Source organism: Schistocerca piceifrons, chromosome 10 (assembly GCF_021461385.2).
Source record: "Schistocerca piceifrons isolate TAMUIC-IGC-003096 chromosome 10, iqSchPice1.1, whole genome shotgun sequence".
NCBI lineage: Eukaryota > Metazoa > Arthropoda > Insecta > Orthoptera > Acrididae > Schistocerca > Schistocerca piceifrons.
The window spans coordinates 120,589,204-120,733,382 of NC_060147.1; the positions used below are offsets into that span (position 1 = coordinate 120,589,204).

Consider the following 144,179-nt stretch of genomic DNA (forward strand, 5'->3'; position numbering starts at 1 on the left):
GGATCCGTTAGAAAAATTTCAACGGACTGGGAACGTGACGGATGAACGTGCTGGAAAGGTAGGGCGACCGCGTACGGCAACCACAGAGGGCAACGCGCAGCTAGTGCAGCAGGTGATCCGACAGCGGCCTCGGGTTTCCGTTCGCCGTGTTGCAGCTGCGGTCCAAATGACGCCAACGTCCACGTATCGTCTCATGCGCCAGAGTTTACACCTCTATCCGTACAAAATTCAAACGCGGCAACCCCTCAGCGCCGCTACCATTGCTGCACGAGAGACATTCGCTAACGATATAGTGCACAGGATTGATGACGGCGATATGCGTGTGGGCAGCATTTGGTTTACTGACAAAGCTTATTTTTACCTGGATGGCTTTGTCAATAAACAAAACTGGCGCATATGGGGAACCGAAAAGCCCCATGTTGCAGTCCCATCGTCCCTGCATCCTCAAAAAGTACTGGTCTGGGCCGCCATTTCTTCCAAAGGAATCATTGGCCCATTTTTCAGATCCGAAACGATTACTGCATCACGCTATCTGGACATTCTTCGTGAATTTGTGGCGGTACAAACTGCCTTAGACGACACTGCGAACACCTCGTGGTTTATGCAAGATGGTGCCCGGCCACATCGCACGGCCGACGTCTTTAATTTCCTGAATGAATATTTCGATGATCGTGTGATTGCTTTGGGCTATCCGAAACATACAGGAGGCGGTGTGGATTGGCCTCCCTATTCGCCAGACATGAACCCCTGTGACTTCTTTCTGTGGGGACACTTGAAAGACCAGGTGTACCGCCAGAATCCAGAAACAATTGAACAGCTGAAGCAGTACATCTCATCTGCATGTGAAGCCATTCCGCCAGACACGTTGTCAAAGGTTTCGGGTAATTTCATTCAGAGACTACGCCATATTATTGCTACGCATGGTGGATATGTGGAAAATATCGTACTATAGAGTTTCCCAGACCGCAGCGCCATCTGTTGTTGAAAATTGTAACTACTGTAATTTCGAAAGTTTGTCTGCCTGAAAATGTACTGTTGTTCCAAGCATATTGCAACAAACGGTGTATTTCTATCGCTGCTCGTTTAGTTTTTATTGCCGTTTCAAATATACCGGTCATTTTTGAAACACCCTGTAAGTTCACAATGAGGATTTTCTTTCCCTCTTGTATTATATTTGTGATAGTTCTTATTTGATGGAAAATTTTCAGGGTTCTTAATTACAAAACACATCAGCGAATATATGTACTGGGATACAGTGGTCATTATTTGCAGCTTTTTGTGAAGGTTACGGCATGATGTCCTGCGGGGTACTCTGCACATAATTCTAATAGACCTTTTCTGGACCGCAAAAATTTTCTTTGCCAAAGCTAAATTTCCCCAGAAGATAATTCCGTAACACATAACGGAGTGAAAATACCCATAGTATGCGGACTTCATAGTGGTTAAATCTCCAATGGAAGACATCATTCTGATAGCATACATAGCCGAGCAAAATTTTTTTAGGGTCTGTTGTATGTGGAAGGACCAGTTCATTTTGCTATCAATATGTACTCCAAGAAATTTAGACACATCCATTCTTTCTATTGGTTAATTTCCACATGTTACATTTATTTCACTCACTTTTTTTGTTTTTGTATGGAACTGGATAAAATTTGTCTTACTTGAGTTTAGAGAGAGACCATTAACACTGAGCCAGTTAATCACTTCAGAGAGTATGTTGTTAATTGACTCCTCGAAATTAACATCTGATTTTCCACTCATGAAGATGGTGGTATCGTCAGCAAAAAGAGTAAATTTGCAAGGCCGGCTTGCACACAATGGTAAATCATTTATAAACATCAAAAACAACAGTGGCCACAGAATTGAGCCTTGAGGCACAACACAACTAATACAAGTCCATTCGGACTGAGCGAATGTAGCCCTTGACTCATCTGAGCTGTTTAAAATTACTTTCTGTTTTCTTTCCTGAAGATAAGATTGCAGCCAGTTACCTGTGACCCCCCTTATTCCAAGTAGTTTGGCTTTCTGCATGAGAATGTGGTGATCTACACAATCAAATGCCTTTGATAAGTCACAGAAAACACCAATTCCTATCATTTTTTGATTTAGACATTCAAGTACTTCATTTGTAAGTGCATACACTGCATCCTCAGTTGAACAGCACCTTTGAAAGCCAAACTGGCTCTTATTGTAAGTCTGTTCATTATGCGGTGTTCAGTAATTTTGTTGTGCGTTAATTTTTCTAGAATTTTAGATAGGGCTGTTAACAGTGAAATAGGGTGGTAGTTAGTGAGCTCAGCTCTATCACCCTTCTTGCGTAGGGGCTTCACAATGTCATACTGGAGTCTTTCAGGAAAAATACCTTGTTGAAATGAAGCATCAAAAATATGGCACAGAATATCACTAATCCATATACACTGCTGGCCACCGTAAATGCAACACCAAGAAAGACAAGAGGTAGCACAACAAAATTTATTTTGTAGATAACATGTTGACCAAGTATCAAATGATTACGTTTACAGACGTCTGTGACATGTGGTTCCTGCCAGAATCAGTAGCCAGAGTAGCTGCCATTGTTGGAGATCACCGCTGCCACACGTCTCGGCATTGAGTCAAAGAGACGTTGGATGTGTTCCTGGGGTACAGCAGCCCAAGCAGCTTCCACACGTTGCCAAAGACCATCTGGTGTGGCAGCTGGGGATGTAATCTGGGTCACTCGTTGAGCAACCATGGACCACATGTTTTCTATCGGCGAAAGATCCGGAGAGCGAGCCGGCCAGGGAAGCACTTCAGTCTGGTTATTGACGAAGAACCTTTGGACAATGCGTGCCACGTGTGGTCGCGCATTATCCTGTTGAAATATGGCTGAGGCCGAGCCCTGAAGGTAAGGAAGGACAACTGGCTCCAGCACCTCGGATATGTAGCGCCGGCTATTTAAAGTACCGGCAATGCGTACTAGAGGCGTGCGAGAGTAATATCCAATACCGCCCCATACCATAATACCCGGTGCAAGACCAGTGTGGCGGTGCATAATGCAGCTGTCCAGCATCCTCTCTCCACGGTGTCTCCACACTCGAATCCGACCATCGTGGTGCTGCAGACAGAAGCGTGCCTCGTCAGTAAAGACAACGTCATTCCATTCTGCCGTCCACATCCGTCTGTCATCACACCATTGGCGACGGAGACGTCTGTGGTTCTGCGTCAATGGTAGACGAAGCAATGGACGTCTTGCGGACAGACCACTATGCTGTAAACGGCGTCGAATGGTACGCGCAGACACTGGATGATGCGTTACAGACGCAATGTGCTGTGCTATGGTTCGGGATGTCACTGAGCGATCCGTCACTGGCATGCGCACAATTTGCCTATCAGCACGTGCATTGGTGCACCGAGGTGAATGCGATCGACCACGTCGGTCCGTCGTACCCTCCTGCATCCAACGGTCACATATCCGCATTACAGTTGTTTGGTTTCGTCCAACACGACTAGCGATTTCTCTGTATGATAATCCACAATCTCGGTAAGCCACTACCCTTCCTCTGTCGAACTCGGATACTTGATCAAACGATGTTCGCTGTTGTCTACGAGGCATAACTGAGCGTCTTGTGAAACAACCACAAGGTAAACACACGTGCCGAACGTACACTCGTCGAAATCGCCAAGCCTTAAATGGCGCTATGAAGTGGCGCCACAGGCGCGCGTGATGTGCGTCTGCGCTGAAATTCTAATCAGTTGTATATCTCATCGCTACAAACCCATGGTGTAAATTTCACTTGATTCGGATGCTTCTTTCAGGGTGTTGCATTTACGGTGGCCAGCAGTGTACATGAAAATTTCAATAAATTATTGGATACATTATCTTCTACTGCAGAGTTGTTACACTTTAAAGACCAATGACTGTTTGAATTTCCTGTACAGTGATAGGATTAATGTACATTTCTGGTATTATGTTGGAGTATGCATACTGACAAAGTCAGCTTCCTCAACAGAGGGCCTACAGCCAATTTGTTGGGTTACTGACAGGAAATGTTTGTTAAAAATTTCAGCCACACTTTTTTGATTTTCTATTAAGTTACCCCCATGCCCGATTTTTAGGTCATCTGTGTCGCTTGTTTTTGTCTTTGTCTGCCATAGGTCAAACGGATATCAACCGCGTTTTTTTTATATTAATTAGAACCCCCCCCCCCCAATTTTTATTACATATTCTTGTAGTACATAAAGAAATATGAATGTTTTAGTTGGATCACTTTTTTCACTTTGTGATAGATGGTGCTGTAATAGTCACAAACCTATGAGTACGTGGTATCACGTAACATTCCGTTCAGTGCGGACGGTATTTGCTTCGTGATACATTACCAGTGTTAAAATGGACCGTTTACCAATTGCGAAAAAGGTCGACATTGTGTTGATGTATGGCTATTGTGATTAAAATGCCCATTGGGCGTGTGCTATGTTTGCTGCTCGGTATCCTGGACGACATCATCCAAGTGTCCGGACCGTTCGCTGGATAATTACGTTATTTACGGAAACAGGGAGTGTTCAGCCACACATGAAACGTCAACCACGACCTGCAACAAATGATGCCCAAGTAGGTGTTTTAGCTGCTGTCGCGGCTAATCTGCACATCAGTAGCAGACAAATTGCGCGAGAATTGGGAATCTCAAAAACGTCGGTGTTGAGAACGCTACTTCAACATTGATTGCAACCGTACCATATTTCTATGCACCAGGAATTGCATGGCGACGACTTTGAACGTCGTGTACAGTTCTGCCACTGGGCAGGTTTATGTATGGTGCGGCATTATGGGAGGAAGGATAATTGGCCCCCATTTTATCAATGCCAATCTAAATGGTGCAATGTATGCTGATTTCCTACGTAATGTTCTACCGATGTTACTAAAAGATGTTTCACTGAATGACAGAATGGCTTACTGTAATTATATGTTCAGTCAGTGCTGCCCTTTTATTAGTTAAAAAAGTATAATTGCAAATCTATTTCATTGCAACACCAATTCAAACTTCATTATTGCATGTGATTTAAACTGCTTATACACATTTCTAAAATTATTTGTAATTACCTTTTTTGCAACAGTTTCTGTCTCTGTTAACATGTTACAGCAAAACCAGTATAGCAACAATTTTAAAAATAAATGGCTTGTTTTGGTTTACTAGCATTCAGCAGTCCACTATAAGGCACACAACTGTAGTGGCATATTAAATCTTGGTCCAGTTACAGAGTTTCAGCTGAGATGTAATCAGTATCGAGAGTTATAATTGCCTACCAATATATCAGTTTCGTACATCCTGTAGAAAGAGAACAGATATATTACTGATACTATCACTGTCATTGTGTTCATAACTCTCTGAACTGTTGTCATTCTCTTCATCTGCATCATCAGTGCACACATTCCCTTCATTTTCTTCCTCTGCATTACTTTCGTAAGCCTCTGCTTCACAAGCTGGTCCCTCTGGTAGTATCCTGCCATGGATTTTAAGATCAGGCATCTGCTCAGTTCACCAATGGCTTTAGGGTCACCTTCACACAATTCGATATTCAGCACCGTGTGATGAGAATGGAATCACGGCTGTTAGTGCGGCAAGATGACTATCCAACTGAGGTACCCCTATATGGGAAAGGTTTGTACAATAGTATCACTGAACTTGTGATATTATGTACATGCTGGCTATTATCTACACAAAAAACAGGAATAGAAAATAATTTGAAGGAAGGTGACAAAAAAAAACAAAGAAAAGTGGAGGGCAAGGGGAGTGGGTGGTGGGAGCAGCAGCAGGATGGGAGAGTTGGTGGGGGGGGTGTGCCAATTTTCAGCACAATTGTGTTCCGCCCTCGAGTGTTAAGGTTGATATCGGCCTCACCAAAGATACTGGGGTGCCGAGTTGGCAGCGAGTGGCTCTCTGGCGACGAGGAGTGGAGGGTTAGTGTACTGAGCGAGAAGGACAGAACAGCAGTGTGTTGGTGTCCGGATGGTCCAAATTGGGCATTAATAATTTTAGCACTGTGGTAAACGAACTGATGGTGAAACCGAGATGCTTGGGAATTTAATGCTGCTCTGAAACAATAAGCTGTGGGTTTTGCAATTGTATGGACACAATTTACAGCGAGCTGTGGCTGATGCGATTCGTGGGTGTTTTGCCACGGCAGATAAACAATACAGTGTGGGTCCAACCTGAACACGCTGTACTGTAGCATGTTTGCCCACAATGAGGATGTCATGGTATTGGAGAAGAAAGCAGTGGAATATGGTATGTGTATTAACCTTCAGTGACTTCTGCAGTGTTACTTTACTTAACTGTGTGGAGACTGAGCAGTAACTGTCACTTTTAAACGGACTTTACGATTGTGTAAAAGTGTGGCCAATGCCGGATGGCCATTGTCATAAAGTTACTGTATTTCTCATTTGTGAACATAATTTTCTGTTATCAGGATTACTCATTGGACAGACTTGACAAATATGCTGACTTTGAGTTTTGGATATGTTTTTATTCTGTGTGTTAAATGAAAGTGAATTTTGAAGTTTGTAAGGTATCTTTCTACCATTATGATTCAGTAAGTTTTTATTTGGAAGTCATGTTGTTAGCTACTTTTATTGGTTGAGAATTTATTACCCAATTAATCAAAGGAAAAGTTATTTAACCAGTCTTTCTATGACGAGTTTTAAAGCTTGTTTTTCAGTGAACTGTTATTAATAAATTATATAAACCAGTAATGTCGCGTAAGCAGTTATTGAAGGCACCCACCTCCATTAGCCAATCAACCATGGCCAGTCAGGAATGGGCATTGATGTAACATTAGGGGACTAGAGGTTATTTGTTAAGTTTTGGCAACACTAATCTTGTTGTTTGTTGTTCTTGTTGAAGTGTAGGAAATTATCAATAATTTACTATTTTCATTGTTATAGTATGAATGGAGACACCTTTAGGAAGGTGTCAAATGAATTTTTATTAATATTTTTAAAAAGATGTATTTTGCTTTTATTTTTGGTCGCTTTCGATTTGACAGTCCTCAATCCCTCTATCCGCCATGACACACCGTATTTGCTTGGGATTGTTGGTCACCAAGAGGTCTAGTATGTTATTGCAATGATTTACACTTTATGTGGACTCTGGAACCAATTACTCAAAATCACTTACAGACAAAGCACTTACAAGGGAACCTCCCCATCGCACCCCCCTCAGATTTAGTTATAAATTGACACAGTGGATAGGCCTTGAAAGACTGAACACAGATCAATCGAGAAAACAGGAAGAAGTTGTGTGGAACTATGAAAAAATAAGCAAAATATACAAACTGAGTAGTCCATGTGCAACATAAAGGACAATATTAGCTGATGAGTGCTGTGGTCTCGTGGTGAGAGTGAGCAACTACGGAACGAAAGGTCCTTGGTTCGAATCCTCCCTCGAGTGAAAAATTTTACTTTCTTTATTTTCGCAAAGTTACGATCTGTCCGTTCATTCACTGACGTCTCTTTTCACTGTAATAAGTGTAGTGCCTGTGTTTTGCGACAGCACCGCAAAACCGTGCGATCAGTAGACGAAAGGACGTGCCTCTCCAATAGAAACCGAAAACATTTGATCGCAAGGTCATAGGTCAGCCAATTCCTCCACAGGAAAACACGTCTCATATATTCTTTACGACACTGGTGACGGCATGTGCGTCACATGACAGGAATATGTTGTCGACCCACCTAACTTGCACACTTGGCGAATGGGTAAAAAGATTATTCTACATTGCCCGATTTAGGTTTTCTTGTGGATGTGATAATCACTCCAAAAAAAGTGATCAAAACATAAGAGTTTGTCACACAAACTGCATCAAATGAATGCAACAGTTTGAGAGTCGCACAGTTTTCCCTGTGCTCTGTCAAAACATACGTTTTTTACGTTTTCAAATGTTTCCGTGCGTAGACCGTCAAATTCTGTATATGTCCAAGCAAATCTGAACATGTCCTGGAATTTTGGAAAGCAAAGTTGATTATGTGTGAGTGCCTGAACTTTGATAATTATCTGAAAATAAAAAATTAAAATTTTCATCCGAGAGAAGATTTGAACCAAGGACCTGTCGTTTCACAGCTGCTCACGCTAACCACGGGACCATGGCACTTGTAAGCTAACACACTCCTTGTTGTTGCCTACCTTGCGCGTGGACTACTCAGTTTGTATATTTTGCTTATTTTTTTCATAGTTCCACACAACTTCTTCCTGTTTTCTCGATTGATCTGTGTTCAGGTTTTCAAGGCCTATCCCTGTGCCAACTTATAACTAAATCTGAGGGGGGTGCGATGGGGAGGTTCCCTTGTTAGTATAATTTTGGACCACGTTTTACACTTCCTACCAACTCTAAAAATATATTGTTGCCAAAATATTGAGTGCAAACTGATTTCACCCCCAACTATAATTTATTCTGCAAGTTAGATCCCTATTGAAAATGAAACAAATTTTCCTCAAGTGCAAACTGATTTGACCACCAACTATAATTTATTGTACGAGTTAGATCACTATTGAAATTTTTCTTGAACCTTTCAAGAACTATATCATTACATTCCGTAGTAAAGAGGCGAGGAGACCGGGGTAAATGGAGTCACATGTTAATTCATTTCAGTATTCAATTCAAGTGTAACTACTTACTTCAATTTTATAAAAAGATAATCTACTTTTAACAGCAATAACCACACTACCACCAACTGAATTTAATCTATCTGTTCTGCACACCATCATATCCTTGATAGTAACTTTGTCTGAACTATTCTCGGCTTTAGCCAGCTTTCAGCTACATTAAGGAGAAAGTTAATTGGCAGATTTTATGTACTGCGGTGAGAAAAGTCGTGGGATACCTCCTAATATCATGTCAGACCTTTTACCTATCATGGCATGGACTCCACAAGTCATTCAAAGCCACTGCAGAAATATTGAGCCACGCTTTATAGATGTCCATAATTGCAAAAGTGTTGTCAGTGCAGGGTTTTGACCACGAACTGATGTCTCGATTACGTCCCATAAATGTTCGACGGAATCCGTATAGAGCCTTCTGAATGATCGATTCCTTTACTCGAATTGTCCAGAATGCTCTTCAAACCGATAGGAAACAATTGCGCCTTGATGACGTGGCGCACTGTCATCCACGAAAATTCCACTGTTGTTAGGCAACATTAAGTACGTGAAGGGATACAAGTAGCTGAACATAATAATTTCCAGTGAATGATGAGTTCCGTTGGACCACAATACCCAGCCAACCCCGTGTTGACATGGCCCACACCATTGTGCTTTTTCATTACCCTGATAACTTGGGTCCACGGCTTTGTGGAGTCTGTGCCACACTTTAACCCTACCATTAGCTCTTACCAACTGAAACCAGGACCCATTCTGACCTGGCCATGGTTTTTCAAGTTGTCTAGGATCCAACCAATATTGTTGTTGTATGTTGTGAAAGATAATGCCTGATATCTGGTATTCTTGGCATACCCTTGACACTGTGGATCTCAGAATATTGAATTACCCAACAATTTCTGAAATACTGTATCAGATATGTCTAGCTCCACCTACCATTCCGCGTTCATAGTTGTTAGTTCTTGTTGTGTGCCCATAATAACATCAGAAACCATTCCACACGAATCACTCGAGTGCAAATGACACCTCCACCAACCTAGTACCCCTTTATACCCACAGTACATGACACTACTGCCATCTGTGTGTGTGCGCACATGGCTATCCGTTGACTTTTGTCACCTCAATGTAGATTGTAGAATGATTCTTTGTTTCGTCTTTTCATGTACTGGCAGGCGTGGGTGTGGGTGTGGGTGTGGATGTGCACGCGTTTCTGCATGTTAAAGTATACCTGGATTCGTTGCACATATCTGAAGGCTCTCCTTCATGATGAAATACTCGAATCACTGTGTGCAGAGGAGTAGACTAATGATTAAACCTTTCTGGACTCTACATTTAATTTTACTCTTGTTGCATCATTTGTCATGCAGCACAGGAACATCAGAGTTTTAGTTTCCATAAGATAACTGTTTCTTTAACAATAATAACAGGACAATATAATGGAAATGGAAGAGGACGTATATGAAGATGAAATTGGAGCTATGATACTGTGTGAAGAGTTTGACAGAGCACTGAAACACCTAAGTTGAAACAAGGTCTCGGGAGCAGACAACATTCCATTAGAACTACTGATAGCCTTGGGAGAGACAGCCCTGACAAAACTCTACCGTCCGCTGAGCAAGATGTATGAGACAGGCGAAATACCCTCAGAAGAATATAATAATTCCAATCCCAAAGAAAACGTGTTGACAGGTGTGAAAATTACCAAACCATCAGTTTAATAAGTCACAGCTGCATAATACTAACACAAACACAGACGAACCTCAGGGAAATCAGTTTGGATTCCATAGAAATGTTTTAACACGTGAGGCAATACTGACCCTACGACTTATCTTAGAAAATAGATTAAGGAAAGGCAAACCTACATTTCTAGCATTTGTAGACTTAGAGAAAGCTTTCGACAATGTTGACTGGAATACACTCTTTCAAATTCTGAAGGTGGCAAGGGTCAAATACAGGGAGCAAAAGGCTATTTACAACTTTTATAGAAATTAGATGGCAGTTATGAGTCGAGGGACATGAAAGGAAAGCACTGGTTGGGAAGGAAGTGAGACAGGGTTGTAGCATCTCCCCGATGTTATTCAATCTGTATATTGAGCAAGCAGTGAAGGAAACAGAAGAAAAATTTGGAGCAGGTATTAAAATCCATGGAGAAGAAATAACAACTTTGAGGTTCGCCGATGACAGTGTAATTCTGTCAGAGACAGCAATGGACCTGGAAGAGAAGCTGAACGGAATGGACAGTGTTTAAAAGGAGGGTATAAGATAAACAACAAAAGCAAAAAGAGGATAATGGAATATAGTCGAATGAAATCAGGTGATGCTGAGGGAATTAGATTAGGAAATGAGACACTTAAAGTAGTAAAGGAGTTTTGCTATTTGGGGAGCAAAATAACTGATGATGGTAGAAGTAGAAAGGTAATAAAATGTAGACTGGCAATGGCAAGGAAAGCGTTTCTGAAGAAGAGAAATTTGTTAATATCGAGTATAGTATGGAGCGTAGCCATGTGTGGAAGTGAAACATGGATGATAACTAGTTTAGACAAGAAGAGAGTAGAAGCTTTCGAAATGTGGTGCTACAGAAGAATGCTGAAGATTAGACACATAACTAATAAGGAGGTACTGAATAGAATATTGGAGAAGAGAAATTTGTTGCACAACTTGACTAGAAGAAGGGATCAGTTGGTAGGACATGTTGTGAGGTATCAACAGATCACCAATTTAGTACTGGAGGGCAGTATGGAGGGTAAAAATCTTAGAGGGAGACCAAGAAATGAATACACAAGTAGATTCAGAAGGATGTGGGTTGCAGTATGTACTGGAAGATGAAGAAGCTTGCACAGGATAGAGTAGCACGGAGAGCTGCATCAAACCAGTCTCTGGACTGAAGAGCACAACAACAACGTTCTCCTGGTCTTCAAAATGGAAGATATGACAGAAAAATACCAAAAGAATAATTTTTCTTGCCTAGCTCAACCAGAGTTGAGATCAAATATTGCTGTCTTTGTAGAGAACCCATTACAGAAGATAAATTAGGCACTGGTAACCCTCCATTACTCGCACAATAATTCCCGACACTGTCACTTGTACAGATGACAGGTGTCATCCACAACATAAACAATGTATTTGTACACTTTGAACAGTGTTTCACTTAAGCCTAAATATAGTACAAATAATAACCAAATACAGTAAGGTATGAGCTATCCCACAACTCTGACAAAATCTTTCTAGGATATGATATTGTAGTGCCTTTGTTATTCAGAAATTTGATGCAAAATTCCTTCGGGCACGCATATACATGTCTCCGAAGGTACTTTGCATTGTATTTCTGAATAATCTTATTTATTCACCAACACTGGGCAAAGCAACTTTCAAGTAAAATGTCTCCCCTGTAAGGGAATGTACGTACTGAATGTACAGGTACAGGATATAGACACACGACTGACGAAATATCGAAGTTAGGTCTTGCCGTGAGTCGTGTTCGTGTAGCCAAATGGTAAGGCAACTGCTTGCGATCAGTGGGAAATCCGAATTCAAGTCCCAGTCTGGAAAAAATTTTCATTGCCATCATTCCATTAGACAGATGACAGTTGTCCATATTCGCAACTGTGAATACATTTGATGTCTTTCTATCAAATGTCTCAGAAATCCTCACAGATATTACAAAGCAATGAAAACTCCGATCTCTGTAACATGCTTTTTTAGTATTCCTTTCCTAGAAATGTGTATGTTGCAATGATGGGCATTATATTTTCATCCAAAAATAACTTTGTAATATTTATTTCTGTCTTTGTGACATGGGCTTCATTTCTGGGTCCTGATAAATGCTTAATAATGGTACAAGATCTTGTTCTAACATTAGAAAGATATTTACTTTGCCTCCACTTAGCCATTCCATCTTTTCCTAAAAGAAATGCATCTTCTTGAAGTACCTGTTTCTGCAATTCACAGTCACCATTTTCCGACACTTCTTGCTCTGCCCCTAAACCGTGATCACTTTCATGTCAGGATCTTCATTCCAGCCATACATCAGGATCTCTGCTAAACTCTTCCTGTAGGCCTTTTTTTTTTTTTTTACCTTGACATTTATTCCACAAACTAGAAGTATTGAGAATATTTACTTTTCATAGTTAAGTGTCCTAGGTAAAAAACGAATTAACTGTAATTAGTTCCTATATACCTAAAATTATGCACATGAAAGTTGGACTGAATATAGGAAAACATTAAAGTAACATACATTTACTGTGTTTCAGATTGTAGCAGCAGTGCTCATGCTGATTACCTGTGTCCTCCAAACTAAAATAATGTTTTATTAACAATGCAACCCTGTGTAAATGAAAGCCAAAGATGGCAAAGCTAACAAATGGATAGTTAATAGAAAGGTACTCAATGTGGCGAACTCAGCCAGACCAGTCAGACAAATTAGGGGGCAGAAATCCTGTGGATGACGAGTGTTATCTGCGTGAGAATTGAGGGTTGAAAGGTTATCAAAATTGTGATTTGGTACTCTTAATAATTGAGCTCTTCTCAAAACCTTCTGAGGGCAGGGAGGGGGAGATTGTCTGCAGTTAGAGATCGTGGCTTATCTCAACTTAAATAGGACTTATGTTACTAATGCATAAGGTAACTATCAGTTTCTGCTAGATAGTGAAAGTATATCTCAGCACAGCGAGGAATAACAGGGATCAAAATGGGTTGTAATAGGATGACAAAAAAGAACAGATAAACTCATCTTTTTAAGAAAATATGTATTATAAATAGTGTGCAAAACAATAACAATAAAATTCAAAAATATTAAAATATTCTTCCATAAATAAAATATATATTTTAATAAACTTCAATAACAATATAATATTGTATACTGAATTAACCAACAGGTAAATCACAATTTAAATTTTAACAACGGTAAACAACCTGCAATGAAGGTATAGCAATTTCAGTCACTACATAGTCTGCCTTAACCAATTCATTGCTGTAACATGACCTTGCCTCATGTGGGCCTTTCTACTGCATACAGAATAGCATATTATAAAGAGATGCAGATTAATGTCACTACAAATTTGTAAAAATAAAAATGAGAGAGAGAAATCAACTTAGCAGTACTTGCATTCAGGGTGCAGAATTCCGAGTACTGGGGGGAGGGGGGGGGGGGGTGCAGTATAGGTACCTTGTGGAAGGAATGAGCAGTTAGTGGGGGCTGAGAGGAAAGTGTGGCAGATCATCCAGACAGCAGGCTAAATGGGACCCTCCTTGTTATGAGGAAGGGATACGGTGGGGTGAGGATATTAGGAGTAGGAGTTCAAAGATAATATACCAGCACTGAGTCAGATTAAATTAAAGCAGTGATAAAAAGCCCATGTTGAGGATTAAGGAAATAAAGAAGGATAAGAAACTTGAAACTGGAAGGAATAATCCAGTTATACAGAAGAAAGACTGGGGGAGGGGGGATGCAGTTGCCCCTGGGAGAAGCATTTAGGTATTGAGTTGGGTTGTTTGTGGGAGGAGATCAGACAGCGAGGTCATCGGTCTCATCGGATTAGGGAAGGAAGTCTGCCGTGCCCATTCAAATGAACTATCCTGGCATTTGCCTGGAGCGATTTAGGGAAATCACGGAAAACCTAAATCAGGATGCTGGACGCATTTAGGTATTAATAAATATAAAAATAAAATAAAATTTATAGTATACACAATGCAGAAAATAAGGTATAGATGTTAGGTTAATGGCAATTCAGTAGGGATGGCAGTTCTGAAATAACCAGTTTTTGGTAACATCGATTTGTTTTCCATGCCAGTCTGACCCGACTGCTAAAACTGCTCAAAATAATCAGTTTCTGAAAGAACAGATTTTCAGTTTTTTATTCCTATTACTCCATATAATATATGTAAATCTTGAACAAAGAATGAATAAAGTTCTGACACACTGTTTCAAGATACGCAGAAGCAAAATATTAAATTAAGTTTGCATATAAAAGAAAACAGTCCATTCACTGTTCACTGATTTTCTCAAAACGTGATAAGCTGTCGAACTCTAAGAAATCACGCTATTCTCCTATTGATTTTAATTTTTTTAAACTCTGTTCCAAAATCATGTTGCAGTTGGGCTCATACTACTATTTGGGCATCAAAAATAGTGGGTGTTCTAATGGATGAAAACTGAGGTTCAAGAACTTTGTTCTTCGTGTTAGTTTCTTCCTTTCCAAGGGTTACAAGCAGATGAAGGCATATTACGAAGACCGGGCAGCTACTTTCTATTCTTATTGTATACTATGAATGAATTATTTAATTTATTACTGTTACCATAATTTTATTTCAGCAATTGGGTAGAGATGACCCCCAAAGCACAGTTATTCTTGACCGTTCGAGCATATGGCCACGTTGGTGGTGGCCATATTTATATAGAAAGCAGTGCGGCAAAAAGGTTAGCTGGTAACTTTGGACGTTGCTCTGTCTTTATCATGCTGGTGTGTGTTTGTGTGTTTTTTGTGGGCTAGGTAATGGGAAGAGATTATTACATTTTTGGGCCCAACTTCAAAATGCAACCGTGACAGAGTAACATTTGTATATACAGTACAGTCTTGTTTTTGCACTTTTCAGAGGACTGACTCAAAACCATGTAAAATTTAGCGAAGTGTTAAAGTACAGGAAAGCACAGGAAACACAAAAAGCTGTAGATTTCATGCCTATTGTTCTCGGTTTATGGATAATGCCAACTTTAGTGTTTTAACCAATACTGAGTTACAATTTTTATTTACTGTAATTTTATAATTACTACCAATAAAAAGTCTCACAATAGAACACTTATCTTTTTAATGCAGATTCACGAAATAATTCTAGTTCCATCTTTTATTTACGCCACTGGACACGATCAGAATGAAGAGGGAAACCCGCGCATATGCATTTCTGTGTGTCTGCACTCTGCCACTGTCTTTGTGATTATCATAAATGCAGTGGCTGAGTGCTCACACACACACACACACACAAACACATCTCCTCCTTTGTTTCAAACATGCCCAATGGTGTAAGTAAAACCCAGAAGCAGAAGTCTTTCATGAAACCACATTACAAAGATATCTGTGTTCTAATGTGAGCCTTTTTACTGGTAATTGTTATAAAATTACTGTAAATAAAAATTGAAACACAATGTTGGTTAAAACACTATTGCTGGCAATCTTCATAAACAGAACAACAGGCATGAAATCTATAGCTTCTTGCCGACAAGATCACTCGGTTCAGGGATATGTCGGGTGAGAAATAGGCTGGAAATTTTCATTGTGTTACGAAGCATCTTGCGGAGGAATTTTACGTCTGACATCTGTTCGTACCATCCTAAAACTGCATGCCTAGTACGGATTAGTGTATACCGCCCAGAAGTAACCACGATTCACGGAAGCCCGTTATAGAGAGATACGTCTTCAAAAGTGGCATTTATTTGTATTGATGATTGTGACATTAAATTAAAGTTGCTGTAATACAACACAATGAGCAGAAGGAAGCTCGCTACTAGAGTCAGTGATCATCATCAAGACAGTGGCTCGGCACACTTTCCCACCCTCCCAAACACTGCAAACCTATCATACGACCAAACACTCCTACAGAGAAAATCTCTCATCACACTGACACTAAATTACATCAGTAACTCTGCATATACTCTGTTTTTTCTTCTTCGTTCCAAGGCTGACATTGAACAGGAATAAAATGCCTTTTTTTTTCTTCAGAAATCTATGTTAAAGGTCACAATAACATCAAATAAAACTTAAAATCCAGGAAACATTGTAACGCAGAATTGTTAATGGTGGGAAATCATTATATTGAGACAACAGGACTTCTGTTGGGACTGACAAAAATGTAACAAGTGCTATTTCTGATTTTTTCGTTTTTTGGTGCTGTGCTGATAGGAGAGGGAAGAGGACGCTGCACCAGAGGTTAGTTTGTGGACTAGACTGGAGCATTAACTGAGGGGAGATTTGCAACCTTCTGGCTTGGATTTGGAAAGGCTTTTCAATATCATTCCACTTAAGGATCCAATAAAATCAGGCTACCTGACGAGCAACATTTACGGAAAAAAGGCTAAACACATTAATATTACAACAATCACAGCCAATATAAAGCTTCAGTTATAACACTGAGGTGAACATCACAAGTTACAATCAACAGAGAGAAGTAACAGGAACCTGCATAACTGTCATAAACAGTTTAAGACTTGTGCAGCAGACAATACATAACAAGTAATCTGCTATAAATAAGTAACTAAATAAAATGTACAAACATCAGTACACACTGCATATACTGTCACCAGGTTGTATATAGACTAAGTGGTTTTTAAAAAAGTATTTTTACTGTCTTGTTCTCGATAATCACGTATTACTGTCAAGAAAGTAAGACATTTTACAGCTAATGACTAAATTTTGTTTTTTAATGACAACTTTATCTTTTGCTAGACCGACAGTATTTTGGCGTTACAGTGAATGCTAGGGTAGCACCAGCTAATTGAATACAAATAACCTCAATTCCAGCAAAGTAAGCAAGGGATACAAAATACATTGCACTCACTACTGTGGTTACTGTTTTCTTTTTCTTTTAAACTGACAGAACTGTGACAATAAAGATGGTGCCATACTATCAGAAAGGTAATAATTACATGTTCATTGAGCAAAATACACAAAAGTTACAAGCAACCACTTTAAGAGTTTGGATATCCAGGAAAATTCATTGTGATGTCTAGCACCAGGTTCAGTTTACACTCTTTATGTGATTTACTCATAACTGAACACATCAAATTATGAAGTACTGACCACAACTGAGAAGAGAGTGCACAAGTCAGGCATGCATTGTGATGTGTTCTACAGCAGAATAGTACACACACTTCTAAAAAGCATTTTCCAAATACAATTACTGAAACATTAGAACTCTGATTGAACTGAAGAGGTCAATGTCAAAGGTATTAATCATGTAAGCTCTTCAGTGTGCTAATATGTCCAGAAAAAAATCAAATTTTCAATTTGTGTTTGTCAGCAGCTGCTACAGTGATTGTTAATTAACCCCTAACTCACGAGGCGACTTTTTCGTAATGTATACTACAAGGCGGGTTTCTCTGGGACGCCATAGTTTAACCTACGATTTAAGGCGCAAATCATTTGAAAATTTAAATTTAAGTCATATAACAATTCGTTTTACAATTATTTGAGCGTTGTTCAAATACTCCTTGTTGATTGCATTGCGCTAAAGAATGCCTACAGTATTTTACTTTTTATCATACAAAATCACATACCTTTGTGCATTTTTTGAAACTGTACACAAACTGTTAGAGCACTGAATTTGATGTCTCGAAAAATTACATTATCTCTCTGTCGAGTACATTTTCACATGAAAGTAAATTTCACATTTTAAATCTTCCCAGAAAATTTCACTCCATAGGTATAAATGAACGTCTGCAAAATTGACATTCAGTACTGTAATGTACATTTTTCTTTACCACCACTCTGACACTTTGATGATGGGGACATTTCTGTTTCTCCACTGTCCTGATGACTTTCCTCCACCTGATCCTTTTGTCTGCTAGCAGAATAGTGATCACTGGCTATTGTAAAATCATCATCTTTTTCGGCTGCATCTCGATCTACGTCACTGTCCTCTTCCTCTAACCAACCATTCCATTAAACTTAGAATCGTCAAGATTGATGAGTTCCTGTGAACACATTCTGTACTGCACTGAAGAGAGCAAGGACGTAGATTATGAGGTGCAATCTACGAGACCTGGACACGTGTCCACAACAAACAAACAAAGAAAGCAATAATACAACCGAAAGTAAAACATTGTAGGGTCGGCAATTTAAGGAGGGTCAGAGGATATGCCAGGTGTCTGACAAGTCACTCCCTATTTTTAAACAATCATAATTTATTTATTTATAACCAATTTTCTTATAACTACTTTTGTTAGCAACAGCATTGCTCGAGGTCGTGTTTAGCATTCATTTTTGTTTCAGTTAAAATGGCTGCTTGTGTCAACTGTGGAAGAACGCGCCAGGTGATCCGTGGTGCAAGTACAAAGGTTGTGGAGGGCTGAACGAGGGATCTGTGCAACACTGAATGCAGAAATAGTTCAAAATTAGCACTCCAAATTACTAACAGGGAGTATCACCAATCTGAGAAGATAAAGAAGATCGTCAACTTTAAGGACACAGAATACTGACAGAGTTCAGGAAATGATCACGACAGCCCCTAAGAAATCACTGGGTCAAGGATCTCGTGATAGTGGTTTTTCACATTACGCAGTTGCAAGAATTCTTAAGAAAGATCTCACTTTTACGCCACGGAAGCCACATTATGTGTGGCAATTGTTTTCTGACGACTGTAACGGAAGAACAGAGTTAGAAGAAATTTTCTTGGCTTGGAATGATGACTGGCCTGAATGTTTGGAGAACATTCTGGGGATTGATGAGGCAGTTTTCCACATTGGAGGATTTCTAAACAAGTGTAACTGCCACTGGTGGGCAGCCGAAAACCTAAACAAATGTGTTGAAAATGACAGTACGGTGTGGTATCACCATTCTTTCTGCGAACATGATGAATGGCCAAAGATATATGGAAATGCTGCAAGATGGTGTACGGCAAGCAATTTTATGGTGGAACAAACTACAGTTTCACTTCATGCAGCACGGTGCACCTGCACACTTTGCAAATGATGTTTGGGAATGGCTGCACGATCATTTCCCAGATTGTCGGATTGGCAGTTTTGTGCACGAGAATTGCCTGACGGCAGCCCCGATTTAACGCCTTGCAATTTTTTCTCTGGGGGTGTGCTAAGGAGGAGGTTTACAAGAGAAAACCACAGATCTCAGAAGAAATGGAAGTAATAATATCTGACAAGTTAGCGAACGTTGCACCTAACGTGTTGCAGGCAGCAGTATCTCGTTGTACCAGTTTATTTTAAAAAATGTGTGTAGAATGCTGGAGCTTATGTGGAGGTTCAAAATGATGTTAAACACAACCTCAAGGAGTGATGCTTCTAAGAAAAGTAGTTATAAGAAAATTGGTTCATAAATAAAGAAATACTAAATGTTTAAAAATAGGGAGTGACTCATCAGAACACCCTGCAGACACAGTCCACCAGAAATAACCTCCGAGGGCTCGTGCAAAAATTTTCAGGTGCTCTGAAAGCATCCAGCTCATGAGTTAAGGGTTAATACTAATAATGCATCCGCAACTACTCAGATGCGTTTTTCCTTACCAATACATATTCCATTCAGTTAGAGCACCACCTATGGCAGACTTTTCTCATCCATTTCATGTGTACAACAGTGGTGTGACATCTGCATCCACGTTTCACTAGAATTTTCTTGTTTAGCACTGGTGCACTACATATAAAATAAAAGAAACTGGGAGACCATAAAAAGCATACAACAAAACACGATGGTGACAATGAAAGCCTGTAGTGAGGCAGTATTTCTTGACAGCAAATAACACAAAGTATTGACAGTTGCTCCCCACTGTACATACACACTAATTCAGTCACAGCTACTTAACCCTTTTGTTGCTACAGTCGTACTCTCTGCATTCCCCGCTGAGGCAGCTTTTGTTACAGCTGTACTGCTCGCCAAATACTTGTGCCTGTGCTAAGGGGCAACATTAAAATACTTACTGTGCAATGTTTTGAAAACTATTAGGTGAAAACTTTTGATTTTTGTATATCGTACAGTCTGATACCTTCACTCAAAAAACAGCTGAATTTATTTTTATTATCCATCATACTTACTGCACTGCATCTAATTAAGTAAAACACTGCACAAAATTTTTTAAAGAGTTTGCAGAAGTAAAAATGCAAAGTTTGTGATATACGAGTTAAAATAAACTGTATGCAGCACACAAAATGTGCATAAGATATTGAAATTTGAGAGCAGAAAGATATCTCATTTCATCCACAAGTTATTGGGTTTTATATCTGATGGAGAGTCCAGCACAATGCACCCAGTTCCATCTGTGGGGACTTGCAGGCTTTTAAGTAAAACATTGAGCAAAATTTTAAAGATTTTGCACAGCTAGAAATGCATTGCATAAACATAGTGTGTGTGATTTTACGACATACATTACACTGAGTGAAATGTATTTAAAATTGACAACAGAAGACTCTCCTTGGATTCTCGAGTTATATCTAGAGGACGGTCATGCACAATGTACTCACTCATGTTGTTCCATATCATGTGGTCATATGAATCATCATATCTCATAAATGATTCAAGATTTTGCACACAATAGCACACGATAAGGCATATATATTATGTTGTATGATAAAAACTTGAAACTATTTTATAACTCATCTGCAGCAGTGAGAGGTCAGTGGCTCAAGACACATTCAGATGTCTGTAGCACTGTAGAAAAAATCCTAGTGGTGCACGCATGCACGTCCACAACACCTCAGGAACAGCACAGTATGACTTTTATACACACCCACAGCAGCAAAAGGGTGAAGAATTGCTAGCTCATCAGAATTTACAAATGGGCATTGCAGATCCATTGCCTTCACAACAAGAATTCAAATAATATTATTATACATGGTTTGGTTCCACCAACACATATTCAAAATGATCTGCAATTACCTTACTTCAAAATACTTTCTGCCCCTGTTAACACGGTATTACAGAAAATCCAACAAATAAACAATGTTACAAAAATAAATAACTATCTTTGGTTTCACAGCATTAGACAGTATTTGGTAGACCTCCATAATGCAAGGGCCAATAACTACTTCTGTGAAGTATAAAATTTTGGCCCAGTTACACAGTTACAGCTTAGATGCAACCAATATTGTGAATCATTATTCCCTATAAACATCAAATCACTTTTACGAAATGAATTGTGCGTACAGAATATTCTGGCAGAGAGTGTCCTTTCGTCGATTTCGTCTGTCGCGTGCAGATCTTTTTATTTTACGCCACCTCGGCGACTCGCGTGTCGACGACGGTGAAGGTAGCATGACACCCAGTCCCCGATCGTAGAAAATTTCCAAAGCGACCGGGAATCAAACCCGGCCCCTAGCACAGCATTCGGTGACGCCGACCACTCTGCTACGGAGGTGGACGCGTCACTTTTGTACGTCCCCTAGGAAGGTAATAGCTATACTGCTATCACTTCAAAAAATATTATCACTCTCAGTATCACTGTTACTATGACCATCACTCCTCACCATTCCCCGAACTGTCATCCCACACTTCAGTCCGCATCGTCAAGCTCCACATTGTCTCCATTTTCTTCCTCCGCACCTTCCGCATCGCTCTCGTGGAACTCTTCGTCTGCATCCGGTTCCTCCACTTCGATGAAGCCGCGGAGTTCGAGTTCGGGCATCAGCTCGACCAGCCCGTCTGTGGCTGTAGGGTCGCCTCTGCAATGCTTGACACTCAACAACCTGTGGTGAGGATGGAAACAGAGCTGTTACTGGACAGTCACATTGAAGTATCTCTACAGAGAAGTTTATGGCGGTACTGCTGAGATATTTCAACTGTGTACATGCAGGCTCATATTTACATTAAAAAAAAAAGATTAGAAAACAATCAGAAAGAAGGTAACAAACAATAGAGAAATACGGTAAATAGGGAATGACAATTAGAGGTTGCAAAATATGCAACCCTAAGTGAAATATCAGTTTTGAGACTTGGCAGAGATCTGTGCAATGGAGCATAGTGTTGTGTTACTCGTAGCAGAGACTGAGGTCAGAAGGATTGCTGGTAAGTTTATTTATGTATTATAAAATACTTACATACATTATTATTGTAAATTTGACACGGTATTTAATAATTAATTTGGTGTCATATTTATGGTTATTTTAATATGTTTGAGCATACAGCTTCATGTGTATATGAATAAATAAAATAAAAAATTAAACAAAATTTAAAGAATTAAAAAATATACAACAACACAACACAATAATAAAAATTATAAAAGATAAAAAATTAAAATATAAAACAAAAAACCTCTTGCAAGCATGTGACCTTCTGGTGGTGAGGCTAGTGTGCTCTGAGGACACAGTAGGCTATACTGGACATGTTCATCCATACCAGGCAGGTAAGTGTAGGGGAGCCAGACTTACGATCCCCAATTCGAGCAGCGTGGTACTGAAGACAGTAAAAAAACCTATTCCTGATTAGTCATCACCGAGTCAACAAAAATCTACATCTGTTGCCAAGCTGTGGCAGTCTGATGTCAAAATTCTGGTACAGTAAAAGTTGGGAACGAGAATGAAAAATGCTATCTTAGCACAAAAAAAGGTGAGTATGTACTGGACAGAGTTAGGGACGTGAAAAAGGGAACTAGCTTCTCGATCTACCTGGCAGCTCGAAAGACATTTAAATCTAAATAACAATATAAGGGAAAGGATATGTTGCTACTCACCATAAAGATGACACACTGAGTTACAAACAGACACAATGAAAGTACTGTTACACATTTAGGTTTTGGCCAGAGCCTTCTTCAGCAAAAAGAATGCACACACATTCACCCACACAGGCAAGCACGCTTCATGCATACGACTGCCATTTCTGGCATTCTGGTCCGAGCTGGTACAGATGGCAGTCATGTGCACGGGAGGTGTGCTTGCCTGTTTGCGCACTCATTCTCTTTTCTGAAAAATGCCCTGGCTCAAATCTAAAATGCGTAACAGTCTTTTTGTTGTGTGTTTGCAACTCAAGGTGTCATTTTTACCTGTGAATACCAGTCTATCCTTTTCCTTATATTGTTGATATTCCAATGTGGAGTTTCCTTTTCTCCCCCAAATACTGTTTACGTATTCATACTTTTTTATGAGTTAACCCAGTTTCCCCAGTGCAGTGAGCTCTCGCACCTGCAAGGTGTTGGCACATCTGCATCTTGCAATTTATAGGCTAAAGTCCCTCATTCTGTGTCCAAAACCTTAAGATTCGCCAGCCCAAAACCTTAAGATTCGCCAGCCATAGTAAACAATATATAATATGGTATGGCTGAAGAGCTCACACATAATAGTTAAAAACATTTTTCTGGGGTTTGATTTGCTTCTGGGGAAAATACTAAAATGATTTTTTGACTTCTGGATGGGTGGGGGTGTTGATTTTTTCCCCCAAGGGGACCATATGCCCCCGAACCCGCCCCCTGTACAGTAAGGGGAGTAAGAACAAATACACACAAATTTATGTGAGTCTAGAGTGGGATGCACCACAGCAGGAAGGATCTGACAGTGGAGGTACATTTATAACAGGAAGTATCCCGGAGGGGGACGTGCATGCATCCTAAACTTTAGCAACACATTGTGTCATACTGCACAACATGACGAATGCCACGTTAGATAAGATGATGACATATGTCATGTCATACAAAGTGACATGTATTGTGTTACTTTACTTGACAAAATGTGTTACATTACATGACATGGGTACTAATACCAACACGTAAAAAAGCATGAATATGTCAAGATGTTTCAATTTAAATATCTTTAAGTTGCTAGCTAAGTCAAATAGCTATTTCCCTTCTTTTACATCTGTAACTCTGTCCTGAACATACCATATTTACTCAAATCTAAGCTGCACTTGAATCTAAGCCGCACCTGAAATTTGAGACTTGAAATTCAAGGGGAGAGAAAAGTTTTAAGCCGCACCCCCAAATCGAAACAAAGTTGGTCTATTGTAATATGAGACACAATTTAGGTCGAATGAATGACGATACAGCTACAGTAGTTTAGTTCGAATCGTTAGCTTAGCAGTTAAGCTTTACCAGGTAGCCATTGCTATGCGTCAGGCGCTCCGTCCGTATTTATACGGATACCCTTCCTTTTTCATGTGCGTCGTCTGGTTTGAATCAGTTGCTTATTTTGCTTTGATTGGGTAAGTGCCGTTCTCTTTGTTATAGGTGTTTACGTCACTCTAAGCTGAATATGCATTATTGTACTGTGTCATGCATTGTTTGTCGCATTCTGATAATGAGTGTTTACTACCCGCGGCATGGCTTGCTATTGTACCGCCGCTTACAATAAAAAAAAAAGAGAGGAATTGTCTCATTGGCGAAACAATGGCAAGAGACTGCTATTTGTTGTTACTTACACTGCTGCTTTCTTTGATAATGATCAACAAGAACCAAATAATAGACTGCGTATGAGAGAAGATGTTCTGAATGAGAGTTTAGCGAAAATTTTTCTCCGTTTGAAAGTCTTTGCAGATGCCTCTTTTGTACATTACATTCTGCACAGAAATTAGTCATCTTAGATTTAAAAATCTAGTCAATTGCCGTGCTTCATTTCTGATCGTATCACTATTAGGCATAAGAATAATACGAATATAAACATGACGACACATGATATATATATTCTTCCGCATTTGGTGTTATCTCATGTTACTTTCGTAGGTTATTAAGCAGACAGAATTTAAATGAGATAGCAGGAAACATGAAAGAATACATGGCAAAATGTTTATATTCGTATTATTCTTATGGTGAAGAGAATACTGCATGTGATCCACAATTCATAAAAGTTCCTATCAGCAACCATCTCTTCTCACAGATAGGAAAAAATTCAGAACATAGAGTTGGCCATATTGACAAACATCCCAGTCTTGCCAGTCGGAATTTCGTAGTACATTGAAATGTTGCTACATTCGAAGATGAACAATACGGAATTTGTATTTACTTCATTGGATAATGTATGAAAATGCAGTGGCCGAAACTCGGGGCAGAGAAAAAAGCTCGTCTTCCACCTTTTTTTAAATTTATTTACTGACGCAGAGGTTTTGGCGCCAGTATTTATCTTTGTGCCTGCAAAGCATGCCTGTGTAGCGCTACATATATTCGACGGCAGAAGTTAGTTGTGGCGGCACCTACCAACATTTTTCAGAACTTCCGCTTACTTTGCACTCTATTCTAAGCCGCAGGCGGTTTTTTGGAAAAAAAGTGCGGCTTAGATTCGAGTAAATACAGTATTCACGTTTCCTTGTGCTATGATGGGTGCATTTTTCATTCTGGTAACACTATAATAATAATGTTTTATGATTACCTGCCTATCTGAAAGTCCTTACTCCCTTCTTTCTAATGAACATCTTATCTCTTCTGAAATATACGTATTTCAAAAGTTACCCTTATTCAAAATAATTATCGTCTTCTGCATTCCAGCGTATGATCCTCCCACAAATGTCATCCTTTCATAAATCTGATGTCATACTACTGTAGCCCCAATTTTTCTATTTTGCTAAAATAACATCTTAAGTAAAGAAGTATTTCAATTAAAACAATTAAGTCTCTAGAAAATTCCTGGCTGCACCCCAGGGATAAAATTGCACATCCAAATCTGCACTATATGAAAAAGAATCCATCATTTAGGCTAGTGGAAAACTAAACAGTACACAATTAAACAAAGTAACATACTTGTCCAATTCATGTATGTATTCTCTGGTTTTCCTGTATTTATTTATTTATTACTGGAAATGTAATAACTTTGAATGGTTTCATTTTGAAAATAAAAGCTGCACACAATGCTAAAGTCTTGAAAATATACTTTATGTTATGAAAAATTATCTGAAATTTACTCACAGCAATCAATCAATCAATCAATCAATCATTAATCGGACAATGAAAGAAGACGACTTATAACACACACTTTCAGTTGGGCTGATAATCTTACGTCTCGCATTTTTGGGTCATTCACAGCAATACAATCCCTGTGACAAGGAGTTGGAAATAGGTGTGGTACAAACGCAGACTTTGTGGTTTGAGTGTGTGGCAGAATGCAAGATCAGGATAGTGAAGAGAATTCAGGGAAGGAAGTTTTCACTTCACAGCACAAAAAAAGGCTGTTTAACATCTGGCGGATGACGGAGTTCACTAGAAAGCATTAGATGACATACATCAATGAACTAGAATGAGTTTTCATTCTGAACTGTGAACTGATATGAAAATACTTGGCAGATTAAAAAAATGTGCCAGGTCAAGACTTCAAACCTTTGCCTTTTGTGGGCAAATTATTTACCAACTGACAAGAGAATTGTGCCTTCGTGTCATCATTGATTTCGGCCAAATTTATGGTATATGCAGGGCTTAACCAGAAATGAGTGGTAGACGCAGGAGTGCCAGATGGTCAAAAATTTGGAGTGCGAGGGGGGGGGGGGGGGTGCAGGTGGCAGCATTTTTGGTACAGGTTGAGGAAGGTATGAGCCACATTTATATTACTGTCGTTTCCAGGCAGTGGAGGAGTACAGAAAAGTAATCAGAGGGTCTTTGGGCAGAGTTGCTATGTGGAAATCTATTTTTAATTTTCAGCTCCCCCCCCCCCTCTCTCTCCCTCCCTCTCTCTCTCTCTCTCTCTCTCTCTCTCTCTCTGATGTAGAGATTATAATGCTACCTTTATTAACATATGGCAAACATGGGCAAGGCTCCAATTAGGATATTTGACAATGCTAAGTTAAATCATATCTCTATTACATTTTTATACATACAGAAAATCAATAACATTCAATCAAAATCAGTAACTATGGTTTCAGTGACCGTAAAGACCAATTACAAACATGAAATCTGAAAAATCTGCTAACAGCAATACCTTACAAAAAAACTATTTAATAATGAAACCACGCTGTATTGTGAAATGTCTGTTTCCTTTCATAAAACCCTGCTTCAGTATTACCTGTTCATTAGAAACTGGAGACAAACAAACAAATTATTGGATAATTAAAGATATTTACACTAAGACAACAAAATTATGCACCACATACAGGCAAACAAATGATCACAATTTCAGAAAAATTGGACGATTCATTCAAGAGAAAGGGATTCACAAATTGAGCAAGTCAATACTGCATCGGCCCATCTCTAGCCTTTGCCTCGGCACTGATTGACAGAGTTGTTGTCTGATGCCCTCCTGAGGAATTCGGTCCAATTGGCACGTTAAGTCATCAGACACCTGAGCTAGTGGGAGGGCCCAGCCCATAATGCTCCAAACGTTCTCAGTCGGAGAGAGATCCAGCAACCTCGTCGGCTGATGTAGAGTGTAGCGTTCACGAAGACGAGCAGTGGAAACTCTCGCCGTGTGCTGCCGGGCATTATTTTCTTAAGTGTAAGCCCAGGACGGCTTGTCGTGGAGGGCAACAAAACTGGGTGTAGAATATCACCGACGTCCTGCTGCGCTGTAAGGGTGCCACAGATGTCAACCGGACGGGTCCTGCTATGAAAAGAATTTCACCCAGACTGTCACTCCTAGTTGTGAAGTAATGTAGCGGGCAGCGGTCCGCACGGCATTCTACCGCTGTGTGGCACATCTCCAGACACATCTTCGGCCTGGAATCTCACTGACTGGAGTAGAACTGCCTCGAGTGACGAGACCTGCTTCGAACTGAACTCCGACGACCGGCGAAGACTTTTTGGTGACACTGCGAACAGCAGAGGGATACCGATGTGACAGTTGTCTGCCACACGATACGACAACTGGGACGGATGGTCTGGAGTGCAAATTCTTTATCTACCGGAACTCCTCGGCTCTCATCCACAGCGTCCTTACAAAACAGCAGTATGTCGACGATATTCTGTGCCCTATTTTGTAGCCCTTGACGATACGGCGTCCCAAGATTACACTTAAGGAAAATAATGCCTGCCTGCACACGGCGAGGGTTTCTACTGCTCGTCTTCATGCGTGGCAAACCCTACATCGGCCAGAAAGGTTGCTGGATCTCTCTCCAACTGAGAATCTTTGGAGGATTACAGGCTGGGCCCTCGAACCAGCTCAGGAGTTTGACAATCCAACGTGGCAAATGGACAGAATTTGGCACAGTATCTCTCAGGAGGACATTTGACAACTATCACATAATGATGAGCTGAGTAACTGCTTGCATAAGGGCCAGAGGTGGACCAATGAGTTATTGACTTGCTCAATTTACGAAGCTCTGTGTCTTGAATAACTCACCCAGTTTTTATGAAACAGTAATCATTTGTTTGTCTGTACATGTACATCACATGTACTGATTTCTGTCCCATTCAAACAATTCCTTCATGGTATGCCGTCTTTTTCTTTTTTCTTAGAGTGTAAGTCTCTAGTCGGACACAGTGCTACCTTAAGCACTACAGTACATAAAACACCACAATCAGATAGCTTTAGAAGGTACTGTAAATCTTTTTGTACAATCGACAAAAGTAATGCAAGAAGCTAAGAAATTATATAGTTTGAAGTTAATTGAAAATTTAACAACACAACAAAAGGCAGCTGGAATATTGTAAAAATGATGCAAAGAGTAGTGTACTAAAACACAAAAATTAAAATGATGAGGTGTCACAGATCCTGAGAAAATACTACATGGTTTCAATGAATATTTCAGTTATGTAGCTGAAGACCTAATAAGAATGAACTGCTGTATAACCTGCACATTTCATTTCACACTTTGCATATAGCAACTATTAAAGGTGCTCACAGACTTAAAAAAGTAAACAGCATAACAGACATAATAATGAGGACAAATGGGCAAATACATTACAGAACTACTGTCCCATATAATTTTATTTTATTCATAACGGATGCAGAAGTTGCAAACATGTTTAGAATAATGGACGTTCTGTACTGATAATGCTATGTGAAATGTGTAAGTCTGGTATAAATGGCATATAAGATAAAGGTCAAAATGATCTGTACAAAGAGCACAATAAACAAAGCATTTCCTTCCAGAATGAGAATTTCACTCTGCAGCGGAGTGTGCGCTGATATGAAACTTCCTGGCAGATTAAAACTGTGTGCCCGACCGAGACTCGAACTCGGGACCTTTGCCTTTCACGGGCAAGTGCTCTACCATCTGAGCTACCAAAGCACGACTCGCGCCCGGTCTCACAGCTCAGATGGTAGAGCACTTGCCCGCGAAAGGCAAAGGTCCCGAGTTCGAGTCTCGGTTGGTTTTTTTTTTTTTTTAGGGCGCAAAACTTCTATGGTCATTAGCGCCCAGCCCGCGACGTAGAAAACAGGAAAAAAACGAAATTTAAAATCAGCAGCAATGGGAACAAAGTCATAAAATTTGAGAAACTAAAGGCAGAAGGAATGCTTAAAAATCCACTATAGAAAGGGGTTGGTTGTCCCCCAAAAAAAAGGCTTCAAATGACTGACGTCATTTCACTGTCACTAATAAACTGTAGAACGCGGTCAGCTGAGCGCGTGTCATCTGCTAAAATCGACGATAGATCAGGCGATAGCTGTAGACGGGAGCGTAACGGATTAAAATAGGGGCATTCAATTAAAAGGTGTCTGACCGTCCACGGCTGAGAGCAGTGGGGACAGAGTGGGGGAGGATCACCGCTTAAAAGATGTCGATGACTAAAAAGACAGTGCCCTATCCGGAGTCTAGCTAAAATTACCTCCTCCCGACGACGCGATCGGGAGGAAGAGGTCCATGCGCAAGGAAGGGCTTTCACTTCCCGCAATTTATTATGGGGAAGTGTTGACCAATGCGCATGCCATAAATGAGCAACTTGGCGACATAAACCGCTCCGTAGATCGGTAAACGGAAGAGACTGAATAGCTGGCCGAGGAAGAGAGACTGCAGCCTTGGCCGCTATATCGGCCGCCTCATTTCCACAGATACCAGCGTGTCCTGGGAGCCAGAGGAACGCCACTGAGACGCCCCCCAGGTGGAGGAAGCGCTGACAGTCCTGAATCCGGTGGACCAGAGGGTGCACAGGGTAAAGAGCTTGGAGACTTAGGAGAGAGCTGAGAGAATCTGAGCAGATTACGTACTGTATCCGCTGATGGCGGCGGATGTAGTGGACAGCCTGGAGAATAGCGTAAAGCTCCGCAGTATAAACCGAACACTGGTCGGGAAGCCGAAAGTGATTTGGGGTGTCGCCAACAATATAGGCACTCCCTACACCTAACGATGTTTTCGAGCCATCGGTGTAAATAAATGTGGCTTCCGTCATTTGTGCACATAGAGCAGCAACTGCCCGACGGTAAACAAGTGTAGGGGTACAATCCTTGGGAAATTGACATAGGTCTCTGAGCAAGTCGATCCGGGGACGGAGCCAAGGCGGTGCTGTACCCCAAGTTGTCAAGAAGGTTTTAGGAAAGCGGAAGGAAAGAGAATGGAGCAGTTGACGGAAGCGGACTCCCGGGGGTAGTAGGGAGGAGGAGCGGCCTGCATACCCGACATCAAGGGAGGCGTCGAAAAAAAGGTCATGGGCTGGATTAGCAGGCATGGAAGACAAATGGCTAGCATAACGACTCAGAAGGACTGCCCGCCGATTGGATAGCGGAGGTTCAGCAGTCTCAGCATAAAGGCTTTCCACAGGGCTGGTGTAAAAAGCTCCAGAGACTAAACGTAATCCACGGTGGTGGACAGAGTCGAGACGCCGAAGAATAGACGGCCGAGCAGAGGAGTAAACTATGCTTCCATAATCCAATTTCGAGCGCACTAAGGCGCGATAGAGGCGGAGAAGGACCACTCGGTCCGCTCCCCAAGAGGTGCCATTCAGGACACGGAGGGTGTTAAGGGAACGCAGACAGCGAGCCGAAAGATAGGAAACGTGGGAGGACCAGCACAGTTTTCTGTCAAACATAAGACCCAAGAATTTAGCGACGTCGGAAAACGGAAGGTTGACAGGACCTAGATGTAAGGAGGGCGGAAGAAACTCCTTACGTCGCCAAAAATTAACACAAACGGTCTTACTGGGTGAGAAACGGAAGCCGGTTTCGATGCTCCACGAGTGGAGGCGATCAAGACATCCTTGAAGACGTCTTTCAAGAAGGCTGGTCCGTTGAGAGCTGTAGTAGATCGCAAAATCGTCCACAAAGAGGGAGCCCGAGACATCAGGAAGGAGACAATCCATAATTGGATTAATGGCAATGGCAAACAGTATAACACTCAGCACGGAGCCCTGGGGTACCCCGTTTTCTTGGGAGAAAGTACGGGATAGAGTAGTGTTAACCCGCACCCTAAATGTGCGCTCTGCCATAAATTCGCGAAGAAAAAGGGGCAGCCGGCCTCGAAAGCCCCAAGAGAACAGTGTGCGGAGGATGCCTGTCCTCCAACAGGTATCGTATGCTCTCTCCAGATCAAAAAATATTGCTACCGTTTGGCGTTTCCGGAGGAAATTGTTCATGATGTAAGTGGAGAGAGCAACAAGATGGTCAACGGCAGAACGATGTTGTCGGAATCCGCATTGGGCTGGTGTTAAAAGACTGCAGGATTCCAGCCACCAAGCTAAACGGTAATTCACCATACGCTCCAAAACCTTACAGACACTACTCGTGAGAGAAATGGGGCGATAGCTAGAGGGGAGATGTTTGTCCTTTCCAGGTTTCGGAACGGGAACGACAATAGCTTCCCGCCATCGCCTGGGAAAGGTACTGTCGGTCCAAATTCGATTATAAAGGCGAAGGAGGTAGCGCAGGCTATGGGTTGATAAATGCAGCAACATTTGGACATGGATACCATCCGGTCCTGGGGCGGAGGAGCGAGAAGAAGAGAGTGCATGTTGGAGTTCGCGCATGGAGAAAACAGTATTGTAGCTTTCGCGATTTTGAGAGGAGAAAGCAAGATGTCGCACTTCCGCTGCACGTTTCTTCGGGAGAAACGCTGGCGGGTAATTTGAAGAGCTCGAAATCTCAGCAAAGTGCTGACCCAATGAGTTAGAAATTGCGACGGGGTCCACTAAGGTATCATGCGCGACAGTGAGCCCAGAGACCGGGGAGAAACTAGGCGCGCCTGAGAACCGTCGAAGCCGACTCCAAACTTCCGAGGAGGGAGTGAAGGTGGTAAATGAGCTAATAAAGAATTGCCAGCTTGCCTTCTTGCTATCGCGGATGACGCGACGGCATCGCGCACGGAGCTGCTTATATCGGATACAGTTGGCCAAGGTTGGATGGTGACGGAAAATGCGAAGAGCACGTCGCCGCTCACGTATTGCGTCACGGCATGCCTCGTTCCACCAAGGAACTGGGGGGCGCCGGGGCAATTCGGAGGTGCGTGGTATTGAACGTTCCGCAGCTGTGAGAATAACGTCGGTAAAATGTGTGACCTCATCGTCGACGCTGGGAAAGCGACGGTCATCGAATGTCGCTAGAGACGAAAAAAGTGTCCAATCGGCTTGGGCAAACTTCCAGCGTCGCGAGCGCATATATGGCAGTTGAGGCTGCAGTCGAAGGACACATGGAAAGTGATCACTCGAGTGTGTATCATCAAGGGCGAACCATTCGAAGCGCCGGGCTAGCGGAACAGTACCGACTGCAAGGTCCAAATGAGATAAATTTGCCGTGGAGGCAGACAAAAATGTGGGGACCCCAGTGTTGAGGCAGACTAGATCCGCTTGGTGGAAGACGTCTAGCAATAGTGAGCCACGTGGACAAGGATGTGGAGATCCCCAAAGCGGGTGGTGGGCATTGAAGTCCCCAACCAGCAAATAGGGGGGTGGAAGCTGATCAAGAAGATGAAGGAGATCAGCTCGTGCCAGTGGTGTAGACGATGGAATGTATACCGTACATAGAGAGAACGTGTATCCAGAAAGGGAAAGACGGACGGCGACAGCTTGGAAGGAACTGTTTAAGGGGATTGGGTGATAATGGAGAGTATCATGGAGCAGAATCATGAGTCCTCCATGGGCTGGAGTGCCTTCAACAGAGGGGAGGTCATAGCGGACAGACTGAAAATGAGGGAGAACAAAGCGGTCATGGGGACGCAGCTTTGTTTCCTGAAGACAGAAGATGACCGGCGAGTAGGATCGTAAGAGGATCGACAATTCATCCCGATTGGCGCGAATGCCGCGGATATTCCAGTGGATAATGGACATAGGGTGAACAGAAAATGGAGAAACGTGACCAAGGGTGCTGTCAACTCAACGACTGCTCAGAGCTTGCGACCGACAGCATGGAATGGCATTCAGTCGAAGGCAGAAGATCCTGATCCATAGGTTGGTCAGGAGCAGCTCCTGCCACCAACGATCGGCCAGTTGACCGGCCACCAGCAGTGCGCCTCGGCGACACGGAAGATGGCCGAGGGCGATTTCCGCCAGGTGGTGCTGTAGTTGGGACACGCCTCGGCGGAGAAGGAGAGGAACTGTGTTTCTTCGTAGCCTTCTTGGAGGTATGATGTTTAGAGGAAGGAGGAACCGATGGTTGTGAAGTTGCAGTACGTAAAAACTCTTCACGAGAATGCTCTTTTTTCGAAGACTTGGCGTCTGACTTTTGGGCTCGAGATTTAGCAGAACCCGACGAAGGGTGAGCCATAGAGTGGGCAGGCGAAAGTGGTGAGGTGGAACGGGCGATCTTTGCGCTGGCCGATCTGACGACCGTGGTACTAAATGTGAGGTCGCAAGTCTGCGTGGCCGCCTCCTTTGTTGGCCGAGGAGAAGCAAGGACAGTGCTGTATTTTCCTTTCTGAGGCACGGTGGGCTGTCGACTGGCGAGTAACTTTCGAGCAGCAAAGGTCGACACCTTTTCCTTCACTCTTATTTCCTGGATGAGCTTTTCATCCTTAAAAACGGGGCAATCTCGAGAGGAAGCAGCGTGGTCACCCATACAGTTGATGCAGCAAGGGGATGGAGGTGGACAAGCACCCTCATGGGCATCCCTGCCACACGTAACACATTTGGCCGGATTGGAACAGGACTGGCTGGTGTGATTAAACCGCTGACATCGATAGCAACGCGTAGGGTTTGGGACATAAGGGCGAACGGAAATTATCTCATAGCCTGCTTTGATTTTCGATGGGAGTTGAACTTTGTCAAATGTCAAGAAGACAGTGCGGGTTGGAATGATGTTTGAGTCAACCCTTTTCATAACCCGATGAACAGCGGTGACGCCCTGGTCAGACAGGTAGTGCTGAATTTCTTCGTCAGACAATCCATCGAGGGAGCGTGTATAAACGACTCCATGCGAGGAATTTAAGGTACGGTGCGGTTCCACCCGGACAGGGAAGGTGTGGAGCAGAGAAGTACGCAGCAATTTTTGAGCCTGGAGGGCACTGTGTGTTTCTAACAACAGGGTACCATTCCGTAATCTGGAACAAGACTTTACAGGACCCGCAATTGCGTCGACACCTTTCTGAATAATGAAAGGGTTGACCGTGGAAAAGTCGTGACCTTCGTCAGACCGAGAAACAACAAGGAACTGTGGCAACAATGGAAGAACCGTCTGTGGCTGAGACTCAGTGAACTTACGTTTGTGAGCAGACATAGTGGAAGGTGAGGAAACCATTGCGGAAGAATCCCCCATGATTACCGGCGTCTCCGATGGCGCGCTCCTCCCTTGTGGGGGCCCTCACCGAGGGCACACCCGCCTTAGGTGATTGTTCACACCTCAGGTCACACCTCCCGACAAACGGACGGAGGGACCAATCGGCACTTTCGGAAGGTATCAGCTCGGGTAATCACCCCTCCCTGGGCCTGGCCTTTACCAGGGGGTACGTACGTGTCCTACCTGTCTACCCGGGGCGGGGAATTACGCGTTACCCCGTCACCGGCTACGCATGGAAGTGCGTGGGTCGGCCTTCAGACACGCACAGGGAGGAAGAAAGAGAAAGGGAAAGGAAAGAAGAGGGGGTCTCAAACGCCGCAGCGGAGAAAAGGGTAAAGAGAAGAGGTAAGGAAAAGAGAAGGACAAAGGAAGGAAGAAGACATACAAGCAAGGAAGAAGAAGAATGCGGTACATTTACAAGCGTCCGTCTCCGGACGGAGGCGCAAACCATACTCCCAGAGGGGGAGAAAGTCAAGGAAAGAGCCAGAGGTGAGGGGGGGGGGGGGGGGGGTGAAGACAGGGGATGGGGAAGGATGCGGAAAAGGAAGGTATGCAGCCCGGAAAGGAAGGAAGGCCACATTAGCTCGGGGCCCCGTGCTCGCTACGCACGTATCCACAAAAGAGTTGTGGATCCCCTGGGGGGGAGTCTCGGTTGGGCACACAGTTTTAATCTGCCAGGAAGTTTCAAAGCATTTCCTTCATAGGAACACAATGGTTCACAAAGGGCTGACCTAACACCAACAACACGTTCACTGTACTCGTAAAATGACCAAATAGAAAGAATAGGAGTATAGTAACAAAAACCACATAGCGTTTACAGGCTATATGAAGACATCTGGTCAAAAAGAAACTTCCCTGGAAGAATGAGGATGCCGCAGACATATCATTCTTGTATTGAAAGACATGCAAATACAATAATCACAATCAAAACTGGTTCACAAACATCTGATAAAATCAGGGGGTCAGGAAAGGGTGTAGTCTACCATCCACAATTAATGCATACATAAATGAACTCTTGAGAAAGAGGAAAATTTTAGTTCACCCTAGTTTAAAAATATAAAAAATGTGAACAATTGTTTATTCACTGATTTATATGTAATGTAGATGAATTGCAAATTGCTGTCCATATGCCGAGACCACTGTGCCAAGAATATAATACGAAGACCTCTACCGATCAAACGGAAGTAAGGATATTAAGAGGAGTCTAACATTAAAGATAGTAGAACAAGTAAAATGTTGCAGTCATCCTGGAAATCAAACAAGCTATCTAAAACATCGAGACGTAATTAAAAATCTTGCAAAATTTTAATATCTGACTGGCACTATAAACAGAACTTCAAAAAAATTAGGTAAGGAATGAAACAAAATTTAAATTTGATAAAACTGTGGCAGTTCTTGTACATCTTTACAGCTGTGAGATCTAAACACACAGAAAAACAAAACTTAGACAAAATAAAAATGCACAAATTACGAAAAGAGCTAGAAGTTAAATGTTTGAAGGGTGTAACAGATTCAATAAAGGTAGAAGCTGAAGTAATGAATTAAAATTAGTGCGAAGGCCGGGACCTGAACCCAGGTCTCCTGCTTACTAGGCAGATGTGCTATCTACATCACCCCCCTTGCAATGTGGCTAACACAGCTGTACAGATTACCTTAACTTTAGCCACGGTGCCGAGGTGATGTAGTGGGCAGCATATCTGCCTTAATACGCTTACTAGCGGGAGACCTGCGTTCCAAGTCCCAGCTTTGGCACAAATTTTAATTCGTTACTTCAGCTTCTATCCCGATCAAAGATAAAGTTGAGACTCACTATGTCTCCAGGAATATGTAATTCCGTCAGATCAGTAGAAGTAATAGATGAATATAGAGTTAAATGCAAGGACCATGAGGAAAGATTTTCAGAGCAGTGATTACCACTCCTGGCCACGAAATACGCATCACACGGATAAACACATCTCCGAAGACCAGAGGAGAGATGGTGCGAAAGTTCTGTGTTTCAGTGGCTCTTAGCAACAATACAGGACCCAAGAAGAGGAGCTCTCCATGGCTCCTTGCAGTTGATGCTCAGCTGAAGCTGTGGTGTCACTGCCAGACACCACACTTGCTAGGTGGTAGCCTTTAAATCGGCCGCGGTCCGTTAGTATACGTCGGACCCGTGTGTCGCCACTATCGGTGATTGCAGACCGAGTGCCGTCACACGGCAGGTCTAGTCTAGAGAGACGTCCTAGCACTCGCCCCAGTTGTACAGCCGACTTTGCTAGCAATGGTTCACTGACTACATACGTTCTCATTTGCAGAGACGACAGTTTAGCATAGCCTTCAGCTACGTCATTTGCTACAACCTAGCAAGGCGCCATATTCAGTAATTAGAATGAATTTTGAACAGACAATATTGTGAATCATGTACCGTCAAGAGCGACGTTCATCATTAATGGATTAAAGTTAAGTATCAAACTAATTATGTCCGCTTTCTGAATTCTAATTCCTTGTCATGTTCCAGACCTCACGTCAGTATAGTCCTTCCCTCCTCACGCCAGCCTGCGTGAGCTAAAACGCGTGCATTTCGGCCTCCTCTAGTAACACAGTGTTGGCTCTTTTGCCAACACAACAGAAGCTATAGACGAGAGTCTCTGCCTATGCCAAACTTGTCACCGTAGGGAGTGGGGGTAGCCACCAGACCCATACATTCCGTAAGTACATTGATAGCTGTAGGGAAAAGTGTAACACAAAACAGGGAGCTGTGATCAGCAAAATGCTCCCGAATCCAAAGCTGTGGAGTGTGGTCGAGATACGGTGACACTACACGTAACTTTATAGACGATTACAGACACAGGAAAGTCGTGTGAAATGCCGCTTCTAAAGATTATCCGAATAAAAATTTGAGATGTGTTGCCATGAGCATCAAGTATTAGATAAAAAGTCTCCTTCATATTACTGTAAAGAATAAGATATAGCACTGCAAGTAATGAAGTAGGAAAACAGATAAATAAATCAAAATTTATGAACAGTATATGTGGAAACTGTGGACATATGTTACCGCTATGGTGACTTATTAGCACATCTGAAAGGAGAGATGGGGCACGTGTTGCTCCCCAACAAACTACTAAAAACACAAATACACTGCTGGCCACCGTACATGCAACACCAAGAAAGACAAGAGGTAGCACAACAAAATTTATTTTGTAGATAACATGTTGACCAAGTATCAAATGATTACGTTTACAGACGTCTGTGACATGTGGTTCCTGCCAGAATCAGTAGCCAGAGTAGCCGCCATTGTTGGAGATCACCGCTGCCACATGTCTTGGCATTGAGTCAAAGAGACGTTGGATGTGTTCCTGGGGTACAGCAGCCCAAGCAGCTTCCACACGTTGCCAAAGATCATCTGGTGTGGCAGCTGGGGATGTAATCTGGGTCACTCGTTGAGCAACCATGGACCACATGTTTTCTATCGGCGAAAGATCCGGAGAGCGAGCCGGCCAGGGAAGCAATTCAATCTGGTTATTGACGAAGAACCTTTGGACAATGCGTGCCACGTGTGGTCGCGCATTATCCTGTTGAAATATGGCTGCGGCCGAGCCCCGAAGGTAAGGAAGGACAACTGGCTCCAGCACCTCGGATATGTAGCGCCGGCTATTTAAAGTACCGGCAATGCGTACTAGAGGCGTGCGAGAGTAATATTAAATACCGCCCCATACCATAATACCCGGTGCAAGACCAGTGTGACGGTGCATAATGCAGCTGTCCAGCATCCTCTCTCCACGGTGTCTCCACACTGGAATCCGACCATCGTGGTGCTGCAGACAGAAGCGTGCCTCGTCAGTAAAGACAACGTCATTCCATTCTGCCGTCCACATCTGTCTGTCATCACACCATTGGCGACGGAGACGTCTGTGGTTCTGCGTCAGTGGTAGACGAAGCAATGGACGTCTTGCGGACAGACCACTCTGCTGTAAACGGCGTCGAATGGTACACGCGGACACTGGATGATGCGTTACAGACGCAATGTGCTGTGCTATGGTTCGGGATGTCACTGAACGATCCGTCACTGCCATGCGCACAATTTGCCTATCAGCACGTGTAGTGGTGCACCGAGGTGAATGCGATCGACCACGTCGGTCCGTCGTACCCTCCTGCATCCAACGGTCACATACCCGCATTATAGGTGTTTGGTTTCGTCCAACACGACTAGCGATTTCTCTGTATGATAATCCACAATCTCGTTAAGCCACTATCCTTCCTCTGTCGAACTCGGATACTTGACCAAACGATGTTCGCTGTTGTCTACGAGGCATAACTGATCGTCTTGTGAAACAACCACAACGTAAACACACGTGCCGAACGTACACTCGTCGAAATCGCCAAGCGTTAAATGGCGCTATGAGGTGGCGCCACAGGCGCGCGTGATGTGCGTCTGCGCTGAAATTCTAATCAGTTGCATATTTCATCGCTGCAAACCCATGGTGTAAATTTCACTTGATTCGGATGCTTCCTTCAGGGTGTTGCATTTACGGTGGCCAGCAGTGTAAGCACTAATGACACAAAAAATACAAAATTGGAAAACATAACTTATGTTCTGGTGGACTTTAGTCATGAGATTCCCAAATTTGTCAAGTCCTAGTAATACTTACCTACATTAAATATAATGTTCCACGATTAAAGTTGTGTAAAAATAATTTTTTATAAAATAAAGTACAGATGACGCACTGGAAGTTAACTGATCTTCACATAACAACTATGAACCACCCTAAAGTATTTCACAGTTTCAGGAGTAATCGCTGACATGTTTTATTTTGAAGTGTGAAATAAATGGTTCAAACTGGTATGTAAGTCGCAGGTTAGTAGCTAACAAAATGTTATCGCAAGCCTTATCACTGCACGTTCCCGTGCAGAATATCTTAAAATCTCGCTGAGGCCGCCTCCTGAATTTGCAAACAAAACATTGTCATCACTTTGTATTTCTCACACCTGTTATTTAGATACTTCGTTATATACTGTCACTTTTACCTTTTTTATTGTTGCCTTTTCATCACAATCAATGCAGTGCAAGCTCCTCAGCAAAGAAGGCGAGTATTAGCAGAAGGCTCATACAGTAGGGTGTTGTGTGGAAATGATAACACCCACGTGTACACGTACTCTTCACACAAATTTAGTGGATGTCCTTTTACTCCTACGCATCTGTGACTGCTCAAAAGGAAAGAGGCATCCTGTGGACACAACATTAGGAAGCATAGTAGCTGCTTCACAAATGATTGAGCCAATACGATCGCTCTGTCATAATTTTGTACTTCAGCTCGTTAGATTTTGCAGTTTGCTGTAATTCTGCTTCAAATAATTCAAGTTTGCCGAGTGAGCAAGAAATTTTGTAAGTGCTAAATGTGAACTGCTGAGTTGTTACCTAAGTGCAGATCTTTCCTCACCTGAGGCTGACAAGCTTTCCCGGAAACCTATCAAATGGCACTCCAGTAATAAGGGAACTGTCGAGTGTCAGGCTGCGCACACCGGATAGTTCGAGGATACTGTCCAGACCTGGCTGCAGCTCTGGAAACTCAAATTCTTCCATGATCAACGTGTGAAGTCGTGGTAGCCTGGCGAGGCAGGGGATCAGGGCTCCGCCGAGACCTTTGCAAGCTGACACATTCAGTCTGGAATAAACAGAGGAAAATGTTAATTTCGATCGTCATCTGTGAAACGGAGCATCTTTGTTGAAAATAAAAAATTTATCACCAACTACAAGAGAATGTTTTACACAGCTGAACTCCAATCTAAGAGGGGCATTTTGAAAGTTCTGCACACTGTAACATAGAACTAAAGAAAATAATTTACTTTACAAAATACCATCACAGGCCTTCAATATACTCTCTGTTCCTGCTTATGGCAGCTTCCCAACATTTTGGCAACTTCTTTATTCCAGATAGGGCATCTCCATTGTCGGGCTGTCTGATCGCTTGGGTCACCTCACTGGAAGCTTCTTCAATGTATCAAAATGTTTTCAACAGAATTGTTCCTTCAGTTTGGGAAACAAGCCAAAGTCTAAAGGAAGCTGAGGAAGTAGACCCGTCCATATTTGTAAAATGTTTCTCACGCTGGTATGGTAATATGTGGTGTTGCATTAGTGTGCTAAATGAGGAAATCAGCTGCAAGCACGTCAGGTCTTCTCTGACGAATTCTCGGGCGCAAAACATTTTACAGAAACAGTTTGTAGTATGTGCCAGTTACAGACATCCTCTGGAGCACTCTATTTGTAGCTATGACTCTGTCCGTGTCATACACAAAGATCGTCATCAATTCACCTTTCAGTGTTGGCGGCAGAATTTTTTCAGGTACTGAAACTTAAAACTTTTACATTGTGACGATTGAAATGCCAGTTCCAGCTCAAAATCTCATATCCACATTTCATCAGGTGCAACTACCCTTTCCAGAAACTGCTGTTCTGTTTGACACCACTGAATCAATTCTTCTGCTATCCTTTTGTGGCCAGCTTCCTGCCCTTCACTCAGGTCATGCGGAACCCATTTGGCTGCAACTTCTCTCACCTTTTAATTTTCAAATTTTGATTTCTGTATGCTAAATTGATAGCTATTTTGGCCTCATATGCAATTTCCTCACGTTTTTCATCACTCCTCTCTCAAAACATCATTAGTAATAACCTGAGAGATGTAGTCTGTTGCAGCTGACAGCCTTCCACTTCTTGGGTTGTTTTTGGTGCTTACCTGACCTTCACAGTAAAAAGCAGAGAACAATGAGCCTGTGTTACGATCCACTACACTGTTCCCACACCCCCCTTTCAAAGTCTTGTAAATTCCCACTGGGTTCTTTCCACACACAAATTTGATTTTGACGTAGCAATGCTGGTCACTACTCCCTGCCGCCGTTAGATAAGCAGCTGCCAGCAGCAAGTCGTATACTCTTAGCTGACTTATTTCTTACATAGTTTAATTCTTAATTTCTTTGTGTGTTTTTGGGTACTTGAATTGTTTAATTCATAAATTTCGGGCATATTATAGTATTTGAGAGTTGAGCATCGTGTTTTAGTACCTGAATAGTGTAAAATCGCGTAGTCTCCTTCCGCCGCCGAGCAGTGTGTCAGCAGTGCACAAGTAGCAGCATTACTGCATTTACTACGCAATCTTGTATTTTAATAAATGTTTAAATTTTCTGTCGAATTGTTTGTGCTCTCTGTAGATTAGTTCAGACGTTCTTTGCACAACAGTTTTTAGCACGGATAGGGACTGCAACTGCTGTGTTCGGATGCGGGCCGAGTTGGCATCCTTTCGCTCCCAGCTTCAGGCAGTGTTGGCTTCGGTCACACAGCTTGAGGCTGTTGCCAATGGGCATCACTGTGGGAGTCCGGATGGGGGTTTGTCGGGGATGGCCAGCTCGTCCCACGCATCCCCCGATCGGATTACGGCTGTGGCTGCCTGGGATATGGTGAGGCTGACCCCTCACCCGTGGTAGAGTGGGAGGTCGTCTCGAGGTGTGGCAGGGGGCGAAAGACATTCCAGAGGGCTGAACCGAAGTCCTCTCCAGTTTGTATGACGAACCAGTTTCAGGCTCTGTCTCTGGCTGATACTGATCTTCAGCCGGACGTGGCTGCTTGTCCTGTTCCAGAGGTTGCCCCTCAGTCTGCAAAATCCGGGTGGTCGCAGAGGGTGGGCTTACCAGTAGTCGGGAGCTCCAACGTCAGGCGCGTAATGGGGTCCCTTGGGGATATGGCAGCGAGAGAGGGGAAGAAAACCAATGTGCACTCCGTGTGCATACCGGGGGGAGTCATTCCAGATGTGGAAAGGGTCCTTCCGGATGCCATGAAGGGTACAGGGTGCACCCATCTGCAGGCAGTCGCTCATGTCGGCACCAATGATGTGTGTCGCTATGGATCGGAGGAAATCCTCTCTGGCTTCCAGCGGTTATCTGATTTGGTGAAGACCGTCAGTCTCGCTAGCGAGACGAAAGCAGAGCTCACCATCTGCAGCATCGTCGACAGGACTGACTGCGGACTGTAAGGGGTCCGTAAGCCCTTACTATAAGTTTGCACTCGGCACAGGTTGATAGGGCAAGCAATCGATAGTGTCGTGTTGCGAGAGCGAGTGTAGAGTTGAGAGTCAGTCCCATGTTGCGGGCCGAGCTGTGTGGAGGCCTGTTGTTATAATGCAAGGCTTTACCGACAAAGGGAGTGGCCATCGCCGCGGTTTAACCCCTTTGTGTTAGAGAATACTGGGAACGTGAAGAGGTATAATTACGACAGTGATCAGTGATATTTCTGTACCAATATTTTGGTTTCGCGTCTACCGCACCGGCATCATTTTGGATTGCAGTGATTGTATTAGCGTGCGACGATAATGGATAATGAAGAAGCCTGTGCTGAGATTAGCCGTAATTAAATATGTATGACGAAGGCAGTGGCTGTCTCCTTCTTTTTGTGTTTTTGAGACGAATATAGGTTCTTGATTAGTAAAGCTGTGTTGGTGTTCTTCTTGTTACCAGACATTTCATTATTACAGCATTTGAGAAAGAAACTGGAAAGTAACAACTCCGTAGGAGTCAATTCCGATTGCCAGCCCCATTAGGTACATGGTCACATTAATTAATAATTGTTGGGCTGCTATTCGATCAGATCAGGTCGGTTAAAGATATAAATCGGAGGTGTTACAGGACCTTTGGTACAGAGCCGAGTGGAGGGTCTGAATCAGAGGCTGAGACGGCTCTGCGACCGTATGGGCTACAGATTCCTAGACTTGCGCCATAGGGTGGTGGGGTTTCGGGTTCCGCTGGATAGGTCAGGAGTCCACTACACACAGCAGGCGGCTACACGGGTAGCAGGGGTTGTGTGGCGTAGACTGGGCGGTTTTTTAGGTTAGATGGCCTCGGCCAAGTACAGAAAGGGCAACAGCCTCAAACGGTGTGGGGCAAAGTCAGGACATGCGGGGACCAAGCAGCAATCTGAATTGTAATTGTAAACTGTCGAAGCTGCATTGGTAAAGTACCGGAACTTCAAGCGCTGATAGAAAGCACCGAAGCTGAAATCATTGTAGGTACGGAAAGCTGGCTGAAGCCAGAGATAAATTCTGCCAGAATTTTTATAAAGGCACAGACGGTGTTTAGAAAGGAGAGGTTACACTCAACAACCGAGCTAGGTTAATAATTGGCTCCTTTTACCGACCTCCCAACTCAGCAGTAATAGTGGCAGAACAACTGAGAGAAAATCTGGAATACATTTCACATAAATTTTCTCAGCATGTTATAGTCTTAGGTGGAGATTTCAATTTACCAGATATAGGCTGGGACACTCAGATGTTTAGGACGGGTGGTAGGGACAGAGCATCGAGTGACGTTATACTGAGTGCACTAACCGAAAATTACCTCGAGCAATTAAACAGAGAACCGACTCGTGGAGATAACATTTTGGACCGACTGATAACAAACAGACCCGAACTTTTCGAGTGTGTGTACGCATAACAGGGAATCAGTGATCATAAGGCCATTGCAGCATCCCTGAATATGGAAGTAAATAGGAATATAAAAAAAAGGGAGGAAGGTTTATCTGTTTAGCAAGAGTAATGAAAGGCAGATTTCAGACTACCTAACAGATCAAAACGAAAATTTCTGTTCAGACACTTACAATGTTGAGTGTTTATGGAAAAAGTTCAAGGCAATCGTAAAATGCGATTTAGACAGGTACGTGCCGAGTAAAACTGTGAGGGACGGGAAAAACCCACCGTGGTTCAACAACAAAGTTAGGAAACTACTGTGAAAGCAAAGAGAGCTTCACTGCAAGTTTAAATGCAGCCAAAACCTCTCAGACAAACAGAATCTAAACGATGTCAAAGTAAGCATAAGGAAGGCTATGCATGAAGCGTTCAGTGAATTCGAAAGTAAAATTCAATGTACCGACTTGACAGAAAATCCTAGGAAGTTCTGGTCTTACGTTAAATCAGTAAGTGGCTTGAAACAGCATATCCAGACACTCCGGGATGATGATGGCATTGAAACAGAGGATGACACGCGTAAAGCTGAAATACTAAACACCTTTTTCCAAAGCTGTTTCACAGAGGAAGACTGCACTGCAGTTCCTTCTCTAAATCCTCACACAAACCAAAAAATGACTGACATTGAAATAAGTGTCCAAGGAATAGAAAAGCAATTGAAATCATTCAACAGAGGAAAGTCCACTGGACCTGATGGGATTCCAATTCGATTCTACACAGAGTATGCGAAAGAACTTGCCCCCCTTTTAACAGCCGCATACCGCAAGTCTCTAGAGGAACGGAAGGTTCCAAATGATTGGAAAAGAGCACAGGTAGTCCCAGTCTTCAAGAAGGGTCATCGAGCAGATGCGCAAAACTATAGACCTGTATCTCTGACGTCGATCTGTTGTAGAATTTTAGAACATGTTTTTTGCTCGCGTATCATGTCATTTCTGGAAACTCAGAATCTACTCTGTAGGAATCAACATGGATTCTGGAAGATCGTGTGAGACCCAACTCTCTTTATTTGTTCATGAGACCCAGAAAATATTAGATACAGGCTCCCAGGTAGATGCCCGCACTGTCGCCTGATAAACAAAGTAAGAGCCTACGGAATATCAGACCAGCTGTGTGGCTGGATTGAAGAGTTTTAAGCAAACAGAACACAGCATGTTGTTCTCAATGGAGAGACCTCTACAGACGTTAAAGTAACATCTGGCGTGCCACAGGGGAGTGTTATGGGACCATTGCTTTTCACAATATATATAAATGACCTAGTAGATAGTGTCGGAAGTTCCATGCGGCTTTTTGCGGATGATGCTGTAGTATACAGAGAAGTTGCAGCATTAGAAAATTGTAGCGAAATGCAGGAAGATCTGCAGCGGATAGGCACTTGGTGCAGGGAGTGGCAACTGACCCTTAACATAGACAGATGTAATGTATTGCGAATACATAGAAAGAAGGATCCTTTATTGTATGATTATATGATAGCGGAACAAACACTGGTAGCAGTTACTTCTGTAAAATATCTGGGAGTATGCGTACGGAACGATTTGAAGTGGAATGATCATATAAAATTAATTGTTGGTAAGGCGGATACCAGGCTGAGATTCATTGGGAGAGTCCTTAGAAAATGTAGTCCATCAACAAAGGAGGTGGCTTCGACCTATACTTGAGTATTGCTCATCAGTGTGCGATCCGTACCAGGTCGGGCTGACAGGGGATATAGAGAAGATCCAAAGAAGAGCGGCGTGTTTCGTCATAGGGTTGTTTGGTAAGCGTGATAGTGTTACGTAGATGTTCAGCAAACTCAAGTGGCAGACTCTGCAAGAGAGGCGCTCTGCATCGCGGTGTAGCTTGCTGTCCAGGTTTCGAGAGGGTGCGTTTCTGGATGAGGTATCGAATATATTGCTTCCCGCTACTTATACCTCCTGAGGAGATCACGAATGTAAAATTAGAGAGAGTCGAGCGCGCACAGCGGCTTTCCGGCAGTCGTTCTTCCCGCGAATCATACGCGACTGGAACAGAAAGGGAGGCAATTACAGTGGCATGTAAAGTGCCCTCTGCCACACACCGTTGGGTGGCTTGTGGAGTATAAATGGAGATGTAGATGTAGATGTAATTTAACCTGACCCTGTCTCAACTTTCATTAAACGGAATTACTCACACGTATGACCTTCAGGTGTGAAGTCTCGTTCCCAACTGACACAAATTTCCAACTCTATTATGCCACTCTAACGGTCGTGAGTGCATAGTGCGCACAACTTTTGAAATGGTCCTCGTAACACAGATGGGAGAAAATGACACATATGCTCATACTTAATAAGTGTCACAACAGATGGTACGGGACTCACAATAACAATACCTTACACAAAAGGGAAGGCTCTGAAGCAAGGAAAACAACTGTGTCTCAATTTGAAGCATTAAAGTTATACTATACATATAAACAGCCTAAATATCTGGATATAATTCTCAATTTGCAAGTCCTCAATAGCACAGTGGGAAAGAATGAATACTGTAAGTAAACCACTCTCTTACTGTAAGAAAAGTTAAAGCTGTACTCAATACAACATTAAAAATAAATAAGTAAATGTAAAAGTCAATGAAACAGTACCTGAGTTGTATCGCATATCACTGCCCCCTATTCCGCAATGAAAATGATGCAGCTATGACTAAATCAAACATTTAAACACCTGAAACTTCCTGGCAGATTAAAACTTTGTGCCGGGACAGGGCCACGAACCTGTGAACATTGCCTTCTGCAGCTACCGATTGAGCTACCCGAGTACGACTTGTGACTCGACCTCACAGCTTTACTTCTGCCACTACAGATTCTCCTGACTTCCGAACCTTACAGAAGTTCTCTCACATACGAGGCACATTTAAATATACTAAGGTTTTTTTTTTAATAAATAGTGTATTTGAAAAAAATTACGGAATATTGTCAATACATCTGTTGACTATTTTTCTACATAATCGTCATCCTGTTCAATGAACGTGGTGAGCCACGGCACAAGCTTCTTTACACACTCCTCGAAGAACTCTCCTGCTACCTCCTTACCCTACTTCAGAGCATCTTTCTGCACCTGCTGCTGGTCGGTTCAAAATTTAGTTCCACTCGCGTGCTTCCACAGAGGTGAAAAGGTGATAATCTGAAAGTGCCAAGTCAGGGGAATATGGGGGTGGTTCGAAACATCTCACTCAAATAAGTCCAAGACAGCCTCGGTGGCTAAGGCTGTGCGAAGGTGGGTGTTGTCGTGCAATGAGCACACTCCTCTCCTCAGCATTCCCCTCTTCTTGTTTTGGGACGTTTCTAGCATTTGTAGACTTAGAGAAAGCTTTTGACAATGTTGACTGGAATACTCTCTTTCAAATTCTAAAGGTGGCAGGGGTAAAATACAGGGAGCGAAAGGCTATTTACAATTTGTACTAAAACCAGATGGCAGTTATAAGAGTCGAGGGACGTGAAAGGGAAGCAGTGGTTGGGAAGGGAGTGAGACAGGGTTGTAGCCTCTCCCCTATGTTATTCAATCTGTATATTGAGCAAGCAGTAAAGGAAAGAAAAGAAAAGTTTGGAGTAGGTATTAAATTCCACGGAGAAGAAATAAAAACTTTGAGGTTCGCCGAAGACATTGTAATTCCATCAGAGACAGCAAAGGACTTGAAAAAGCAGTTGAATGGAATGGACAGTGTCTTGAAAGGAGGATATAAGATGAACATCAACAAAAGCAAAATGAGGATAATGGAATGTAGTCAAATTAAGTCGGGTGATGCTTAGGGAATTAGATTAAGAAATGAGACATTTAAAGTTGTAAAGGATTTTTGCTATTTGGGGAGCAAAATAACTGATGATGGTCGAAGTAGAGAGGATATAAAATGTAGACTGGCAATGGCAAGGAAAGTGTTTCTGAAGAAAAGGAATTTGTTAACAGAGTACAGATTTAAGTGTCAGGAAGGCGTTTCTGAAAGTATTTGTATGGAGTGTAGCCATGTATGGAAGATAAACGTATACGATAAATGGTTTAGACAAGAAGAGAATAGAAGTTTTCAAAATGTGGTGCTAGAGAAGAATGCTGAAGATTAGATGGGTAGATCACATAACTAATGAGGAGGTACTGAATAGAATTGGGGAGAAGAGAAGTTTGTGGTACAACTTGACTAGAAGAAGGGATCAGTTGGTAGGACATGTTCTGAGGCATCGAGGGATCACCAATTTAGTACTGGAGGGCAGTATGGAGGGTAAAAATCGTAGAGGGAGACCAAGAGACGAATACACTAAGCAGATTCAGAAGGATGTAGGCTGCAGTAGGTACTGGGAGATGAAGAAGCTTGCACAGGATAGAGTAGCATGGAGAGCTGCATCAAACCAGTCTCAGGACTGAAGACCACAACAACAACAACAACAACAACAACATGGTCTCACAATATCTTTGTGCACTGACGGTCTCACTCTGAGGCGGATGTTTGACCAAAATAATGCCCTCCCACTCCCAAAACACTGGGGCCTCGATTCTTTTGCCCAAAAGTGTGGTTTTGAATTTTTTGGCAGATGGGGGATTGGTGTGATGCCACTGTGATGACTGTCTTTTTATCTCAGGTGAGTAATGAGCCACCCAAATTTCATCTCCAGTCACAACAGATCTCAGAAAATCCTCACCTTCCGATGCGAGTCGCTCGAGAAATTCGCGGTCGCTACTGACCCGACTTATCTAGTGCTGCTCTGTCAGCTGTTTTGGGACCCATCTTGCACACAGTTTCTGGTATCCCAGCACCTCTGTGATTGTTTCGTATAAGAGAGTTCTGGGGAGTTGTAGAAACATTGCAGAAATTTCATCAGGTGTGAACTGGTAATCTTTATGTACAGTTTCCATAATTTTTGGACCAACTCATCACTCGAAACAGCGATTCTTGGACTCTTTGTTCTGTACACCTTTGCTGTAAACTGCTTTTATTATCAAAAAAATTTCAGTCGCCATTATTCCTTTTGTGACTACGAAGCGGATCATGGCACGTGGCTCACATCTGGCAGGATTTCTCACAAACATCTTTTACACAACTGGACACAACAACACGAGTTTACATAGTTTTGTGTTCCTGCAATCCCCGCTCTGATCAGGGGATCCGCCTCTGCCATTCAAGTGTTGTCAACCCACAAGAAATAAAAAATCACAGCCTGTTATAGTCACGGAACACTTACTTTTCTAACTCGCCTTGCATCTTGAGGGGTGGGGGTGGGGGTGGGGGGGGTGGGGGAAATTGTGGAGTAATGGCTTAGCCACAGCCTGGGGAATTACTTCCAGAAAGAATTATCACTCTGCAGTGGAGTGTGCACCAAGTAGAAACTTTCTGGCAGGCTGAAAATGTGAAAACTGGAAAGTAGGAGAAAGGTAATTGTGGCCGTAAAGCTCTGAAGCAGGGTCACGTGCTGGGCTCGGAGAGCTCAGTCGGTACAGCACTCGTCTCAAAAGCCAAAGGTACCCGGTTCGAGCCCGGTCCAGTGCACAGTTTTCCTTTGCCAGGAAGTTTCCCGCCAGTTTTAAGTAGTTAGGAGCTAGGTACCAAGTGCAGAACACAATTTAAATTAATTCTCATATTGGCAGCACCGAATTACAAATGTATACTTGCACTTCACATGCCCCCCCCCCCCCACTCCAATATACACACACTACTAGAGAAATTCCAGAAGTTCACAGTATTTTTACACCAATCTGTACTCGAGTACATACAAAACTCTTATGCAATATGTATGTGAAATTTCATTGTCCTAGAGGTCTTTTCTCAAACTGGTAGTTTTTTTGTCTTGAGAGATTTAAAGGCATTAACTTATGACCTGTTGGTAAAGGTGTACAAGGATAAATTTTTAATTGCTTTAGTGTCAAGATAGTTATAGCACAATTATGGGGGAAAGGTACAGAAATTTTTGGGGGGGGGAGAGAGAGAGGAGGGGAGGGGTGGGGGAGCGGCGGTGGAGAGAGGGGGAGGGGAGGGGGAGAGAGGGGGAGGGGAGAGGGAGAGGGGGGAGGGGAGGGGGAGAGAGGGGGAGGGGGAGGGGCGGGGGGAGGGGGGAGAGAGGGAGGGGGGAGAGAGGGAGGGGGAGAGGGGGAGGGGGGAGAGGGGGAGGGGGAGAGGGGGAGGGGGAGAGGGGGAGGGGGAGAGGGGGAGGGGGAGAGGGGGAGGGGGAGAGGGGGAGGGGGAGAGGGGGAGGGGGAGAGAGGGAGGGGGAGAGAGGGAGGGGGGAGAGAGGGAGGGGGTGTAACAGTAATCATTATGAATAAGGGTTTATTGAGTTAATATGTCCACAACATAAAAACTGCCCTCTGTATTTACTTTTCTTTTATGTATGAGAAATACTCTGAATGAAATGTAATTCTGGGAACTATTTGTTTATAGACATTCTGACAAATACTAACTAAATGATAGTTGTACCAGACATAATGCTCCACCACACACCAAGGTGGCCTGTGAAGTAGCGATTCAGATGCAGAGATGGAGATGCAGAGAGATCTGATTTGTTGTAGGAGCTCCATTATCAGAAGAAACCTGAAAATAAGACAAGTTTCTTCCTCTGTATTTTCACTTTCCTGGGAAATTATACGAAGCTGTACTGTCCAGAATTGGTATGACAATTGGGCAAAATTGCCTTGAGCGCTGATGCAATAATACCACAAAAGCACTAGGTTGAAGAAACCCGTTTGATAAAACACTGTGTTCCGCTTCTCGAAGACATCTGCAACTGCCTCTGCACACCCTCATCTGACAGAAATCATCAACCCTTCGAGGCCTTTTTTAACCCCCTAACTTTGTGATCTTTTTTTCCAAATTATATTCCAAAAAAATTTTTTTTTAATTAACAAAAACCATCCTGCAATGAATGACATTACATATAGACACATAAGACAGCTTTTAAAGCTCAAAATAATGAGTTACAAAATTTTGAAAATCATTAATAATAAAATCCTGACAATACTCGTGCACTTAACTTCACCTAACACGTCTGAAACTATAAGTCATTTTTTATTTTTTGTTCATCTATGAAGTCTAACCACATATTTCTCAACTGTTTCCTGTGAACAAAAATCTCGGAGGAGCTGGCTGGAGCACAGCAAATGTATTTCTCTCTGGGCACTGGTAAGCACTTGTCACTCGACTTACGAACTGTCATCATTTTCAGCCTCTAATGAACTACTTCTTGTTCTTAACTTTTGGAGATGCTAAATTCAATGTCAATTCAGGATCGCGATAGCCATCCTTTTTCGAAAGCACTGCCTAGAGGAGAGAGGCTGCCAGCACATTTTGCTGTCGCGTATCCAAGGACGACATTTAGCACAAACTGGCACGAGCAAAACACGACAGCGGGGTTACAAATGTAGGACCAGATAGTCTCTACTGGTCGAAATCACCGAGAACCCTCCTGCCACATCACACTGCACTGAAGCACATACGCAGACAGCACACACAGGTATAACTCATACACAAGTACAAATGTAGTCAACATTTTCCAGGTTTTAGTGTACGTTGTTGTTGTTGTTGTAGTTAGTTATCATCATCATCATCATCATCATCATCATCATCAAGCTTTATATTAGTTAGACTATTTTTTTCTCTATAGTTGATGAAATGTTAGCATAAATCCTCCGAACTTTGTCTTTTTCAAATTGTTTTAATAACTTTTGAGTTTTCAAAACACCAAGGTTTAAATCAATAAAACCTGTGACACATTAAATTGCCCGAGTCTTCTTTTTAATAGTTACTTTAATAGAAACAGGATATTTCTGTACGTCCCAGACAAAAGATAACACTTTGTAAGACTGACAGTGTAAAGTCACAGTCTTTTGCAATATCTTCAGATGACCAAATAGATGCTGTCCTTTCATAAACACTTCTTGTTGAGAGTCAGAAAAAAAAGCCTTGAATCACTTTTTGAATATGTTTTAATTTCACATAACTCAAGCCCCACATAAAGAGAAAAGAACCTCTAAATCTGCATTGTTTTGCCGAAGATCTTTTCTTTCTGATTCTGTAATTTCTAATTGTTGGCATAAATTTGCACTGTTGCATTTACAGCAGTTTTCGTTTTCACAATTAACGTTTTGTCTAGTAGTAATTTCTTCATTACATGGTAGTATATTTTCCTCTAAAATATCATTTACTTCTTCACGGTAACTTTGTTTTGTACCTGACTATTTCCCACATTGTTAGGCTCATTATTACTCCCTAAATCATAATGGAGGATGGTAAATTTAGAGTAGGAATAGCATCAGTCTTCATCTTGTGTTCTGAAGCGATTTTCAACAGTTCACTTTTCAACTGAAAACGAATCTGCACATTTACAAGCATTTACCCATTTTCATTTCATCTTATCATTTTTAGGAAATATATGAACTTCAATCCTAACTAACTTGTGTGCTACGGCTAGTACAACTGGCGATCACATGGCAAATCATTAGTTTTCACTTGAAAACTCATTGTAAAAATCACTCAATACACTGATAATTACAGCATAACTGAGCTCAATCAGTAGTCACTAATAAAAAAATCACACATCCGTAAATAACCTCAGTTTCATTCGCAACTGCAATTACAACAAAATACGTTATGGCAATTGCACGCTCCCGGTCGGGTTCACTCTGACGTCAGCAACACAGCTTGCTACTGCACGTACAGCTCGTGATCCCTACTGTGTGTTCTAGTATCTGTGGCTGCATCACTCCAGCTAAAACTCTATCCCAGAGTATCAACTGTTGTAGCGGAGTGCAACCGTCTCAGCAGTCCGTTACCAGATGTTTCGGGTGGCAAATCTAGAGAATTCAGATTTTGCACCGTTTTGCTCAGAGATATTGCCAAGGAGACTTCAACGGATACGTGACAGCCACCGGCCTTAACACGTCAGAAATGTAACACCTGCTGTCTGAATTATACGTTTTTCTATGCAAACTTGATCCTGTTGTGTAGGCAGTGAAACTCATAGCATCACACTGGGAGCCGAATCCATATGTCAACGATAGTCACAACCCGACAACGTTCATTCTGCTCCGCGTGTCAGAGCAGGTACGAGGGTGAATCAAATACGAAGCAGAATTTGTTTTACACATCTTTTCGCAAAAACGTTGCGGCACTATCTCTGCACATTGTTGCTTTCATTTTCAGTGATTGTTGTCCACTGCTAGAACATTTCTTTAGTCAAAATCACGATGACAGAGCAAGAGGTAAGTTATCTGTTACGTGAAGCCTTATAATTGAGTTTCTCACAACATGGGGTGTAAAACAGTCCGAAATTTTGAAATGAGGTATTTCAGTGTCTCTGTTGTTCAGAAGTCCTGTGCTATGTTCCTTCGTACGAGCACGCTCCTCCGAAGGAACAGGCACTGCGGTTACTACAGCCATTATGAAATATGTGAAATGTATTTGCAGTGCAGATAGGGGCAACTGTCACCTGTAGAAATGGTATGACAGAAATGAAAATTTGTGCTCGACTGGGACTCGAACCCGAATATCCCACTTATCGCGAGCTGTCGCCTTACCGTTAGGCTATCCGAGCACACTCCACTGTCAGACCCAAACTTTTGTATGTCGTTCCAAACACCGTGTGTCTATGACCTCCACTCTTATATTCATTACGTACCGTATTTACTTGAATCTAAGCCGCATTCGAATCTAAGCCGCACCTGAAAAATGAGACTCGAAATCAAGGAAAAATAATTTTCCCGAATCTAAGCCGCACCTGAAATTTGAGACTCTAAATTCAAGGGGAGAGAAAAGTTTTAGGCCGCCACCTCCAAATTGAAACAAAGTTGGTCCATTGTAATAGGAGACACAATTTAGATCAAATGAATGACGGTACAGCTACAGTAGTTTGATTCCAGTCGTAAGCTTGGCAGTTTACCAGGTAGCCATTGCTATGCGTCAGGCGCTCCGTCCGTTATTTATACAGGTACCCTTCCTTTTTTCACGTGCTTCGTCTGGTTCGAATTGATTGCTCATTTTTCTTTGATCTGATAAGTGCCGTTCTCTTTGTTATAGGTGTTTACGTCACTCTAAGCTGAAAATGCATTACTGTACTGTGTCATGCACTGTTTGTCGCATTCTGATAATGAGTGTTAACGGCCTTTCGCCGCTCGCGGCATGGCTTGCTTTTGTGCGCGCTACCGCCGCTTACTGTTAAAAAAAGATAGGAATTGTCTCATAAGCGACATAATGGCAAGAGACTGCTGTTTGTTCTTGCTTACATTGCTGCTTTCTTTGATAATGATCAACAAGAACCAAATAATAGACGGCGTATGATAGAAGATGTTCTGAACGAGAGTTTAGCGAAAATTTTTCCCCATTTGAAAATCTTTGCAGACGCCGCTTTAGTACATTACATTACATTCTGCACAGTAATTAGTCATCTTAGATTTAAAAATCTAGTCAATAGCCGTGCTTAATTTCTGACCGTATCACTAACAGGCATAAGAATAATACGAATATAAACATGAGATGATATGTATATTATTCCGCGTTTGCTATTGTCTCACTCTAGTTTCGTAGTTTATAAGCCAGGCAGGATTCAAATGAGATAGCAGCAAACACGAAAGGATACATGGCAAAATAATTATATTCGTATTATTCTTATGGTGAAGAGAATACTGCATGTGATTCACAATTCATAAAAGTTCCTATCAGCAACAATCTCTTCGCACAGGTAGGAAAAAATTCAGAACGTAGAGTTGGCCATATTGCCAAACACCCCAAAGTCTTGCCACTCGGATTTTCGTAGTAAATTGAAATGCTGCTACATTCGAAGATGAACAATACGGAATTTGTATTTACTTCGTTGGATAATGTTTGAAAATGCAGTGGTCGAAACTCGGGGCGGAGAAACGAGCTCGTCGTCCACCTTTTTTTTAAAGTTATTTACTGATGCAGAGGTTTTGGTGCCAGTATTTATCTTTGTGCCTGCAAAGCATGCCTGTGTAGCGCTACATATATTCGACGGCAGAAGTTAGTTGTGGCGACACCTACCAACATTTTTAAGAACTTCCGCTTACTTTGCACTCTATTCTAAGCCGCAGGCGGTTTTTTGGATTACGAAAACCGGAAAAAAAGTGCGGCTTAGATTCGAGTAAATACGGTATATTCCTGTACAGGGGAACATTGGTTTGAGTCCCAGTCTGGCGCAAATTTTTACTATCGTCATGCCACTATGCAGCAGACTGTTTCCCATATTCCAAACTGAGAGTACATTTCGTGTATTTCATAACATCTGTAGTCACCAGCGTACCTGTTTCTTCTGACGTGGGCGCACGTTCGAGGGAACATTGCATCACACTTCTGAACAACACAGGCACTGCAATACTGTGTTAATTCACCAAAACCAGATAAGTGACTTTCAATTAAAATGTCTCCACTCTTTGGGAATACACGTAATGAATATACAAGTACAGATAGTCAACATACGGTTGACAACTTATGGAAGTTTTGGGCCGGCCACAGAGTGTGCTCGTGCAGCCTAAAGATTAGGCAACCGCTTGCGATAAGCGGGAAATCGGGGTTCGTGTCCCGGTCCGGCAGGAATTTTCATTATCGTCAATCGACTGTACAACTGACGCTTGTCCATACAACTGCGAATACATTTCATGAAATTTTGGAACAGCTTGCGGCACGGTTCAGGGACAACACTCTGAGAAAGACTCAAGTGTACGCATGGCACAAACAGCCTTTACGAGGACAACACACAGTCAAGATTGCAGCTCACTGAGACCAACTGGGGACCAGCATAAGTGAGGAGAATATTCACATCCTTAGTTAGCTTACTGAAGACAGTCACCAAATAACAGACACTAAAATTGCTACTTAAGTTGGCGTAAGCTACGATCATTACTGACAAAGTGTCCGCAAGACGGGTGCCTCGTCTCTTCATCGCAGAGCATAATCATCATCTCGAAGTATGCAAATGGCTACGGACATGCTGTGAAACCAAAGGGGAACATTTTTTGCAACAGATTGTGACCTGTGATGAATCATGGGTGCACCGTTGCACCCTGAAATTGTAAAAAAAAAAAAAAAAACACCCACACACAATAGCAAAAAAAAAAAAAAAAAAAAAAAAAAAAATAAGATTCTCACAATAGTCTTTTTTTAATTTTAAAGGAGTTCTCACTGATTTTCTCCAAAAATATTATACTGTGAACAGTGCATACCATTGCCAACTTTTGGAGCGAACAAAAATGTCAGGAAAGATTTGCCTTTCCCGTGCTTTGTGGCAAAACTCAGCTCGACACATTTGCCCAGTCGACAAAAAATTCAGGAATTATTGTGGATCTCACTAGAACATCCTCCCTAAAGTCTGGACTAATTGCCCTACCATTTTCATTTGTTCGGTCGGAGAACACAGATCATACGACGATGGGGCTGTCGAACTGTTTGTGCGCACGTGGCTGCTGTCACAGCCACGTTCGGTTTACGAAAAAGGATAGAGAAACTGCCTATCTACTGGGAAAAGTGTGTTTTCTATTCAGGAGACTATACGGAAAAAGTAAGTTCACGTGTAGGAATTTTACTGTAGCCTAAATAAGATAATAAAAAATAATTCCAGTTTACAAACTGTTCAAAAGAATTAGGGGAACACGTCTCAATGTCCGGTATGTTAAATCCATTTTGTTACAGGTGGCACTTGTGGTCTTATTGCACGGCTCGAGATCTTTGCTTTCAATGTAGCTGACGATTTGAGCTGTTTACCCCACATAAGGCGTGTTACACATTGCAGTGTCAGGTGGCACCTCAAAAGGAAGCGAGTGCCGCTGTCCCAGAGTTTCCTAGTGAGATACATGCACGGTAGTTGTCAGTTTTTGATGCCTTATTCAATCGAGAACATGCAGTAAAATATCTTAAAGCAGAGCGAGTTGTAAGAGTGGTCTCTTAGATGCGGAAAGGATTGATTTTCGGTTGTATTACTGTAGATGCCAATGCCTCTCCATGTGTCATCCACAGGTTGTAGACCTACTCCAGGGAGTCAGGTCAGTAGAAAGGTGAGTGGAGAAGGTTGCCGACACATTACAGCCCACATAAAGACTGATATCTGGTCACCTCTGCATTCTCCTGTCATACAGTACTGTACGATGATCTCAGAAAGGACATTGGAGCCACAGTGCCCGATCAGACAGTAACGAAAAAGTTACGAGAAAGTGCCGTACGATCTAGAGTTCCTGTTCGAGTATCCCAACTGACACAAAATATCACAGCTGGCCTTCAGTTGTGCCATTCCCACATCCACTGGCAAACTGTGTTATTCGCAGACAAATCCGTATACCGTCTGACCCGAGGTGACGGCCGCATCTGTGTGCGGAGATGCGTGGTGAGCGGTACCCGCCAAATGTTGCCCAGGATACCGAGTGATTTCCATTGTTCTGTAATGTCACAGGGAGACTCCAGCGTCGACAGCCGTACAGATCTCGTCGTCCTCGAGGGTCACCTTACAGCCAGACAGTATGTCGAACACGTCCTGTCAGACCGTGTGACGGCTGCTGCACACCACGGTGACCCTGAATTTCTTCTAATGCCAGGGCTCACGTGGTGAATGTCAGCAGGAATGTTTTGGGAAGCCCGGACACTGAAGTAACAGACTGGCCAGCGTCGAGTCCACACTTAAATCCCACAGTGCGTATGTGGGACAGGCTCGACAGACGTGTTTGCGATTGTCTTGTCCTTCCACAGAATTCCCACGAACTCTCGTGGGCTCTCACTGAAGAATGGGAACGGATACCACAGGGTCACTTCTGTAGACTTATAAGAAGAACGTCGCATAGGTGTCGGGCAGAGAAGGCATACACGTCATTGAAGCTGTAGAGTCCGACGTAAAGCACCCGGGACACTGGGACAAATGACTGTTTCACTCTCTTTTCGAAACCTGTCAGACATTTCAGATCTTTTTGTGTAAACAATTCTACATTTACATATCTACATATATATACTCTGCTAGCCACCAAGCGGTGTGTGGCGGAGGGCACAATTCGCGCCAAAGTCGTATTTCCGCCCCTCTGTTCCACTCGGGCATCGCACGAGGTAAAAATGAATGTCCGAACGCCTCAGTTCAAGCTCCAATTTCCCTTATCTTTGAACGGTGATCATTAAGCGATTTGAAAGTTGGTGGTAATAATATACGGTCTACATCCTCGGTGAAGATTGGTTTTTGTACTCTTACATTAATGGGGATTTTTGTCTTGTTATATGCAGTAGGTTACACTTACTAATATTGAGAGATAACTGCCAGTCATTACACCACACATTTATTTTCTGCAAATCCTCATTGATTCATTCACAACTTTTGTGTGGTACTACTTTCCTGTAGACTACAGCACCATCGGCGAACAGTCTAATGCCACTGTCAGTACCGTCAACCAGATCGTTTACGTAAATCGTAAAAAGCAGCGGACCTATTATGCTGCACTGGGGCACACCTGAAGTTACGCTTGTTTCAGTTGTAGTCACCCCATACAGGATGACATACTGCTCTCTATCTGTTACAATTGAGAATTTAATGATGATTTGTTTGTACTTAATTTGTGAACGGCAAAGGTATAATTCGGTAACGTACCGAGTTCTCAATTATCGCTCAATGGAGAATGGCAGATGCCCAGTTCACCCCCTCACATCTGTCGTGTGCTGCAGGCAGAAGTGGGACTCATCTGAAGAGATGAGCACGAGCCACTCCCGTGTCCAGTGCTGCCATTTTGTGCCGAGTCGAGGGATGCTGCGAGATCAATTAGCGATAGCAGTATGGCTACAATTTTTTGTTTTTAAATTTATTTTTTCCCCTAAAAATGAGTTTGGTGGGATGTTGTGGCTTCCTTAAGATTTGTATCATCTTTCAATGAGGAACAGTTTTGAGAATAAATATTGGCCAATGCATTAAATCATAACTGAAATTTGAGCTACTGTCATGTAATTGCGCCTTGTAACTGTTAATTGCTGGTAAAAAGTAAACAAACTAAACTATACAGTTCCAGCGATCTTTTTAAGTATCTAACATGTATGCCACGGTCCAGTGGCTTTACACGAGTGCACGGTCATCCATAGCACTGCCCCCCCCCCCCCCCCCCCCGCAACCTACCCAGGCCAAATTCCTACTCAAGTGTCAGCCCACTTTGTATTCCCCCTAAACTCCAACAGCATTGCAGAGGCCCTCCCATCGAATGAAACGGGGGATCCTGCCTCAAACACAGGCATAGGTTCTTTAATCAAACGAAAGTCTACGGTTCCACAGACATTTTCAAGTTTTGAGCATCTACGATGTATATATTCGTACTGTAGTCACAAATGAAAATCTGTCATCGAGTAACATGCGTAACATATAATACCTCAATCGATATTCAGAACGGAATAAAAAATTCAGACACATTACTCATCAGAGAACCCTCGTAGGACACTTCGTGGAATCTGAAGTTTGTCGCATGCCGCCTTCACAGTGTTACGCTTTTAATGGCCACCAGTATATTTCCAATTAATGTCACGACTTACCACTTCTCAATATGGCTTCAGTCCACCACATACACTCCCTTTGTAAGAAAGTTCCATGAGAGGATTTGTTATTTCTGAGTTTGCAATACTCAAAAGGAACAAATTTTCCTCTTTTTTTCCTTTTTACCTGGTATGTGTGCGTCTTTGTAATGACCTCGGCCGTGTTTCTGCGGAAACTGATAAGTGGGCAAAGCCGCGCTTAGCAACGCACTGTTCGGATTGTCGGTGCATTTGTTTCAATGACGCAACGCACGCAAATGCCAATTGTGAGCAAAGAATGAACACAAAGTTCTGTATTAAGCTCAGGAAAACTCTTACTGAAACTCGCACAGTGATTAAGTGAGCACATGCAGGAGTGGCACTTTTGAGAAGTCACGTTTTCGAGTGGCACTAAAGGTTCTGCGAGGGCCTCTGCTCTCACTACGAGACGACCTCAGAGCTGGTCGTCCATCTACAGCACAGACCGATGCAAATGCGGAGTGTGTAAGGCAGTTATTGCAGGAAGACTGTCACGTAACTGTGTGTGCAACGTAAGAAGAACTTAATTTGAATCGTGATGTGTGTCACGAGATTTTAGACGAAGATTTAGGGAAGCGGAAACTCGATGCAAAACTCGTCCCTCACGTACAGACAGACGATCGGAAAGAGGAAAGGCGAAGAATTTCTGCTAAACTACTGGACAGAGCCAGACGTGATCCTAGATTTCTGTCAGAGATTATTGTTGGGAACAAAAGTCTGTGCTACCAGTACGGCCCTCAAACGAAATGGCAAAGCGTCGAACGGTGGAGTCCCGGATCACCGGCCCCAAATGACGACCGTCGAGGACAGAGGTGCGTCGATCGCATTCTTTGATAGTAAATGGTCAGTTCACCATTAGTACGAACCTCCGGAGCAAACGGTGAAGCAAATTTCCTTACATCGAAGTCTCGAAATGTTGCGACGAGCAATTCCACGTCGCCGCCCCGATTTGTGGCGTTCTCTGGACCGGTTCTTCTTACTGCACGACAAAGCAGACACCGTACTGCTTCAACTGTTAATTAGTATCTGGCCAGACATTCCGTCACTGCATCCCACATCTGCCATATTTGGCCGACCTCACGCCTTGCGATTTTCTCTCGTTTCTGTAAGTGAAAAGGCGACCGAAAGGAAAGCGGTATCGAGATTTCGCAGATATCCGACAAGCGGTGATAAATGAGGTTACTAGCTTTGTAGTTAGAAATTTCCTTGTTTCCTTCCAAGACCTCTCCAGAAATGTTGGCAACTGTGTATAGACAGCCAAGAGGACTACTTTGATAGGAGCTAAGATCACTACTTGGTAAGTGGAATTTTCTATTTTTTAAAAAATCTTTCCTCGAACTTTTCTGACGAAGTGAGTACGAGTGACTCAAATAATTGTCAACTGCCTCACAAGTTATAGTTTCATTACTCACAAGGAGAGGTCCCCAAGGGTGGGACTGACTTTCTGAAACCTCTTATATGTCTGTGTAAGTTAGCGTTCCAGGTATCACATCCTGCAGCTATTCACCCTGGGGGACCCTCATTTGTAAGTGACGAGTGGAAAAAAAGAAAAAAAAATTAAAATCTGAGCTTCACATGATGATCTACAGCCTTAAAAATAGTGCTAGTACACAGACTGATGGCACAGTGTGATGCCTGAAGTACTTTCCACACTAACACAAGCCTGTGGATCCAAATCTCATCATGTGCTTTGATACTTCTTATTTTTTACTTTTTATTGAAATGTTTTGCTCATTTGTTTATTAAAATTAATTGTTTTAAAAGTTTTCTTTTTACTTCTAATCCTTTGTCATAACATTTTTATTACTATATTAACTTTTGATTTGCTCTAATTTTTTCTTCCTTTCATCCTTCTTTCATTTGGAATCTTTGCCCATGTCATTTTAATATAATTATGTATTACCTTTGATATAATTTCTTCTGTCCTATCTTCCTACATTTTTGTCCATATTATTCCATTCATTATTTCTATTTCTCGTTTTGCTTGAACTTGGTTTTCCTTTCAGTCCTTTCTTTTATGTGCATTTAGTCCACAGCGCAACAAGAATTTGTGTTTTATATATTTGTATTATGATTACCATCCAAAAAAATACACATCTTGTAACGAAAAATATACTTCTGACACCATTGCACATCAATATAAATAAATTAATTAACCGAACAATCAGTTTAATAAGCCACAGCTGCAAAATACTAACGCGAATTCTTTACAGATGAGTGGAAAAACTAGTAGACGCCGACCTTGGAGAAGATCAGTTTGGATTCCGTAGAAATACTGGAACACGTGAGTCAATACTGACCCTATGGCTTATCATAGAAGCTAGATTAAGTAAAGGCAAACCTACGTTTCTAGCATTTCTAGACTTAGAGAAAGCTTTTGACAATGTTGACTGGAATACTCTCTTTCAAATTCTGAAGGTGGCAGGGGTAAAATATAGGCTATTTACAATTTGTATAGAAACCAAATGGCAAAGAGTTGAGGGGCATGAAAGGGAAGCAGTGGTTGGGAAGGGAGTGAGACAGGGTTGTAGCCTCTCCCCGATGTTATTCAATCTGTATATTGAGCAAGCAGTGAAGGAAACAAAAGAAAAATTCGGCGTAGGTATTAAAATCCATGGAGAAGAAATAAAAATTTTGAGGTTCGCCGATGACATTGTAATTCCGTCAGAGACAGCAAAGGACTTGGAAGAGCAGTCGAATGGAACAGATAGTGTCTTGAAGGGAGGGTATAAGATGAACAACAACAAAAGCAAAACGAGGATAATGGAATGTAGTCGAATTAAGTCGGGTGATGTTGAGGGTATTAGATTAAGAAATGAGACACTTGAAGTAGTAAAGGAGTTTTGCTATTTGGGGAGCAAAATAACTGATGATGGTAGAAGTACAGAGGATATAAAATGTAGACTGGCAATGGCAAGGAAAGCGTTTCTGAAGAAGAGAAATTTGTTAACATCGAGTATAGATTTAAGTATCAGGAAGTCGTTTCTGAAAGTATTTGTATGGAGTGTGGCCATGTATGGAAGAGAAACGTGTACGATAAATAGTTCAGACAAGAAGAGAATAGAAGCTTTCGAAATGTGGTGCTATAGAAGAATACTGAAGATTAGATGGGTAGATCACATAACTAATTAGGAGGTGTTGAATAGGATTGGGGAGAAGAGAAGTTTGTGGCACAACTTGACTAGAAGAAGGGATCGGTTGGTAGGACATGTTCTGAGGCATCAAGGGATCACTAATTTAGTATTGGAGGGCAGCGTGGAGGGTAAAAATTGTAGAGGAAGACCAAGAGATGAATACACCAAGCAGATTCAGAAGGATGTAGGTTGCAGAAGGTACTGGGAGATAAAGAAGCTTGCACAGGATAGAGTAGCATCGAGAGCTGCATCAAACCAGTCTCAGGACTGAAGACCACAACACAACAACAACAACAACAACAACAACAACGTCTCTTGGTTTTTACTAATAGATTGCCATTTTCAAATAATAAATAAAAATAATTAAATTTACATGCACATTCATTCCAAATGGAAAAAGAACGAAACAACGAAAAAATGAAAGAAAATGAAATAGTTAAAAGAATGGTTAAAATGACATGACAAATTATTAGAAATAAAAATTACATTTAAACTAGTTAACTGAATAAAACCATAACAAAAATAATTTTGATACAAATTTAAAAATAATAAGAAAATTATAGTACTTGACAAGATTTGAACCTACAAACTTCTGCACATGAGGAGTGTAGTTTAACCATTACACTATTCCACTGGCCTGTATAGTATTGCTATATTTAAGGCTGTAGAGTCTAGAGCATCACACAAAATTACAATTTTCTTTTGTCTGTTACAATATTATGATAAGAAAAGTTGCCACTCGCCATACAGCGGAAATGCGGAGTTGCAGATAGGCACAACAACAACAAAAAAAAAAAGGTCACAAATAAAGCTTTCGGCCAGTAAGGCCTTCATCAAAAACAGATGACACACACGCACGCAAATGTTGATACTGTAAGCATGCGTGCGCAGGCGGTCGTGTGTGTGTGTGTGTGTGCGCGCGTGTGTTTTTTTGATGAAGGCCTTACTGGCCGAAAGCTTTATTTGTGATGGTATTTTTTGTTGTGCCTATCTGTGACTCCACATCTCCGCCATATGGTGAGTAGCAACTTTCCTTTTCCTAATGTTGTTATGTTCCATCCCGGATTTTCCATTGTTTGATTTTTGTCTATTACACACAAATGAGGATGCGTCAGGGGGAATTCTGCAGAATGTGATATCTGGCACCCTACCTACATCACAGTTTCAAAAAATCGATCCCAACCCTTGGAATGTCTCTCGTCAGTTACTCAGTCTGCACTACATTGTGAAGTCAACAACACTACTTACATTTCAAGATGTTTAAGGCGGTAGACCTGAGAGAAGGCTGCATCAGACAGTTTATCAGCTCCTCTGAGATTGAGTTCCCTTAAAACAGGGCACCCACGGCTGATGGCAATTACTGTGTCGTCGTCCAAGCCGTATGAAAATTCTAGATTCAGCAGCCTCAATTTTGGTAGACCAGTCCTGCAAAACACAATCAATTACATAGTTTATGCTGTGGATAATTATTTATCTTCATAACAGGAAAAATTAGAGACAGCAATATGATACAATCTGCTAACAATCTCATGCCATATCCTACCCAACAATTTTCATGACTTTGGCATTCTAAGTGGGTGCCTTCCGGAAATAATTCTTGCGAAAGGAATTAGGTCACAATACCACGTTTTTTTTTTTTTTTTTTTTTTTGTTTTGGAAATACTGTATCTAGGTCACAGAGCATGATGCACTATCCGAATGTAAGATTTAATTTTGACCGGTTTTGAATACACTTGACCGATCACAAATTCTGGGCACTAAAGATGTTGATATGATAGTTATACTGTGTGGAAAGAAAAGCAGCCTGATGATAAGGTCAGAGCAGGGTAGGTAATATTTAATCAAGCAAAATTTTCCAGACAGTTGCAGGTCAAAATGCACTTATGAACTTGCAACATGCTGCAGGTGAAGAATAGGTCTGCAACTTGACTTATAATTGAAATACATGGTTGTAGCTTTGTCATAAGTTGAGAAGTATCTTTTTTTATTCCTTGATGGTGACTGGTTTTAGATAAATGTATCCATTTTCAAATCATCCGTGCTGTAAGTGTGTTAAATACAGGTGGTAGCCCATGTACAGAAACTGCCCCTGCAGTAATAAAAGCAATATATGGCTGATTTAACAACAAATTACACCACGTTTGACTGTACTTGTACTGATATGTTACTCCAGAACGAAAACTATCGAAGTACTGGATGGATGCCTGGGTTTTCTTACTCGGTCTCGAAAGTCGCTGGCCATTTAGTTCTCGATTACAGCTAATATGTTGCAGGAGGCAGTAGCTACTGCTTGCCAACAGCTGGAAAATAATCAGCTGAAGGTACATGATATTCAAGTCACTATAATTATGTAGCTGGACACCCCAAAAATTTTAATTCATTTCATTCTCAATAGACTACACGCTGAGGCGATGAAGGTAATGGCATAGTGATATGCACATATACAGGTATTGGTAGTACTGCACACTCAATGTATAAAAGGGCAGTGCATTTGTGTTCACATGATTTATGTGAAGAAGTTTCCAAGGTGATTATGGCCGCACGATGAGAGATGAGTGTTAACGGACTTTGAATGTGGAAAGGTAGTTGGAGACAGATGTAGGGGATATTCAATTTCAGAAATTGTTAGGGAATTCAGTATTTTGAGATCCACAGTGTCGAGAATGCCGAAATACCAAGTTGCAGACATTGCTTCACACCACGGACAATGCTGTGGCTGACCGAGAAGTGGCATTTGTGTAGAATTGTTAGTCCTCACACACAAGCAAGAACACGTCAAATAACTGTAGAAATTGACATGAGACATACGACGAACATATCCGTCGAGTCAGTGCGGTGAAGTTTTTTACGTTAATAGACTACAGCAGTAGATGACCGACGCGAGTACCTTCACTAACAGAATGACACAGCCTGCAGCGTATCTCTGGGCTCGTGACCGTACGGGTCTGGGACCTAGACGATTAGGACACCGTGGCCCAGTTAGGTGAGTTCTGATTTCAGTTGTGGGAGCTGACGGTAGACCCCACGGAGCCACAGATCCGAGTGCAATCTGATAGTGGCTCCATAATGGCGTTAGCTGTCTGGGTCATCCGTGCCAAAGGAACCGATCGTCGATTGGAAATGATTATTTTCAGCTACTTTGAGACCATTTGCAGCCATTCGTGGACTTTGTGTTCCAAAATAATGATTTCATGTCAACGGGCCACGACTGTTCGCAATCGGTCTAAAGAACACTTTGAACAGTTTGAGCAAATGGTGTGGTCAGCCACATTGTAAGACACGAATTCCATTGAAATTTAATGGGATGTAATCGAGAGGTCAGTTCGTGCACATAGCCCTGCATCGACAACACTCTCGCAATTGTTAACGGCTGTAGAGGCAGCAAGGCTCAGTATTTCTGCAGGGGGCTTCCGACAACACGTCGAGTCCGTGCCACGTCGAGTTCCCGTACTGAGACAGGCAAAAGTAGGTCAGGCAAAAAATCAAGAGGTATCCCACGACTTTCGTCACCTCAGTGTGTATTAATGATGCTGTAGGAGGTGACAGCTACTACTTGCCACAGCGCGGCATTTCGACCACTTTAATTAGCTGGAAGCTCCAGAAATTTTCCGTTCTCAGTAGACTATATATTCACGTAAAATAGTGTGCATTCTACATGTAACTTACTCAAATGCCAGATGACCTACGCCAGGTGGTAGAGGCTCACTGATCTGCATCTCGAGTTCCCGCAAGTTCTTCAGGCTTCCCAGTGCAGTAAATGCCTCGCTCGCCTCGTCGCGGACTGTGTCAAACGCGTAAAGTTGGAGCCGTTCCAAGCAGTTGGCGCAGACTGTCAGCAGTGGCAGGACATATCTGGGTAACAACAGGAATGGGTCTTATGAAAATATTTCCCTCCTGCCACAGTCTAGAACTCAAAAATGTACCTATTATTGTAACAATAAATTAAGAATAATTATCTTGTAATTACTGTAACATTACCATTTCAAATGTGACTACAGTGTCATTTGCTACCGAAATATGGGATCGTAATTATTAAAATTTATTAACTCTTGTCAGAAGTACACCTGTCCAGAACAATTTTATTACATTATTATTCACGGTATCTGCCTGGTGCAAGTGGTGACACTACTACAAAGATATTATTGACAGAACTTCACATCCGTTACTCTGACTGCCATTCTTACATATACCTCCATCAGCACATTATTAAATTAACTGTAAAGTATTTAATAGATAACAATCACGGATCACAAAATGTATTACTGAACTAGCTGTACCTGCTCATTAGCTGTTGCTCAGTCTACTTAAAAAAAAAAGCATGTTTCTAATATGTACAGAAACTTTATGTACATCCTAATCGTCTCTACCCTGCATCTGTCCATCCTTCCCTCCCCCTTTCTTTGTCCATCTCATCCTCTTTTTTTCCCCCTCTCTATCCATAACTCCCTTCTCTCCTTCTCAGTCCATCTCGTCCTCCCCATTTTCTGTGTCCCCCCCCCCCCCCCACCCATCCCATCTCTCTCTCTCTCTCTCTCTCTCTCTCTCTCTCTCTCTCTCTCTCTCTCTCTCTCTCTCTCTCTCTATCTATCTATCTCACTCACTGACCTCAAGCCTTGCTGCTTCCTATTGCAAATTCTGATTCTGTAATAGTATACTAATCCTAAACCAATAAGACATAAAAATAACTTTCCTGTTAGCTAAAATCGTTTCATCGTATATATCAAAAGTTACAAAGCAATTAATGAAGAACTTTTGTTACTTAACAATTCTGAACAAACCAACATTTACTTTTCATAACATTTCCCCTTTTATTGCTAATACATTACATATATACCAGATGTCATTCCAGTAGGTATATAAGAACACTTGAGTCTTTTAAGAAATGAACATCTACGTTTGCACTTATACAGAAAATGCAGATGTTCCTAATTGCAAATTGCTGAAAGTTTTTGACCGAATGCTTTAAAATTTTCACACAATGTTGCACTGGAATAGACATATGTTTTTATATGCTTAATTCTTTTAGTATATGTAATATATAACTTTCTGTAAACTTAACAATAGCGAAATGTTGTTACAACAAATCTCAAAAAGTTTTACATATACAATTTTCAAAGATACACTATTATGAAAAAATGAACATTTACATTTTTATTTATATAGATCACTGGAATTGTTCCCCCTTCAACAGTTGATTCAACCTACACTTTACATTAAGAAAAATCCCATATGCAACACCACATAATTAACTCCTTCATACTGAAGTTTCAGATACAATGCAAACACAGTCTGAGTAATTCAAATGAACAAACAAGGATGGTTTGATAAGCCTGGTAAATTTGCACGAAAGAACGGAACATTTTTGTTGAGCCTTCACGGTAGGTAAACGCGAGTATTCCGAGGATTGCAGGCACAATTTCAACAATGCAAAGCATACAGTTGACGGTTGACAGCCATGTGAATTGGTAAGTATGTCAACTCCATTCGCCCAATTGATGTCACTGCCAAGGAAACCATTGACAAAATCCACAATATAATGCAAGACTACCGAGTAAAAAATGCACAAGGTTGCCAAGACTCTAGGCACGGAGAATTGGTTAATAAGAGGGCATGTGCGAGGTGGGTGCTGTGACTGCTCACAGTCTACAAAAAGCAAATCTGGCAAAATACTTCAACACGGTGTCAGGTGACGTTTAATTGCAATCTGCAACACTTTTTGTGTCAATCCGTGACGAAACCTGGAACCACCATTACACAACCAAGTGAGAAAGACAAAACAATGGATGAAGGCTTGTGAAAGTGCACTGAAGAAGGGATAGACCATTTCGTCAGTGGGAGAAGGCAGAAACACAACGTTACCCTATTACACTTCATTGTCAGATCGTCAAACTTGCGTAAGCTGGAAAAAAAAGGAGAGAGACTGACGTAAATAAGTGGTCCTTCACTAGAAGAATGCACCATCGCACACAAAAGTGATAACAATGGCGAATCTGCACAAATTGGGCTTTCAACTGGTTCTTCATCCACCCTATGCACCAGATGTAGCCCCTCGTGGCTTCCTCCTGTTCCCTAAGTTGTAACTTCCGTTTTCTAGGAAGAAAATTTCCAGCAAATGAGGAAGTGATTGTTGCAGTCAAAGAGTATTTTGCGGAGTCTGACAGGACCTGCTTTACTGACGGAAGGAAAAAGCTGGGGGATAGCTGGACAAAGTGTACAACCCTCAAAAGAGGTTATGTCGAGGAGTAAGGCAAGTTATTAACGAAACAAACATTTTTTTCCTTACTTATCAATACAAACTTGCATTTGAGACAGTGAAATTTTATTCTGTTTATAGCAAAACTGTGCCAAATCTACACTACTGGTCATTAAATTTACTACACCAAGAAGAAATGCAGGTGATAAACGGGTATTCATTGGACAAATATACTATACTAGAACTGACATGTGATTACATTTTCACGCAATTTGGGTGCATAGATCCTGACAAATCAGTACCCAGGACAACCACCTCTGGCCATAATAACAGCCTTGACACGCCTGGGCGTTGAGTTGAACAGAGCTTGGTTGGCGTGTACAGGTACAGCTGCCCATGCAGCTTCAACGCGATGCCACAGTTCATCAAGAGTAGTGACCGGCGTATTGTGACGAGCCAGTTGCTTGGACACCAATGACCAGACGTTTTCAATTGGTGAGAGATCTGGAGAATGTGCCGGCTGTCGTACATTTTCTGTATCCAGAAAGGCCTGTACAGGACCTGCAACATGCGGTCGTGCATTATCCTGCTGAAATGTAGGGTTTCGCAGGGATCGAATCAAGGGTAGAGCCACGGGTCGTAACATCTGAAATGGAACGTCCACTGTTCAAAGTGCCGCCAATGTGAACAAGAGGTGACCGAGACGTGTAACCAATGGCACCCCATACCATCACGCCAGGTGATACGCCAGTATGGCGATGACGAATACACGATTACAATGTGCATTCACCGCGATGTAGCCAAACATGGATGCGACCATCATGATGCTGTAAACAGAACCTGGACTCATCCGAAAAAAATGACGTTTTGCCATTTGTGCACCCAGGTTCGCCATCGAGTACACCATCACAGGCGCTCTGGTCTGTGATGCAGTGTCAAGGGTAACCGCAGCCACAGTCTCCGAGCTGATAGAATACATGTACAAATCATTAGAGTGACTCATGAATTTGAGTAGAACACACCTGTACATATGAAATACACCACAAAGGCTTAACATTACAATCAAGATTACAACATATTTCTTTTGTCACAAAACCCTCTTGTCTCGTTTTCATTCTTGGAGAGTGGTTGCTCCCTGACAGTCAAGCTGCCGCCAAACTGTGATGCCAAAACATGAAAGGATCCCCCCACCCGTTGTAACACGTAACAGGTGATGCAGATTCTCGTTACACCTGGTCATTTTCTCCTATTCCATACCTCCCATTTGATGTCTGTACATACAAAAACAAACACCAGTGCACAGTATACGTTCCGCGACTTACTCACTACTTAATATTATTCTGTCACGATCATCTTTCCTTGTACTAAACGAACGGTATGAAATGTTGTTTGCCTGAACAGCATGTAACACAGCAATGTGTTTTGCACCATCTACAAGTTCCACATTCAAAGTATTAATTCCCGACTGTGGCCATAATCGTGCCGGAAACCATTTTACACGAATCGCCTGAGAACAAACTACAGCTCCATCCTTTTATACCCTGTGTATGTGATACTACTGTCATCTGTTTATGTGCGTACCGCTATTCCGTGCCTTTTGTCACCTCAGTGTAGGTGATTACATACTGAAGAATAGTTTGTCACAGGCAGTCACAAGTCGAAACACACAGTACGAGGAAACAATGAGGATGACAACAGTTTTCAGTAGGGCATAAGAGACAGTAACAGTGGAACTGGCTCCCTATGTTACTCACAATGACAAAGAACAGCAAAAGAAAAAAAGTCTCGCATCTTTCTGACCTGACTAAGCATATAAGGGTTAAAGGTGCGATAGCAGTAAACTGAAGTCTCCTTTACATTTAGTATTTAACGATTACCTACACATAAATGATGAAGGAATATGCTGTATGTTGAATTACTGCAAAAGAAACTCACAGGATATATTATGTAGTGTGAAGATACCGAATGCACGTAAAGCACTCTCGTCAACCACACACAGTGACAATTAAAAGTTAGACAGTGATACGATGAGATTTAACAGCACTCACCTTCTTCCAGCCATCGTCCACTTTATCCGTACAGACTTGAGAGTGTTCCTCTTGCCATCGAGGAAGTGCCTCAGGTCATCCGTATTGAGAGTCGCGTATCCGAAGTCGACCTCGGCCAGCCTCGGGCATCCGTCGCCCAAAGGTCGCAGCACAGGAGTGCTCCCCGCGTAGTATACTTTCAGAACCAGTACGCGGAGGTGCTCTAGACGTGACACTGCCTCCCAATGTTCCTTGGACTGCAGTATTAGATTGGACAGGGTCAGAGTGTGTATCCTGGAGCACTTCTCGACCAAGTTCTTCAGAACCTGCAACCGAAAAACAGTTTCCCCACTTTAGAGACGCCTCCGAACGGAGGAACGCGAGAGCTCGAGAGAAAGTAAGAACCACTACTGGTTGCTCAAACAGATTCTGTGTGTCTTTTCTGAAGCATAGAATCAATTTGGAGCAACAAAGTTGCACAGCAGTTTGTCAGGTGGCGCACTCCAGCACACAAAAGTAACGCAAGCAAAGCACCCGTATCACCCACAGCCACCAGGCAGGAAACACTTTGAACCCATTTCAGTCTCGTCCGGCATATAAAGAGCTTTTTCTCACTGTAAATGTCACAGCTGATATCTCTGTGGAATCTGAGCAAATGATCTGTTTGAATGACTTACATTTTGGGACAAACAAACTCAATACTTTTTTTGTGAACTGATTACATACCATCCCACTAACAACATGCACATCAGAACAAAATGTTCACTCAGAAAAAGTTCAATACAGAAGAAGGGCAGAAACTTACCTGAAACTTCCACTTACAAAATGTTGCAATGCAATTTTCAGCCTGTGTGTATCCCACGAGAACGTGGTTATTTTGCCAATGTTCATAATGGGTATCAGTACTAAGCAAAGAAGGGAAAACTGAAAGGTGAAATGGGTATATAGAAGGTCTATACCAGGGAGATGAAGGCAATATCGTAGAAATGGAAGACTATTTATTTAGATGAGGATGAGGTCCACGATATGACGACGTGAGAAGAACTTGACAGAGCACTGAAAATCGAAACAAAGCCCAGGGAGTAGACAACATTCTGCCAGAACTATTTGCAGCTTTGGGCGAGTCAGCCATGACAAAACTTTTCCATCTGGTATGAAAGATGAATGATACAGGCAAAATATCATCAGATTTCAAGAAGAATGTAATAATTACAATTCCAAAGGAAGCAGTTGCTGACAGATGTGAAAATCACAGACCCATCAGTTTAATAAGTCACAGTTACGAAATATTAACACAAATTCTCTACAGAAGAATGGAAAAACTGGTAGGAGCCGACCTTGGGAAGATCACTTTAGATTTTAGGGAAATGCAGGAACACGAGAGGCAATACTGGCCCTACAACTTATCTTCAACATAGGCAAACCTATGTTTATAGCATTTATAGACTTAGAAAAAGCTTTTGACAATATTGACTAGAATACTCTCTTTGAAATTCTGAAGGTTATACAGGGAGTAAAAGGCTATTTACAACTTGAACAGAAGCTAGATGGCAGTAATAGAGATGAGGGGCATAAAGGGGAAGCAGTGGTTGAGAAATGAGTGAGACAGGACTGTAGCCTATCCCCAATGTTACTCGACCTGTACATTGAGCAAGCAGTAAACCAAACCAAAGAAAAATTTGGAGGAGGAATTAAACTTCAGGGAGAAGAAATAAAAACCTTGAGATTGCCGATGATAATGTAATTCTATCAGAGACAGTGACTGAATGGAACAGACAGTGTTCTGAAATGAGAATATAAGATGTACATAAAAAAAAAGCAAGACAAGGATAAGGGAACGTAGTCAAATCAGATGATGCTGAGAGAATTAGATTACAAAATGAGACTCTGAAAGTGGTCAACAGGCTTTGCTATTTGGGAAGCAAAACTTCTGATGGTTGACGTAGAGAGGATCGAAAATGTCGACTCATAATGGCAAGCACAGCATTTCTGAAGAAGAGAAACATGTTACCACTGAATATAGACTTAAGTATTACGAAGTCTTGCCTGAAGGTATTTGTCTGGGGTTTAACCATGTATGGAAATGAAACATGAACTATATATAAAAAGTTTAGACAAGATGAGAGTAGAAATGTGCTGCTACAAGAGAATGATTAAGGTTAAATGGGTAGATCATATAATTAGTGAGAAGGCACTGAATAAAATTGGGAAGACAAGAAATTTGTGGCACAACTTGACAGAAAGAAGAGATTGTTTGATAGGCCACTTTTTAAGACATCAAGAGATCACTAGTTTAGTTATGGAGGCAAGTGTGTGTGTGTGTGTGTGTTTGTGTGTTTGTGTGTGTGTGTGTGTGTGTGTGTGTGTGTGTGTGTGTGTGTGTGTGTGTGTGTGTTGGAGGGGGGGGGGGTGTTGTTGAAGGAGTGAGGGAGACCAAGAAATGAACACAGTAAGCAGATTCACAATGATGTAGGTTGAGTTACTCAGAAATGAAGAGGCATGCACAGGATTGAGTAGCATGGAAAGCTGCATTAAACCATTATTTGAACTGAAAACAACAACAACAACAACAACAACAACAACAACAACAACAACCACCACCACCACCACCACCACCACCACTTCTTCTTTGGATATGTTTACTTCCACTCTCAACGATCTCATCAATATGATCACTATACAAAAGAAACAATCTCACAATCTCCTATAATCATGTAGCACAATGGCTGCACCAATTGTTGCTTTGAACACTGTAAGTGACTGTTACAATGAACTACATTTGAATAGGTACCTCATTGTAGCACCACATGTGTCTGTCTGGCAATAGTATTGGTGTTTTCACACAAAAGGCACTGGCATTTCAAAATAAATACATAAAATGGTGGTTGCAGGCGCAAACGACTGGTACGCAAATGGTTCAGTCACTTCAGCTTTATTTCTACACCTCTGCGCCTTATCGTGAGTCCATCACGTATCCTATCACATGTCGTATTGCCTCAGTGACAACTGTGTCAGACCACTGTAAATGACGTCCGGAACCAGATTTTTGCCTTTCTCAAAAATTCTTTGTCAAATGTTTGCCAAAAGCAGTCACCCTGCATTCTTGATTTTACTGTCAACAATCTCTCCAATTTTTCATTACCAGTAAGTAGGTGATCTAAACCGTGTTCTTGTTTTAGTTACCTGACAAAATATCCTCTTACATGCAGAATTGTTGTGAGGAACTGTTCAAGTACCTTACATAACATGAAGTAATCTGCCAAATTTTGAGCTTCCATCACTACTTCACAAGCAGCAGTGCAGTATTTTCAAACAGATGAAAAGAATTTCTCACCACCACCACCACCACCACCACCACCACCACCACCACCACCACCACACTTGAGACAACCACAAAGGATCAAATCACTATCACCCCTCTGGTTTCTTATGCTGTGATAATCAACCTCAAAAAGTGGACAGGATTTTACCACTGAAGATTGTACAACTTTACACATCAAATTTTGTGATGTCCAGCACCCGATCTTGCAGTAAATGGATGCAACACACACTTTAATGCAAATTTATATTTACTTTGTCAAATGTAGGTAAAACATCTAACAAAAACAAATGTAAAGCCTTACTTAAATTGTGGACATAAAAATCCTTTTTTCATGAGCCAAATTGTAATTGAGGAATGCTTCAATTCTCTTCTGTTCCCATTTTCCCACAGTCCACGATATACTGCCATATCTGTGCGCTCCAAATGCACACTGAATTGGAAATTTCTTCCACAAATGAAACCCTGTATTTCATACTAGTAGACTTCCCTGGGCCAGGAGTACCTTTTCTTCCAGTGCTACTCTGCTTTTTATGACGACCTGGATCTGTCCATCGTGGGTTATTTTACTGCTAGGTAGTAGAAATCCTTAAATTCGTCTACTTTGTGTTCTCCAGTTCTCTAGTTAAGTTTCTTGGTATTCTCATTTCTTCTACATCTTATTACTTTTTTCTTTCCTCATTCATTCTCAACTCATATCCTGTGCTCATTAGACCATTCATTCCATTCAACAGATCCTGTAACGTCCATCTTTTCAGAGATGGTTGTGGGACTCAGCTGTTTTATACAGGATGTCAAATCAAACACCTTTCAGCCGTCTAGTTTCCAAACTTATTTTATTTGGCTACCAGTTTTGGCAATTTACTACGCCATCTTCAGTCCCCTGACCAACGTGTAGGAAGTTTCTACCTCGGTTATGGTCAAAACAGGGACCAGCAACACTGGTATTAATAGATTTATGCTTGCTGTAATGATCAATTCAACCATCATCTGCCATCTTTTAAACAGTTGACATAGTAAACTGATGAAACTGGCAGCCAAATAAAATAAGTTTGGAAACCAGACAGCTGAAAGGTGTTTGATTTGACATCCTGATCCTGTAATTCTTGTTCACTTCCACAGAGGATAACAATGTCGCCATCAATCCTTATCATTGAAGTCTCTGCACCTCCAATTTTAAATCCGTTCTTGAATCTTTCTTTTATTTCTGTCAATGCTTCTCCGACATGTAATTTGAACAGCAGGGGCGAAATACAACATCCCTGTTTTACACTCTTTTTAATATGAGCACTTCCTTTTTGCTCTTCCGGTCTTATTCTTCCCTTTTTGTTCTTGTACATACTGTATACTGTAGCTTACCCCTATTTCTCTCAGAGTTTTGGACACCTTGCACCATTTTACGCTGTCAAACACTTGTTCCAGGTTGACAAATCCTATGAATGTGTCTTTCTTCCATTGTCGACCACAAAGTCAGAACTGTGTCTCTGGTGCCTTTACCTTTCCTAAAGCCAAACTGACTGTCACCTAACAGATCCTCAATTTTCTTTTCCCATCTACTGTACATTATTCTTGCCAGTAGTATGGTTGTACGAGATGTTAAGCTATTGTGTGATAATTCTCATACTTTTCAGCTTTTGCTGATTTTCAGCACTGTGTGGGTAACACTTTTCAGAAAGTCTGATGGCCTATCAGCAGTCTCATACATTCTACACACCATTTTGTTGCCATTTTCCCCAATGGTTTTAGAATTTCCAATGGAATTTATCCATCCCTTCTGCTTTATTTGATCTTAAAGTCATCCAAAGCTCTTTTAAGATCGTAATACCAGATTCCCTATCTCTCCCTTGTCAACTCCTGTTCCTTTTTCTATCATGTCACGACAGAAGACCTTCCCCTCACAGAAGCCTTCAATGTACTCTTTCCACATATAAATTCTCACCTCTACTTTTAACATTGGAATTATCACTGCACTCTTAATGTTACGGGCCTTGCTTTTAATTTTGCCAAGCTTTGTTTTAAATTTTCTATATGCTGAGCTAGTGCATTTATTTATTTTTTAATTTCTTCACATTTTTATGCAGTCATTTATTTCACCTTAGTTTCTCTGCACTTTCTACGAGGGTTGGAACTTTAATAGTGGTAACTAATTATTTACAGCTTGTACAAAATAGGTACGTATTTCAAAGATCTGCTGACCTTCAAAGTAGTCACCAGCATTGTGTATAACCCGTTCCTAGCGATGTGGAAGTCGTAGGACACTCTTAGCAGTGCCAGTTGTGTTGACAGTTCGAGCGGTACAGTCTATTGCCCGACGAATTTGTAGCAGTTCTGAAGCGAATGCCGTGAATTGTTTCTTTCAGTTTAGAAATCGAGTTGAACTCACGAGGGCTTAAGTCAGGGGAGTGCAGTAGGTGGTATAGCACTTAGCAGCCTCATCAGTCAAACAAATAAGTACCAGCTTGCACTGTGCGTGCTTGAGCATTGCCCTGCAAAATGATGGTCAGGTCCTGCAGAAAGTGTCATCACTTCTTTCTCTATGCTGTCCATTTTTGGAACACGACGTACGACCAGCTTAGAGATTCTTCCTGGATAGTCTCTTGAAACTTCAGTCTTCTCTTCATTACTAAGTTATGATCCGAATCAATATCTACTCCTGGGTGCACCTTATAATTCAATATCTGATTTCGGAATCTCTGCCTGACCATGATATGATCTAATTGAAATCTTACCATTTCTCCCAGCCTTTCCCAAGTGTACCTCCTCCTCTTGTGATACTTGAACAGCATATCAGCTATTATTAGCCAAGTCAAAATAATAGATTATGCTGAAATAAAGTGAGGTAGAACTATTTCACCTAATATTGTTGCACTCCTAATAATAGTTATATATTTCTTTTCCTTTCCTCATTTTTCATTTGAATCTACACATTGTGTAGTGTGTGGTCAAATCTGTCAAACTGTTATTCAGACCATCATTCACACAAATTTATTATCCAGTTGATAATTTTCCATGTTTTAATGTTTTTATATCCGGGGAACTACATACAAAGATAAAACAATCTAAACTCCAGGTTGGAATATCAACAATATAACAAGATAGATTGATTGCTACTTATCATAAAGACAGACCCAATTACATTGCAGACAGGCACAAATAAAAGACCCTAACACATTAGCTGCCAGATGAGGTGTTTTTGCTTGTGTGACTGATGGTGTGTGTGTTTCTCCTTCATTTTCTGACAAAGGCTGTGGCCAAAAGCAAATGTGTAACTCTCTCTCTCTCTCTCTCTCTCTCTCTCTCTCTCTCTCTCTTTGGTGCCTCTCTGCAACTAACAGTAAGTAGCAATTCATCTTTTCCTTACACTGTTAACTAAAAAACAATTAGTATTAAAGTTGGGATACACCCATTATTACATTTGCATGTTGTGCCATTTTACCTCTTTAATTTCAAAGTTTGCCATTATACTTCTGCTGCTATAATGTTGCTGGACCAAAGACAACTATCATTAATCAATTAAGCCACTAAGAATTTCAGGTATGACAGCAGTATTCATATATAGGTAATTCCAAGTATAGACACACAAAATATTTTTGTAACCTTTTGTATTTTACTAACTGTTACCATGTGAACTGAGCGACTGTTAGAACAAACAGCTCAACTAAATTAGTAGACCCTCATCTATTAGCTTTACAACCAAAAATTTATTTCCAGAGATCATAAAATATTCATACACAAGCCTTTTAAATAATCTGCCTCACCCAAAAATCTTCAGCCAGTGGACTGCAATCTACACACTAACATCTATGAGCCAGAATCCGTAATGATGGTGTGAAGACAGCGCTTAAAAAGTCATCTGTTGACGTTTTGATGTAAATTTGTGCTCATTTGGATCAAGTTATGCAGTGAAAGATATCAAATTCTGTCTGTTGTAATACTTGGAACAACTAACATTTTCGGCCATTTCTTTTGTTAACAACATGTCTCTGTGAAATATTGCTGAACTATTTTGGTTGCTGCAGAGATAAACTGTGTTTACAAGACTGTGGTCTGCAGACGTGTTTTTTGACCTGTGCCATGTTGAATGCGAATGCTTATAGTACCTTTAATAATGAGCTGTAATCAACATATTTTGCTTTTTTTTTTTAAAAAAAAAAACCACGGGTTACGAAAGGATTAAGTTCACAAAAAGTGCTGCCGAAATTTTACTTAATGTGTGGGCTAGGCCAGTTTTTGCACAGCATAGACAGCAGAGTTAAGACTCTGGTCACCGTCCAACAGGTCTCTTTGAATTTAATAAATGTATGACTGAGTGGAACTGAAAAACAGTTGTGTTGCATCCATTACTTTATCACATTATTCACTACTCAAAAGGTTTTCACAGTGGAGGTGACAGTCTGAAGGCACTACTGAGAGGATGAGGCTCAAAACAGGTTAGTAGCATCACAGTGTACTGTGTAATATAACAAATAGGGAGCAAGAAAAGGTTAGAGCTTATTTTTTACATCTTCATCCAAATTTTTTTGTTATTTATTTTTCCTTTGTCACAGTAAGATTGCTCGAATGCTAACACAGTAGTAAAAGCAGACACAAATGTGGATGACAAGTCAACCAAATCCTCCACCGGAAAACACGTCTGGTATGTCGTACACAGCATTAATGATAGTACGTGTGTCATATGGTAGGAATGTGATCACTCCCACGGAAATGATTCGTTTACTTGCAACAGTAACTTATTCTTACTATACGCACTCTGACACTGTGATCACTTAGCTGCGATGCCACATCCGTTCAGCTGCGCTCGACATTGCACTTGTTAAGTTTGGACTGTTCACGGTTTCGATTTTGATTTTTCCCACGGTGTAGTATGCCTTCTTTCTATTTTCATGCTCGATCTGTGTTCAGTTTTTGACAGGCTATCTACTGAGCCATCTTACAACTAAATCTGAGAGAGGGTGCGATGGGGCGTTTCCCTTGTTTGTGTTTCTCCACAAGAGAAAAATATGATTCCAAGCTAATACAAAGAGTGTTCAGTTTATTTAGCCACTGACCCACCACTACCTGCTAGAGAAGAAGTTATGTTGACGGTCTGGAATATGTTGTTGTTGTTGTTGTTGTTGTTGTTGTCGTCTTCAGTCCTGAGACTGGTTTGATGCAGCTCTCCATGCTACTCTATCCTGTGCAAGCTTCTTCATCTCCCAGTACTTACTGCAACCTACATCCTTCTGAATCTGCTTCACCTCTTGGTCTCCCTCTATGATTTTTGTCCTCCACGCTGCCCTCCAATGCTAAATTTATGATCCCTTGATGCCTCAGAACATGCCCTACCAACTGGTCCCTTCTTCTAGTCAAGTTGTGCCACAAACTCCTCTTCTCCCCTATTCTATTCAATACCTCCTCATTAGTTATGTGATCTACCCATCTAATCTTCAGCATTCTTCTGTAGCCCCACATTTCGAAAGCTTCTCTTCTCGTCCCGCCCAAACTATTTATCATCCACGTTTCACTTCCATACATGGCTACACTCCATACAAATACTTTCAGAAATGACTTCCTGACATTTAAATCAATACTCAATGTTAACAAATTCCTCTTCTTCAGAAACACTTTCCTTGCCATTGCCAGTCTACATTTTATATCCTCTCTACTTCGACCATCATCAGTTATTTTGCTCCCCAAATAGCAAAACGCCTTTACTACTTTAAGTGTCTCATTCCCTAATCTAATTCCCTTAGCATCCCCCTACTTAATTCGACTACATTCCATTATCCTCGGTTTGCTTTTGTTGATGTTCATCATATATCATCCTTTCAAGACACTGTCCATTCCGTTCAACTGCTCTTCCAAGTCCTTTGCTGTCTCTGACAGAATTACAATGTCATAGGCGAACCTCAACGTTTTTACTTCTTCTCCATGGATTTTAATACCTACTCCGAATTTTTCTTTTGTTTCCTTTACTGCTTGCTCAATATACAGATTGAATAACATCGGGGAGAGGCTACAACCCTGTCTCACTCCTTTCCCAACCACTGCTTCCCTTTCATGCCCCTCGACTCTTATAACTGCCATCTGGTTTCTGTACAAATTGTAAACAGCCTTTCGCTCAACATTGTCAAAAGCTTTCTCTAAGTCTACAATTGCTAGAAATGTAGGTTTGCCTTTCCTTAATCTTTCTTCTAAGATAAGTCTTAAGGTCAGTATTGCCTCACGTGTTCCAGTATTTCTACGGAATCCAAACTGATCTTCCCTGAGGTCGGCTTCTACTAGTTTTTCCATTTGTCTGTAAAGAATTCGTGTTAGTATTTTACAGCTGTGACTGATTAAGCTGATAGTTCGGTAATTTTCACATCTGTGAACACCTGCTTTCTTTGGGATTGGTGACACCTCCATCCAAAAAGTAGCAGGCAACATGAAGAAAAATGTTGAGGCACGTGTTGCATCGAGTGGACGACATTAACAGCATCCACTCGTATTATCGGAAAAATGTATATTGTGAATGTATACGTTATATATATTGTAATAAAGATTTCAATTTTTTGAATTTAGGGTCAGGCTACTTCTGGTTCACTCTGTATTTACAATGTATGGATTTTGTTCCGATATTGTGGAGATGTGAGAGTGTTTGCATCCTTTTTAATTGTATACGAATAAATATCCGAGTGTAAACACGAGTATGTTTGGAGACTAATACTACGATTTGTTTGTATGACGAAGGTGGGATGTTTTGGGAAATATGTTTTCAATTTTATAACGAGAGAAGAAAAATTTACAGCCTACTTTTACTCTGAAATGAATGTTACTGAGTGAGTGCAAAATCGATCTGTGCGCAGGGAGGAGGGAACATTATAAAAATTTTTGCGTTACTCAGTAGTGATTGTTAGAAGTAATCATCTTGGGGTTGAAGCTCTTTTTTCCATGTTTGGTTTAACAATACATATGTTTTTGGAAAGGGTCTGCCTTTGGCAAAACAATTTCGTTTTTTAACCCAAACATGATTCAGTGTAGTTGCAGCATCTTCATCTGTTAAAGATAAAGTGTGTTCTTTGCTGTCTTTATCACTGTCAAACCACTATTTATTGAGTTGCCACTGTCACTGTTTCACTGCTTTACCAGCTGTAAAAACAAACATGGAGGGCGGTGGAACAAGATGGCTGACAGTGGAACAGTTGAAGGTGTTCCTGGCGGTTGTTCTGAATCTTTCGGAAGTGGGAGGTGTCTCATTTGTTTCTTCTTTTCTTTTGTGTGTGTGTGTGTGGGGGGGGGGGGGGTTAGCTGGGATGGTGGGGAGTGGTGGGTGAAAGCTCTATTGGTTCGTCTTGTCTAATAATTCCTTGAGCGCATAGAACAGAGTGCCACTGCAGAGAGCTGTTTACTCATGTATCACTTCTTTACCTTATCAGTTTTTTTTTTTTTTTTTTTTTTTTTTTTTGGGGGGGGGGGGGGGGGAAATGTTGCTGCATTTGAGAATTTTGTTGTTGAGTTATGTTTCTTGTCCATGAGGTGTTTAGCGAATGTGGAATGACAGCGGTTACTTTTTAATGCTCTTCTCTGTTCTGTGTTTCTGCTTGTCTGCCCTATATAAACTGATTTGCAGTCCTGACATGTTAGCTGGTAAATACCAGATGTGTTGTGTTTCTGTGCTTGTGTTGGTTGTCCTTAGTTGACTGTTTTGAGTTGTCTGTCCTGTAGGCTACTTTTACCCCTTATTTTTTTGAGTATGTTGCCTATTCTGTGGACTGCTTTGTTGTTGTAGGTGAGAGTGAACTACCTGCTTGTCATTGTGAGTGTTTCCTGTTCGTGTGTGCTCATGAGTAGGTTCTGTGTGCTTGTAAGTTGATGAGGCGGCTTTTGTTTTTGTGTGTCGGGTGTCCTTTTTAATTTTGTGGTTCAGTTTATCTATAGTGTTTATGTCATATCCATTCTCTACTGCTATCTGCAATTCATTCTTGTAGTTGTTTTCAGTGAGTGGGGTTTTGTTCAGTCTGTGTAGCATATATTGGAAGCCGGCTAGTTTGTGTGTAATCGGATGATTGGAGTCTTTGTGAATGGCTGTGCTGGTGGTGGTCACTTTCCTGAATACAGAGAATTGGTGTTGGTTGTTGTTTCTGTATATTGTGAGGTCAAGGAAGGTTAACCTTTTGTCATGTTCTGTTTTTATGGTGAATTTTATTTTTGGGTGTACTTTGTTTATATCACTGTTGAGTTGTTGGATGCGACTTGGTGTTTCATCTACAAGGCATATGATGTCATCTACATAACAGTACCAATATATTATCCAGTGCTGTTTGGGTCTTACTATTGCTTCGAATATTTTATTTTCAATGTGATTAAGAACAATGTTGGCTAGGAGTCCACTGATTGGAAGCCTGTCTTCTTGTGAGTAGAACTGATTGTTAAATGAGAAATAGTTTTGTTCTGTGATTAGTTTTAGAATGCTAGCTACTTCCTTTATGCGGGGTTCGGGACTTTTGGCTCGTTGTTCTAATTGTTGTTTGATGATGTTGATTGTTTCTGTGGTGTACATGGATGTGATGTCAAATGATGTGAGTGTGGCTTTTGTGGGTATGTTGATGTCTTTGATTTGTTGTGTCAGCTCTTCAGTGTTGTGTATGCTTCTGTTATTCGTGTATCTGCAACGTTTCTGTAAGTATGGGTGCACTTCTGAAATTGACTACAGGGCGTATCGGAATGCCATCCTTGTGGAGCTTTAGTAGGCTGTTCAGTTTGGGTGTTCTTTTGTTTCAACCATTTTGCTTTCTGATTTGTAGATATATGTGCGATATTTTTTTACGAGTGTTAGTGTGTTATTCTGGTATCTTTGTGTTGGGTCACTGGTTAGCTTTGTTATGTTGTCGTCTTCCAGAAATTTTAAGGTTTTTTCTTTGTATTCCTTCTGTTTTATTATTATCACGGTGCTGCCCTTGTCTGATCTCGTAATGAGCGTCTCATTGTTTTTAAGTTTGTCCTTTATTTTTCTGGAGGTTTTTTCTTCTTCAGTTTTTGTTCCCGTCAATATGCTGTTTTTGTTTTCCTTTATAATGCATCTTATTTATTCTGCGACTAATTCTCTTGTCAGACCTGCACTGAAGTTTGGACTATTGTTTCTTTTTGTTGTTTTATGATGTACTCACTTTCTGTGATAAGATTCTCCACTGTCTTTTGTGTGATGTGTGTGTTGCCATTGTATTTGGGCCTTTTTCTAGAAAATTTATTTCTTGGTTGGTTAGTTGTATGTCAGTAAGGTTTATCAGACGTTTGTGGAATTTATCTACTTTAAGGTATAACTGGTTGCAGATGACAAACTGTGCAAGAAAACGGTCACTGTAGAAACACAGCACATCAGAAAAACCACACCATGTGGTGAACAGGTATGAATTTGTAATTTATGTGGTTTTTTCAAGTATCAGTAATTACGATTTAAAAACTAACAGCTACATGTATACAAACAGCAAAGAACACAGTCATTAACAGATGAAAAATAAAAGCAAAATGAAGGTGCTGCTACTGCAGTGAAACATGTTTGGGTTAAAAAACAAAATTGTGTTTTGCTAAAGGCGGACCCTATCCAAAGAACACACAGATTGTTAGAAGTTTGGTTGACTCGATGACGGGTTATCATGAAAATTACAAACAGTTGCCATTTTCCTAGCATTATGGCCATTTCTCAAGCAATCTAATGCCAAACTTGCACTTCAAAACAAAGCTAAAATTATGTCAGTGTCAGAGAAATGTCGTCCTTTACTACCAAGGAGGACCACCACTTCGACAGGCACAGTTGACTGACGAAACATGTCCCGGGAAATCGACTAATCTCAGGCAGAGACCGACATGTGGTACTGCCACAGCCTCACTCCGTGGGCAACCAAGTTTTAGGCAGAAAAGTATGCTTCTAATGAAAGTCTGCTACAAAAAATTGTATGTAATTTCACAAACCAGTACAAGCTGGGATGGTGGTAATGGACACATTTTCTTAGCCTCACTTACTTACCTAGAGATATTTAAAAGGAAAAGCATAACCTCCAATATTTAAGCCTTAACACTGAAGTGAAGAATGTAGCACTTACCGAATAGCTGAGCTGCTGTTTGGTACCCATGTGCAGCTCGGACAGTCTGTGGCATCTGCTGTAGAGCGCGCGGAAGACACGGGACCTGACGGGACGCAACATGCGTACTTTGCTGAGGTTCGGGGCATCGCAGAAAGTCTGTATCGCCCCTTCGTCGGTCTTGCCGCCCTTACAGGTGTCAGTGTCGTAACCGCAGTATCGCCTGTCACATAGTGGTATGCTGAGAGCTTATTCCCGAATAGGAACACCGACACGTGGGAAAGACAACTTCTCTTTTCAATGCCAACACTCTGCAGTAGTACAATTTTAGCGTCTACAATCAAAGTTACGAGGGCATACTGAAAAGTAACACCTCCAAATTTTTTATGTAAAGACCCCTAGAGCTTTTTAAATTAATCTATCAACTGAATGCATGAAGTCTCTGAGTCCAGGATAATGTTATGGCACTTTATTTGTAAAGGTTGACTTTTCTTTTTTACAATTCACAGTTACCAGTGCCATCTTCAGTGCATAAAACATTCTGATGCATTCAACATCAAAATCTATATACATAGGTACATAGTAGGAGCTTACTATGTATCTACATACAGATTTCAACATCGATACCTACACAGAATATTTTATGAGCTGAAGATGGCAGTGGCCGAAACTGGTAATTCTGATTTGTAAAAAGAAAGTTGTGTGATGAAAGTAGACTTTCACAAATAAGCTTTTTAAACAAAAAGCTTTATTAACATTGCACACAATGGACAAATTTGCCGACAACAGACAAATTTGCCGACAACAGACAAATTTGCCGACAACAGACAAATTTGCCGACAACAGACAAATTTGCCGACAACAGACAAATTTGCCGACAACAGACAAATTTGCCGACAACAGACAAATTTGCCGACAACAGACAAATTTGCCGACAACAGACAAATTTGCCGACAACAGACAAATTTGCCGACAACAGACAAATTTGCCGACAACAGACAAATTTGCCGACAACAGACAAATTTGCCGACAACAGACAAATTTGCCGACAACAGACAAATTTGCCGACAACAGACAAATTTGCCGACAACAGACAAATTTGCCGACACTGTTACTGTAGAACGTTTGACTTCATTGACAGAGCCACTTCCTCACCTCTGCTCGCACCACTTCAGCGCTATCAAAGTGAAGTACTTGAAGGTTTTCTTCAAGTTTTCGAAACAGATAGAATTTGGATGGGGCAAAGTGGGGACTGTGCCGAGGACGACTGATTTTTAGTGAACACGAGGCATCAGATTGTTGCAGCATTCCTGGGTGATGTTGTATTGTCATGAGGAAGGAGAGTGTGCCCCGCAGGTCGACAGTTAGAAAACACTATTACAGTGCTCTATTTCTCAGGCACCGACATAGTTATGTCACACACTGCCACGTTACATGCTAGTGTCTGGAGACCTCTAGTGGAAAAAGTTCCTGGCAAAGTCGACCGAATAATATGTATGACATGTAATACCTCAACTGGTATTGAGAACAGAATAAAAAATTCGGGGGCATTACTCTTCAGCTCAGCCTCATATGTCTCGCATCAAGCCAGAAGCAAACAGATAAATATCTATTCAATAAGATAGGCACAAAAATGGATCAACACAGACATTAAATTTCAGAATTACTGGTTCCTGCACGTGGCAATAGAAAGGAAGGACTATTAGGAAATGAATAAGGCACACATCCAATACTAGAAGCAAAGAAGTAACAGGACTCGTCAAACTTAAAACAACAAATGAAATGGTAGCGGATTGATTTACATGACAGACAACAATTGATATCTTGAGGGAGGCAGGCAAGAATCACAGAAAACAGGTGTGGAGCAAAACAATTAGCTCAAATTATGCTAACCTGTCCTGTCTTCAAATATCTCCTCCTCCTGTCTACACCCCCTCCCCGTCATGTCATTGTTTTCACGTTTCAACACTTTTACTTTTCATCACTTTGCTGCTACTTTGAATATCCACATCATTCGTTGAGTCCGAGTCAGAGGTATAACATCATTTATCGTGATTTTACTTATTTACACCGTACTTATCTCCAGCTCACCAGCCAGGCCATTTTAGCCGGAACTAAGGCCGGTATTACACTATCAAATTTCTTTGTCCAATATCTTTGTCAAAGATATTTGATGGTGTAATAGGGACTTTGTCAAATGTCGTCCAATATTTGATCAAATCTAGGGCCTCGCTGTAGATTTGATCAAAGAAATCGCTTGTCTTCTGTTCACTGCAATGTGACATGTTACCACATGGAGCACTAGCATCGCTGCAGCGTTCTGTCGTCTGTAATGTTTTTATAAACATTGCCGGTAAATACAACTGGTGTGTGCCGACAACTACAAAATGAATAGAAATGTATTGAGCTGATAAGGCGCTTTACAACGTGAGGCACCCTGAATACAAAAATAGATTAAGAAGATTTGAGACCTGACCTGACCTGACCTGACCTGACCTAACATAACATAACCCTCTCCTGTAGCACGGAATCGGAGTGTTACAGTGAGCCTGTCTTCTGAAGATGTAGCAGTTCTTAAGTGAATATTGTGCTTTGTGATATGAGTATACACTTCACTGAGCACATACACAAATGTATTCTCATCCATTCTTATGTAACTGATGTACGACTTGACGTCTTCCACTGTAAGCTCACGTAACAAGTTTTGTTGAATGCTTTTATCGTGTCGTCATAAAACCCACGGCTTCACCCAGATTAGATTAGTTTTTGTTCCATAGATCCGTGCTGAGGAGATCCTCATGGATGTGGAACATGTCAATTTTTTTTAAGCTGAAATAACAACACTAATAGTATGAATAAATACATCATTTGTTTCTATTAAATATTTCGTGAATGAAGTAGGAGTTGGCCACTAGTAAGTCTTTCAGGCTTATTTTAAACTGATCTTAATTTGTAACTAAATTTTTTATGTTTTTGGCAAATTATTGAAGATGAGTGTTCCCGAGTAGTTGACCCCTTTTTGAACTAAAGTAAGTGCTTTTAAGTCCTTGTGCAAATCATTTTTGTTCCTGGTATTGTATGTATGAACTGAGTTGTTTGTTGGAAAAAGAGATATATTATTTAGGACAAATTTAATTAAGGAGTAAATATACTGAGAGGCAGTAGATAGTATACCCAGTTCTTTGAAGAGGTTTCTGCAAGACGTCCGTAAATTTACTCCACAAATAATACGTATTACACGCTTTTGGACTCTGAAAACTTTTGTTTGACTTTACGATTTACCCCAAAATATTATACCATATGACATTATGGAATGAAAGTAGGCAAAGTATGCAAGCTTTGTCATTTTTATGTTGCCTATGTCTGCTAACACTCGAATTGCAAATACAGATTTGTTAAGGTGTTTCTGCAGTTCTGTGGTGTGCTCCTCCCAACTGAATTTATTATCAAGTTGTAATCCCAGGAATTAAAGACTGACAACCTCATATGTATGGTTCCTTTTTTCCCCCCACTTCTTTTCCGCACGTGCACACAATGCAATTGCGGTACATGCAACTGCTGCGGTTAATAAGTTGTTGTCAGCCATCTTGAACTTTGATGAAAAATTTGATGACAGTGTAATACCCCTTGTAGCGCTACGTCAAAGATCTTTGTCAAATATATTTGACGGAATATTTGATCACATCTTTGATCAAATCTTTGACAAAGAAATTTGATAGTGTAATACTGGCCTAAGGAAAATACACACTGCAAAAGCAGAGGGACGAATACGAAGAATGGTAACTGACAATGTGCAGGAGTCTGAATATTAAGCACTAGAGAAAGAAATTGAGAAGATGTAGATGTAGATGCTGAACTGATATAAATCAGAGGATAAGAGGGTTCCACATACTCAAAAGTATCACTGGCATCCAATTGCAGAAGCTCCACTGACAGAAATAACAAAATTAAGCAAGGGTCTGTAGGTGGTATAATTACTTTAAAAGTATTAGCTTTCAAAACTGAAGAGGAAAGGCAACCATCAAACGAAACACTGACAGAAACATCTGTTCATGCTCTGGAAATTTTATTACAAGAGCTCACTGTAAATTAGCGAAACCTGTGTGGTGGGTGCACCACAGAAGAGTCGTGCAAACTGCTCACAATCACACAGGCATCAATGGAAAATACAAAACTGTAAACTTTGGCGGCTGACAGACGTACGTGTGACACTACGACGTAATTTCACTGTGCAACTGGCAGGGATAGTAAACAGGGGACATGTCGATACTGAGGCAAAAAATCTTTGCAAATTTCATTCCGTGAACTCAGTCGGACAGTAACTACACCTCACAGAAAAGAGCACGAAAGAAGTATACACAGATGTCAGCGCTCGAGAGAGAACGAGTAGTCGGGCTCGAAGAACCCGGTCGGATCAATCGACGAATCGCCGGACATTTGAACGGGAGCAATGCCACTATTCGACAACGTCGGCAGGAATAGGTGAACCGAGGCCGAACGCAGCGCCGAGAAGGAAGCAGTCGATCTAGAGATACGGCAGAATGCAAGGACTGAGCAATTGTCAGGGAGGCACTCAAACCGCAGATTCACCATTATCGTCGATCCGACGCGCTACTGACGCTTCGGTGATCACAAGGACCCTCAACAGGTGGCTCACGCAAAGGCGGCCGAGCTCGAGGCACCACTTGTGCCGACAACCACACACCTCTGTACACCGACAAGCCCTTTCGAAGCGGCGACGGCCACATCTGGGCCGGGATCTCATCGACCGGAGTAGAATTGTCTCCAGTACGAATCCCATTTCAAACTGAGGCCTGCGACCGGCGAAGACGTGTCAGGAGATGTCCGGACAGTGGTGCGATACTGACCCGACTGTCGCCCGACAACCGGGTGTGATCGTCTGGCGTGCCGTTTCATTCCGTAGCAGCGTCCATTTGGTTGTCACCTGCAGCTCCCTCAGGCACAGTGGTATGTCACTGATCTTCCACACCCCGTTTTGTGCCCTTCACGGCAAGCCACCCTCGCCTTACATTACAGCACGATAACGACCACCCACAATCGGCGAGAGTTTCTACTGCTCGTCTTCGTACTAGCCCGACCCTACCTCGACCGGCAAGATTGCAATACGTCTTACCGACCGAGAAAGTTTGGAGCAGGGCCCTTCGACCAGCTCAGGATTTGCACCAATTGGACAGAATTTAGCACAATAGCCCTCAGGGAGACAACTGGCAACTCTCAATCGATGTCAAGCTGAATAAATGCTAGAGTACGGACCAAAGGTGGACCAATGTGTTATTGATTTGCTCAATCTGTGAAGCTCTTTCTCTTGAAGAAATCACTCAATTATTTTGAAATTATAATCATTTGCTTACCTGTACATGTATTTCACATCTACTGATTTACATTCTATTTGGATAATTCCTCCACGGTGCATCATTTTTTTTCTCATCTTACACTGTACGTGTTTCTACTATAATTACTGTAACTGTATTTTTTAATTAATATCACATCATGTACAAAAATACATCTGACATGTTTTAGATCCTGGAATACCTCTCCAATACGGATTTATAGGATGAACAATTCATCTAACATAATATAATTTAATAAGATACCACATTTGTGTGTCCTGTTATATGAGTAATTTTACATTTCTGTACAGTTAAAGCACTTAATGAGCTCTGACTGAATACTGCATATCTTTTTCCAGACGGTACTTTGCTATAGATAACCGTATCATTTGAGAAAATCCTGAAGTTACTATTAATTTTGTCTGCCAACTGATTAACATAACAACATGAACAGCAGGGGTACCAATGTACTTCCCTTGGGCACAACTGAAGTTACTTCTACTTCTGTTGATGACTCTATATCTGAGATAAGACACTGTCTCCTCTCAGTAATAAAATCTTTGGGTTTCAAGACATCACTTGAAAAACATTTGAGGCAGGTTTCACACGACCGACGACATTAGAACCCGTGCCTTCTGGAATACACAGAAGATGAGAATGTGTGAGGCCTTCAGTGACAACTGTAGTAGAATACTGTCAAATGATATTTCACAGAACCTGAAGAAATTTTTGTCATATGTGAAGGCTGGTGGTGGCACCAAAGTTTGCACCCAGTCACAAGTGAATGAGAGAGGAACTGAAATCGAGGATATCAAAGCAAAACCTGAACTGCTTAACTCCATTTTTAAATGTTACCTTCAAACGAAAGTCCAAGACAACTGCCGTAATTTAATCCTCGTGCCACTGAAAATATGAACGAAGTAAGTATCTGTGCCAGTGGTGTCGAGAAACAGCTGAAGTTGTTAAAACTGAACAAAGCTCCAGGGCCAAATGGAATCCCCATTTGATTCTATACTCAATTTGCAGCCAAGTTAGAAGAGGGGCTAACTATAATCCACTACAGATTCCTCAAACAGAAAACTAAGCCCAGAACAGGTCTCACCCGTCCACAAGAAGGGCACCTTCTCGACGAAAACCGGTACATATTCCAAAAGCATCGATCGTGTGAAATACAAATTGCACTTTCCTCACACGAAATACTGAAGGCCCCAGTAGAAGGCAGCCAGGTAGACTCAGTATTTCTCAATTTCTGTAACTTACTTCACTCAGTACCACCCCTATGCTTACTGTCGAAAGTACGACCGTACTGAGTAAAATTTGTGACTGGACTGAATAGTTTTTGGTAGGCAGGACGCAGTATGTTATCTCGGGGTCATAGTCAGATGGAGAATTCAAAAATGTACAGATGTGTGTGAATTTGTAAGGAACTAAACTGCTGAGGTCATCGGTCCCTAGACTTACACACTAGTTAAACTAACTTGTGTTAAGAACAACACACACACCCGATGCAGAATTAACTTCAGATGAGCCCCAGGGAAGTGCATCGGCACCCTTACTGTTCATGCCGTACATTAATGACCGTGCAGGCAATATTAATATTAATATTAAAAACAGACTTTTTACAGACGACGCAGTTACCTACGACGAACTACTATCCGAAAGAATCTGCATAAATATTAAATCACTTCTCAATAAGATTTCAAAAAGGTGCAAAGTTTGAAAGCTTGCTTTAAATGTTCAGAAATGTAAAACAGTGCAGTTCATAAAATGAAAAAAATGTAGTATTCTATGACTATAATATCAGTGAGTCACTGTTGGAACTGGGTAAAGCAGGGATTACAATTTGGTTTATTGGTAGCATACTGGGGAAGTGCAGTCAGTCTACAGAGGAGATTGTTTACTGAACATTCGTGCATCCAGTTCTACAATACTGCTCGAGTGCGTGGGACACGTGCCACGTAGGCCTGACGGGGGATATTGAAGGTATACGGAGAAGGGTAGCACGAATGGTCTCAAGTTTGTCTAATTTGTGGGGGAGTGTCACAGATATACTGAAGGAACTGAACTGGAAGACTCTCGAAAATGGACAAACTTTCCCGGGAAAGTCTATTAACGATGTTTCGAGAACTGGCTTTAAATGATAATTCTAGTAATATCCGACAACCCTGTAAGTATTACTCGTGTAGGGAGTGTGAGGATGAAATTCAAATAATTACATCATACACACACAGGCATTTGATCAATTACTCTTCACTTGCTCCACACCAATGGAACAGGAAGAAACCCGAGTAACTGGTACAATGGCATGTACCCTCTGTCACACACTTCACAGTGGTTTGCAGAGTATAGATGTAGACGCAGATGTAGAAAGTGGTCGTTCTATTCGAGATACCTAATTACGTTTGAGCTCAGAATAAGTTCTCAGTTTGTGCAACAGATAGATGGTAATGATACTGGGCAGTAGCTGGTAATTTTCAAAATCACTCGCAAGCGATAAATACTGAGCATGCAACTATCACGGCAGCAGATATTGATCAGTCGTTGCTTTTACTTACAGTTTCAATAACAGGTTGTCTCGTAATTGCGAACCTCGTCAGCAGTGCTCTACAGATGAGTGAACTGGAGCCGGTACAGTATCAACTTCTTCTACTCTTACCTGGGAGGAGGTAATTTCGAGATTGCGTACCAAGGAAAGTGGTTTACACCTCTGATGGGAACACCGTATACTGCCGAACCGTGATTTTAGGAGCTCTGTAGACCATTATGGAAAAATGAGTGTGTAACTTGGTAAAAAAAGAGGCACGTTTATTTCCCATTTCAGTTACATTGTATGAAATCTCGAAACTACGATCAGCAAAAAAACACTGTTCAATACGTGTAAATTGACGACACAGCAGAGTATTACCTTTGTCTCTTTCTGCATTAAACCTCAAAGGAAGGAAGATCGAGTTTAAAGTCTAGTCAGCACAGGTGTCATTAGAGATGGAATACGAGCTCGAATCATGTAGGCTCCGGAGACGAGAGTCCGAGTATCTGACACCTACGATGTATACGGGGTGACTCAAAAAAACTTTTACAAACTGACACAGCACAACGGGCGTATGACAAAGATCAGAAATCACATAGGAACTGAGGTTCACAAAGACTTAGCAGTGTCGCAGTTATTTCGTCACGTGCTACAAATGGATCCCACTACAGCAGATGCTCCACATTTTGTACGGACGTGTCGAGACACATCCGACATTGACGCTGCATTGAACGGCACATCCTCACAAAGATAACTGGTGTACCTAAAAGACGCCTTGCCGCCTCAACAACCCTGCCAATGGGTCCTCTGGTGACGTAACAGGTGTTTCACATACGAGACCCTTTAGATACTCCCACAGGCAAAGGATCAGTCGGGGAAAGACTGGGTGATCGTGTCTGCCACGCGAACCGCCCACCGTGACAAATCTGGCAGCCGGGAAACGGTGCCTGCAAATGTGCCCTCACTCGTCTGCCGAAATGCACTGGAGCTCCGTCATATGTAAATCTAATGCAGCAACGAGTAGGCACGGGAACGTCGATCGACACGTCCGGCTGAACCTCTCACAGGAATACGAGATACGTGCGACCGTCAAGTTAGTCCAGGAGAACGTAGAGCACAATTAAATGTAAAGCCTGCTCGTGACCGCAGCACTCTATCGCGGTGTTTCCGACCCCCAGTTCCTGTGCGACTACTAATCCTTATTGTATGCCCAATGTGCAATGTCAGTTTGTAATTTTTTTTTAATTACACTTTATATGCAGGCTGAAACAACAAATAAGAATTTGTACCACAGCGGGGATTCGAACCCGGGTCTCGTGCTCACTGGACAGACGTGTCGACCACTGAGGCCCCTCCAACAGCTCAGACTACCCCAGGACACCTCCGTCCCCAATCACATGTCAGCCTGCTTGGTTTGAATCCCGGCCTTGGTACAAATTTTCATTCATTGCTTCAGCCTGTATAGATAGACACACACACACACACACACACACACACACACACACACACACACACAAACTACTGTCTCCAGCTGCCGAGGCCAGATTACCAGCAACAACACCAGATGGGTGGTTGGGTGGTGGTGGTCAGCAGGAGGCTGGGGCAGGGAGGGGATGCTGCTGCACGGTAGGGGTAGGAATGTGGGACAGTACATACTGCTTGTGGAAGCGTACAGGGAAGCGGTGGAGAGAAGGTAGGGCAGCTAGGTACGATTGGAAAGTTAGACAGGTAGCAGCTGGACGCAGGGAGGGGGGGACAGACGCGGAAAAATGTAAAAAGACTGTGTGTGTGCGCGCGCACTAGTGGAATAGAAGACTGGAGTAGGAACAGGGAAGGCAACAGGTCAGTCAAGGACAATGATTAACAAAGTTTGAGGCCAGGAGGGTTCGAGAATACATGCTATATTGCAGGGAGAGTTTCTACCTGAACAGTTCAGGAAAGCTCAGGTCGGTAAGAAAGATCTAGACGGTACGGGCTGCGGAGCAGACACCGAAATGAAAAAATGTCACGTTCGGAACTGCACTCCACAAATGGGCGGTCCAGCTGTTTCACAGTTATCATTTGTCGGTGACTATTCGTGCTGACGGACAACTTGTTAATAACCCAAGTTCAGCTGACAGTACTTGCAAATCCAAAGTTTCCCCACACGAATGTTTCAGTATCAGAAATCGAGCTACAATATTGCTCTGATGCAGAACAACACAATGCTCATTTTATACCTCAGTAGGTCTCTCACCTGATTTGGTATTCCTTGTCAGCCCACAACTCCAAATCTTGTGACAGCCTTCTCCAACGCAGGCACACTTTCGGTACCACATCTACCAGCACACTGAACGACACGTACGAGAAGATCTTTATTAAAACCTCGTCGGGCAAGTCGTCGATTTTCACACGCCCGGAGTAAGTGTCGTGCAGTGTGCTGTCAGCAATTTCCGGTTGCCCCTCACCGAATGCCATGTCCGGGAAGATATCTGTCAAAATCCCGTCGGACAAGTTGTCGATGCTCCCACGCCAGGAGTCCGTGTCGTGCCTCGTGTATTCATCTTCATCCCAGAAACACAAATTGGCACCAAACCAATCTGTAACGGAAGAGAAGTTTGGTTAACAACAGGTATTGTACATCTCGAGTCCAAAAGAGGGATCTGTGTACAAAACACAGGATCACAACAATAAGCATTTGATAAGTAATGCAACAATTTTCTTCCGAAAGAAGGTTTCTTTTATTAAGAACTCCAATATACCACAGCATTCCCCACCACGTTGCCTACAAATCCCTCATTTTCTACATAATCTTCCTTACACCACCTTACTTGTAGCATCTGTACGCCCACACGGTACCACTCTACCGGTCGACGACAGAGCCGATGCCTCGATGCACCGATAACCTCCCCGGCATCCACATACTGCTTCCCACCGAGTGGATCCTTCGTCGGGCCAAACAGAGTCGGAAGGGGTGGACGAGGAGAACAGTTCGATGAAATTTTGTCGGCACCCCTCGGGTGGACAGCCTCATGTGAAGCCGTGCACTGTCACGCAGGAGGAGGTGTTTGCCTGCATTTTTGTGGCGACGAACGTGCTGAAGTCATTTTCTCAATTTCCTGAGGGTAGCACAAATTATTTCAAAGTTGACTGCTGCCCTACAAGAGAGGATGTTAAACACAATAACCTCTTCCGAGTCCCAGAAGACTGTCACCGTGACTTTACCGCCTGAGGGTGCAGCTTTGAAATTTTTCCGTCAGAAGAGAGGTGGTGCCCTTTTGTTGCCAGTTCAAAATGCGGAATCCACATTTCATCCCCCGTGACAGTGTTCGACACGAAATTGTCGAGATCGGCCTCGTAATGCACGAGCGACCCTGCACAGATGGTCTGTAGTTGCCCTTTATTGTCTTCTGTTTAACAGTGAAGAACCCCGTGTTCACACACCTCTGAGAACCCCAACTGGTGGACGACTGTGCAGTACTACCGACAGAGATGTCCAGTCGAGCAGTGAGGTGTTTGTTTGATATCTGCCGATCACCTCAAACGAGAGTGTCTGCACGTTCCGAGTAGTCACATCTGTGTGAGGCCGACCGGCACATCGTAGATCGAATAGGTCTGCGTGACGTGCCTCGCCTAATGACTCACCGTGCTTTTGTTCGCTGCCAGGTCTCCACAGACGTTCTACGATTGCCTACGAATATCTGTGATGCTCTGGTTTTCCACCAAAAGTAATTCAGTGGTAGCACTCTACTTGGTGCACCTCTATTACAGTTGCCATTTTGAAGGCTACATATAGCGCTGCCACCTATCGGAACTTCATGAAACTATAGGCATTGAATCAGGAATATTCCACCATGTTCGACAACAAATTGCACATTTTTTTTTTAAACTAAAATATGCCGAGAAAAGAAGGTGTTGCATTACTTATTGAATGACCCTCATAGAAACCCAGCAATGAAATTACATTACAAGAAATATTGTAAAATACTAACATGTGCAATCAAGAAGGCCAAACAAATGTATTATGCTACGCAAATAAGCAAGTCAATCAATAATGTAGAAACTATATCAAACATCAGAAAAAAGTGAGTCGAACAGGTGCATAAAATCAAAACAAGCAGTAATACCACAGTCCTCTGGTAATGATAAGACAAGAATAATTAAGTTTCAGCCTCAGAATCAATCATTTTCTCTCACTATAGCTAGAAAAAAAATCAGGGGGCCATGGTAAACAATCTCCCAGAGAAGACATACAGCTATTCCGTCTCCCACAGAAGCCACAGAGCTATTTACTAATGTGCAAATCAGACGGTCACATATCATTTTAAAGCCCAACTCCTAAATGAACTGAAATGAGTCATAAAATTTCTCGAAAGTTCTGTCCTCTGGCAAGATACTGGCCCCGAGAATTCCAAAACTGTATCAAGAAGTTTACGGTAGATCCTCAGACTAGCCCAGACATACAAAAAAGAAGCAAGCAGGGGACTTCAGTTTACACACACACACACACACACACACACACACACACACACACACACACACACACACACAGAGAGAGAGAGAGAGAGAGAGAGAGAGAGAGAGAGAGAGAGAGAGAGAGAGAGAGAGAGTATAGCTAAAAATATTTTTTTATTTATATACTTAAAACATGACTACAACTTACATTTTATGTCTGCACGCAGTAGTATTTGTATGTTACACTTTCGACAAATTACTGATGCAATACATGTTCAAATGGCAAGAGACATTCTTTTATGAGATATAATTAAAATTTAACAAGTTTCAGATCTTTTGCTTTACTTTTACTGTGAAACCTTGCTTCTTGGCAAATTTTGTGATTCTAGGTCAACAGGTAGTACCCTAAAGGTTGGGACGAGTATCAAACTATGTGACATCAGCGTTACCAGTGAGGGGCAGGGGGTGGGGATGAGGGGGGGCAGCTGCCTGCCCCCCCCCCCCCCCACCCAGAAGATATTCGCAGTTTTTCACTAGTTTACTGTTTTATTTAATAAGAAATGCTGCATGTTTTCTCAGATTGTACAAGTGCATTCTTGTATTTAAAATGTTTATTAAAAGCAGTTTTCACTGGTTTACTGTTTTATTTAATAAGAAGTGCTGTATGTTTTCTTGAGTCCTTGTTTCCTGAGACTAGTATGACCTCTTGTCCTAGGGGTGGGAAATTGCCCCTAAAGGCGGAAGAATCAGCAATGATTAACGACATGAGGATGCAGAAGGCAATGGAAACCACTGCATTAAAGACACGTAACGTGTATCCACAGGACATGTGGCCTGTCATTGAAGAAGTGTCATGATGATCTCTCCATTGGCAAAAGATTCCGGAATAGTCCTCCATTCGGATCTCCGGGAGGGGACTGCCAAGGGGGAGGTTACCATGAGAAAAAGATTGAATAATCAACGAAAGGATAACGTTCTACGAGTCGCAGCGTGGAATGACAGAATCTTGAATGTGGCAGGGAAACTAGAAAATCTGAAAAGGGAAATGCAAAGGCTCAATCTAGATATAGTAGGGGTCAGTGAAGTGAAGTGGAAGGAAGACAAGGATTTCTGGTCAGATGAGTATCGGGTAATATCAGCAGCAGCAGAAAATGGTATAACAGGTGTAGGATTCGTTACGAATAGGAAGGTAGGGCAGAGGGTGTGTTACTGTGAACAGTTCAGTGACCAGGTTGTTCTAATCAGAATCGACAGCAGACCAACACAGACAACGATAGTTCAGGTATACATGCCGACGTCGCAAGCTGAAGATGAACAGATAGAGAAAGTATACGAGGATATTGAAAGGGTAATGCAGTATGTAAAGGGGGATGAAAATCTAGTAGTTATGGGCGACTGGAATGCAGCTGTAAGGGAAGGAGTAGAAGAAAAGGTTACAGGAGAATATGGGCTTGGGACAAGGAATGAAAGAGGAGGAAGACTAATTGAGTTCTGTAACAAGTTTCAGCTAGTAATAGCGAATACCCTGTTCAAGAATCACAAGAGGAGGAGGTATACTTGGAAAAGGCCAGGAGATACGGGAAGATTTCAATTAGATCACATCATGGTCAGACAGAGATTCCGAAATCCGATACTGGATTGTAAGGCGTACCCAGGAGCAGATACAGACTCAGATCACAATATAGTAGTGATGAAGAGTAGGCTGAAGTTCAAGACATTAGTTAGGAAGAATCAATACGCAAAGAAGTGGGATACGGAAGTACTAAGGAATGACGAGATACGTTTGAAGTTCTCTAACGCTGTAGATACAGCAATAAGGAATAGCGCAGTAGGCAGTACAGTTGAAGAGAAATGGACATCTCTAAAAAGGGCCATCACAGAAGTTGGGAAGGAAAACACAGGTACAAGGAAGGTAGCTGCGAAGAAACCATGGGTAACAGAAGAAATACTTCAGTTGATTGATGAAAGGAGGAAGTACAAACATGTTCCGGGAAAATCAGGAATACAGGAATACAAGTCGCTGAGGAATGAAATAAATAGGAAGTACAGGGAAGCTAAGACGAAATGGCTGCAGGAAAAATGTGAAGACATCGAAAAAGATATGATTGTCGGAAGGACAGACTCAGCATACAGGAAAGTAAAAACAACCTTTGGTGACATTAAAAGCAACGGTGGTAACATTAAGAGTGCAACGGGAATTCCACTGTTAAATGCAGAGGAGAGAGCAGATAGGTGGAAAGAATACATTGAAAGCCTCTATGAGGGTGAAGATTTGTCTGATGTGATAGAAGAAGAAACGAGTCGATTTAGAAGAGATAGGGGATCCAGTATTAGAATCGGAATTTAAAAGAGCTTTGGAGGACTTACGGTCAAATAAGGCAGAAGGGATAGATAACATTCCATCAGAATTTCTAAAATCATTGGGGGAAGTGGCAACAAAACGACTATTCACGTTGGTGTGTAGAATATGTGAGTCTGGCGATATACCATCTGACTTTCGGAAAAGCATCATCCACACAATTCCGAAGACGGCAAGAGCTGACAAGTGCGAGAATTATCGCACAATCAGCTTAACAGCTCATGGATCAAAGCTGCTTACAAGAATAATATACAGAAGAATGGAAAACAAAATTGAGAATGCGCTAGGTGACGATCAGTTTGGCTTTAGGAAAAGTAAAGGGACGAGATAGGCAATTCTGACGTTACGGCTAATAATGGAAGCAAGGCTGAAGAAAAATCAAGACACTTTCATAGGCTTTGTCGACAATATAAAATGGTGCAAGCTGTTCGAGATTCTGAAAAAGTAGGGGTAAGCTACAGGGAGAGACGGGTCATACACAATATGTACAACAACCAAGAGCGAACAATAAGAGTGGACGATCAAGAACGAAGTGCTCGTATTAAGAAGGGTGTAAGACAAGGCTGTAGCCTTTTGCCCCTACTCTTCAATCTGTACATCGAGGAAGCAATGATGGAAATAAAAGAAAGGTTCAGGAGTGGAATTAAAATACAAGGTGAAAGGATATCAATGATACGATTCGCTGATGACATTGCTATCCTGAGCGAAAGTGAAGAAGAATTAAATGATCTGCTGAACGGAATGAACAGTCTAATGAGTACACAGTATGGTTTGAGAGTAAATTGGAGAAAGACGAAGGTAATGGGAAGTAGTAGAAATGAGAACATCGAGAAACTTAACATCAGGATTGATGGTCACGAAGTCAATGAAGTTAAGGAATTCTGCTACCTAGGCAGTAAAATAACCAATGATGGACGGAGCAAGGAAGACATCAAAAGCAGACCCGCTATGGAAAAAAAGGCATTTCTGGCCAAGAGAAGTCTACTAATATCAAATACCGGCCTTAATTTGAGGAAGAAATTTCTGAGGATGTACGTCTGGAGTACAGCATTGTATGGTAGTGAAACATGGACTGTGGGAAAACCGGAACAGAAGAGAATTGAAGCATTTGAGATGTGGTGCTATAGACAAATGTTGAAAATTAGGTGAACTGATAAGGTAAGGAATGAGGAGGTTCTATGCAGAATCGGAGAGGAAAGGAATATGTGGAAAACACTGATAAGGAGAAGGGACAGGATGATAGGACATCTGCTAAGACATGAAGGAATGACTTCCATGGTACTAGAGGGAACTGTAGAGGGCAAAAACTCGAAAGTTCTGTCCTCTGGCAAGATACTGGCCCCGAGAATTCCAAAACTGTATCAAGAAGTTTACGGTAGATCCTCAGACTAGCCCAGACATACAAAAAAGAAGCAAGCAGGGGACTTCAGTTTACACACACACACACACACACACACACACACACACACACACACACACACACACACACACACACACACACATACACAGAGAGAGAGAGAGAGAGAGAGAGAGAGAGAGAGAGAGAGAGTATAGCTAAAAATATTTTTTTATTTATATACTTAAAACATGACTACAACTTACATTTTATGTCTGCACGCAGTAGTATTTGTATGTTACACTTTCGACAAATTACTGATGCAATACATGTTCAAATGGCAAGAGACATTCTTTTATGAGATATAATTAAAATTTAACAAGTTTCAGATCTTTTGCTTTACTTTTACTGTGAAACCTTGCTTCTTGGCAAATTTTGTGATTCTAGGTCAACAGGTAGTACCCTAAAGGTTGGGACGAGTATCAAACTATGTGACATCAGCGTTACCAGTGAGGGGCAGGGGGTGGGGATGAGGGGGGGCAGCTGCCTGCCCCCCCCCCCCCCCCCACCCAGAAGATATTCGCAGTTTTTCACTAGTTTACTGTTTTATTTAATAAGAAATGCTGCATGTTTTCTCAGATTGTACAAGTGCATTCTTGTATTTAAAATGTTTATTAAAAGCAGTTTTCACTGGTTTACTGTTTTATTTAATAAGAAGTGCTGTATGTTTTCTTGAGTCCTTGTTTCCTGAGACTAGTATGACCTCTTGTCCTAGGGGTGGGAAATTGCCCCTAAAGGCGGAAGAATCAGCAATGATTAACGACATGAGGATGCAGAAGGCAATGGAAACCACTGCATTAAAGACACGTAACGTGTATCCACAGGACATGTGGCCTGTCATTGAAGAAGTGTCATGATGATCTCTCCATTGGCAAAAGATTCCGGAATAGTCCTCCATTCGGATCTCCGGGAGGGGACTGCCAAGGGGGAGGTTACCATGAGAAAAAGATTGAATAATCAACGAAAGGATAACGTTCTACGAGTCGCAGCGTGGAATGACAGAATCTTGAATGTGGCAGGGAAACTAGAAAATCTGAAAAGGGAAATGCAAAGGCTCAATCTAGATATAGTAGGGGTCAGTGAAGTGAAGTGGAAGGAAGACAAGGATTTCTGGTCAGATGAGTATCGGGTAATATCAGCAGCAGCAGAAAATGGTATAACAGGTGTAGGATTCGTTACGAATAGGAAGGTAGGGCAGAGGGTGTGTTACTGTGAACAGTTCAGTGACCAGGTTGTTCTAATCAGAATCGACAGCAGACCAACACAGACAACGATAGTTCAGGTATACATGCCGACGTCGCAAGCTGAAGATGAACAGATAGAGAAAGTATACGAGGATATTGAAAGGGTAATGCAGTATGTAAAGGGGGATGAAAATCTAGTAGTTATGGGCGACTGGAATGCAGCTGTAAGGGAAGGAGTAGAAGAAAAGGTTACAGGAGAATATGGGCTTGGGACAAGGAATGAAAGAGGAGGAAGACTAATTGAGTTCTGTAACAAGTTTCAGCTAGTAATAGCGAATACCCTGTTCAAGAATCACAAGAGGAGGAGGTATACTTGGAAAAGGCCAGGAGATACGGGAAGATTTCAATTAGATCACATCATGGTCAGACAGAGATTCCGAAATCCGATACTGGATTGTAAGGCGTACCCAGGAGCAGATACAGACTCAGATCACAATATAGTAGTGATGAAGAGTAGGCTGAAGTTCAAGACATTAGTTAGGAAGAATCAATACGCAAAGAAGTGGGATACGGAAGTACTAAGGAATGACGAGATACGTTTGAAGTTCTCTAACGCTGTAGATACAGCAATAAGGAATAGCGCAGTAGGCAGTACAGTTGAAGAGAAATGGACATCTCTAAAAAGGGCCATCACAGAAGTTGGGAAGGAAAACACAGGTACAAGGAAGGTAGCTGCGAAGAAACCATGGGTAACAGAAGAAATACTTCAGTTGATTGATGAAAGGAGGAAGTACAAACATGTTCCGGGAAAATCAGGAATACAGGAATACAGAAATACAAGTTGCTGAGGAATGAAATAAATAGGAAGTACAGGGAAGCTAAGACGAAATGGCTGCAGGAAAAATGTGAAGACATCGAAAAAGATATGATTGTCGGAAGGACAGACTCAGCATACAGGAAAGTAAAAACAACCTTTGGTGACATTAAAAGCAACGGTGGTAACATTAAGAGTGCAACGGGAATTCCACTGTTAAATGCAGAGGAGAGAGCAGATAGGTGGAAAGAATACATTGAAAGCCTCTATGAGGGTGAAGATTTGTCTGATGTGATAGAAGAAGAAACGAGTCGATTTAGAAGAGATAGGGGATCCAGTATTAGAATCGGAATTTAAAAGAGCTTTGGAGGACTTACGGTCAAATAAGGCAGAAGGGATAGATAACATTCCATCAGAATTTCTAAAATCATTGGGGGAAGTGGCAACAAAACGACTATTCACGTTGGTGTGTAGAATATGTGAGTCTGGCGATATACCATCTGACTTTCGGAAAAGCATCATCCACACAATTCCGAAGACGGCAAGAGCTGACAAGTGCGAGAATTATCGCACAATCAGCTTAACAGCTCATGGATCAAAGCTGCTTACAAGAATAATATACAGAAGAATGGAAAACAAAATTGAGAATGCGCTAGGTGACGATCAGTTTGGCTTTAGGAAAAGTAAAGGGACGAGATAGGCAATTCTGACGTTACGGCTAATAATGGAAGCAAGGCTGAAGAAAAATCAAGACACTTTCATAGGCTTTGTCGACAATATAAAATGGTGCAAGCTGTTCGAGATTCTGAAAAAGTAGGGGTAAGCTACAGGGAGAGACGGGTCATACACAATATGTACAACAACCAAGAGCGAACAATAAGAGTGGACGATCAAGAACGAAGTGCTCGTATTAAGAAGGGTGTAAGACAAGGCTGTAGCCTTTTGCCCCTACTCTTCAATCTGTACATCGAGGAAGCAATGATGGAAATAAAAGAAAGGTTCAGGAGTGGAATTAAAATACAAGGTGAAAGGATATCAATGATACGATTCGCTGATGACATTGCTATCCTGAGCGAAAGTGAAGAAGAATTAAATGATCTGCTGAACGGAATGAACAGTCTAATGAGTACACAGTATGGTTTGAGAGTAAATTGGAGAAAGACGAAGGTAATGGGAAGTAGTAGAAATGAGAACATCGAGAAACTTAACATCAGGATTGATGGTCACGAAGTCAATGAAGTTAAGGAATTCTGCTACCTAGGCAGTAAAATAACCAATGATGGACGGAGCAAGGAAGACATCAAAAGCAGACCCGCTATGGAAAAAAAGGCATTTCTGGCCAAGAGAAGTCTACTAATATCAAATACCGGCCTTAATTTGAGGAAGAAATTTCTGAGGATGTACGTCTGGAGTACAGCATTGTATGGTAGTGAAACATGGACTGTGGGAAAACCGGAACAGAAGAGAATTGAAGCATTTGAGATGTGGTGCTATAGACAAATGTTGAAAATTAGGTGAACTGATAAGGTAAGGAATGAGGAGGTTCTACGCAGAATCGGAGAGGAAAGGAATATGTGGAAAACACTGATAAGGAGAAGGGACAGGATGATAGGACATCTGCTAAGACATGAAGGAATGACTTCCATGGTACTAGAGGGAGCTGTAGAGGGCAAAAACTGTAGAGGAAGCCAGAGATTGGAATACGTCAAGCAAATAATTGAGGATGTAGGTTGCAAGAGGTTAGAACAGGAAAGGAATTCGGGACGGGCTGCATCAAACCAGTCAGCGAGTCAGTAGACTGATTGGGGAGGGGGGGGGGGGGGGGGGGGGGGTGTTCCCGATACGGGAACACCCACAGCCATAACTACACATTGGAATCTAACACTTCCCTTGACCTGTTATCCTCACATCTCCACATATAGCCGTCCCTGGTCCGAGATGCCAGAACTTTAGTAAGCCTCGTTTCTTTACAACACACTGAACAATTCACGACTTCATCCAAAAATCCAAATGGTTAAAGAAATTTTATTAGAGACAACGCACAGTGCCCCATCATCGCCGACAACCGAAAACTGTTGACCTTGTCAGTCATATCCATACCTCCCAAAGACATAAAAAAGGCAATTTACGAAAATTCACACACAACGAACAGAAAAAAAACTACAATAACGTCGACATAACAAAACCAAAATCATTAACCCACTGAAAAATATTCCACTGAAAGCACAGTCACTACCGATACCAAACACGTGCAATGCTACCACACAAATGAACGCCATACTTCACGTAACACTCTACCCATAAACACACCACCAGAGAGAACCACCAATCACATCAAAAAAACACCAACAAACATGCCACTCTGACAAACTAAATTCCGCACCGCCATGACGTCACACACCACATCAGCCTTATGTGACGGGTCAAAGTCGATGGGTGGGATCAGACGCTTCAGTCGACTCCTTAAACTTATGCCACTAAGCTGCATATTTTAATATAATAACCACTCAATTGTTCTTTGAGAATAAGTAATTTAGTATATGTGGGACATATAAAATGGTCACACAGTAGTGTATTACTTCTCTCGATTATTACTAATACACACTTGTACGACATGTAATCGACAGGACCAAATAAATATCAGATCAAATCCGAAACTGCCATTTACAATTGCTTCGAGTCCAAATTCGAGGCAGGCATATCTGAGTGAGAATGCGTGTTACCGGCATTTTGTGAAGCAGTAGTCACAGTGGGTGGAGGAACCTCAGGTGCCGCACTGCTCCAACACACTTCGTTGTCTTCACCAACCACGCAGCATTCACCACAGTGCTCTGGATGTGACGCCATTTCCATTTCACTGTCTCGTCCACCTTCAGTCCTCCCAGAGCTGGAAGGTTCTGGGGAAGGAGTTGTCATATGGAATCCGGTCAGAGGTACTTGCAGGCACTGCAAGATGCAAAGAAACAAAAATTAATGTGGATGCACGCAACGCACGTGTACACACACACACACACACACACACACACACACACCTCTCTCTCTCTCTCTCTCTCTCTCTCTCTCTCTCTCTCTCTCTCTCTCTCTGGAGAAAGCTGCCTGTCATACACTTTTACACATACACAGCAGTCCTCACAGTTTTACAATTCTTGCCTCCACAACAATATTCACACAGCATGAAAAATGTTAAATACAAATGTTCATCTAGGATCAGCACCATTCCACCATAATTTCTAAGGTTAAATCCATTCTTAACATCTTGCGTATAATAACCACTTCAGCTGTATTTTGGCCCTTTATTACTATCACTACTGGTTTCGTGGCGTTAAAGCCACATCTTCAGGTGTCAGCCTACTTCTTGTTCACAATGTCAAGGCCATCACCTTTAATGTACAGCAGGGGAGGGAAAAGCACATGAAGACTTCCCAGTACTACAACTTGCTTCATAAAATCTTTGTGCATGAGGCAAGCTGACAATAGAACTTCTTTAAAATTTTCTGACAGCTTTCAGAGCTCAATAATTCTCCAACAAAGGGCAAATGACACTTAACTAACACATCAAGACCCCACAAAATCCCCCCCCCCCCTCTCTCTCTCCCTCTCTCTGCCAATGCAGAGGACCAAGCACAAAGAAACATCAAAAGCATGTTTGAAAACTCTGTGTACATGTACCACTAACTACATACCTTTGAAAGAATCAAAAGCTGTAGCAATTTTGGGCATTCACAATTTCCACCTGTTATTGCCTTCTGTTCATCTAAAGCTTAACTACTCTGTTCTGAAAAATGTTGAGGTTACTGAATGTCCACCTTTTTTTTTTCAGAAATATTTTGCTGGTTGTTTTGGATATTCTGCCTGAGGAAATGACTATCACAAAAAGATACATCAATATTTCTCTTGAACTTCCACCAAAATGGGAAATACAGAAACGTCCGATCCCGCCCATCTGCTTTTTCCCTTGACGTCACAAATATGGCGGAAACGACCATAAACCACGATTCCAATATGGCGCATATAAAGTCGTTACATACACATTACGAGGACAAAAATACATCGAAAAAGAAACACACACATGTTCCACAAAAAGCCTAATGACACTAATGGAACAAGTGCGGGAAATAGGAGGTTTTTGAGTGGGGACAAACTAAATATAAACAAATGATATGAATATAATAGAGGGAAACATTCCACATGGGAAAAATATATCTAAAAACAAGCATGCTGTAACTTACCAAATGAAAGCATTGGTATGGCCCGGGACTGGAATGACTCCTTACCCTCTCCCTTAACTCCAACATAATTTCGTCTTTCCCTCTCCTTCCCTCTTTCCTGATGAAGTAACCGTTGGTTGGGAAAACTTGAATTTTGTGTGTGTGTGTGTGTGTGTGTGTTTGTTTGTGTGTCTATCAACATACCAACACTTTCGCTTGGTAAGTTACATCATCTTTGTTTTTAGATATAAATATAAACAAATGTAGACACCCACCCCCATACAAAACCACGCAAAACAACGGAAAAAACCGACATCACAAAACTCCCCAAATACCACTAAACACAATATCATCTGGAATCAGACACTTCCTTTGACCTATACAGCTCAACAGCATCTCCCGATCCCACAAATTGGGACCAAACACTTCCCTCGACCTATATAGCTCAACAGCAGCTCCCGATCCCATAAATTAGGACCTAACACTTCCCTTGACTATATAGTTCAAAAACATCTCCCGATACCAATACAAACATTCATAGCCACACATTGGGATCGAACACTTCCCTTGACCTGTTATCCTTACGACATCTCAACATACAGCTGTCCCTAGTCCGAGACACCGGAACTTTCAGTAAGACTCATTTCTTCACGACATACTGAACACTTCACGACTTCATCCAAAATCCGAATAGTTGAAGCAATTTTATTAGAGACAACGCACTGTCCCCCATCATAACCGACAACCGAAAACTGTTGACCCTGTCAGTCATATCCATACCTACCAAAGACATAAAAAAAGCAATTTACCAAAATTCACACACGACGCCACACTTGCAAACTAAACTAAAAACATCACCTAACACACCACCAGAGAGCACCACCGATCGCATCAAAACGACACCTACAAACACGCCACTCTCACAAACTAAATCCTATGCCGTCATGACACCACACACCACAACAGCCTTACGTCACGGGTCAAAGCCAACGGGTGGGATCAGACACTTCGGTCGACCCCCAAAATGTTACACGTAAGGCACTGATAAGATCCATAACGAGAGTGCACTTCAGTGATAAAATTAAGCATCATGTTTATCACTCCACTGAAAATTTCCTAGAAAACAAACAAAACATTTCAGTCTGTTTACCATTTTTCACAACACAGTTTTGTCATCATTGCTACACAAACTAGAAAATCTTGGCATTAGGGGAATAGCTAACAAGTGGCTCAGCTCTTATCTTAAGAAATAGATCAAGAAAGGGATCAAGGAAGGGACAATGTCATTAGGAAATATAATTCCAAGCTACTGACTGTTAAATATGGAGTGTCACATGGATCAGTAATGGGTCCTGTTCTATTCTTACTCTATGTAAATGACCTAAACATAAGCAATGACAGCAGTAAAATATTTCAAATTGCTGATGATACAAGTGTTCTAATTACAGAAAACTCAGAAGAAACTCCTGTAAAAAATATAAAAGAAGCCACTGACAGGCTTACATGTTACTTTGATGACAATGACTTAATAATAAACACTGGAAAAACTGTAGCTATGGATATACACACAGCACAAACAAAAAATCTGATGTCACCCAATCTAGAGCTATATGGACAGACAATTACCAAAACAGCCTGTAGCAACTTTCTTGGACTTCGTCTACAACACAACTTGAAATGGAAAGCACATATTGAGCAAATGAACAAAAAATTAAGTACTTCTTGTTTTGTGTTACATACATTAAAAAATTGTACCAGCTGCAACCCCCTTCAGTGTGCATATTACGCAGTTGTACACTCTCACCTCTGGTATGGGATCATGTTCTGGGGAAATTCTGGAGATGCCATCAAAACATTCAAAATTAAAAAAAAAAAAAAAAAAAAATTATAAGAATAATGGAAGGGGTAGATAATTGCAAATCACGTAGACCATTGTTTCAAAAAAAGGATGACCCTGCCACTTCCTTGCATATATATACTTGAAAATATAATGTATTTAAAGCAAAACTTACATACAAAAGGACAACTGATCACTCAAAATCACACAATACACAGCTATTATACAGGACAAAAATTGGATGTACATGTTCAAAGCACCAACACGAAGTTATTTCAAAACGGTCTTATCCATCCTAGTATCAAACTATACAATGCCTTACCAGATACCATTAAACACATACAAAACATTTTGGTCACTTCAAATCTAAATTGAAGTCGTACGTGGTTGATCACTGCTTTTACACAGTAAAGGAATACCTACAATAATAAATTTTTCTATGTTAACCCAACGTAGTCTCATTCAGAACATTTGTATTTTATCTCTCTGTGTATAGCGTAACAACATTTATTTAAGTATTCATCATTAATTGATATAGTAATGTGTGTTATTATGTACAAAGGTACATTATATGTAAAACTGTTAATATTTTAACATAAAAATTTAAATATCTCTTGCACACTGTGCAGCTGTAGATGAAAATGGATCAATAAACGATATCAAATCAAATCACCTCCTATCGCCCTCAACCCCCCTCCTTTACAAAAAAACAGTTTTTAATGAAAAAGCACCTATTTTACACTACACCACTATCGTTTGTGCCTTTTTATTATACCAAAAAGGTTATAGATACAAATTATTTTCCAAAATTATATATTGCACCATAGTTAACTTACTCCATTGTGCAATAATCCACTCCTCAAAAACCGTCTAATAATATGAACGTCTTCATTTGAGCTTTATCGTACAACGTTTATGAAGTCATTGTTTTCATAGCAGTTGGGATGGTCATCTATTGTGCATTTCACTGTGAAGCTTTGACACACCTTTCAAAACAGGGACTTTATCTGGGATCTGACAAGCAGGCCTCAATATATGCTCAATGTACCTTTTAAAAGCTATTTATTAAGCACATATGTGACTCTAACGTAACAGGAACCACAGTGTTACTAAACGCCAGTCTTTGGCAGCGGTGGTTATGAAATACCGGCACAGGTTACTGCCACCACAAAAAAGTACGTGTGATCCAAAACACAAGGACGAAACCGTAAACAAATCACTTCCGGCCACATTCTGCATGAATGAAGTGACGATCAAATTGTCATTTCCACTTCAAACAAAAATACTGTTTCCTAAGGGAAGGAAATTATTTGTCATAGAACTACCTTATCGCTTCCACAACTGCACCCGCTCCAGTACAGTACTTAACTGCGTTTCGTACAACACAAAACACAGCGTCAGAAATAAAAGAAATATGCAATACTGCTGAATGAAAATGTGTTACACGCATAAAGAGAATATTGTGCAATTACGGCATTCTCACCTTATATCCTGCCGCGCCCACCTCACCGCAGCTACACGTCGCAGGAATCAACATATCCGACAGGCACACTCTCTTATATTCTTCTCGCGTCCCCACCATTCCCGGTTGCACAACTTTGCGCATAATAATATGAGTCATATCACTCCCACTGATGTCTTCTGTCTCTACCACACTTTACTTGCTCAGTTGTCTGATTAACCGAACCACAGAAGAACAAGAATGTGACAAACCATACCCAACACTTTCTGAACCCCGCAGATACAACGATTCTGAATGATGACATCTAGCTCAACCACGTGCTCAACCAATGATGACATCATCTTAGCTAATCGGGGAGCGTAGACGCTCGCTGTACAGTAATTATTCATTTCGCTCGTTCCTCTTTTCCGTGCTATACAAGCGTATGCAAAGAAATACAAAGACAGCCCCATATTATACAGTACAAGCAGTTTGCGAAGTAAAAACCAAATATCTGTAGGGGCTGAAAAGCATTCCGATTCAGTTAAGCTGGCAACGCAAATCCAAATAGCTGAGTATTTTTGCGCGCGAGAGTTACGATAGTGTGTTGATTTCGTCGTCGTCGTCGTCTATGGAAATGTCAGTTGTAATTGTAAACTTTTCAAGTGAGAAGCGCTTCTTGAGGAACTACTGCGCATCGCTAGGAGCGGCAGAACTGTGAAAAACGAGTGTGTTGATATTGTTACATCTAACGAACATATCCCCGAGAAATATTTTTGTAAGCTCGATAGCGTTGTATACTATAATGTTGTTAAATAAAGAATTATATATAGTGTCGTTAGGCCAGTAAGAGATACGTCTTTCTAAAGTTCAGACAATGGAGAAGGAAAGCCTGATTTTCAGTTCGAAAAGTTTTCCAACCCAGATCGGGGAACAGTAGAGGCAGAATCGTGATGTTCTACAAAGGAAACAAGATAATTTGTGGCTAGCAAAGGTGGGCTGTATATGAAGGACGAAGCATAAATATCAAATAATGTACACTACCGGTATGTCAGATAAAAAAGTTCTGAAGCATTTCAAGGTAAGCTAACATGCTAATGAAAAAAACCTGTGACACACATGACGCTATAGTCCTGGTGATTATTGTTGCCCACGATACTGCAGCAGCGACTACGTGGCATTTGCAGTTGTGCCTTGAGAATGACAGGGTGTGCTCGTGCCGAAATATCGGCGGTGGTCGACGGCGTCACACGGCAGCAAACCCGTAAATTATTTGAACATTCAATTCGCCGGGAAAAGTTAAGGTCTCATCTTTATTTCTAATTGTCAGAAGGTATATTCGACAGTGACTCATGCATGTATTGATGATAGTCTAATCCCTTTCAGAGGCAGATGCCGATTCAAAATATTTATGCCCAAGAAACCTGCTAAATATGGCATTTAGGTCATGTGCCTCATAAATGCACATTCTTCATATCTGTATAATGTTTACATTTGTATGGGAAAAGATAGTGTTGCTCCATCACTATCTGAGGAAGAGAAAAAGTTCCAAAAGCCAACACAGTCTGTGATTCGTCTTTCCAAAAGTATAAATGGGACAAACAGGAATATCACAGCAGACGACTGGTTTTCCTCCATTGAATTGTGTAAGGAGCTGCTGAACAACAGGTTGACATGTTGGAACTCTAAAATCCAACAAAAGAGAAGTACCAAAAAGGGTTTCTTCCCAACCCAAAGACAGAAGTGGGCTCCAGTATTTATGGTTCTACTAAAATCTTACACTATTTTGTTCCAAAAAAATCTAAGGTAGTTTTAGCGCTTTTATCAATGCACCACACTGCGTATAATGATGAAAGTAGCAACAAATTGGAAACTATCAGTTTTTATAATGCCACAAAATCTGACATGACGCTCTAGACATGAAGTGCAGCAACTACTCAGTTAACCGGAGAACAAGGAGATGGCCACTGGCAGTATTTTACTTTCTAATACTGTATCTGTGAGCTGCGCAAATTCCTATGTTATGTATCTTCATAAAGGTACGATGTCAAGATTTGAGTTCATGAAGAGCGTAGGAATGAACTTAAACAGACGTCATATGCAGAGAAGGCTCCAGATTCCCAACTTACCGGATGACATCAGGAAAATTATTTCAGGTATTTTGGGTGAAAAGCAATGAGAGAGGAATCCAACAAAAAGAAAAATAAGAGACAAGCTAGAGAAGAGAAATTCTTGTCCCTACACATTGAACAGCATGACGGCATACAAGTGTGTGAAATGTGATAAGCCCAATTGCTTTCAGTGCTTCATGAAAAGATGTAAAATGTGTGTAGAAAGATTATACTTTTTTTCCATTTCTTTGCATGCATATCAGCCGGCCGCGGTGGTCTAGCGGTTCTAGGCGCTCAGTCCGGAGCCGCGTGACTGCTACGGTCGCAGGTTCGAATCCTGCCTCGGGTATGGATGTGTGTGATGTCCTTAGGTTAGTTAGATTTAAGTAGTTCTCAGTTCTAGGGGACTGATGACCATAGATGTTAAGTCCCATAGTGCTCAGAGCAATTTGAACCATTTTTGCATGCATATCAAGATATTTGAGAAAACGCATGTCAGGTTTAGAAACTATTTCATTTGAAACAGTAACATTAAATTTTGTGAATTTTGCAAAGGAATAAAACTAAAGGAATAAAACTAAAGGAATTATAAACTATTTCATGTAAAAACTAGATCTAAATTTTATATTTTTTTCGTATTGTATTGCAAAATGTGATTGAAAGACAATTGTTACTTATTTTCGATATTTACTACAACGGAAATTCTTTGAAAAATTTCGTCATCTTAGTCTCCCAGACGGATGTTACCGTAAACGCCAATTTTTCACACGTTACCAACTAAGGGTTAAACACCTGCACTGGCTACCAAACTATGAGCATTATTGGGCATATCTGGATTGCCTTGTGACGTGCTGTTCAGAAGAGATCTCCACCCCCTCGTACTCTTACGGATTTATGGGCAACCCTGCAGCATTCATTGTATCATTTCCCTCCAGCACTACTTCAGACATTGGTCGAGTCCACGCCACGTCGTGTCGCGGCACTTCTGCGTACTCGCGGGGGGTCTACACGATATTAGGCGGGTGTACCAGTTTTTTTTTGGCTCTTCAGTGTATGATGGCCGACGGACGTGGTGCAGTGATCAGCACACTGATCTCGCATTATTATTAGATTACAGACGACTATCTCCAGAGAGAACGGAAGCCGCAGATACTGTTAACTGATAACGCATCGTAATTCAGAGGTAACAGATGGGAGCGATTCACGACCGCAAATACAATAGAACACGTACTGGTATCACTATTCCACCCCGAAGCAAGCCTCATTGCAAAGCTGTTTAAGCAATTTAGTAGATTTATACGCTGCTACACAGCACAGAAACATACAAGATGGATCGTGTTCGTCTCGCCATTTCAACAACTCTTAAATAACTTGCCACATACTTTGACAGGTTGTACACGAACTGGATTAACGTTTAAGAAACGGGAAATGGATGAATGGGAACAACCACTGCCTGAAGAACCAAAGAGAAGAAAAAATAAGCCAAGCCTTTATTAATATAGGAGAAAAGGCCGAGCAGAGAAAAAAGTCTTACGACAAAAGATTAGGACCAAACTGCACAATTCCATATAGAACAAGAAGTATTGCTGCAAAGGCACAGAAAGTCTACCAAACATGAAAAACTTAACCGCAAATGGCAACTCTTATACATTGGCCCATTTGCGATTACACATGTCCCTCATCCAGAATCATATGGACTAGCCTACCCTACAAGTGGAAAGGACATGGGCCTTTATCCCTAAAAGGACCTAAAGGAATTTGACGCTGAATGGGTGGTTAAGCCAACTCATGAAGTTATTGTGTTTAACTATAGTGAAAATATTTCACTATAAATTATGAAAGATGTTCACTTAGTTTTAGGAGAAGTTACTCTATTGTTATTTATATGTGTGTAAATTGAGTTAAGGTAAGTCATTAGTTATTTGAGACTTTATTCACTGACAATAGGATGTTGTGAAATAAGTAATTAGCTGAATTTAATCGCCATGATGTGAATTCAATACCAAAACACATATACCTCCCAACCACACACTGATAAATGTAACAGGGAGAAATAAACGATTTAGCATCACTGTCTAACATAGCAGTCGCGACACTCACTTCTGTAAAGTTGTTACCGTTAGACAGATGGAGCGACACTAGCGCTCCAAGCAGCGAGTAAGGTGAACGTCAGACGCGTCGTAAGCATATTGTTCGTTTTGCATCCATTTCCTAAGTAATTTTCAAAATATTTGAGATATTTTCTTGCCTCTAAGGGTTTGTATAGTATCAGAAGGCATATATGTTTCTAAAAATGATTCCAAAATGAGCGCAAACATGGACAAAAGCCGTGAATCGAGTGGCAAGCTACATCACATTCGTGAAAAACACTTGTGACGTTGGATAGAATTGCAGCTTACCACGTTGATATCAAAAGAATATAAACACACAAATTCACACGTAAGAAGCACAGACATGTACCTCTACATGCAAAAGCGATCGACAGCTCATTTATCGTTCTGTAGGCCTACTGTGTGTGTCATTGTCGCCTGTTGCCACAAGTACGATCTTCATCTTTATATTATTCTAAGTGGGACAAGCAACTGCCAAATAGTGGGATAAATATGTTGAAAACGCTATAATGAGCTGATTCCATTACATTTCACGCAAAACCAAATATTTGAACAATTTGCAAACAGTCTGTCAGTGAACAAGGTGCAAACAAAATAAAATCATCACACGAAGGAAGCAAGGGAAATTATGTGGCTAACAACAGAAGTGAATGAAATATGTTGGAATTGTGTGAACAATATATTTCGTGTGTGACGGCGCAAAGTGCACTGTGTAAAATAGACCTCTTTGGCATTGTCTAACACTCTTTGTGTGCGCTAATTATTCTGTTGTGTTCGCTGTAAATTTTTTTTTTTTTTTTTTGTTCTTGAATGTGCAAATATAGTTATTAGTAAAATGTCCTTTTTTTCTCCTTAATACTTATTCTGCTGCGCAAATTCCAATAGGTTATGGGCCCAGGCTGCATTTGGAATAAGTATATCAATAAAATAGTAGGGAGAAAGTACTGGAAAAGTTCCAATTTACGTGAAGTGCGAGTTACCCTTACAAGACGATCGCAATTTTTTCCGCATTATTTTTCGGTGTTCTTTACGGCAATAAAAAGCAAGTTACCGTTAAGAATGAATGCGGCAGAAATTCCACAGATTGGAAAACTTATAAATCGCGAAAACTATGCAACCTGGAAGTTCGCAGTAGAAGCGTGTTTACGTTTAGACGACCTATGGGACGTGGTAGATGGGACAATGAAATCCACAGATCAGAATTATTCAAATAAGGATAGGAAAGCAAAATGAAAATTGATATTACTGATTGATTCGGTGAATTATGTTCACGTTGAAAAAGCTGCTACAGCGAAAGAAGTCTGGGACAATTTACGAAGTGCATTCGAGGATGGTGGTCTTACGAGAAAAGTGGGATTATTACGCGAGTTAATTACCAATCGTCTGGACAAATGTAAGAGTGTAGACGAATACGTTAACAAAATAATAACCACGTCGAACCGACTGAGAAACATCAGATTCGAGATCGCTGACGAATGGATAGGAACATTGCTGTTGGCAGGACTGCCCGAAAGGTATGCACCTATGATTATGGGACTTGAAACTCGGGTATACCAATCACAGGCGACAGTGTTAAGGTGAAAATCCTGCAGGACGTAAAGAGTGCTCCAAGCTGTTGTACATTGGAGAAGGAAGGTGCGTCTGCTCTCTACTCAAAAAACAAAAAGAAGAAATCGGTGAGGTGCTATAAATGTCAGAAGATGGGACATATTGCGTCTCAGTGCAAAGAAAAAGTAAGCCCAAGATCAGACACTCAGCAAAAGAGGTATGTTACTGATAGCCCAGAGAGAAGGACCAATAACAAAGGTAAGGCACTCTCATGTTTTTATTCTTTTGGTGGGATGAGTAATCGTGATATGGAATGGATTTTAGACTCAGGTGCATCTGTGCATATTGTTAAAGATAAATCAATTCTTTATGACATCAAAGATAAGACTCATATCTACTGTTGATGGCAAGCTCCAGTGTCACCTGGCTGGGAAACTAGATCTACATGTAAGTGTAAATGGTGAATCAGATATGGTTACAGCACACAATGTTCATTATGTGAAAAATGTGGCAACTAACCTGCTGTCTGTAGGGGAAATTGTCAAGAAAGGAAATACAGTCACTTTTGACATGCAGGGTGCAAGAGTAATCAGTGAAAGTGGTGAAGTTATAGCTACAGCAAGTAATGAAAGGGGTATTTTTAAGTTGGATACCATTGACAGTAAACATAAAAATGTTAGTGATTTAGTATATTCAGCAGAAGGTTTTTTATGGCACCGGAGGCTTGGACATCTAAATAGAAAGAGTATGTCTATAATAAAGGATATGGTAAAGGGAATACAGAATTTTAGTGTGTCCAAGGATCCTTGTGAGACATGTATAAAGGGAAAACAAGCAAGGTTACCCTTCAAGACTAGTAAGAGTAAATCCACAGAAGTCTTACAGTTAATCCACACAAATGTATGTGGCCCGATGGAGTGTGAATCCATAGGTGGGAGTAATTATTTTCTTACGTTTATTGATGATTACTCACGATATACTCATGTTTATTTTCTTAGTTCTAAAGACCAAGTGAGAGATATCTTTGAGGAATATTGCAATATGGTTGAAAGGTGGACGGGAAAGAAGATCAAGATCATCAGGTCTGATAACGGGAGAGAATATATTAACCATAAATTGAAGAAACTTCTGGCAGAAAAGGGAATCAGGCATCAAACTACCATAAGGTACAGCCCATCTCAAAATGGGGTTGCTGAGAGGGCTAATAGGACCATTGTTGAGAAAGCAAGGAGCAAGATGACTGACGCTGAATTATCCAAAGATTTTTGGGCAGAGGCAGTGTCAACAGCTGTATATTTGAACAATAGATCACCTACAAAAGCATTAAAGAATAGAACTCCTTATGAGATATGGATAGGGAAGAAACCTGATCTAAGCAATATAAGGGTTTTTGGGTGTGATGCAATGGCACATATTCCAAAACAGCTAAGAGGAAAATGGGATCCGAAAGCTAAAAAGTATATTTTTGTAGGCTATAGTGAAAATTCAAAGGGCTACCGATTAATGGATCCATTGACTAAAAAGATTGTCACAAGTAGAGATTTAATATTCTTTGAAAATAGAAAGGACTCAAAAGAGAGCGAAACCACTAAGTCAACTGCACCTAGTTCAGAAGGTGAAACGTTGTGTGAGGAAATAGAAAGTGAAGAAGAGGAAGACGACAGCCAAGGACAAATGGATACAATTTGTGATGACAATGAGTTAGAGGATGAAAAAATGAAGAAAACAATGTGAGGCGTTCTTCTCGTGTACCAAAACCGAAGGAATATCCGGATTTTGAGATGTATACAGCACAGTCTTTTAATGATGAGCCAAGAACAGCAGAAGAAGCAATGAGTGGCCCAAACTCTCCAGAATGGAAAGAAGCGATGAAGAGAGAATTAGAATCTTTATATCAGAACGAAACCTTTGAATGTGTAGATATGCCAGGAGATAAGAAACCACTGCAGGCAAGATGGGTATTCAATTTGAACAACCCTGAAAGCTCATCACCAAAATACAAAGTAAGACTTGTCGTAAAAGGATATTCACAAAAACAAGGGGTAGATTACGAAGAAACTTTTTCACCTGTAGTCAAGTATGCATCAATGAGATATCTTTTAGCCTTGGCAGTAAAACGAAATTTAATAATTCATCATATAGATGTTAAAACGGCATATTTAAATGTCATTCCACCAAGGGAAGCCATAAAAACCAGATCAGAAAGTAAAAAGATTTGGCGTTTGGGAAAAAGTATTTATGGGCTTAAAAAAAGTGGACGTTGCTGGAATCGATGTCTACATGAAACTCTAATAAATATGAGTATGAAACAATCCAAGGCAGATCCCAGCATTTACTATAAAGAGAGAAAATAAGAAATAATAATAATGGCGAAATGGGTGGACGATTTCTTTATCCTGACTGAAAGGCCAAATGAGAATTTTCAAGAAACAGCTGCAAACCAAGTTTAAGGTGCATGATTTGGGAGAAGTCAAATGTTATTTAGGTATACAGATTACTAAGGATGAAGAAAAACAAGAATTGAGCATAAGTCAATCATCATACACGGAAAAAAATATTAAAGAAATTTGGCATGAGTGATTGCAAACCCATAAATACTCCAATGGAAGTAGGAGTGAAGTTAAGTGTAAATGAGACTGATGTGGAATGCGATAAGAATGTTCCTTATTTAGAAGCAGTAGGGAGTCTGTTATACTTGTCTCAAACGTCACGACCCGACATTGCTTTTGCCACCAATGCAGTGAGCAGATATTGCAGAGACCCAAAGGAAAAGCACTGGAAAGCTATAAAGAGGAAATTCCGATACCTAAGAGGAACCTCAAACTATGAGTTAAAATACCATAGAGATGGAACGCAAAACTAGAGGGATATAGCAATGCGGACTGGGGGAGTGAATTGGGAGACAGATACTCCACCACTGGCTGCTGTTTTAAATTAATGGGGGGCCTCACATCATGGTCCTGTCAAGAGCAAAAAACTGTTGCATTGAGCACCGTAGAGGCCGAGTATATGGCACTATCTTACACCACACAGGAAGCATTATGGCTACGAACATTAATAAGTGAAATAGAACCCAATTTAATTGAGGAACCTACAACCATCTTCTGTGACAATAAGGGACGCATAAACCTAGCTAAAAATGATGTTACTAGTGCTAGGACAAAGCATATTGATATACGGCACCATTTCATTTGGGACCACATAGAGCGACAGAACATTGCCGTGGACTATCTGCGCACAGAAGACATGTTAGCTGACCTTCTGACCAAACCCTTGGAAAGGGAGAAGTTTGAGAAGATTGTGGGACTATTTGGTTTATCTTGTGGAAGCAACACACAAACTATAAGTTCAAGGAGGGGTGTTGGAATTGTGTGAACAATATATTTCGTGTGTGACGGCGCAAAGTGTACTGTGTAAAATAGACCTCTTTGGCATTGTCTAACACTCTTTGTGTGCGCTAATTATTCTGTTGTGTTCGCTGTAAATTTTTTTTGTTCTTGAATGTGCAAATATAGTTATTAGTAAAATGTCCTTTTTTCTCCTTAATACTTATTCAGCTGCGCAAATTCTAATAAAGTACATACCTACAGTCTTCAACATTCGTTTGTCCTTGTTCACTTGATCCTTCTGATACAGTTTCTGTCGCTGTCTGTAGGCACTTTCCTTGTCCTGTAATAGTTTTGCTCGAAGTCTAGCGATCTACACTTCTTACACTTCACACACTTTTGTAAGACACAAAGAACTGCACTTAATGTAACCACTTCATCGTCAAAGCAGGTCTGTGTTGACGATTCACACGAATCTGGCACTGATACATGGAGAATTGAACTGGCTGCTTCTGTGTCTATACTGTTTTACAGCTTCAGATGGATTGTCGAATCTTTGTGGCAATTTCCTCTTCATCATCACTTGAGGTGACTTATTTGAGATGTCAAACTGTGTGCGTACTACATTCCACACGAGTTTATTATTGTCTGCGTTCATGAACTGCTTTTGTTCGACATGTAGCGAACAAAACCTAATATTATTATTCACGTAAACTGTGTCTTTTTTCATAAGGTCTTCTCGTCTGCTATTTAACCAGCCATTTTCTGCTCTTAAAACGAAACATTAATCATTAATACCTACGTAGTTTGCAAGTGAATCCTGACAACACAATTTAGTAACATGATGGTATATACCTCTCAGAATCCTTGGGAAACCTAAAAAAAAGGCAGTTGTGGTGTCTTCTTCCTGTTGTTGCTGCAATTTATTGCGCTACAAACGCTCCCGCTTGTAAAAACCATCGTAGAAATCAAAATAAACAACCACTATTCGCTTTCACGATCGCGCCGAACTCACAGTTTAACTTACTGGTCTCTTGGGGCGCTGCTGGCAACAAAATCGAGGCCAAGTGTCGCGACTGTTACGTTAGAGTTAGACTGTGGTAGCATTATGATGAGAAACAACGCACAAGTGCAACAGATATTTGCATCGCAGGACAGCGACCTCGGTGCATACGTGAGGCAACACGAGAGCTAAACACTGCTTCACACGCCTGAACACAGCTAACATTGTTATCTGCACACCAAGTAGGATAACCCGAAACATTACGAATATCAATTGATAACTAAAACAAATACCGAGGTTTACACTATAAAAATAAAACTACAACAAGATCAGAGAACTAAGATAAGAAAAAAATTTTCATGGAAGGAAAGAAAATGAAAAACTACAGGAAGATATCCATGTGTTGGGTTACTATTTACAAAAAAAAAAAATGGTTCAAATGGCTCTGAGCACTATGGGACTTTCTGAGGTCATCAGTCCCCTAGACTTAGAACTACTTAAACCTAACTAACCTAAGGACATCACACACATTCATGCCCGAGGCAGGATTCGAACCTGCTACCGTAGCGGTCGCGCAGTTCCAGACAGAAGCGCCTAGTACCGCTGTAGGGAAGACTTGAACCAAGGACCTCTCGTTCCGCAGCTGCTCACGCTCGGCCACACCGGCCGGCTACTATTTACAGTATATACACAAAAATGTACATTATGCTCACGTACCAAATAAACTAAGCACTATAGAATAGCTAATCTATATATACCATGAAAGAATGAATAATTCTAGCGATATGCTCACACTCTAAATAAGCCACGAGTTTCATATGCACGCTTAGTATGAACATGGAAGAGGCAGAAAAGGGAAGTCTAAGCGATAGACATGCTGTTAATATTTATTCTCTCACAAAAAATGATTGAATTCTGAGAATCAGTCAGAAAATAATCATTTCAAGTACTTTTAAGCAAATGACATCAAGAAACTTGTATGACACGATGTTAGAATTTTATCTATAGTGCTGCAAACACTGAGTAAATACAAGGTGTACAACTTTCCTTCCGTCGTTTGCCGATAGAGGGCGATAACGTTAAGTAGCGGTCTAAAGAAACAGTTCGCAGACATTAGGCAGTTAACTTGGACCTCGGTCAACATAACCTCATTCAAACATTAATCGATTTGTGTCTGCATCATAAAGTTGTTCTTGATTGGAAATGTCAGTTTACCGGCCCAATTCTCGTCATTTGCGAGAGGTGTTAATGTTTTGTTTCGATACAAATAAACCCTCGACTGTGTTTCATCGAATGCTCTCAAGTATGTATGGTAAGGACGCCATTAGTGAAAGGACGTGTCGTGAATGGTTTCATCGCTTCAAGAAAGGTGATTTTAACGTCGTAGACCGGCATAGTGGTGGTAGAGAGAATGTTTTCGAAGATGCAGAATTGGGGGACATTGCTGACTAACTCACGATTAGTGGGAGTGACACCGCAAGCCATTTCAAAACGTCTCAAGGCTATGGGCATGATTCAGAAAGAAGGAGCTTGGGTCCTGTGTGAGCTGAAACCTAGAGACGTTGAACCGCGTTTGTGTGTTTGTGAACAGTTGCTTCAGAGGCAAAAACGGCAGGAATGTCTGCATCGCATTGTGGCTAGGGACGAAAAATGGGTTCATTGCGATAACCCTAAGCGCAAAAAATCAAGGGGATATCACGGCTATGCTTCCACGACGACGGCCAAATAGAATATTCACGGCTACAAGAACATGTTCTGCATTTGGTGGAACCAGCTCAGCGTCGTGTACTATGAGGTGTTAAAACCAAGTGAAACAATCGCAGGTGCTCGTTATGGAACGCAATTATTGAGTTTGAGCAGAGCATTAAAAGACAAACGGTCGCAGTACAGCGAGGGACACGATAGAGTGATTTTGCAGCACGACAACGCTCGACTCCACGTTGCAAAAGAAGTCAAAAAGTACTTGGAAAAGTGAAAATGGGAAGTCCTACCCCACCCGCCGTATTCTCCAGACATTGCTCCCTCTATCACCTGTTAGGTCAATGACGCATGGCCTGGTCGGCCAAAACTTCCCATCTCAAGTTACAAATTGGATCGATTCGTGGATCGCTTCGAAAGATGAACAATTTTTTCGGCGCGGGATTCGTACGCTGCCCGAAAGATGGGAGAAAGTAGTGGCCAGCAGTGGAAAGTACTTTGAATGATACACGCGTAACCAGTTTGTTTCAATAAAGCCTCAAAAATTGGGGAAAAAACGGTGGAAGCAAAGCTGTACACCTTGAAGTTCTCCGCAAAACACAAAGACGCGTTCACAGATAATTTTCTCATTATTGTTTGATGTGTAGACGGTGGATTTCAGCAGGAGATGATAAATGGTTCTTTCCATTCCTTATCACAACGCGCTGTAGATTCATAGACCACCTCATGGCGAATTTCAGCGAGGCATGGCTAAATGCAGTTAAGCTTACTTGTGTTGGAAACGCGGGAGTGAGGTTCTCTATTCCTTTCATTAGCAATCTGGAATTACAAACGCTTGAGTTAAATGAGATGATGATAGTTTATGCCTATAATCAGATTGCATATATGTATATTGTTTCTCCAGCCCCAAGAGGTAACGTATTTTTCCACTTATTCATGTAAACAAAGATGACATTATAATTTTGAAGCTAAAGGGAATACTAGCTCACCAAAGAAGTTGTAAACATAAATGGTTTATTAACGATGAACACTAATATGAAATAACTTGTCACCGAAATGTTGCCCTTTGAATTCTGAAGGCGAATACGTCGTCTTAAATGTTATTCGTTTGTATTTAAATATTGTTATGCAAACGTCTAAAATGATATGACAAATTCGTGTATAAACATGTATATAAGTAAAATGTATTAAATCTCACGTGTCAACCAATATTAAAAGAGACCTCTATGTGTAGCTAAGGAGTAAATTTACTTCTTGTTTTAATTTATTTATGAAAGTCACGTAAAATTTTACTCGCTTGCACAAAGGCTTGCAAGGAAAACTATATATGAAAAGGGTGTTTAACATATGTGAAATGAAAAGGGACTTAAAAAAAGAAAAACGGTCCACACATCGTATGTTTAGCGAATGTTGAATGAGGAATACACACTCGTGCGAAGCAATGGTCGAACTTGCATGTGTCTGCAATGATGAAAACGTTTTAGGTGCCCTTTGTAAAAACCGTTGGACGCCGAAATTTACTACTAACAAGGAAAAATCCCCATTGCACTATCCTCAGATTTAGTGGTAAGTTGGCCCTTTGGATAACACGTTAATAACTGAATACAGATCAAACATGAAAGCAAGTAGGTATACTGAACTGTGGAAAACGAAGCAAAATAGAAACCGTGATTGGTCCAACCATAATATATGCAATATCGAACAGCGTTATTCACCCTCGTGTCACGGTTGAGTGGTCGCGGTGGTAGACTGCGAAGGTGGAGATCCGGTTCAAGTCTCACTCGGTGCCAACAAAATTATGAAGTTCCGACCGGTCATTAACGTGTCTGTATTCAGATTTGTCTCTGTGTCATGGTGTTATGTCAATTTGCGACAGCGTCGTGTAACAAAGGGAACTCCAGATGTATGCATGTGCCTCCTATTTGTTCTACACAGGTACCACATGTTATGGTTCTTGCGTTCCGTTTTGAAAGTTTTGATTCTTTAACTCCTTTGTTGTACCGTAGTTCGCGGCCGTTTATTTCTTGTTTTCATTTCTGTGAGAGGTGTATCTGGTATCTTGTCTACTCTCGCTGTTCATCACAGATCATGAGTCGGCCGGCCATGTGACCCAGCAATTCTAGGCGCTTCAGTCCGGAACCGCGCTGCTGCTACGGTCAGAGGTTCTGTGTTCAGTTTTTGACGGGTTGTCCAACGGGCCAACTTACCACTAAATCTGAGGAGAGTGCGATGGCGAGTTTCCCTTGTAAGGAGGAATAAAAGCAAGTAATTTATGGACTTACCTGGAATATGGTGAGCTCTCGATGTCATGCCGGTGAAATGCGATGGCCTTTTGGACACTGAAATGTGTGATGGACGGGTGGTCTACATAAACACAGTCGGAATATTGTGGCTTTCCGTCACAGCATCAAACTTTTCAACCGAACACAATCAACGTGCACTTATCCTACGGAGATACCCTCTGGACGTGCAAGTCGTCGCCGTTTACAATGTTACAGATCTGAGGCTGAACGGTTCTTCATTTATGCACTGCTGCTACTTCAAAGCACGCGCCGAATCAACACTGCTTGAACTGTGGAGATGTGGCCGCACAAACTATGGGTGGCGGTTACATCTCAAAAATGGAACAAAAGACTAATTTACACATGCCCTTTATCGCGTCATGATCTCTCAGAAACTGAACATTTAAAGCTTCGTAAATTTCATGTAAATTACACTGGAGCGCCAAAGCAACTTTTACAGGAATGCGTATTCAAATACAGAGGTATGTGAACAGGTAAAATACGACACTGCGGTCGGCAAAGCCTATGTAAGACAAGTGTCGGGCACAGTTGTCAGATTGGTTACTGCTGCTACAATGGCAGGTTATCAATATTTAAGTGAGGTTGAGCGTGGTATTATTGTCAGTGCACGAGCAATGGGACAAATAGGATCATTTCGTGAGGGTACCGTGATTAGCTATCAGGAATCCGGTAAAACATCAAATCGCCACGGCAGGAAAAAGATCCTGCAAGAATGAGACCAACGACGACTGAAGAGAATCGTACAATGTGGAAAAAGTGCAACCCTTCCAAAAATTGCTGCAGATTTGTGCTGGGCCATCCACATGTGCCAGCGTGCGAATCATTCAACGGGACATCATTGATATGGGCTTTCTGAGCCGAAGCTCGATGACTGCACGACACAAAGCTTTACGCCTCGCCTGGGCCCATCAACACTGACATTGGACTGTTGAAGACTGGAAACACATTGCTTGGTCGGACGAGTCTCATTTCAAGTTGTATTGAGCAGATGGACATGTACAGTTATGGAGCCTATCTCACGAATCCGTGGATTCTGCATGTCAGCAGGGGACTCTTCAAGCTGGTGGAGGCTCTGTAATGGTGTGGAGCGTGTGCAGTTGGAGTGATATGGAACCCGGATATGTCTAGATACGACTCTTGACTAGTGGCACGTACGTACGTATTCTGTCTGTTCACCTGCATCCATTGATGTTCATTGTGCATTCCGACATACTTGGGCAAATTTCAGCACGACAATGTGACACGCTATGCATCCAGAATTGATACATAGTGGCTCCAGAAACAGTCTTCCGAGTTTAAACACTTCCACTGGCCACCAAACTCTCCAGATATGAACATTATTGAGCATATCTGGGATGCCTTGCAGAGTGCTTTCAGGAGAGATCTCCACCCCCTTGTACTCTTATAGATTTCTGGACAGACCTGCAGAATTCATGGTGTCAGTTGCCTCCAGCACTACTACCATGGTCGAGTCCATGTTATGCCGTGTTGCGACACTTCTGCGTGCTCACAGGGACCCTACACGATATTAGGCAGGTGTTCCAGTTTCTTTGGCCCTTCAGTGTACATTTACTGTTTGTTGTTGTTGTGGTCTTCAGTCCTGAGACTGGTTTGATGCAGCTCTCCAATGTACTTTATCCTGTGCAAGCTTCTTCATCTCCCAGTACCTACTGCAACCTACATCCTTCTGAATCTGCTTGGTGTATTCATCTCTTGGTCTCGCTCTACAATTTTTACCGTCCACGCTGCCCTCCAATACTAAATTGGTGATCCCTTGATGCCTCAGAACATGTCCTACCAACCGATCCCTTCTTCTAGTCAAGTTGTGCCACAAACTTCTTTTCTCCCCAATCCTATTCAACACCTCCTCATTAGTTATGTGATCTACCCATCTAATCTTCAGCAGTCTTCTGTAGCACCACTTTTCGAAAGCTTCTATTCTCTTCTTGTCTAAACTATTTATCGTCCATGTTTCACTTCCATACATGGCAACATTTACTGTTTATAATTACTTATAGCTAGTTGAAACAACATACATATTGAAGTGTATTTAAACACAGAATTCTGATTGTATGATTATTACGTGCAATTTTACTGTCACAGTTTTTGGAAATCACTCTCCATGAATTCATCAACAGTGTAAAATTCTCGCTCTTTTAGCAGATATTCTAATATTGTCTTTTACTTGTCTAAGTGAGTCAAGTGAGCTGTTTTTGGTATTTTGTTGAAGAATTTAAGGCTCATGTGTTTGTGGCTATTGTATGTGAGAGAAGGTCTTGAGTATGGTAAATCTATCATGTTGCTGTTTCTTGTATTGTGCAAATGAACATTATTTCTTGGCTGAAGTTGAAGTTTTCTTTAAGGGGGGTAGGACGTCAAATGGGCCGACTTCGAGAAGGAGAGGCACCACAGGACATTTTAATTTGCACTGTCTATACTTTTACAAATAAATTCATAAAACTTTGGCAGCATGACCAGGAAGTATTCAGGATTCACACTCATAGCAGTGGAAGTTCAAAAACACGAAAAAATAATATTTTTTAAATGTGAAATTTCATGATTTTTTTTCACTTTCTGTTTGCTGCATTTGTTGCTATAGGTACACTTTTCTTCATAAGTAAGAGAGATTCTTCGATGAATTTTGCACAGCTTACAAACCGTACTTACAGGTATATGAAACTCTAGAATTTATTTAATCTATGGAAAAATGAATGGGCCGCTACGTTTTAAGCTTCGTGTTTAGAGAAAACTCTAATTTTATAGTTAATTATCTCAATTTTTACCACAGTTTTTAACACATTTGGGAAATTCTATAGTTTCATACACCTGTAAATATGGTTTGTATACTGTGCAAAATTCATCGAAGAATCTCTCTTACTTATGACGAAAAGTGTACCTACAGCAACAAATGCAGCCAATACCAAGTGAAAAAATGATGAAATTTCACATGTAAAAAAAATTGTTTTGTTCTGTTTTTAAACTTCCTCTGTTATGAGTGTGAATCCTGAATCCTTCCTGGTCATGCCAACAAAGTTTTATGAATTTATTTGTAAAAGTATAGACAGTGTAAATTAAAATGTCTTGTGGTGCCTCTCCTGCTCCAAGTCGGCCCGTTTCACGTCCTACCCCCCTTAACATAAATTATACAATTATAGAGGTAAAGGCTGGGGACTGTTCTTATGATAAGTATTCTGAAGTGACTTCTATGAGTCTCTCTGGGAGGCAATCCTAGAATAAAACTTAACAGCTTTCTTCTGCCATTCAAAAATGTAATCTGCCTGTGAGGAAATGCACATGATCTCAAGGAATTCGCAGTCAGCGAATTGATTTCAAAGATGTAGATAGATTCTATAAATTGTTTCTCAAGTGACCCCTTCACTTACTTTCTTCTGACACAGTCAAAGGCTTTTAACTGTTTCTTACATTTCTCCCTTGGTCATGATGATGATGAGTTTGTGGGGGTGCTCAACTGTGTGGTCATCAGTGCCTGTACAAAGTCCCAATTTTTACACAATCCAATCCAGCCACTGTCATGAATGATAAGGATGTAATAATGAGGATAGCACAAACACCCAGTCCCTAGGAAGAAAAAACACCCATTTCGGATGGGAATCGAACCCAGGACCCTGTTCTCCAGAGGCAGCAACGCTAGCCACTAGACCACAATCTGCGGATACTCTTGGCCATGAGCCCTGTCCTGACATCATGTTTTGTGTGAAACAACTCTGAGAGCTTTCTTTTACTGACCTCTGTGATATAGAGCACTGTTACGTACAATAATGCACCTATACAACAGATATGGGATGTGTGTTTCCAGGATACATGTAAATATAATTTGTATTGTTCATCTCATCTTCCCACGACCAAACGGGGAGGCCTTACTGTTCCTATTCTGCACACAAGCATTCTGCTCTGATGTCACATCACCAGTGGAGATTTCCATAAGGATGTCTCCTCTTTACTGACATAACAAATGTAGGGGGCATTTTGGAGGCAAATTTGCCCATTGCTTGGCCACTGGACTGTGTCTTCAAATAATATCACAGGCAGGGTTAAGTACCCCCGCAACAATGATTGGCCTGTAGCAGTCCCATTCCCCACCAATAGAAGGTCAGTCTTTATGCTTGTAACATTTTGAAAATTTCTGCATCTTTTTTAGATTTCCTTTTGAGACATATTTTTTAGACAATACATTCCTAAAATAACCAAGTAATATTAAAGTGTTTCTTTTTTTCAGTATATCTATTGGATATTACTTACAATTCAAAATTACTTAATCAAATTGAAAATATACACTCCTGGAAATTGAAATCAGAACACCGTGAAGTCATTGTCCCAGGAAGGGGAAACTTTATTGACACATTCCTGGGGTCAGATACATCACATGATCACACTGACAGAACCACAGGCACATAGACACAGGCAACAGAGCATGCACAATGTCGGCACTAGTACAGTGTATATCCACCTTTTGCAGCAATGCAGGCTGCTATTCTCCCTTGGAGACGATCGTAGAGATGCTGGATGTAGTCCTGTGGAACGGCTTGCCATGCCATTTCCACCTGGCGCCTCAGTTGGACCAGCGTTCGTGCTGGACGTGCAGACCGCGTGAGACGACGCTTCATCCAGTCCCAAACATGCTCAATGGGGGACAGATCCGGAGATCTTGCTGGCCAGGGTAGTTGACTTACACCTTCTAGAGCACGTTGGGTGGCACGGGATACATGCGGACGTGCATTGTCCTGTTGGAACAGCAAGTTCCCTTGCCGGTCTAGGAATGGTAGAACGATGGGTTCGATGACGGTTTGGATGTACCGTGCACTATTCAGTGTCCCCTCGACGATCACCAGTGGTGTACGGCCAGTGTAGGAGATCGCTCCCCACACCATGATGCCTGGTGTTGGCCCTGTGTGCCTCGGTCGTATGCAGTCCTGATTGTGGCGCTCACCTGCACGGCGCCAAACACGCATACGACCATCATTGGCACCAAGACAGAAGCGACTCTCATCGCTGAAGACGACACGTCTCCATTCGTCCCTCCATTCACGCCTGTCGCGACACCACTGGAGGCGGGCTGCACGACGTTGGGGCGTGAGCGGAAGACGGCCTAACGGTGTGCGGGACCGTAGCCCAGCTTCATGGAGACGGTTGCGAAAGGTCCTCGCCGATACCCCAGGAGCAACAGTGTCCCTAATTTGCTGGGAAGTGGCGGTGCGGTCCCCTACGGCACTGCGTAGGATCCTACGGTCTTGGCGTGCATCCGTGTGTCGCTGCGGTCCGGTCCCAGGTCGACGGGCACGTGCACCTTCCGCCGACCACTGGCGACAACATCGATGTACTGTGGAGACCGCACGCCCCACGTGTTGAGCAATTCGGCGGTACGTCCACCCGGCCTCCCGCATGCCCACTATACGCCCTCGCTCAAAGTCCGTCAGCTGCACATACGGTTCACGTCCACGCTGTCGCGGCATGCTACCAGTGTTAAAGACTGCGATGGAGCTCCGTATGCCACGGCAAACTGGCTGACACTGACGGCGGCGGTGCACAAATGCTGCGCAGCTAGCGCCATTCGACGGCCAACACCGCGGTTCCTGGTGTGTCCGCTGTACCGTGCGTGTGATCATTGCTTGTACAGCCCTCTCGCAGTGTCCGGAGCAAGTATGGTGGGTCTGACACACCGGTGTCAATGTGTTCTTTTTTCCATTTCCAGGAGTGTATTTCTCGTCCACTTATTCGATGATATCGACCGTTTTATACTGACTGGTAACCTATAGCGCATGGTAATTAAAAAGGGCGAAAATACATCAAGTGTATCTAACACAACTGTTTCTAACAAATTGACTGCTATAGCAGATCTTTGAAAAATCTGTTGGTAAGTCATTTCCCAAACTGCGGACCACAGTTGTAAGATGGATGTGCTGTGAAAATATTCCAATGTTACACTTCTTCTGCAACAGTAATGGACAGAAAGAGGATAAATAAAAATCCATTGACTTATGGAAAAGAAAAAAAAAAGTTATCGATGATTGTTTTCCTTTTTTATATCAGTCTGTAATTTTCCATGGAGTTAATTTGTCTTGCAATATAAAATCTGTTCCTGAAGAGCACAGCTTATCAAATGATTAAAGAAAATACAGTGTAGCAGATAATATTTACAAATGGGGATGGATTCAAATTTCATTTAGAGCTACAGAAGACAAACTTTGGCAGTATGGAACTTAGGGTTTTTTTGGATATCAGTCGAAAATAAATAACCATAGTCCAGTGAAGATTTAGTGACATTTTGTTTGCATGAAGCTGCGTTTTCAGTAATTTCTGTAATGTAGAGTAAACATAGTGTGAAAATTAATATGAAAAAATAATAATGGTAACTGTGTCACATTTGATTGAAGGATTTGTAATGATGGGTAATGAAACTCATTCACCTCTTTATTTACATTTCCAATAAAGCTGTTCAATAAATTATGTGTGAATTTAAAGTACATACTTCTTTTTTATTACATTTAAAAACGAAATAACATTATCAAATTTCCAGTTATCTTTTCACTTAGCACACTGCAGAAGCATTATATTCATGATGTTAGCAATCAAAAACATTTGGATCTACAGCCTTTAAAGGAACCAAGTGTCTAGCAGTGTGTGATAAAACACAGTGTAAATAACACTCTCCCAGTGTGCAGTTTATGAGATATTTCATATTTGAAGCAGCACATTATTTATGGATTACGTTCCATACATACGTATTGAACATCATTTAGTATAGTATCCACTTCCAACAGGAGATGAACTAAGATTTATTCGACACATATCTAATATCTATCACCTACCTGTAGTTCTGCACAAGGCTGCTGCTTCTTCCACCTTCTCCTGCAACTGCATACCAATAAAATAAAATTTGCAGCTATACTGGTACAGTTTTGGCAAATCAAGGTAAATTGTTCCGGTTAACACCATGTGCACATTCTCACAATCAAGAAATCAGGTTTTTTTGCCGTAGTACCCTTGACATTTTTTATAATAAACTAATTGCTCTTGCAGTTCACTCTCCATATAATCTACAATCATTGATGCCACACAGAGGACGAGGTGGTGTGCGCTCATAGTCTCATCAGTAGGAATTATTGTGCCTTACATTTACAGCCATATTGTGTAAGTGCATGGCAGAAGGATAGTCCCATTGAGCGAGTTATTACTGTTTCTTCCAGCATTCTACCAATAAGCTTTACCCACAATTGAGCCTACACAATCATTCCATTTCACATACCTACTTAATGTTACACCCAAGTATTTATATGAGTTGTCCGATTCCAACTGACTCACTGGTATTAGTCATAGGATGCTAGGTTTTTTCATTCACATATGGAACATGGGGAGAATGATTGAATGCCTGTGTGTGCGTGTGTTGTAATTTTTCTAATCTCATCTTCACACTCCCTTTGCGAATAATACATAAGGGAGGGTTGTACATTCCTAGCATTATCATATAAAGCCGGTTCTTGAAACGTTGTTAATAGACTTTCCCGGGACAGTTTACATCTATATTCATGAGCCTTCCATTCAATTCCTTCAGTACCTTTGCAGCACTCTCCCACAGATCAAACTTGTAACCATTCATGCTGCCCTTCTCTATATACATTCAACATGCCCTGTTAGTCCTACATACTTGAGCAATATTCTAGAATAGGTCACATGAGTGACTTGTAAGCAATCTCCTTTGTTGACTGAATCCACTTCCCCAGCATTCTACCAATAAGCTTTAACCACAATTGAGCCTAAGCGATCATTCCATTTCACATACCTACCCAAGTATTTGTACAAGTTGTCCGATTCCAACTGTGACTCACTGGTATCAGTCATAGGATGCTAGGTTTTTTCATTTTGTGAAGGTGAATGGTAATTCATACAGCAATGACTTAAGCAGTATTTTACCTACCACACCATACACAAATTTTACACTAAATCTCTGTGGATCTGTTTGCTAACCCTATAGTCTCCTCAGAGTAAGGAGCTAAGGAAAGAAAAGTCTACCGTACTGAGTCAGTGAACATTAAAATTTATATCATTTCCAAAACTGTTGGTTATTCCATTTATAATGCAGCACACAAATGTATAATTTGCTGTAAGCTAATGTACTTCACAGCAGTATGTGACTGAGGTGTATACTCCATAAATTTTACAAGGCGGAAAAATAACGTCCGTTGTGTTTTACATATACAGATTAGATTATCACCCTTGCTCAATGACAATAAGACTTTTAGAGATGAAAAGTAAAGTGGCTGTAAAAGATCCACTGATCAGACAGAAGCTGTAATAGGAACATCTACAGGGACAGACTGAAGATCATGTTTCACCAGAAATCTACTGTAATGATGTCTGATCACTATGACTGCTATAGAAGTAATACGGAGTTATGAATGCCTCCCTCCTGAATATTTAACTTAGAAATTATTCAACTCTCTTGTTGTACTGATGAATTTGAGTGATATTACACACAAATGTGCCACTAAGTTGCAAGAGCTGAGACAATTCTTATCTGCAGACACTGTTAAGTACTACTTCAGGATGTTACAATCATTCCAACCTTGCAAACATCTTAGCACCCCACATTGCAGCACAGTATAAGCGAGTGCGTCGACAAAGTTGGTATGAGGTGTAGCAATGGTGAATGCATGTTGTCCTGAGAAACTAAACCTGTATAAGAAATAGCATTCTACCAGGAAATGTCCTAGACACCAAGATTCTCTTTTATGACCAACACAAATGTGCGCCTCAGTGTCCAGCTTCTCAGGTGACACACACCTAACAGAACAACTTGTATATTCACTGACTTTCACATCTACTAGCGTACTGTTGCTCCTGTAAATTCAAGTCCACTCCACAAACTATGTGTAAGTCTATCCGAGTCTAAGTCTATCTGAAATATACCTGGATCACTCTGACAAAATGACTGACAGACACCAAAAACGGAGATTTAATGTTTTTGCCATAATGTGTAAATCCAATATGCCCATCCAGTGACAGCTGTACAATTCAGTATCAAATTCCCTTTGACATTTTCCGTTAACCTCTACTACTGAATACAGTTTACAACTTTTGCTACTGGCTGCATCACTATTTTATGTGTTATAAAAAAATAAGTACAAAGAAACAAAGTAAATTATGAAAATGAATTACATCAGTAATCTTGATTGTTATCCATAGGATGATATGACAACAACTAACAAAACAGAAGTGTGACCAAGCTGATTCTCTGGTTGGTTTTGGTACGGTAGCTCTTTTGTTAACAACTAGCAGTCAATCACTTGTTATTCTGACTCAGGTATAAGTGTGAGTGTATCTGAACTAACATTCAGCATGCTACTGAGATCAAACTGTGTATTACTGTCAATCAAAGAACAACAATGAGAGCTATTCCTGTAGTTAAGCAGCTGAAAGTTATCACAGCCTATACTACTCTCTCCTTCAGAGAGACTGAATAAAAAAGAAAGAAGAACAAACATTTTCTATAAATACACAATACACTTGTTCATGCTGTATCTGTAAATGCTGTTTTGACATGTACCAATATGCCTTAAGTCTATGATGAACTCAAACGCGAGGTATTAAAATATAATGGTGGAACTTATCTGCAGGGCCAAATATTAAAACGCAATCATGGATCTTTCACATTAATTTATTACTTTATGGATGAGTATATGACTTCTTACACAATCAAGTAATATGTCACTGACAGTTCAAGTTGTACATTCTTGTAACTCATTTGGCATGCTAAATGTTAATAGTCACTGACAGTCATGTGCACAGATACGAGACAGACATGAATATGCAGAACAATGAATACACAGATGTGAAATACAAACTGTACACTGTAGCCAACTCTAAGTGTAATGAAAGCACATGATTAACATTGAGCATACAGTGATTTACAGTTAAGGCTTATACGTAAAAAATGTCTCAATTCAACAAGATTGTTAATTTTTTTGTAACTAATTGTGTACCAAGGGAATAACTTACATCAGTGTTACATAATACCGTATACAATCATTAATTTACTTTAATAATTATGACAGTTACTAAAATCCGTATCAGAATAGGCCGTACACTGAAACAGCAAACTTTTAATTTAGTATAAATTTCAGTATATAAATGAATGAAACATGGAAATACCATTGTAATAACACACTAGTATGCCAAGTACCATAATAATAGCTGTGTATGGATATTTAGCAAAATCACCCTGTGTGCACGCGCGCGCGCGCTTTTACACACACACACACACACACACACACACACACACACACACACACACACACACGGTGATTTTGCTAAATGGGGACAAACAGATAATAACACCCAAAAAGAGGTCATATGGACAAAGTCACAGATTTGTTCCAAGGTGGTGGAGGTGGAGAACTAATATTTGACAGATAGGTTTCAATGATTGAGGTCACACATCAGAACACACCAGGCAAATGAGAACATTATGGCTGTACTTTTTTTAGTGGTATGGTTACAATAAACTATTAGCAATAGTTCAGCCTCAGTGTGTTGGGGAGGATTATTGGCGACTATCTTGAGGGACCCGCCATCCTTTCACAGAACCTTTAGGTGAGGCATGTGAGCACTTCTTGCAAGTAAGCCTGCCTCCCATGCTGGAATACATGCCCAGTACGGAGGGTAATGTGGCTCCTGCAGGGTGGCGTTTCAGTTCACTTCTGCACGTTCGTGAGGCAGCATTTTGACAACATCTCCCCCGATCACACATTGAAGCTGCTCTGGTGCTGACGACTTGCTGGCACAATACCACCAAGACCCTAGTACAGGCACAATGTCTCCAATTCCGTGTGTTCACAAGTGTGCTTTCAATCAGTGGAATCTACGCAGTTCAAGATTTTTTTATCTGCACCTTCAAGTGGGCGTACCGCCATTAGAACAAGTATCAGGAATCATTACCTGCAGTTTGTCCCAATTTATCAAGATCACATTAGCCTTTTTTAGAGAATATTTAGCATCATCATCCATATTAGCAAAACAGCTCTGTGCATGGCTGCAGAACCAGAAACTTTAACAACATCCATGTCAGCCAAGCCACAAACACCTTCCAAACAATATCCAATTGGTGAGCAAATGAAGCTTATAAGGAAAATGAAAGCAGAAGAAACAAATGATGCTTTCGTAATGTGAAGTAGTGTCATACAACTTTAACACTATGTTTTAGTGTACATATTATAATTAACTCTGTATTGTCCTACAGCTACATAACATGTCACGGGCAGAGGAGAAAAAAAGGATACTACCCACTTATTTCAATAATGATCTTTACATTAGTTGCTATGAACAAAAGCTGAAATTTGCTTATACCAACAGCCCACGATTTGAGTAACAAAAGGAAAAGAAAGGCAGATCTCTCAGACTCGAGTATGACAGCGACCCACCTATCGTGAAAGCAAAGAGACTGTACAGAAAATAACATGCAGAGGAGTTGTGAAGGTTGCTGAAAAGTGGACATAGGTTAGTCCCTCTCATCCTGGAATCTGAGTGAGCTCCCATGAAAAATAACAAACTCTAAAAGAACCTTATTAGTAAAATAAGACGGCAAATATACCCACATAAAGAAATCAGGAGTTTAAACATTAATGTGTAATAATTGTATATGACAATATTTGGGATAAACTGACAGAAGTTTCCAAAGTAGGAGGAAAAAAGAGTACACTGAATTACTTAGGCTCAACATTTTTAGCAAAAACAAATTAGCCACCCATTTGGTCACAAATATAGAGGATATAACATTGAAAGCAACCTGTAGATTTTACATTATCTTTATGAGTATAATATATCTTTATGATATATAAAAACAAAGATGAGGTGACTTACCGAACAAAAGCGCTGGCAGGTCGATAGACACACAAACAAACACAAACATACACACAAAATTCAAGCTTTCGCAACAAACTGTTGCCTCATCAGGAAAGAGGGAAGGAGAGGGGAAGACGAAAGGAAGTGGGTTTTAAGGGAGAGGGTAAGGAGTCATTCCAATCCCGGGAGCGGAAAGACTTACCTTAGGGGGAAAAAAGGACAGGTATACACTCGCACACACACACATATCCATCCACACATACAGACACAAGCAGACACACACACATATATATATATATATATATATATATATATATATATATATATATATATATATATATATATATATATATATATATATATATATATATATATATATATATATATATATATATATATATATATATATATATATAATGGAAGGAAACATTCCACGTGGGAAAAATTATATATAAATACAAAGATAAGGTGACTTACCGAACAAAAACGCTGGCAGGTCGATAGACACACAAACACAAACATACACACAAAATTCAAGCTTTCGCAACAAATTGTTGCCTCATCAGGAAAGAGGGAAGGAGAGGGGAAGACGAAAGGAAGTGGGTTTTAAAGGAGAGGGTAAGGAGTCATTCCAATCCCGGGAGCGGAAAGACTTACCTTACGGGGAAAAAAGGACAGGTATACACTCGCACACACGCACATATCCATCCACACATACAGACACAAGCAGACATATTTAAAGACAAAGAGTTTGGGCAGAGATGTCAGTCGAGGCAGAAGTGTAGAAGCAAAGAAGTTGTTGAAAGACAGGTGAGGTATGAGTGGCGGCAACTTGAAATTAGCGGAGATTGAGGCCTGGCGGATGACGAGAAGAGAGGATATACTGAAGGGCAAGTTCCCATCTCCGGAGTTCGGATAGGTTGGTGTTGGTGGGAAGTATCCAGATAACCCGGACGGTGTAACACTGTGCCAAGATGTGCTGGCCGTGCACCAAGGCATGTTTAGCCACAGGGTGATCCTCATTACCAACAAACACTGTCTGCCTGTGTCCATTCATGCGAATGGACAGTTTGTTGCTGGTCATTCCCACATAGAATGCGTCACAGTGTAGACAGGTCAGTTGGTAAATCACGTGGGTGCTTTCACACGTGGCTCTGCCTTTGATCGTGTACACCTTCCGGGTTACAGGACTGGAGTAGGTAGTGGTGGGAGGGTGCATGGGACAGGTTTTGCATCGGGGGCGGTTACAAGGATAGGAGCCAGAGGGTGGGGAGGTGGTTTGGGGCTCCTATCCTTGTAACCGCCCCCGATGCAAAACCTGTCCCATGCACCCTCCCACCACTACCTACTCCAGTCCTGTAACCCGGAAGGTGTACACGATCAAAGGCAGAGCCACGTGTGAAAGCACCCACGTGATTTACCAACTGACCTGTCTACACTGTGACGCATTCTATGTGGGAATGACCAGCAACAAACTGTCCATTCGCATGAATGGACACAGGCAGACAGTGTTTGTTGGTAATGAGGATCACCCTGTGGCTAAACATGCCTTGGTGCACGGCCAGCACATCTTGGCACAGTGTTACACCGTCCGGGTTATCTGGATACTTCCCACCAACACCAACCTATCCGAACTCCGGAGATGGGAACTTGCCCTTCAGTATATCCTCTCTTCTCGTCATCCGCCAGGCCTCAATCTCCGCTAATTTCAAGTTGCCGCCACTCATACCTCACCTGTCTTTCAACAACTTCTTTGCTTCTACACTTCTGCCTCGACTGACATCTCTGCCCAAACTCTTTGTCTTTAAATATGTCTGCTTGTGTCTGTATGTGTGGATGGATATGTGCGTGTGTGCGAGTGTATACCTGTCCTTTTTTCCCCCTAAGGTAAGTCTTTCCGCTCCCGGGATTGGAATGACTCCTTACCCTCTCCTTTAAAACCCACTTCCTTTCGTCTTCCCCTCTCCTTCCCTCTTTCCTGATGAGGCAACAATTTGTTGCGAAAGCTTGAATTTTGTGTGTATGTTTGTGTTTGTGTGTCTATCGACCTGCCAGCGTTTTTGTTCGGTAAGTCACCTCATCTTTGTATTTATATATATATATATATATATATATATATATATATATATATATCTCTTTATGAATATGATATAAATTCCAGTCACAATAGTAAAGAACAATAATACATCCATAATGACCAGATTTAACTGGGAAATAGGCTTTTCTTGAATAATTTCAAAGATGTTCTTAACACACTGATTTTAACTCTGTAGGTACACACAAATAAGCTTACCTTACACATAATATTAGATAATTAAAACTCTTTTCTTATGAACAACAAAAATACATACAAGAGTTAGCAATTTTTGGATATCTCTGTGTGTATATTATTAATCTCAGAGTTTTCCAATGCTTATGGATAATTTCTGAAATTAAAAAAAAAAGTTGTCAGTATCAAGACTTTCCGGTATAAAGCATTCTTTAGTTGAAACTTTATCATTCACACATAAACACACAAAAATAGCAGGATTACAGGCAATATACTTATTTAAATAACCAAATACTATGCAAAGCATGTCAAAGACAATCTAAATCCAGTCTTAAGTCCACAGAGCTGCTAGTGTATTTGGAGTTTTCTGTTTTTTTGCCACTCAACAAAAGTATTTGTGCTCACGAAATGTATTTTCTTCAAGTTGTCTTCTTATGTGCTAGCATACACATCACATCAGTGATGACTGTGGCCGATATTGCACTGAAGAAACAAATTTGTTAACAAAGGGAATCACAGTACATCACGATGAAATATTCACCATAAAAAAATGGTGACAACAGTGAAGCAGCCAAACAAATTTTGTAGCAACAGAATGGTACATACACAATGCAGCCTGCGGCACGCGGGGTAGAGGCAGACTGGGAGCTGGGCTACAGTGACTTCTTGCGTCACGTCGCACCCTGCAAGCCTCTGATGATCTCGTTTCACATGAACAACAATTTTCAGCAGCTCCATACACACACAAACTGACGAGAAGCTGGTGCCATTAATCTGCTGCTGTTAGCGAAGCTTTTGTTACAATACATGCACGGAACAAACTGATAAAAATTCACGTTCAAGGTGCTGGTCCGAGGTTGCCATCTTGTTGCTGTACTTCCTGTACACTGGATGCTTCCGAAACAGACAAAAGTAGCAGCCCACTGGTAGGGAGACTGGGTTCAGTAAAAGCTAACAGTGGTACCACAGTGCTTTGAACAGTTCCGATGAGGAAGAGTGCCGCAGAATTGCTGGTGTCTATCAGAGGCTCTTCTGTTGTTGCATCTTTGCTCTTACAGTGCTGATGGATATATCAGGGAAGGCAAGACAGGTACACAACTGGAGGCAGCAAGCTGGTTACTGTGTAGAATTCTGTTGTGGAATTATGTCTGGCCTCAGATAATGATGTTCCTTCCCTAGGTGAAGCACTGCAGGTGTAGATACTTGAGGAATGTTGTCAAGCCAGCTGGCCAATGCTGCAGTTTCTTCTAGCAAGGGAGCAGAACCATCTTCTACAATGACAAATAATCACCATTCTCCCATTAATAGTCACCAGCATGCTAGCGATGAAGATTGGTGCAGATGTTCACGAGATATGGGATGACAAACACAGCTCGGAACATCAGGAAACTGTGTGTTAATCTGCTACAACTGTTAGAGGAAACACACAGCAACTCACATACTTTTGACAATGTCCTGCTGTAACAGTCTGTCCCTTTCCTCACTTCAGTCTTCTCCTTTCTTGCACCATCAACAACACGACCTAACCGGTATCCGGCAGCGATTTCCAGGCTGGTGCACGATGTGGCTAGAGTTGAAAAACAGAAGCTGTCAGCAGCCACATACGCCATCAGTCTCCGACGCAGTTGTTTGTTAGTGACCAACTGTTCACCAGCCTCTGTCATCCCTACAATGGTATGCTCCTCTGTAGAGCTGTACTGTAGTAATAGCAGGAACACCGTGTTACAAATTTCCCGTGTCCCTATGTCGTCATCTGGTGGTAGTGGCGACAGCTGGTGGCACCTCCAGAGGCAGGAGGAGTAACAGCTCCAGCCAGACATTGTTTGTATTCTGATGGTGGCAGGCTTCAGAGATTTCTTCCATTCAGCCCACTCCATTTCTGAAGTGAAGCTGTGCACGATGTGGTTCACTCCCGAGATCACAGTTACTGTGAGGGACTATGTGGTAAGAGTAGTGCTATTTGTGCACACAAAATGTTGGTAGGTTCAGCAACACGGGCAGCCTGTAAATTTCATTCACAATAGTTCTGACTACCAACTGATCGTGATGGATATAAATTTAATATTGCTATACTTTCTTGACCATTGTGCAACTCCCACTATAAACGAACAGGTATTGTTAGAAATGTTTCCTAGAACCTTGGAGAATTACAAAGTATCACTGTTGAAACAAAAATTTCTACTCTTTTTTCCCCCCAAGGATGATCCAATCTTATGAGATATAGAATTGTATACTAAATATTAATGCTTTTGGAAGATATATTAGATAATATCTACAGTATCACTACAATAAAGTTATAGATCAGTAACTTTTGTGATTTATAATTGGTAGAAACATACATAATCTTGCAAACTATTCTCTGTGATGACTACAGTTAAGCCAAATATCATCTTATACATCGTACTGCATATGATCAAACAACAAAAAAACCGTAACGTAATTGATAAAAGAAAATGACATAAATATGAAAAGACTACGTACGTGGTGTTTAGCAATCAAGATAATAGAAAACAAAGATACAGTCTTTGATGAGAAGGGCTGGAGAAAAACCAGCCTCTTGACTATTAAGAATTACTCTGGTTATTAATCCTACATGGAAACACTGACAACATTCTACACAAATTAAATTCAGTTATGTTTAAAATGAAACAACTTTTAGGGTATTAAAATAAATGACTTCAATGCACTGTTTGTCATTGGTTTCCAGAACTACGTATTTAGAAGACTTAATTGTTACAGTGCCAAAAAGAAGAGCATGTAGTTTGTCTTTTTCTTAAAATTAACTGTTCATGTAAACACATTCTTGACATTTGTACACATTTATACAATATATCACCAATAACAAAACAAAACAGAATTGGAAACAAACACAAATCTACTCTATCATTATATCACCAGAGATAGAGATAAATTTATCTTACTGCAAAGGCCTTCAACATTCAGGAATCAGGTTACTACTATCACGAGAACTTACTACAAACCAGACACGAGATGATTTTTGTAATGACAATCAAAGACTATATGACATAAAAAGAACACATTGTTGTAGTAGGCATTACACTAGTTACTACTTATTAAATTTGATGATTAACGTAAGAATATCAAGTGCTGACTGGCTACTGTAAGCTCACACTGCAGTGGTGTTATGTAATAAACATCTGTGTGCTGAGATGACAGTGTCACACAACACTGGGTTGTCTTAAACGGCAAGTGCGTTCTTTGCTCAAGATGTAATTCAACAATGGCTGTGTCCAGTTAGAGCAATGTTTTCTATAAATGTGACTTTTGTGATCCACAGACATTGTGTGGAAACTTCGTACATGTTATGCATATCGTTGTATGCCCTATACAATATATTTACATAATTTATGATACACATCAATTACAATGTCACCAAAAGGAAAAGACTAGCAGAGTTAACAATACTTTCTTGATCTCAATTATAGTTGTCATTTCAACTATGCAGGTTACTCTATCTAACATGTTCTCAACAATCAAATTCAAATTACTTCATTAGAATGTTCAACCAGTATCTGGCAAACAATTAGATATAAATTATATTAAACATGTAGAGTGTCATTTATGTCTACTTTGTTTCAAGTCAGTACATGCATTATTTTAGGAAAATATATGGACATGGTGGCAGATGTATAAATGTTCAGGATTACATACAATTCAACAGTGCAATTACACTTTATTATCCATTCGGTTAAAGAAACACGGAAAAAAACTCTGATCGCCTTATATGCAGGTTCCAAGATGAAAACTAATATTTTCGAAAAGTCTCTCAACATAATTCTAAATATTTAATACAAAATTGGTTCCGCCAAATTAAAAATAAATCAAAGAGTGAATTACACATTTACTAAGATCTTTAATGCAATCCAACTGTAACTAAGACATCTTGGGTGACAGCAATTTCTGTAGCTACCATTTATCAAAGTTACATTCATATTCATTTACCAATGACAGGAAAGTTGTAAGTGGGAGTATTTAGTTATCACTATGCAACATTTTTACAATATTGATGAGCAGAAGCGGGTAGTAGTAATAGGCCCACTTGTGGGACCATCAATATCACACCTGATGAACTGAACAACTTGTTTCTTAATTCTGGTAATGAAGGACACACAACTCAACAAAATGGCAACTATACCTCAGGCATTAATAAACAATTAGAAAAAAACAGAGTTATTCTTATTGTGCAACAAACCTGTAAAATCTTCATTCAAGTGGGTACAAATTGTTGTCAATGACGTTGACATAGATATAGTAAAATTCAGAAACTCAAATTAGATGACTTGCATGGTCTGTCAAATTTTGTTATTAAAGAGACAATGTCATACTAGAACCACTCTGTGTAATAAAAAATTGGTTTTCATGCACTGTTCTTTTACAGACTGCATAAAGGTAAGTCATTATTATAAAAAAACTACTGTTGTATCTCTCTCGTACCAGTACTTTTGAAAATAGTAGAACAGTGCATGTACCAAAAGATTTTCAAACATTTCACCTGAAGTGGAACACTAACACCCAGTATGGCTTCAGGGCAGTCATCTACGCTGAAAACTGTTGATAGTGTTGTTTCAATAATACACACTACTTCTAAATCAAAAAGACCTATTCATGCCCTACTGATTGACCCAAGCAAGGCATTTGACTTTAGATTAGATTTACTTTCATTCCAACTGATCTGTAGTGGGGAGGTCCTCCAGGATGTAGAACATGTCAGAAAAACAATAATGCATGACAAATATTTACAACTGAAACAAATAAACTAATGTACCTTCCACAGGTACCAAGTGGAATGATCATCATTTTTTTAATGAACACGATATGAAATAATCATTTTACAAACACTAAGGCAATGAATTTAAAACAAAATTTTTTTTTTATATTTATAAGGTAATAAACGTGTAATAGAACTACTATAATACTTATTTACAATGAACACATTACTGCACTGAAATGGTGCAGAAGTTAGAGTGTTATTGTTTTCTCTCTCTCTCTCTCTCTCACACACACACACACACACACACACACACACACACACACACCACACACGCAGAGTGGGGAGACAACTGTTGGTTCTACTGAGAAATTCGTCAATGGAGTAGAAGGAATCCTTTAGGCTTCTCTTAAACGGAATTTCATTGGTTATTAAGCTTTTTATGGCTGCTGGCAAGTTATTGAAAATGTGTATTCCTGAATAATGCACACCTTTTGTACAAGAGTATGTGACCTTAAATCCTTGTGAAGATTGTTCTTATTTGTAGTATTGATTCCATGAATTGAGCTGTTGGTTTGAAAAAGTGATATATTTTTAACGACAAATTTCATTAAGGAATAAATATATTGGGAAGCAGTAGTTAGTACCCCTAGTTCCCTAAACAGGCTTCTGCAGGATGTTCTTCAGTTCACACCACATATAACTCTTACTGCAAGTTTCTGTGCCTAGAAAACTTTAGCTTGGCTTGATGAATTACCCCAAAAATAATCCCATATGACATTATGGAATGAAAGTAAGCATAGTATTCCAGCTTTTTCATTTTTATATCCCTTATGTCTGACAATTCTCATTGCAAACAGAGATTTGTTAAGACGCTTCAGCAGTTCTGTGGTGTGCTCCTCCCAGCTGAATTTATTATCAAGCTGTAATCCCAAGAATTTAACACTGTCCACTTCTTCTGTCTTCTTGTCATCGTATGTTAGACATATACTCTTGGGACACCCCTTGCAAGTTCTGAACTGCATGTAGTGTGTTTTTTCAAAGTTTAGTGACAAAGAATTGGCTAAGAATCGGTGATTAATGTCCACAAATATTTTATTAGCTGGTCTTTCTAAGACTACACTTGATTTGCTATTTACTGCAATGTTTGTATTATCGGCAAACAAAAC

At 41.3% G+C, this 144,179-nt stretch overlaps 1 protein-coding gene across 1 annotated transcript; it reads right to left on the reverse strand.

The window, feature by feature from the left end:
* Nucleotides 1-21,343: 21,343 nt before the first annotated feature.
* On the reverse strand, nt 21,344-109,578 carry LOC124719057. Its single transcript, XM_047244727.1, has 9 exons — nt 109,452-109,578; nt 105,294-105,516; nt 94,620-94,962; nt 84,527-84,728; nt 71,168-71,472; nt 66,593-66,778; nt 64,175-64,351; nt 40,236-40,460; nt 21,344-22,020 (listed from the first exon to the last, which is right to left on the reverse strand). The coding sequence occupies exons 2-9, from the start codon at nt 105,484-105,486 to the stop codon at nt 21,828-21,830; spliced, it is 1,824 nt and encodes a 607-aa protein (XP_047100683.1). The 5' UTR covers nt 105,487-105,516; nt 109,452-109,578; the 3' UTR covers nt 21,344-21,827.
* Nucleotides 109,579-144,179: the final 34,601 nt, after the last annotated feature.

Excerpts from the sequence above, each read along its gene's own strand:
- LOC124719057 (XM_047244727.1), bottom strand. The coding sequence starts at position 105,486 with ATGACAACTCCTTCCCCAGAACCTTCCAGCTCTGGGAGGACTGAAGGT. Across the intron at positions 84,729-94,619 it reads GACAAGGAATACCAAATCAG|GCGATACTGCGGTTACGACA; the intron begins GTGAGAGACCTA and ends ACTATGTGACAG. Across the intron at positions 22,021-40,235 it reads GGAAAGCTTGTCAGCCTCAG|GTTGTTGAGTGTCAAGCATT; the intron begins GTGAGGAAAGAT and ends TCCTCACCACAG.